Source organism: Panicum virgatum, chromosome 3K (genome assembly GCF_016808335.1).
Source record: "Panicum virgatum strain AP13 chromosome 3K, P.virgatum_v5, whole genome shotgun sequence".
NCBI lineage: Eukaryota > Viridiplantae > Streptophyta > Magnoliopsida > Poales > Poaceae > Panicum > Panicum virgatum.
Genome location: NC_053138.1, coordinates 7617330 through 7757954, shown reverse-complemented (window position 1 = coordinate 7757954; position 140625 = coordinate 7617330). Strand labels below are relative to the sequence as shown.

At 47.0% G+C, this 140625-nt stretch overlaps 10 protein-coding genes, 2 long non-coding RNA genes and 3 pseudogenes across 17 annotated transcripts; 8 read left to right on the top strand and 7 right to left on the bottom strand.

Annotated features, from left to right (window-relative positions):
* The first annotated feature begins 7614 nt into the window (after positions 1 to 7614).
* Positions 7615 to 9948, top strand: LOC120697258. Its single transcript, XR_005684397.1, has 2 exons — positions 7615 to 9389; positions 9485 to 9948. It is a non-coding gene; the product is annotated as an uncharacterized LOC120697258 (long non-coding RNA).
* A 26239-nt stretch (positions 9949 to 36187) lies between these two features.
* LOC120697257 (brassinosteroid-responsive RING protein 1-like) lies at positions 36188 to 37628 on the top strand. Its single transcript, XM_039980418.1, has one exon. It carries the CDS (start codon positions 36706 to 36708, stop codon positions 37141 to 37143), a length of 438 nt encoding a protein of 145 aa, XP_039836352.1. The 5' UTR covers positions 36188 to 36705; the 3' UTR covers positions 37144 to 37628.
* An 864-nt stretch (positions 37629 to 38492) lies between these two features.
* Positions 38493 to 39808, top strand: LOC120701185 (phosphoglycerate mutase-like protein AT74H). Its single transcript, XM_039985325.1, has one exon. It carries the CDS (start codon positions 38533 to 38535, stop codon positions 39577 to 39579), a length of 1047 nt encoding a protein of 348 aa, XP_039841259.1. The 5' UTR covers positions 38493 to 38532; the 3' UTR covers positions 39580 to 39808.
* A 1688-nt stretch (positions 39809 to 41496) lies between these two features.
* LOC120697256 lies at positions 41497 to 44958 on the bottom strand (annotated as a pseudogene).
* A 23779-nt stretch (positions 44959 to 68737) lies between these two features.
* LOC120697255 lies at positions 68738 to 73819 on the top strand. The gene is made up of 5 exons (XR_005684396.1): positions 68738 to 68823; positions 69833 to 70069; positions 70910 to 71090; positions 71478 to 71892; positions 73737 to 73819. It is a non-coding gene; the product is annotated as an uncharacterized LOC120697255 (long non-coding RNA).
* Positions 73820 to 85223: 11404 nt separating this feature from the next.
* On the bottom strand, positions 85224 to 86326 carry LOC120701184. The gene is made up of 3 exons (XM_039985324.1): positions 86076 to 86326; positions 85891 to 85957; positions 85224 to 85813 (listed from the first exon to the last, which is right to left on the bottom strand). Exons 1-3 carry the CDS (start codon positions 86288 to 86290, stop codon positions 85391 to 85393), a joined length of 705 nt encoding a protein of 234 aa, XP_039841258.1. The 5' UTR covers positions 86291 to 86326; the 3' UTR covers positions 85224 to 85390.
* A 335-nt stretch (positions 86327 to 86661) lies between these two features.
* On the top strand, positions 86662 to 90070 carry LOC120697253. The gene is made up of 3 exons (XM_039980412.1): positions 86662 to 87492; positions 88368 to 88614; positions 89245 to 90070. Exons 1-3 carry the CDS (start codon positions 86713 to 86715, stop codon positions 89943 to 89945), a joined length of 1728 nt encoding a protein of 575 aa, XP_039836346.1. The 5' UTR covers positions 86662 to 86712; the 3' UTR covers positions 89946 to 90070.
* Positions 90071 to 90279: 209 nt separating this feature from the next.
* LOC120697254 lies at positions 90280 to 96605 on the bottom strand. Of its 4 annotated transcripts, none has more exons than XM_039980415.1 (9): positions 96431 to 96605; positions 92610 to 92773; positions 92390 to 92424; positions 92160 to 92290; positions 91943 to 92051; positions 91726 to 91808; positions 91513 to 91571; positions 91207 to 91376; positions 90280 to 90787 (listed from the first exon to the last, which is right to left on the bottom strand). In XM_039980415.1, the coding sequence occupies exons 2-8, from the start codon at positions 92701 to 92703 to the stop codon at positions 91312 to 91314; spliced, it is 576 nt and encodes a 191-aa protein (XP_039836349.1). In that variant the 5' UTR covers positions 92704 to 92773; positions 96431 to 96605; the 3' UTR covers positions 90280 to 90787; positions 91207 to 91311. The 4 variants fall into 4 exon arrangements, with proteins under 4 accessions (XP_039836349.1, XP_039836350.1, XP_039836347.1 ...); XM_039980416.1 differs by lacking the exon at positions 96431 to 96605 and adding an exon at positions 90862 to 90918 and having other exon boundaries at positions 92610 to 92839; XM_039980413.1 differs by lacking the exon at positions 96431 to 96605 and having other exon boundaries at positions 92610 to 92839.
* Positions 96606 to 97271: 666 nt separating this feature from the next.
* Positions 97272 to 99471, bottom strand: LOC120697252 (annotated as a pseudogene).
* Positions 99472 to 100046: 575 nt separating this feature from the next.
* Positions 100047 to 103356, bottom strand: LOC120700552. Its single transcript, XM_039984802.1, has 5 exons — positions 103049 to 103356; positions 102080 to 102935; positions 100326 to 102005; positions 100148 to 100234; positions 100047 to 100067 (listed from the first exon to the last, which is right to left on the bottom strand). Exons 1-5 carry the CDS (start codon positions 103117 to 103119, stop codon positions 100047 to 100049), a joined length of 2715 nt encoding a protein of 904 aa, XP_039840736.1. The 5' UTR covers positions 103120 to 103356.
* Positions 103357 to 104588: 1232 nt separating this feature from the next.
* Positions 104589 to 106512, bottom strand: LOC120697250 (putative septum site-determining protein minD homolog, chloroplastic). Its single transcript, XM_039980411.1, has 2 exons — positions 105932 to 106512; positions 104589 to 105242 (listed from the first exon to the last, which is right to left on the bottom strand). Exons 1-2 carry the CDS (start codon positions 106428 to 106430, stop codon positions 104806 to 104808), a joined length of 936 nt encoding a protein of 311 aa, XP_039836345.1. The 5' UTR covers positions 106431 to 106512; the 3' UTR covers positions 104589 to 104805.
* Positions 106513 to 107017: 505 nt separating this feature from the next.
* LOC120697249 (protein REVEILLE 6-like) lies at positions 107018 to 112315 on the top strand. Its single transcript, XM_039980410.1, has 9 exons — positions 107018 to 107394; positions 108117 to 108174; positions 108671 to 108794; positions 108886 to 109047; positions 109125 to 109229; positions 110178 to 110287; positions 111003 to 111062; positions 111545 to 111621; positions 111711 to 112315. Exons 1-9 carry the CDS (start codon positions 107165 to 107167, stop codon positions 111724 to 111726), a joined length of 942 nt encoding a protein of 313 aa, XP_039836344.1. The 5' UTR covers positions 107018 to 107164; the 3' UTR covers positions 111727 to 112315.
* A 3398-nt stretch (positions 112316 to 115713) lies between these two features.
* LOC120697248 (WAT1-related protein At5g47470-like) lies at positions 115714 to 118325 on the top strand. 2 transcript variants are annotated; one of them, XM_039980409.1, is made up of 5 exons: positions 115714 to 116116; positions 116245 to 116449; positions 116609 to 116674; positions 117204 to 117320; positions 117451 to 118325. In XM_039980409.1, the coding sequence occupies exons 2-5, from the start codon at positions 116247 to 116249 to the stop codon at positions 118109 to 118111; spliced, it is 1047 nt and encodes a 348-aa protein (XP_039836343.1). In that variant the 5' UTR covers positions 115714 to 116116; positions 116245 to 116246; the 3' UTR covers positions 118112 to 118325. The 2 variants fall into 2 exon arrangements, with proteins under 2 accessions (XP_039836343.1, XP_039836342.1); XM_039980408.1 differs by having other exon boundaries at positions 116242 to 116449.
* Positions 118326 to 118900: 575 nt separating this feature from the next.
* On the top strand, positions 118901 to 127340 carry LOC120697246 (annotated as a pseudogene).
* An 809-nt stretch (positions 127341 to 128149) lies between these two features.
* On the bottom strand, positions 128150 to 133703 carry LOC120697247 (protein arginine N-methyltransferase 7-like). Of its 2 annotated transcripts, XM_039980407.1 has the most exons (14): positions 133342 to 133703; positions 133023 to 133245; positions 132708 to 132833; positions 132443 to 132607; positions 132236 to 132375; positions 132053 to 132153; positions 131180 to 131436; positions 130690 to 130926; positions 130514 to 130587; positions 129911 to 130004; positions 129667 to 129816; positions 129445 to 129519; positions 128857 to 128953; positions 128150 to 128383 (listed from the first exon to the last, which is right to left on the bottom strand). In XM_039980407.1, exons 1-14 carry the CDS (start codon positions 133662 to 133664, stop codon positions 128355 to 128357), a joined length of 2091 nt encoding a protein of 696 aa, XP_039836341.1. In that variant the 5' UTR covers positions 133665 to 133703; the 3' UTR covers positions 128150 to 128354. The 2 variants fall into 2 exon arrangements, with proteins under 2 accessions (XP_039836341.1, XP_039836340.1); XM_039980406.1 differs by having other exon boundaries at positions 128150 to 128953.
* Positions 133704 to 140625: the final 6922 nt, after the last annotated feature.

The window sequence follows — 140625 nt, the reverse complement described above, 5'->3', positions numbered from 1 at the left end:
TTCAGTCGGTTTCAATCGATCGTGAACAAAGTCAATGCGAATAGATCTGCTGATGCCCTTGAGTACACAGAGCACGAGAAGGCCCTCAAGTTGCTCTACGCACTTGACCGCTCTGTGTGGGATCTCAAGGTGAACATGATCATTGAGTCTACTGGCTATGAGACTCTGACCGTGAACGAGCTTTTCAGCAAGCTCAAGGCCACAGAGGTGGATAACCAGACACGAACCAACCTCAATGGTGCCCCTCCTTCCAAGAGGATCACTCTTGTGACTGGCCCAGGTGGATCGAGCTCTAACACTAACTCTGCTCTTAGCTTTTCTCTTGCCTCTAAGCCTTCTATTACAGATGAGCAGCTGGAGACGCTGGGCGACGACGACTTGTGCCTCCTCACCATCAAGTTCCAGCGCGTCTACCACAACAGGCAGAGGAAGAAGAACCCCGGGTGCTACAACTGCGGCGATTTGAACCACTTCATCGCCGATTGCCCCAAGAAGTCCGGCGGTGGCCAGAACAACCACTTCGACTACTACCGCCACCGCGACCGTGACGAGGGAGGCTCCAACAAGGAGCGAAGGCGCCACAAGCACCGCAGTCCTGATCGGGGAGGACGTTTCGACAAGGAGTCTCTCAAGAAGCGCTTCCAGTACAAAGCCAAGAAGGGGGAGAAGGCCTTCCTCGCGCAGCTCAGCGACCTCGACAAGAGCTCCGACACCGACCGCTCTTCTTCACCGACCTCCGACGACAACGACAAGAAGAAGAAGAAGCGGGACAAGGAAGCCACCGGCTTCATCGGCCTTTGCTTGGCGGCCGGTCGGCGCAAGGGCTTCTGCACCATGGCGGGCGAAGCCGATGGTGCTCGTGCATCTTCAGGTGGACATGCTACACCGACGCACGCCGACTCTTCTCCTGGATCCGAGAGTGATTCAGAGGTAAACTCCACGATCGACCTGCTAGATACAGAGGTTAGGGAGTTGTACGCCGCTCTCGATAACCAGAAAAGGCTGCTTAAGGAAGCAGCTAGATAGCGTAGAAAGCTTAGGGCTGAGCTGGCTTGTGCTAGGGAGAAATCTAGTGAGGATGAGTGCACTGGCTGCATATCTCACATGAATGATCTTGTTGCTCTATGTGCCAAGCATGATAAGAACGTTGCGAACTTAGATGTTGCTAAGACTTCGCTTGCTGACGTGTCTCATGAGCTCGCTAAGGCCAAGCATGAACTAGAACTGGTTAAGGACGCTCCTATCATTAGCGATGTGCTTGAATGTGATGAGTGTCCTATATTTAAGTCCGATCTAGCTTCGTTGCAGTCCAAGTTTGCTACTGTTGTGTGCGAGCTAGAGGAGATGAAATCTAGGCCAGTTCTGCTTGGTGCTTGCAAGGTTTGTCCCACGCTTAGGTCGGAGCTAGATGAGAAGAACGCCTTGATTAAGTCTTTGGGGAAGACTAAGGTCGTAGAGTCTAGCCCACCTATTGACTACTCTGTTTGCCCTGGTTTGATCTCTGATTTGGATAATCTTGCGGTAGAGAAAGCCAACTTGGAGAATGAGAATACCTATCTTAGGGTGATTCTTAGTTGGGTTTCTGCTAGTAAGCCGCAGTTGGGCATGATGATTAAGCAGTTCAAGCGTGGTGATGGCTTTGGGGTCGGTTACACCTACACGAAGTCAGATTTTGACAGGTTGTATGGTAAGATCGGCAAGGCTGCTGGAAACACAGCTAGTACGAGCACGCAGCCTTCGCTTGTTGACCCCGCGGATGGTGTGCTTAAAGAACCACCGAAAGCACCTCCGCAGAAGCAGGTTTGGGTTAAAAAGCCCAATGAGCTGAAGAATCCTCTCGATACGCTCCCTGCTGCCGCAGCCCATGTTGCCCAAAACAAGGAGGCTGCTCCTCCTCGTCCGCAGGCTAGGCCTCCACCTCCCAAGCGTGAGGTGAGGTACCACTGTGAGTACTGTGACAGGGAAGATCACCTAGAGGAGTTTTGCTTCAGAAGGAAGCAGGCTGTGAGGCGTGATTAGGAGAGACGGAACGCGGACATGTACTCTGCTCGGGTGCATGGTCCTCCTCGGCGTGGTGGTAGGCAAGATGTTAGGGTGCACTATGTAGGTGGAGGTCAGGGAGACAGTGGTGGTTACCGTGCTCCAGCAAGTGGTCACTTTGCCAGTCGTGCTCCTGGTCATTTTCAGTACAGCTATGGACCACAGGACCGAGGCTTTGGAGGTGGTTTCGGAGCACCAAGCTTTCCTCGCGGTGGTGTTCGTCAGTCACGCGGTAGACGGAATGAGGGATACGCTTTGTTTGGTTTTGATAACCCTTCTGTAGAGCAAATGGCTCGACACTGGTTTGCTTCTCACTTTGCTAACCCCAGTGTTGAGACATTTGCTCACCCTTTGTCTCACTACTGATGTGCAAGCTGGTGGCTTGGAGAACAGGTGGATCATGGACTCCGGTTGTTCGCGCCATATGACCGGGAATGACAAATTGTTCTCCAGCCTCACCCCGATGCGCTCAAAGGAGTACATTGTGTTCGGGGATATTGGATGAGGAAAGGTACGTGGACTTGGCGCTGTTTGAGTTTCTAATCGCTTTACCCTGAGAGAGATTGCTTTGGTTTCGAACCTTGTGTTCAATTTGCTTTCTGTTTCTCAACTTCTTGATGAGGGGTTTGAGGTTCGCTTCAAAGAGGGTTGTTCGCGTGTTCTTGATTCCAGAGGAGATTTGGTTTGTCAGATTACACCTCGCGATCGGGTTTTCTTGGTTGACTTCTGTGGAACTCCTCTTGGCCCTTCTCGTTGCTTGTTGGCTGGTCCTTCTTCTGATCTGTGGAAGTGGCATAGGAGACTTGGACATTTGAGCTTTGACTTGTTGTCGAGACTGAGCTCACTTGGCCTGATCCTAGGATTGCCCAAATTGAAGTTTGAAAAGGACCTTGTTTACCATCCGTGTCGCCACGGGAAGATGATTGCCGCTTCTTATCCGCCTGTTAATCAGGTGATGACCGCTCACCCTGGAGAGTTGTTACACATGGACACAGTTGGTCCTTCTAGGGTGATGTCTGTTGGTGGGAAGTGGTACGTTCTTGTGATCGTGGACGACTTTTCTCGCTATTCTTGGGTCTTTTTCATGAGAACCAAGGATGAGGCTTTTGAGTTTGTTCGAAACTTGATCTTGAGGTTGAAAAACGAGCTACCCCAGGCCATGCGAGCGATTCGCAGTGATAATGGTACAGAATTCAAAAACGCTCGTTTTGACGCTTTTTGAAGTGATCAAGGGCTTGAACACTAGTATTCTTCTCCCTACACTCCACAGCAGAATGGAGTTGTAGAGCAGAAGAATCGGACGCTGGTTGAGATGGCGAGGACGATGCTCGATGAGCATAGGACTCCTCGCAAATACTGGGCTAAGGCGGTAAACACCGCTTGTTATGTGTCCAACCGTATTTTCTTGCGTGCTTTCATGCACATGACTTCTTATGAGTTGCGGTTTGGACGCCAGCCCCGTGTTGACCATCTCAGAGTTTTTGGTTGCCGGTGCTTTGTGCTGAAAGATGGAAATCTTGATAAGTTTGAGTCTCGCTCGTCTGATGGCATTTTTCTCGGTTATGCTTCTCACTCTAGAGCATACCGTGTGCTGATTATTGATACTAACATCGTCAGAGAGACTTGTGAGGTCACTTTCGACGAGACTGAACCGTGCAATTCTTCTGTCTTTGAAGTTGCAGGAGATGATGAGCTCGGCACCTCCATCTTTGAAGATGAGGAGGAAGAAGCTGCGGAGGGCGACCCTGAGGCTACCACGCATGCTGTGGACCCAGTTGCTTCCGCCACGAGCTCAGACGATGACGACGGCCCCGACCCGACTACGTCTACTTCCCGGGGGTCGGTCGAGTAGGTGACTCAGGCTTCACCAGATGTACCTGAGGAGACACCAGATTTGGTTGAGGAGGAGGCGACTTTACCAAGGGAAGCACCGCGACACATTCAGCGCCGCCATCATCCTCAACAGATGCTAGGTGATCTCAACGAGCGAGTCACCAGGTTCAAGGTAACAAGTATCGCTGGCTTTGCTCATTCAGCGTTTGTTGCCTCTTTTGAGTCCAAAGATATTGGACACGCTCTTTCTGATTCTAATTGGGTCAATGACATACATGAGGAACTTGAAAATTTTGAAAGAAACCAAGTTTGGGTTTTGGTCGAGCCTCCACCTGCTTGTAATCCCATCGGAACGAAGTGGGTTTTCAAAAACAAGCAGGGTGAGGATGGGTTGGTTGTTCGAAATAAGGCTCGTCTTGTTGCCCAGGGGTTTTGCCAAAAAGAGGGTATTGATTTTGAGGAGACTTTTGCACATGTTGCTCGTTTGGAAGCTATTCGAATCTTTCTTGCATTTGCTGCTTCCAAGGGTTTTAAAGTTTTCGAAATGGATGTTAAATCTGCCTTCTTAAATGGTTTCATCGAAGAAGAGGTTTATGTGAAACAACCCCCTGGTTTCGAAAATCCCAAGTTTCCAAACCATGTTTATAAACTTCAGAAAGCTCTTTACGGTTTGAAACAGGCACCTAGAGCCTGGTATGATAGATTGAAAACCTTTTTGCTGGCTCAGGGCTTTAAAATAGGATGTGTGGATAAAATTTTGTTCCTCATGCGGTCTGGCACTGACTTTCTATTAGTTCAGATATACGTGGATGATATTATCTTTGGTGGTTCTTCTCACGCTCTTGTCTCTAAGTTTTCTGAGCAGATGTCCAGGGAGTTCGAGATGAGCATGATGGGTGAGCTGCAGTTCTTCCTCGGGCTGCAGATCAAGCAAACTCCTCAGGGCACTTTTGTCCATCAAGCCAAGTACACTAGAGACTTGCTGCGGAAGTTCGACATGAGCGACCTGTCTCCTCAGCCGACTCCGATCAACACATCGACGGCACTTGATGAGGACTTGGACGGCGAGGCGGTGGACCAGAAGGAGTACAGGAGCATGATCGGCTCCCTCCTGTACCTGACGGCGACGCGACCGGACATTCAGTTCGGCGTCTGCCTTTGTGCGCGCTACTAGGCTTCTCCGCGCACCTCCCACAGGCAGGTGGTGAAACGCATCTTCAGGTATCTGAAATTCACCCCTGAATTTGGTCTTTGGTATTCTGCGGATTCTTCTCTGGTTTTGGTGGGCTTTTCTGATGCCGATTTTGGTGGGTGTCGGTTGGATCGCAAGTCAACATCCGGCACTTGTCAATTTCTCGGTACATCTTTGGTGTCTTGGTCCTCTCGCAAGCAGGCTAGTGTAGCGCTTTCTTCTACAGAAGCTGAGTATGTTGCCGCTGCTAGCTGCTGCTCCCAGATTCTTTGGATGAAAAAAACCTTGCAGGATTATGGCTTGAGTTTCGGTAGGGTTCCCATCTTTGTGGACAACATGTCAGCCATTAGCATTGCAAAGAACCATGTCCTACACTCCAGAACCAAGCACATAGATATCTGATTCCATTTCCTGCGAGACAACCATGAGAGAGGACACATAGACCTGATCCATGTCTCTTCAGAGAGGCAAACTGTAGATATCCTCACCAAACCGCTAGAGCAGGACACCTTTGCACGCATGCGAGGGGAGCTTGGGTTTTGTTACCCCTTTTGATCGCTGACTTTTGTTTGGTTAGCGTTGTAGGTCCTTGTTTTTGCTTCTCTTGTTTTTCTAGTTTTGATAGTTGCATTGTGCATATGCATTGTACATGTTTGCATTTTGCATTGTCTCACTTGCACTAGCATTCTTATATACATTGCTATGATCTTCTAGTGCCTACTAGTGTGAGTTGATAAATTTGATCATGTATAGCTTGCTCCACTGTGTATATAACATCATCTAAGTTAAGCTTTTTTTTATTTGAAAATCTGAAAACTTGATCACCCTGTTTTGGCTACTAGCATGTTAGGGCGTGTTGATGTGCTTTGCTATCTTATTCATGCTAGTGTAGCCTTTCGTTCAGCAATTCATACTTGAAATGATCTAAATCTGATAAAATTGCTTGAACTACACTTGAAATGGTTTGAAAAGATTCAGGTGGGATTGCTTGTCGCACTGATCGAGCTTTCGGGACGGCTCACTTTGCACTTGTGAGAACCCGGGCAAGACTGTGCATGACTGAAACGAGTGCTTTAAACTTCTGATTGTCTTTTGGCATAGGCTTGGCCTCAGTTGCTAAGTGAAGCATGACAAACTTTCAACCCCTGGCATTAAGAATTGCTTGATATAAAATTGATTGAAAAATGAATGTTAACAACTTGTTTTTGGCTGAGTTTGGATCACCTCTATGAGTATGATTAGCACTGCTTTCCATTCCCTACTTGTTAGTGCTAGATCATGGGTGATGCTTTTATTTCTCCTAAACTGAACTTGCCTAGCTCTAGACTGATTTGATATACTCTGTTGAGCTAGTTGCAGGTCTTGTTTATGGTTGCACACGTGCTTGTGACTAGATGTTGCTCATATCATTGTATCCCTAAATGCTTTCACTTACACCGCCTGCATTGCATTCATGGCATGGCATCTGTTGAAGGGGAGTCTCAGCTTTAGGGGGAGCTTTAGTTCTATTTAGGCTTGATGTGTGCATGTGCCAACAAGGGGGAGAATTTTTTGGAGAAGTGATCGAACAAGTGGGAGACTTGTTTGATTTTTGAAAAACTTGTTGTGCACAGGGCTTTGAGAGTGTATCATTTTGGGAGAGTTGCACTTGTGAGAGGGAAAAGCTTTGCTTGGGGAGTTTCTGCTTTTTTTTCCTCCTGGTTTTCCTCGCTTTCCTTCCACTTCCAGCATGACTGCGTCGAGCGTTACCTCTGTCTTTGAGGAGTCATGTTTTAGCATTTGATCGATTGCGTTGAGCCGTTGCCCTTGTCTTAGGGGATCGATCTGTGCTTGAGTAAGTGACTGGTCTTGCCTTTCTGAGCTTTATGTCACTTGCTTGAGTTCTTCACTTTCTTGTTTATTTTTATCACTTCTCTGGTTACAGGTGGTGTGTTGACAATGCACTCATCAAGGGGGAGATTGAGGAATGAGAGTACTCTATCCTGTCTGTGATGAGTGAATTATCAATCGTGCGGTGTGATCGTGCGCTTGGTCTTTGGATTGCAGGTACACGGGCGTCGAGTGTCGACGGAGAGATGCCGTGGAGGAGCTCAGGCCGGGCGGCAGCTGTGGCGTCCACTCCTGGATCGAGGGCGCAAGCGGCGACGGAAGGCGGGTTTCTTGGTTTGCGCCACAAAACCAAGGAAGCTGACGGCGGTTGAAGACGCCAAGTCGTGGAGGCACGGGCGTCGGTCTCGGGACTGACAGAGGCGACGGGTGTCGACGGCGTCTAGGGCCTCGCTGCGAGCGAGGTGGTGACGGGCGTCGGGCGGCATCTAGAGCCGTCAGAAGGCCGAGGCGGGAACGGCATCTAGAGCCACGGCGTGTAGGCGGGAATCTTCCCGCGCGTGGAGTTTTTGCGGTTTTCTCAAAACCGGCCACCTATCCGGGTTTCGCGGACCCTCCAAAACCGCGAAACGGATCTTCGTCCACATGGCGGCATCGCGGAGAAGGCTTCGAGTCGAAGAAAGAACCTCGGCCGTCGGATGAGTCCAATGTATCTTTTCCTGTTTTGCCCCTACGGGCTTTCTAGTGTCTAGTTAAGTCTAGGGGTATTTTAGTCTTTAGTCTAGAGAGTTGGAGGGGATAAAATAGAGAGTGGAGGGCAGCCAACGGTATCCATCCACGAGTTCCCGTCGCCCCTTATCTCCTCCTCCGTTTTTGTTTTTTTATCTCCTCTCTAGGGTTAGGAAATCACCATGGATCATTGAGTTCTTGTACTGAGATTGGAAGGGAATGGAGGCCTTATCCTCCTGTGCCATCCAGGGTGTTTGATTCATCTTTTTGTTGTGTTCCTTTTTATTCCCGTGGTTTAGGAGTTGGCTCTATTCTTGGTGCAGGAGCTTTGGGCGGCTTGATTCTTGTGCATGCGTGTGCAGGGAATTAAGTGCAGCACAAGAAGCAGACGCCCCCTGTCCTCACCACATGAGCAGTAGCAGCAGCGAGGAGCTAGGAGGGGCACTGGCGTTTTTGATTTGGCGCCAGGCAGCAGCACAGGGAAGGCCAGCGGGGCGCAGCAGCTGCGGGGCAAGGGTGGTGCACGGCGCGCGCACGGCCTCACGAAGTGACGGGGCTAGCGGCAAGCGGTGCTGAAGGCTGGTCAGCAGCAAGCGGAGCGTGCTGCACGCGCTGCAGGGGGGCACGCAGGCTGCCGTGGCCAGGGGCGTTTGCGCTTGCCGGTGCAGGGCACCTAGTGGAGGAAATGGTAAAATTCAGCAGCTTTGTGGTTTCGTGTTTGTGTGATTCTTGTGCAGGGAGACGAATCGAGTGCGTGTGTGGGAAATCCCAACTTTGATCGTGTTCGTTCTTCATCAGCACAACTCTGCCCGTAAGGTGTTCGATGAATTGCTTCACCAGTCTTTTCTTTTTTTGTTGATTTTGCTAGATTTTTCTTAGGTCCCTTTTGAGTAGCAAATCATGTTTTAGGGCTGCCTTCTAGTTTTAGTCGCTTAGCTCCTTCTCTAGATTTATTTTCCTGCTCTAGGTTTAATTATTTTTTTGCTTAATTAAAACCTGAAAAAGCAAAACAAAAATTAGTTTAGTTGTTCTTGTGTTAGCTAGATTTCATTCCAGTATTTCTAGTTTTTGTTTTATCTATGCTCTAACCCCTTTGTTCGAGTTTCTGAGATATTTTGGCTTTCCGAACGCTTTGCTCCGATCTTTGTTTGCGTGGTTGAACTTGTGAGATTTTGTTCGGACTTTTCTCGATCGAGCTTCTGATTGTGTGTCAAGAGTATTCCTAGTGCTGATAGTCGTTCTGAGCTATGCGGTACTGATACTCTTCGTCCGAGGTGCGTTGGGTGTAATCGGGACTTTTCTCTTCGGTTTTTCAAATCGAATTTGAGGCTCCCATTCACCCCCCTCTGGTCGCCTATCTGGTCCTTCATACTTCATGTTCAATGATTCCACCCTGAATGAAGGAAAGGGTCTCAGACAACACAGGAAGGCCAAGTGCAGGAAACGGACAGGTTAGGGTGATGGGGCACCTTAGCAAGACCGCGATGAGGAAAGTGAGCACAGGAGCCATGTTGGTGAAAGTTATGGCGAATGTAGCGGTCGTGTACTGCAGCCCATAGAAGAAGGTGTATTGAGATAGAGCGGCACTGGACAGAACAAATGAAAAGCAATGAATCGAAAAGAGATATTCACACAAGAAAGGATTAGCCAAGTTGTCACACGTGTGACCAAGATATATATGATTGTACCCAAATGCAGCGCTGAAGAAGAGGTACACAAGGATCTCCATTGTCAGCTTAGGCCTTGTGCTCCGGAAAAGACAAAATAGGTAGACAATTCAGCATTAGCATTGCATTACAGCCTATGTTTTGAACTTTGATCACTCACTGAAAATTCAAATTTTTGTACCGTTCTTTGAAATAGGCAATCGGAGCAAGGAAGATTGTGGCCACCAGTTGTCGCAGTGTGATGAGTACTAGACGGTCGAGCCCCTCCTGCAGCGCCTTCTTGATCAAGGCTATTGTCACAGCAGAAATGAGGTCAAAGACTAGCATCGCAATCACCGGTTTCCACTCATTGATGCACGCCAACCCCCACATTGCTGCTTCAAGGATGCTAAGCCTTTGGCCACAGCCTTCACCTGAATTCCCATAATAATGCTCCTGTAATGAACTATTTATAGGTCTTACATTTACTTGGTAGTGCTTCCGATAAAAGTGACATGACAGGATATGCGCAATTACCCTTTACCCTAAAACAAAAGGTAAAGGTGCTGTTGATAAATGATAACTCAAAACATATATATATTCAACTGGAAAGGGCACATAAGAGACACCCAGAATCAAATCATCATGTAAATGTGAAAAGTGAAGAATCCTTGAACAGTCCATCTTGATATCATTATTCTCTCTTCAGCACCATGAAAAAGCTACTAAGTTGTCAAAATAATGTACCGCGCAAATGTCTCCTTTGTCGCGAAGTTGAGAGTGGAGGTGGAACACAATGGAGAGAAAAATCAAGAAAAAACAGAAAAAAAAAGTAGGGAACACTCAGCACTACAGAAATGAATCTTATGGGAGCACCAGAAAGAACTAGGCCCAATTGCAGGATGGCACAGTTTGGTTGTCACGCCCGGTTTTAAGGATAAAACCGAATGCATAACTATATGTATGCCAGGATCAAGTTCCATACATATAGAGACATTATAAGTGAATAATCAGTAACAGTATCACGAAAAAGATAACTAAAACAAATAAAAGACTATCAGAGTTATACAGCTTATCCTGGAAACGAAGGCTTCAAACTTCACAGGTAATTGACTGGGGGTTGCGTACGCCTAGAACTTAGCAACATCTTCAACAGACTTCACCACAACATTCTACTTCTGAGCAGCAGTAAGCAAGGGTGAGTACACTTATGGTTGGTACTCAGCAAGGCCACAAAAAATAACCAGAAAGTGATTTAATTCCATCTTTAAATTAAATTAATCATGTGAGGGTCCAAGCCGCTCTTGACCGTGAGCACGGCTGATATATCAGTTTTACACTCTGCAGAGGTTGTACACTTTCACCCCAATTCGCGTAAAAGTTCCGAAGAACTTTGAACCCAACCACGCAATGTGCTAGCTAGGCACAATATCACACTTCCGATGTGTGATTGCATAGGAAAACTACGAGGCCTTTACAAAGATTCCCTAACAAATGATAACCCGCTAAGGATTCAAGTCAAAGCAGAGCATAACACTGTCCTAATGAGGTGGTACGTTGCCAAAGGACCATTAAACAATACCAATTGCCCCAAGAGGACCGAGCTATACCCCATCGATGCATCACCTCTTGCCCTTTCGGTAAGACTATCACAAGCTAGAGTCTCTAATTAATCAGCCAAGACCAGAGCCATATAGTATTGTGGTTGTACGGTTTTCTTGGGTGGTTCTCCATGTTCCAATTAAATCATAATACTCTTGTAAATAAGCACATATAGAAATATGGTTAGGGTCACTTGCCTTTCTCCAACGAAAAGCTACTCTTACTGCTCTTCAGCTTTTGCTCACTTGGAATTCTTGATTCTTCAAGCTTCAACAACGATCCTTCTACTCGAAGCAATCATCGACAACATACAAAGCAAACAATAGGTACAACTAAGAACAATACACCAAAACAAAAGAAAAACTTAAGAGAGCATACTAAAGGATAGGAGTCACTGCTACGGTTACGAGAGCGCAAGAAACACAGAAAACGGAACTAAAACGGCGATTCTATGGACTAAACAGTGAGTCAGGAATCTAGTCGCGATTAACTAAAAGGTTAAGGACTAACAGAAAAGATTTGTAAGACACAACAAAGTGTGCTCACAGAGGATAACAAAGTGATAAAGCTACTGCACACATTGCAAGGATCATGTGAGCGCAAGAATCGATGAAAACAGAGTTGAAACGTGAAAGATATGGCTAAAACAGTGCACCAGGGACTTGTTTGTGAGAGTTTTGAACTTCTAAGGGCTAGCATCAAAGAAACCAGGGACTAAAATGAAATTAAACCTAAACTACAGGGGCTAGTGAGGAAAAAAACTAGGGCGCGACTGAGGTGGACTGCGGGTTCCAATATCTGGAAGATTAGGGGGCTCGGCGAAAGAATTTGGACCAAACTGAAATTACTTTTCAACGCACGGTGACCGCGGGTTGAATAAAGGAAACAGCGAGGACTCTTTTGCAAATTGTCCACAATTGACCGGTATGCTGAGGCTTGAATCGGGTTAGATTAGATTGGATCGTTGGATCGCGATCGAGCGGCTTAGGTCGATCGTGGCAGAGCGGCGGCGAGGCGTGCGTGGCGGCGGCTCGACGGCGTTGGCCAAAATCGGCCATCTAGGCTCGGATTTGGGCACAGCTAGGTCGGGGAGCTCGAGCACGAAACGGGGAACGCGAGGGCGGGGTCCGCACGAAGCCTAGATGTGGCGAAGGGCATGATCGATGGTGAGGTTGCTCGGCAGGACGACGGCGAGCGAACGGGCATGCACGGGAGCAAGAGGGAGAGGGGAAGGTGACCAGCGAAGGTTCTCACCACAACGCGGAGGCCTGGAGGCGGCTTGTGGAGGCGAGGGAGCGGCGGAGCGGCGAGATTTGCAGCGGAACCGAGCTCGAGCGTAACTCCAATGGCGGCGGCGATTTAGGGCTAGGGTTTGCGAGGCGGTTGCTGCGACTAGGGGATTCGGGGAGTGGGCGCGGTGCTTTTATAGGGGCGAGGACCGGGCCTCGGCGTGCGGGCCCAGGTGCGCGGGGAGGCGTGCCACGGCCGGACTCGGGCTCGAGTCCGAGCCTGGCGCGGGGAGGAAGAGGGAGGGGTGCCGAACTGGGCCGGGGAGAGGGAGACGGGCTGGGCCGGTGGTGGAGTTTTGGGCCATGTAAAAGAAAAGGAAAAAGAAGGAGAGAGGGAAGAAAGGACGGAGAAAGTTGCTCACCGGAGAAGAAGGAAATCGTCGGAGTCGAGAAAGAAGGCACGAGGTCGACGGCGAAATGGCGACGACTCGCGAGAAGTAAGACACCACGACGAAGAGGACGACGAGCTGAGCACTGGGGTGGTGTCGGATTTAACCGGAGATGCACGGATGCGGAGGATGGTGGGATTTTGGGGAAAAGATTATTTTAGGGATTCCCAAACAAAGGGCCTCCCTATGGGTAGTCTATATTTTTGTGTGGAGTTGCCATGAGTGGTTGGTTTAATATATAGAGAGAAAAGTCTCACCATCCCACATCAACTAGCAATGTGGTACTAAACCTCACTCACATGCTAATGGGCTTTACGTGCCTTTAGCCCATTAGGGAACACATGAATGGGCCCTCGAGATCCATTAGGGATTTATGCACTTTTGATAGACTTAGCCCATTTAAAATTCGGAATTAATTATTTTCGAAATTAAAATAATTCCAGAAAAAATCTAGAATTCATATTTAACGTCCGAAAAATATTCCAAATGGCCCGAAAATTCTAGGAAAAATCCTAGAAATATATTGGGACCTAACGAACTCAAATAAAATATTTGGAGCTCATGAAAAGATTTGGAAGAGACTCTAAAAATTAGAGTTTGCTCTAGGGAAAATGGGAAAAGAATCCAGAAAAATCTGGAAAATTGCCGGGAAGAACTTTTGATGATAGAACACGTTTTGAAAGGTTTTCACACTCAACAACACTATGCATGTGACATGAATGCATCACCAAAAGAACAACGTCATTTAATTTGAAAAACAACCAATATTTATTTTCTTTTACACTAAATTCTCTGTGAAGAAAAATAAATGTTGAGAAAATTTTAAAATTGTGTGAAAATTGTTGTTTTATTTTTAATTTTAATCACATCCTGAAATTCAAAAATTTCAGGGTGTGACATTGGTGAGCGTTGGAAAGCCTACCCTACAAACTTAACGCCTTTGATATAGTGCTGAGCATTCAGTACTATTTCCCTAGTGAAAAAAGGCACCGCCACCCAATCCAAGGGAAAGCAGGAGAATTAGTGGGGTGATCACCTCGTATGTGTGAAAGCTCTCTGCCATATCCACCACCTTTGGTTTTGTGGTCACCACAGCCTAGTCCATATATACATTTGGTAATCCTCATTCCTGTTTCGTTGGTAGTGCATCAGTATCAGACTATCAGTATCACTGGCAAGTGGTAGTGAGGGATTGCATTGGTCCATCCAGAGCATGGAAAATGTTTGATTCAACCCAATTGCTTGAGAGAGAGAGAGAGAGAGAGAGAGAAGAAATACTTCGATCAGATGCAGTATCTTGTCGTACATAAGATGATAATGGGAGAGAGTAGTAGCCTCCAATTGTATAAATGAATGGAGAGAGCGGTTGTTGCTATGCGCAATGCATGCCATAGTGGCACCACACTAGGTTTCGACTGCAATTGCGGCAACCAGAATGCTCTTCTTCGCCAACAAACGCTGAGTAGACCTGACTGGCATAGTACTTCCAAAAAAAATGTTTGCTATTGTAGGGATTGGAGACAGGTGTAGCACACTGCATAGTGAGCACCTGCTCAGTGACCATTTTGGTGCCATCAGTAACTGCAAGTTAATATCCACCTGCATCTACAAACATTATGCAGCGAGCAACTGGCAATGGTCACTTTCAGTGGTTACAGGAACAAGTGGACAGCTGTTGACACTAATTTGCGCTAACACACTCGAAAGCGCTAGAACGCGCAGCAAGATCGTCGACACGATCTTCACCAACGGGCTCCCTGCGCCGACCGGTCATACCAATTATGGCGACCGGTCAGACCGGTTCTACAGAGAACGCCGCGAAAACCTAAAACCTCGAGCTCGGGAGGGACCCCATCGGAGCTCATGGATCTAGGGTTGCTCTGAGATCAGCAGGCTACTCAGAACATCTTCGAACACCGTAGAGACGAGCGAAGAACAATAGATAGGGTTGGAAAAGTTAGGGTTTGGAGGATAAAAGTTAAAGGTAATTGTGTGAATCGATTGGGATTAACCTCAATCGGCCTTAGCCTTTATATTTATAGGCTGGGGAAGACGTACCCCTTCACGAGTAGGATTACATAAGGACTCTTTACAAAAAACCTAATTCTACTCGGACTGTACAGACCAGACCGGTCTGACCGGTCGGCCTCGGCAGATGCCAAATTTGGCTGTCAACATATGCCCCCTGCTTTTGGTGAGTTTCACAAGCCAAAAAGCAAGAACTATCCTAATATACATGTTTTACACAGAGCATATAAGTCAAAAAAACAAAACTAAGGGCGATATCTAATACCGGCCGTCTTTGTCTTCATGCGCTTTGCCATATGCTAGGATAAAATTTCTTCAAGTATCTCCCATTGATAGCTCTAGGTAGACGCTCACCCTGCATCGTCTCCATCATATATGAATTACCGGAGATAACCTTGATAATCTTGTATGGACCTTCCCAACTCGGCGACCATTTACCAAACTTGTTTCTTTTCATCCCAAGAGGCAAAATTGTCTTCCAAACCAGATCTCCAACCTGAAAAGACTTAAATTTTACCTTTTTGTTGTAAGCTCTGGCTACCCGAAGCTTATCTTTCTCAATCTCCTTTAAAGCCTTCAAATTCTTGTCGGTCACCTCGTCAATATTATCCATCATCATATCATGGTAATCAACAGCAGAGAGGTCATTTTGTTTCGCTAATCTATATGCACCCAGATTTACCTCAATGGGTAAAATGGCTTCTTGACCATACACAAGCTCAAAAGGAGTAATCTTAGTAGCACCATGTCTAGATATACGATGAGCTCATAATGCTTCGGATAACACTTCATGCCACCTCCTAGGATTTCTTTCTATTTTCTTCTTGACAAGTTTGATCAAAATCTTATTACTTGACTCGGCCTGTCCATTGGCCTGAGCGTAGTATGGAGATGAATTGAGCAACTTAATCCTGTAAGATTCGGCAAAAGCACGCACCTCTTTTGATATAAATGAAGAACCTTGATCCGTTGTCAAAGTTTGTGGAATACCGAATCTATGAATAATATGCTCAGTAATAAACTCAATTACCTCCTTATGTGTCATATTCTTCAAAGAAACCGCTTCGGTCCATTTAGTGAAATAATCTGTAGCAACCAACACGAAGCGATGCCCCTTTGAAGATGGAGGATTAATCTGTCCAATGAAATCCAATCCCCAACCTCGGAACGGCTATGGTTTAATAATAGGATGCATCAACGCAGCAGGCACCAATTGCAAATCACCAAACCGCTGACATTCTTCACATCCTTTATAGTACTTGAAACAATCGGATAACATGGTGGGCCAATAAAAATCGGCTCCTCTAAGTAACCACTTCATCTTGCGAGCCAATTGATGAGTGCCACAAATACCTTCATGAACCTCACCCATAGCAACCCGGGCCTGATCCGAGTCTAAACACTTGAGAAGCAAATCTTCGGCAGTTCGACGATAAAGCTCATCATCAATTAAAACGTACTTGAAGGCCAAACGCCGAATATTTCTCTCTCGAATATTTGCTTGTCTCCGCATCAATAAGTCGTCGGCTTATATAAGTGATGACATACTCCTTGTCTTCGGTTTCTTGAGTCAAAACAGCCACAATGATATTGTCTTCAGCAGCCACATAAAGCCTGAAAGGAACCCCTCTCCTAGGCGCCTTGAGCACAGGTGGTGAAGACAAATAAATCTTGATCTTTTACTATTCTACCCCCCAAGTAAATTCGGTTTCATTCTTTAACCGAAGAATAGAAGTAAGAGCATCGATATACCTCAATAGAAACAGTTTGCCAATTTTTTAGCTCGAATTGAAAAACTTCTAATTCGGCTTTTATCCGCTGATGTTGCAATTTTCAACCAGCTCAAGACCTCAAATACATGATCAAAGTCTTGAGAGCCCCTTGCAAACTGATCTGTTGCATAGAAACTTCATGAGGTAAATTATCATTTGCCAATATTTTGCCCCCCGAGCACTTAAATGTCATCGAGCTCCATATTGCTGCTCTTTTGGTGTAGCCTCATGATCCACTAGCTCCTCATTACCTTGTACCGAGAATGTTAGCGGTGTTTCTCCATCGCAAGGAACCGAAACAGGCATTGCCGATTCGGCTTTCTGTTCTGCTGAAACCTCAACCGGTCTGACCGGTTGCTCTGGGCGGTCAGACCGGTCGCTTTTACCGGTCAGACCGGTCGCCTGAGGCAGTTCAACCGGTCATGCTGGCTGGTCAACTGCTTTGACCCTCCACACCTTGCCTTAAGGGACCATTGGTCTGTAGTGGTTAAATTGTTTGTCCCTCAGCCTCTTGAACTCCTGCTCCTCCTGAGCACGTAGGCGTTGCAGCTTCCTTCTATAAGTACGAGTCAACCCTGGAGGACACCATCTTGGTTGAAAGTACTTTGATTTTGAGCTACTGCTGCTGGCCTCATGATCATTAGCCATGATCGATCTTTGGATAGAAGGATTGACCGATTTACCAAAAACCATCGGTCTTGTACTCGCATCATTGACAACCACCTTGATATTGCCGATTTGCACAACATCATCGGCTTTAACTTTCTCTGGATCAATAGTAGGTTGTACCTCTTCTTTCTTCTCCTTGACACGGTAAACCTGTCTTGGAGAATGAGTTTTGTCCGGTCTCTGATGACACCGCTCTGACCGGTCAGTGGCAATCGGTCTGACCGGTGCAGGCTGCCGCCTCTGACCTGATTGGTTGGATCTCAATCGGTCATGCACTGGTCGTGAAACCTTGCCGAACACAGGCATTCAGTGATCCTCCTCCTTGTGGTAATATGGTGGGTATAACATCGGATAACAACACATCCAAATTCCTTCATGCCCCCATGTAGGACAAGAAAAACCCGATGCCGGTGATGCCCATGACGTAGTAGCATACACCTTCTGAGGAGGGAACAATGTAGTGCTATCACCCCTATGCTTGCTGGATTCTCCCCTAGGAGAAGAATGCTTGCCTTGACACGGAGGTGAGCTTGGCACTTTTTTTAGTGGCCGATCTTTTGGAGCGGCCTTTGTGTACTTGTTCAGTAGCTGAGCAAAGGTGAGCTTCTGCTTTGTAGAACTCCCACACACCTTTGACTCATTAACCTTCCGAGTACCTCCTTCCGGGCACTTAGGCTTGAAAGTTCTGGGCCGACCTTTTGTCTGACCGGTCTGACCGGTTGAGGCGACCGGTCTGACCGGTCGTGCCTGAGTTGCAGGCCGACTCGTCTTTTGAGAGGAACTTTCTTGCCCCCCGGGCCTTGAAACTTTGACAGTGATCTTCAGTGACTCCTTTCCATTAGGAGTCTTCTCCATCGTCACTTCCCTAGCCTGAATCTTATCATTGATATTTTTCGGTCTTGGCTCGTCAATGATAATATTTTTTCCTTTTGCTCCTTCGGCTTGTTCCGGCCGAATGAGTACCTTGACATTATCCAAATCAATCGTATAGATAGGGAATGACGCCTTGTCATCTTTTACCTCATGCATTACCAATCGTCCTTCATTAACGGCCGATTGGATTTTTCGACGAAAGATATTGCAATCATTAGTTACATGAGAAAAAGTATTATGCCACTTGCAATATGCATGCTGCTTTAGCTCCTCAAGTGGCGGTATGACATGTGACAACTTGATGTTTCCGCTTCTAAACAATTCATCAAATATGCGATCACACTTAGAAACATCAAATGTGAAACGAACTTGTTCTTGCCGATTCTTTGGAATCGGCTTAAGAGATGAACAAGAACATTGCTTAGCTTCTGATGGCTATATGAACTCTGCAACTTCCTTTTTCTCATCGTCCGAATCAGATTTACAATCAATATGTATGGACCGATGAGCATCTTTGGCATTCTGGAGTCTAAATTCTAAACCCAAGACTTTCATGTGCAAATAATTAACAGTGGGGTACTCAAAGCCTTCGAGTTCTTTTTTCAAATAAGAACGCAAACCATCAAAAGCCAAATCAGCCAATTCCTTTTCAGAAACTGTTAAATTGAAGCAATAGTTTTTTATGTCTTTAAACCTTCGGAAGTAATCCGAAGCAGGCTCATCTTGGTCTTGCCTAACCGATGCCAAATCCGATAGTTTAGCTTCATTGTGCCCATTATAAAAACGATCATGAAACTTACGTTCCAACTGATTCCAAGATTGAATAGAATTTGGGGCCAATGAAGAAAACCAAGAAAAAGCGGTTCCAGCCAAAGATAATGAAAATAAGCGAATACACAAAGCCTCATGAAAACCAGCTTTTCCCAGTTGTAAGATATATTGGTCAATGTGCTCCCAAGGTGCTCTATTATCATCACCACTAAATTTCAAAAAATTAGGAACACACCAACCAGCATGAAAAGAAACCAAATCAAATTCAGCAGGATATGGATTTTGGTATAATATAGAATTACCTATATCCACACCGAATTTAGGTTTCATCGCACCAGCCGGATCCTCTTTTAACCTAGCGGGATCAGCTTTGCATCTACTACTCGTGGATGCTTGTGCTACAGAAGTAAGATGATGTTCTATAGGATCATTTTGTACCATCATCTGAACCGAACTTATCGGTGAATGCCCCGTAGAATTTCCATGTACATTAACAAGAATCGGTTCATGTGGAGGACCAGATTCTTGTGAAGGAGAAGGCTGCACACAATTTGTCATCTCATTGATTCGGCTAAGGGTTGCCGAGCAAGGAGTAGACGTGTTCGGTGTAGATGTTACTGGGCTGACCACCATCGCACCGGTCTGACCAGTCTGTTGGACCGGTCTGACTGGTCCAGCCATATTTGGCTGTACCAATTGCAATGGTGATGTTTGCCCTGCAAAATAATTCGTCGGCATGCCATATAGTGGTTCTGGAACAGATGCTGACGTAGCCGATGAACTAACAGTTTGGAAAGCACAATTATCATCTACATATTTGCCTTTTTCATGATGTCTAATTAATCCTTTAAATCATTCATGGGATTATATATATCAGCAATCTTCTTATCCATAATCGATGATAATTGGCTAAACAAGTCGGAAGATGGGGTGCTTACATCGCTTATTACCTCAACTTGCTTATTCTTGAGCGTGAAGGAGGGCATCACGAAGTCTTGAACCCTTGTGACCTGGCCTTGCTGATTTTTCTTGAATCCCTTCAAGAATTGTGCTTTGAAGTGCTCCCTGACCACCAAGTACTCTTGGCGCTCTTCGCTGAGTTCCTCGATAGATGTGGAGATGTTGCCTCCGTCGAGGTCGGTGATGACGCCCATCTTTTCTGAGAACTAGATTAGATCGGTTTAAAAACCAGAATAATCTGTCCCCAGCGGAGTCGCCAAAAAGTGTGTTGACACTAATTTGCGCCAATACACTCGAAATCGCTAGAACGCGCAGCAAGATCGTTGACACGATCTTCTCCAACGGGCTCCCTGCGCCAATCGGTCAGACCGATTATGGCGACCGGTCAGACCGGTTCTACAGAGAACGCCGCGAAAACATAAAACCTCGAGCTCGGGAGGGACCCCATCGGAGCTCGTGGATCTAGGGTTGCTCTGAGATCAGCAGGCTACTCAGAACATCTTCGAACGCCGTAGAGACGAGCGAAGAACAGCAGATAAGGTTGGAAAAGTTAGGGTTTGGAGGATAAAAGGTAAAGGTAATTGTGTGAATCGATTGGGATTAACCTCAATCGGCCTTAGCCTTTATATTTATAGGCCGGGGAAGACGTACCCCTTCACGAGTAGGATTACATAAGGACTCTTTAAAAAAAAACATAATTCTACTCGGACTGTACAGACCAGACCGGTCTGACCGGTCGGCTCGACCGGTCAGACCGGTCGGCCTCGGCAGATGCCAAATTTGGCAATCAACGACAGCTCGCACGTCTGTGCTGCAACATTGCATTCAGAATTCCGACATGGTCCTGAAGCAGAGCTCGTGCCATGCTCTGGAGATTGTGTGTTCCACCAGCAATATCTTATCCATCTTTGGAGGAAAGGGTACAAAAAGCTAGAAGGGAGGCACCACTATGCAAAAAAAAAACAAGCACATGGAATAGAGAGAAAAGCAAAGATAAAAAAGGAGGGGCAGGATTTTGTGGGCATGCCCCAGCTATCAAAGGGCTTACCCTCCCTATAGATTATTAGGCCTTTAATTAATGAAAGTTTTTGTCTTTTGCATGCAATGTCGCTGGAACATCTTTCGCATACTAGATTGATAGTGGATCTGCTCGCATCATTGAGGGCATCTTACCAAAAGAAGGCCTTTAAACACTATAATCTACAGCGTAATGCTAGTGCACATTGTAATCAGATGAAGATGGATCGTGAATTTTGTTTTTCTTTTCCAATGGGCGTCAGCTTCATGGCTTATTGGACGGCATGGCACCATGGATGAACACGATAACATTATTGAGATCTTTGCCTTTATTTCCATCAGTCTCTTGGAAGATGCATGCTCCTTTTCTGTTGTAGTATATAAGAGGCTTGGACGGCATGCAGGGAAAGTTGTGGGGAGGGGGGGGGGTGTTAGTAGCTAAGGGGTACGGTGATCAGCACATCCTACTAGACCGTACATTCACAATCCATATGCTATGCTATCAACCACCTGCTTTCCTAAGGTTATTTTAGCTAATAGCATAAGTAAATATCTTAGCTCGGTGCCTGCGTGCATGTTTGTTGTCGGCTTGCATTGTGTATGCTCAAGGCTCAACTACCGTTTATTGGTTGTAGTGACTGGATCACCTCTTCCGTTCCCCACAACCAGTCTCTTTCCTCCCTCTGTTGAGAAGCACCAGAACCAGCATCTCCTCCCTATCTCCCTCGATTTCTTTCCCGAAGTCTACGGGATAATATAATATTCATATATGTGGATGGATTCCAGGTCCACTGGTTGGTTTGTAGCAGCAGTAAACCGTAGCCAGCGCACAGAATCCAAGTGATCAAACTCACACCAAACAAGTCGAACCGAATCGCCCAACATGGAACTGAATACGATTTGAGCTCTAAGGGACAATGTTCCAAAAGATTAATTAGCTCACCCTAAACCCGGCGGGTGGAATGGAAGAGACAGAGAGGCAATGTAATCAGCTCACCTGAGTGCGAAACTTTGCTTTCCGCAGTCACTGCATTGGCAGTGATTCTGATTCCCGGCGGGAAGAACCTATGCCTGGCCCAACGCTGCGGCACACTGGTGGCTCCCAGGCTCCCTCTGTCCGCTGAAGAGGACTTCAGATGGGGAACGAGTGAGCGGGACCAGCTGCCTTGCGTCGGCCTCCCAACGACGGCAGCGTCCGGGAGCTCCATCCAGTCTCCGGCGACGGCGAGTGACCAGCACAAGCTCTGCTCGCGTGGTGGGCTGGGCTTGGAAGAGTGGCCGCGCCCGTGTTTTCTTGTTTCTGGTGGTGGGCTGGGCCTCGCACACATTGTTCCAAATGTTAAAGCGCGTGATCTGAGGGACTAGGGAGGCAATTCCTGTTTGGGTAGGGACAGGATATGGAAATAGGGGTTGGAACTGCGAAATGTGAAAAAAGAACGAGACATCCTTAAAGAATATTTCCTCCGCTATTTTTATTTGACGCGGTTGATTTTTTATTAAAACATCAATCACTTGTCCTATTTAAAAAATTTATAAGCTTTCATCCATTTTTTTGTTATGTTCTATCGCTAAGCTTAGTTTGAGTATATATTGTACTTTTACATGTTCATATAATTTTTTTAAAATAAGAGAGCGATTAAAATTTTGAAAAAAAATCAAACGCGTTAAAGTTATAGTATCATATAATAAATAAATCATAGTAAATAAAATAATTATTATATTTTTGTAGTTAAACGGGTGGTCAAAAAAATTTATACCATGAAATCAAACAGCACTGCATATCACCACCAGAAAGAGCGGGCGGCACCGGCAACACATACATTGAAGATTGAACGCAAGCATGCGCAAGTGGGCCGGGCCGGCTGGTGATATGAACATGTCGCCTCACCGCCCGGCCGGCCATTAGCTTAGTCAGCAGCGATGACCACGACTGGACGGCAGCTGTGCTAATAAAGCAAGCGCCATCATTTCCGAGTACTACGCAATACCCAGTATATCAGGCAAACACTGCTACAGCGTATTAATTCAGCATTTCTCTAGATTGAGTGTCTAGATCTTAGACGGTTGAGAGTTAGGGGTTTTTTCATATATTTTCTAAAGTGGCTGAGGATTTTTGTACTGGTACAATAGTCTAATTAATTCTGGACAATCACCGCTGAGGAAATAAAACAAGTAGCAGTAGCACTCAATAATCACTAACAAACATAGAAAAGAAACGGCTGCCCCGTCAATAAATTGCTGTCGACAGGTAGACTAAAAAAATCTTGACTAATATTTGGGCGACTTCAATTCAAAATAAAGAAGACCAATAATCATCGTCCTCCATTCATAGAAACCCACTCGGGAGATATTGAAAATCTCATAGCGCACGAAACTTAGATAATCACAAGAGTAAAGTGCACGTCAGGTCCTTGAACTTTTTCCGTTGTACCATCTAGGTCCATGAACTTTCAAAGGGCACAATTAGATCCATGAACTTTTCAACTGTACCATCTGGGTCCATAAACTTTCAAAGTGCACAATTAGATCCATGAACTTTTCCCGTTATACCATCTAGGTCCAATACAAGCTAGCCTCTATTGGACTCAGATGGTATAGCTGAAAAAGTTCATGGACCTAATTGTGCATTTTGAAAGTTCATGGACCCAGATGGTAGAGCGAGAAAGTTCATGGACCTAATTGTGCACTTTGAAAGTTCATAGACCTAGGTAGTAGAGTGGAAAAAGTTTAAAGACTTAGTGTGCACTTTACTCTAATCACAATATACATTATATCATTTATATGATGCTTCATTTTCATATCTCCTTGGTGCATGACTGCCCTATTAGCTTGAGAGTTTTTCTCAGTAGGCTCCATCGCTTTAGTATTTGCCAAGCCGGCTGGAGATCAGAGCTTAATGAGACTTTACTATTAGCTTCATGAGGCGCTATTATATTAGTAATAATCAGCAGGTGCACCCACATGGCGTGCCGGCCGGCGGCCGGGTCGGTGGTTAACCCATTCTTCCAATATATGCACACTAGCTAGCATACTATCAGACTGCTACCACCGTCCTCTCTCGATCCCGACTGATATCCAACCAGCACATACGTACGGCTGGGACACACTTAGGGCCTGATTGGTTTGAGGCCAATGTTTACCATGCCAAAATTTGGTAACGTTTGACCACGTTTGAATCTAAATAAATATTTATCTAAACAATAATTTTTTTTGTTTGTAGGTCTTATTGAGCACCTAAATAAGCTCTACAAATAAGAAATTTTTTATTTGATTAAATATTCATTTAGATTAAAAAATGGTCAAATATGGCCGACCAAAATTTGGGATGACAAGCTTTGGTCTCAAACCAATCAGGCCCTTATTAGAAAGATGATATGGATCCATCGCACGCTTCCTCGATCTGATTAGATTGCTTGCCAGTCCCATCCCAGCAGCTACTGATGAACCGCTGCCTTTGTGGACATGCATATCGATCGCAGGATAGTATATACTGTAGATAGGAGTACTCCCACGCCATAATATATAAAAACTTTCCCTGCACTGCATCTCGCGTCCATCCATCGATCTCCCAGCTAGCAGCATTGTAGTAGTAGTACTGTAGTAGTTGATAGAGATGTGTGCTTGATGATCCGTGCATCTAGATAGCTATTAGGTTAGTGCGGCTGATTAGATCCACATGGCATGTCTCCCCTTTTCTCCCCCGCCCCTGTATCTATGTGTCTACAAGGAGAGACAGGCAGCATGGGCATGTGTGCATACATAGCCAGTCATTGTGTTCGATACGCAGTAGTACATTAGTGATTAGACAGCGCAGCACCAAGGATCAAGCGTAGTATATACTTATATACCTAGCTACCGTGGGTGATGTACGTATTATGGTTTTTACTCCCACACACAATTAATAATACTAGAAATGATTTCGCGGTGGTATATTGGGACTTGGGGGAGAGGGGGTATGGACGGGTGTATTATTGATCATATATTATTCTAGAGAGGGCTCTGTCGATTTGTGAAGGGAGCATATGGTTTCATGCTGCATGTGATTGACACAAGATTAGTTGGCATATAGTATAATTATTGGCGCATGCATGCATGCATGCACACCCAATGCAATGCAAGAGCAATGAGGCACGCGCGCGGTTAGTGATGAGGCATGCACGTGGCTAGATGTCGGGAGGGTTTTTTGGGCACTAATTAAAAAACTAATTTCAGAACTCACTTGGAAACCACGAGACGAATTTTTTGAGGCCTTTGACCGCGTCATTAGCACATGTGAGTTACTGTAGCACTTATGGCTAATCATGCACTAATTAGGCTTAAAAGATTCGTCTCGTCATGTACATCCAAACTGTGTAATTAGTTTTGTTATTTAATTACATTTAGTGCTTCATACATGTGTTTAAATGGGAGTTGAAAATTTTTGGGTGAAAATTTTTGGGAACTAAACGGCACATGTGTTACTGTATGCGGTCAGGCGAGCGAGACCAGGGGAATATTTTCGTACAGTCACGCACCAGGCAGCAACAGCTAGGAACGCACCAGGCCACGTCCCATCTATCGATCTCCTCCTGCCTTGTCTGTTGCCGTGCCATGCATCTTGTGTCGTCCAATTAGCTGCATGCCTACTCGTGTTTAGTTAATCATGCAGCACTCTAGCTGGTATGCTTGCTAAACACACATGCATGCATGCTACCTGCAGGTCACTATTCTTTTATTTTTCGTCGTACATACGGCCCATGCAGCGATGTTATGACTGTACGGGAAGTATATAGCCGATCGAGTTCCCCGGCAAGACTAGGGCCACAATGTAAACGTCGTCCAAACAACCACCCATACCTAATACTCTAACCCATACTTATATATGCTCCCTTTAAATTATAATGTGTTCTAGATTTTGACTGTCAGCTTGTTCGCTTGAGCTACAAACGGCTTCTTCTACAGTACTACATACACACACAAAAAAACAGCTAAAAACAACCAGAAGTAGCTCAAGCGAACAGCCCATGTATCCATTCAACAGTGTATGTGTGTGGTTTGTATATATGTCTAGATCTTTTATCCACATGATATGTGCTAGGGCTCCTTACACTTTGGGGGCGGATGGAGTATTTATTAGTACAACAAACTATCGGCACGTCGAGAGGCACTTAATTACTTTTTGTGACGTTAGAAGAGGTGTCGGATAAATTTTTTTATTGAATTTAGACCCACTCCTCAAGTTTCTTTAGCATGTAAAAGGCCAATGAAAAACTAATAACAATGGCTATCATTGGTGAAAAATAAAGAAAATTAGGATATGGACCATTAGTTTTTTGTTGGTTCACTTTGGCTAATATTTTCGTTGGCGTGAATGACAATTGATGTTATTTCCATGAACTTATGTGCCTGTGTTGATATGAAACATATGAAAATTGATTTAAAAAAATAACTATAGCGAAAATACTACTCGCTCCTTGTCTAAATAAATGGCTTTTCCAGTTTATTTTGAACTTAAAAAAATATCTTTTTTTTGGTAGCCGGTGGCAGAAACTATGGAGCGTGGGCATTACCTTGGCAGACCAGAATTGAGACGTTTGCTGTATGGGATGGGAGGAGAGGACCCAAAAAGTGTAGGTATTTGCTGAGGAGCACAATACCGGCCGAAGCAGAGTCAAACGGAGCGAGCGAAGAGCAGGGTTTAACTTTTTGATCGGAAAGTAGCGAATTTCGGTGAAATTTTCGGATACAGCTACTCACCAGGAAGTGAATTTCGATATGAAAACTGATATTTTCCGATTCCAAATTCTAAATTATGAAATCAAATTTTTTTGTCAAAAAACAAAATCCGAGCTACAGTAACGAAATTGTGAACCTTGGCGAAGAGTCCAATACTGTATATTGCGGTCAAATGTAATGGTCCGTGCAGGGAGCAGAGAGCAGGCATGGCGGGGCCACCGGCCGGCAGCGACGTGGCAGCTGATGGCGTACACACTGACCGGCCGCCCGGCATCACACATGGTAGGGATGATAGATGGATGAATGGCATGATGCATGACCCGGTTCCTGAAAGCAATGCAACAAAGAAAGAGGTAGATGATCGAACAGTGATGGATGGCGCCAGTCACCATATATATATATATATATATATATTGAAGAACTTGCATGAGCACTGCATTGTCATTTAAGGTAGGGGAAGCAAAGCGTACATGGATGAAATTACAGAAAAATCAAGAAACTCAAATGCCGATACAAATAACATAACAATTAACTAGGGTAACTCTGGCCTTCCACAGGCCAAACTTCGCGTTTCAATCTCCATCTTGAACTCATGCAGAACTTCTGATGGTGTTCCTTGCTTCAGCTCGAACACTCGCCTGTTACGCTCTTTCCAAATATTCCAAGCACAGTACATCATTAAAGCAGCTTTGAGTCTTCTGATCTTCTTTGGTAATTGGGCAAGTTCCGTTTGCCACCAGACAATAATCTCTAGGCCATCTTGTGGTGGTCGTATGAGCTGTTGTGTCCAGATTTTCATTTTCTCCCACACCAACCGTGCAAAGGGGCAATGGAGGATGAGATGTGCCGCTGTCTCATGCTCTTGGTTGCAAAGTGAACATATCGGATTGCAGGGCCAATGCCTAGCAAGCAGTTTTATCAGCTGTTAGTAATTTACATTGCACCATAAGCCAAGCGAAGAATTTATGTTTTCCTTCTGACTCAGCTTTCCAAATCGATTCCCCATTGAAGTGGCTATATGATCCCAGGAATTGCACATTGTAAGCCGACTTTGCTGTGTAGTTGCCGTCACTAGTCCATTTCCATGTGAAACTGTCTGGTTCATTGTTAAGATGCACCTCTTGCACCAGGTCCCAAAGCTTTACAAAGTTCTCCATTTCCTCTACTGTTTGCATTCTCCACAAGCCTCTAACCCAGTTTTGGTTATGCACCTCCTCTTTGACCGATTTGTTTTTGCGCCAGGCAAGTTTGAACAAGTCGGGGAAGATGTCCATTGGCGCCTGCCCTTGCATCCATGAGGATTACCAAAAGCTGGCTTTAGCTCCATCTCCTAGCGTCACCACCGTGCTTGCTCGAAATAGCTGTCTGTCAACAGCAGTAACCGGTGGTTCTGTACCGACCCATGGTCTATCTGGTGAGGTCCACTCATACCAAAGCCATCTCAGGCGTAGTGCCCTACTGAAAAGGTCTAGGTCCAGTATTCCAAGTCCTCCAAAACGTTTCGGTCACATTGATTTTGCCCACTTCACCAAGCAGTGCCCTCCATTAGCCTCGGTTGATCCCTTCCACAGGAATTTTCTTCTTAGCTTGTCAATTCTCTTGATTGCCCATTTTTGCATTCTAAACACTGTGAGGTAGTAGGTTGGTATTGCTGTCAGCACAGAGTTGATTAGTCTTAACCTGCCTGCTCTATTCAACAGCCTTCCCTTCCAAGCTGACAACCGTTTTCCCACTTTATCTATCAACGGTTGGATGTCGACTCGCCGGACTTGCTTGACATGTAAAGGTAGGCCTAAGTATGTGCACAGGAAAGATTTTACTGGGCACTGAAAATGTTCCATAATATGTTACAGACCCTCACACCTCACCGGATAAGCAGCACTTTTAACTGTATTAGTGATGAGCCCTGAGGCACTGGTAAATGAATTCAGAATGTTCTTCACCACCTCTACCTCCTGTTGCACTGGGTTGAGAAAAATCGCTGCATCATCTGCAAATAGACTTATTCTGAGCTTAGCTTTCCTGTTGCAAATTGGTGTCAGCATCCCTTGCTCAGTGGCCTTTAATAGCATAATTTGTAGTGGCTCCATGGCTAAAATAAACAGCATTGGTGAAAGTGGGTTGCCCTGTCTGAGGCTTGTCCTGTGCCTGAAAAAATTCCCCCTAGATCCATTCAAAAGAACTGATGAGTTCGAAGTTCCCAGCAAAGTTGTAATCCAGGACCTCCATCTCTGCCCAAAACCAAACTGTTCCAGCACTTCCTGCAAGTAATCCCACCTCACTGTGTCAAAAGCCTTTGCTATATCCAATTTCAAGAACAAAGTTGGCTTGCCGGCCTTGTGCAACTCTCTGATAATATTTTGTGTGTATAAGAAGTTATCATGTATGCTTCTTTTCCTTATAAATGCACTTTGTGCCCGGGACACTAATGCATCAAGGTCAGTAGATAATCTAGTAGCCAACAATTTGGAGATGAGCTTCACAAAGCTATGAGAGAGGCTAATGGGTCTGAAGTCAGCAACTGTTATTGCATCTTTCTTTTTTGGCAGCAGAATAATGTGTGCATTGTTGAGTAGGTTGAAGTGCTGGTCATGACTGTTGAAGAAGTAGTTTGCAGCTGCTAACAAGTCTGCCTTGACAATTTCCCAGCTTGCTTTATAAAAGGTACCAACGTATCCATCCGGCCCAGGTGCCTTATCTGGTGCAATGTCATGCACAGTTGCTTTCAGTTCATCTTCGGTGAATTCCATTTCCAGATGCTGCAGGTCATGTCTGACCAAATTGATTTGTGACCAGTCCAAAGTCACCTCTCTCTGCTGTTGCAAGCCTAGCTTGTGGCTGAAGTGCTGGAACACACACTGTGCCTTCTCTTGATGTGTATGCATAATGCCTTCTTGGCTTTGCAGAAACCTGATGAAAATTTTCCTCCTTCTACCATTCACTTGAATGTAAAAAAGTTTACTGCTTGCTTCTGCTGCTTTGATATGAGTTAATCTGGACTGTTGCTTTGCTCTTATTTTTTCAATAGCTGTCATTCCCAAAAAACGCATTTTTAAGTCTCTCCTTAGCCGAATCTCTGAATTGCTGAGCTGGCGAAACTCTTGCACCACATCCAGAATGCCGATAAGTTGCCTACCTGCTGTCATAAGAAGCTTGTTGTTGCCAATTTTTCTCTTTGCCCATTGTTTCAAGGCTTTTGCAGTTCTAGCAAGTTTGATGTGCAGTCTTAGGAAGGGATTATGAACATGTACTGTCTTGTTCCAGGCTTACTGTACAACCTCTTGATACCCAGGCAATTGTGGCCAGAAAGTTTCAAAGCGAAAACCTCTGTAGTTACTGACTGCTGATGCCCCTACTAGAAATAATGGGCTGTGATCTGAAACAAGCGAGGACAGTGCTTCGAGCATTGAAGCAGGAAGCATTAAGTCCCACTCCACTGTACAAAATGCACGGTCAATTCTTGTTTGCGTTGTGTCATTCGACCACGTGTACTTCCTTCCTTTTAAGGGCAGCTCCTTCAGCTCTAAGAAGTTCAGAGTGTTCCTGAATTCTGTCATGAGTCTTCTGTTCAGATTGTCATTGCTTTTGTCCTCCGCTTGTAGGATGAGATTGAAGTCTCCAATCACTAGCCAGTTATCTCCTGCCACCGCTTTGATATCTCTCAGCTCATGTAGGAACTCAATTTTCTCTCTATCCCCCTGTGGGCCATACACTACAGTTAGCCACCATGTTGCCAGACTTTGTGTTGAGGTGATGAAAACAGAAACTGTGTGCTCTCTAAATTCTAAATGAGTGATACTGTAGAAGTCTTCATCAACCGCCACCAGAGCTCCTCCTCTAGTGCCTTGTGCTGGAAGATAAGCAAAGTGTTTGCTAAATCTGATTCCAAGAGTCTCGCTGATGTCGTCTGCAGTGATCATTGCCAATTTTGTCTCTTGCAGGGCTGCAATCGTGCATCTCTTATCTTGCACCAAGTCTTTCACCACCTTCCTTCTTGCCTTGTTGTTCAATCCTCGAACATTCCAGTTTAGCAACAGACATTTTTGTTCACTCATAATGGAAATTACAAACACGCAACTCTTGCAGGGGGCTAATACCGACATCCCCCACACACCCGCACTGACAAACACTAACTAGCTCAAGGCAGGAAACAGTCGCCTTAGAGCACTCCCACAAGCACGAACACGAACAAAGACACATAAAGAAACTAGTAGACACACACACACACAAAGCGAGGGAACCCCTCCTAAGCTTCTGCATGAATAGCAATGGCGCCAAAAGAATCAGCACCCTCCTCATCCGGCAGTCCGAACAAATCTCTGTAGCCAGTAACCGTGCCTTCCTCAAGCGGGCCCACAAACTTCTCTGTGAGCTTTTTAACAGTCGTTACATGCTTTCCGTTTGGTTCCTACAGGGTTCCACATTTCTTCATCAGCAACACCGTGGCCTGCTGCTCAATGGAAAGATCAGACTTTGGTCTGTTAGCAAGCCTGGTACTTCTTCTCTAGGACTGCTGCTCCACGGTGTTCTGAGTTGCCTGTGCCTGAACATCAGTTGCGCCTCTCTTTACTGGTGGTGTTTCCAGCAGTGAACTGGCAATCTTCTTCGTGTATGGCAGGCCATTAAGCTTCCCATGCTGTTCAAAGTCCCCCTCCTGGTTTTGTGATGCAGACAACGCTGGGACTGGTGTGCCGCCATGGCTATCCACTTGCAGCAGTCCATCCCCTCCGGTAAAAGTTTGCAGGGATGTCAGCTCTCTCATGCCATCGTGTTGTGGACCACCCTCATCTTGTATCGGCCCGAACACCTCCTCTGCTTCCCCCGGCCAAGCAGCCGCAATTGCTGGCCCATCACATAAATGCCCCGGCACAAGGCCTTGTACATCTTCCTACCCAGGAAACTCCTGTGTCGGCCCCTCACAGCCCAAGGGTAAATTAGATACACCCCCCGGTGCTAATTCAGAGCCCAACACCACTGGTGTGTCTGTAGCCAACAAGACTGAACTGCTTATCTGCTCATCAATTGCAATCTCTAAGCTGTTCAACTGTGTCACAAAAGAACCCTCCTCCAGAAACAGTGTTTGTTGACCACCCGTGACCATCTGGTCAAGAGGTACACTGTGCTCCACAGCTGCGACTGCCACCTCTGGACCATCATGTAGAGGCGTCAGATTGGCCAGTAGAAGGCCTGCCTCCTCCTGCATTGAGTCTACCCCTGCGACCCCCTCCTCGTCGAAACGTGTTTCACCGAAGAGGAAAGAGCACTCTGACCAACACGGATCATCGCTCCGCACTTCCTTTAAATGGTTGACATTTGAAACTGGCTTGTGTGTGGATTCACCTCCCTGGGTATCTTTACCTCCCATCTCCTTCATGAGGTCATCTTCCTCGGTCACGGGCGCCTCACGGCGGCGGTAGCCCTGCCGACCTGCACCACCTCCATGGCCGCCTCCACCAGCTCCACTCGAAGATGGAGCAAAACGGACATCCCTGTGAAGATCATGGAGGCTAGGAGGTGGGAACTGCTGCTGCCTGTGTCCCCCATGTCCGCCTCCTGGTGGGGAATCATCCCGCCGGCGACCACCGAGACGATCATGCACCGAAGGCCTCCTTGGCTCCACCACCTTGCCATCACGAATTCCCAGCGACCAGCCATACCGGTAGCGCACCGGCCACTCTTCGTCAGGCTCATCAGATGGGACCCCACTGATATCACTGTGCTCACCGCGGTGCGGACTCGCCGGCGGCGTAGAAAAATCTTGCACTTGGTCGACATGGATGAGCACTTCATATTTGAGCATCTCAGCCAGACTTAGCAATCCCTGTTTGATTATCAGTCCAAATCCACAGGCAAAGACACTCCTTCTCTTTGTCAGTGTACCTCTTATCACAGATCTTCTCAACGAAGGAAGGTGGGTTGAACAGAGGTGCCACTACCTCGCTCTACCAAGCATGTGACGGCACCCCCTCCAAGCAAAGTCGAACACGGTATTTGATCTTGAGGAATGTTGAGTACTCTATCCTGCTTGTGATGAGTGAATTGTCAATCGTGCGGTGTGATCGTGCGCTTGATCTTTGGATTGTAGGTACACGAGCGTCGAGTGTCGACGGAGAGTTGCCGTGGAGGTGCTGTGGCCGATGGACCGTGCAGTGGACGGCGGTGAAGGGCAGCCGGGACCGGAGCTCAGGCCGGGCGGCAGCTGTGGCCTCCACTCCTGGATCGAGGGCGCAAGCGGCGATGGAAGATGGGTTTCTTGGTTTGCGCCTCAAAACCAAGGAGGCGGACGGCGGTTGAAGACGCCAAGTTGTGGAGGCACGGGCGTCGGTCTCGGGACTGACGGATGCGACGGGCATCGACGGCGTCTAGGGTCTCGCTGCGGGCGAGGAGGTGACGGGCGTCGGGCGGCGTCTAGGGCCGTCAGAAGGCCGAGGCGGGAACGGCGTCTAGGGCCACGGCGTGGAGGCGGGAATCTTCCCGCGCGTGGAGTTTTGGCGGTTTTCTCAAAACCGGCTATCTACCCGGGTTTCGCGGACCCTCCAAAACCGCGGATCAGATCTTCATCAACATGACGGCATCATGGAGAAGACTTTGCTTCGAAGAAAGAACCTCAGCCGTCAGATGAGATCGTGTACAGGGGGCGCTGCAGACCAACCGGTCTGACCGGTCCATGGCAAGTGCGGCTTTTGTAACTCGTCCGTGAATTGTTCTTTCTCCCAGGCCGCCACCCCTGTGTCTCTCCCCCCCTTCTTCTCTTTAGAGTAGATTTAGTTGATGGATTTGTGAGACCTCGGGTTGGATTTGATTGGGAAAGGAGGCCTCATCCTCCTCGTGCCCTCTGGGCTGTTTGAATCAATCCAATTCCTTCGTTTTGTGCCCTTGTGTGATGGATTTTGATTTCATTTTTGGTGCACTTGATTGCGAGGATTCTACGAGCTCTTTGTTGTGATTCCCGTGCTTCTAATCCTGTCCCAAACCCTCTAGAATCACGAGCTCTTTCAAATTGGATTTCTTGAGAAAACCCCACCCCTTTTGATCTCCTCCCGAAATTCTCGTGCTATAAAGATCTTTAGGACGAGATCCCTTGGGGATATGCTCACGAGGTAGGTACAAATCTTTCCTCCAAGTTTCATCAGATTTGGACGTAATTTGCTCAAGATTCGCGGTTTGAATATTTGATTTCGGGGTTTTCTGGACGCCACCGGTCAGACCGGTAGGTGATACCGGTCAGACCGGTCAGCTTGCATTTGAACAGCCTCGACCGGTCAGACCGGTCCAGTGCACCGGTCAGACCGGTCCAGGCAGACTGATCTGCTGTGTTTCCGTTTTGCTTCCGATTCGCTTCTGATTTCGTTCACTCGTTTTAGGCCTTTTGTGTTGGTTTAGCTCTTCCATAGCTATCCCAAACTTTGGTCAGAATTTTTGAGGGCTTGGGGTGATTTTGGGATATAGACCGACGGTTTGAATTTCGAGAGAAATTTTAATCGGCTCTCATTCACCCCCACTCTGGTCGCCGATTTCGGTCCCTCAGATCTTCGAAGCTTCAGCACCGTACTGCCGCGTCCACGGCCGGAGCCGTAGACCAGTGTGGCCTACAGAGAAACCACGCGCACCCAGCGCAGCAGTACGGAGAGCCGGGTCCCCAAAACACAGCAAGAAGGTCCTGGCCCCGATCTTCGTCACCCTGAGGCTTTCTCCAACCATTCCCCCCATCCAACTCCCCCCAAACGTACTATTTACTATATTTTACTACCTCCCTCCAAAAGATTCCTAATCCTATAACTCCTTCTCTCCAACCATTCCCCCATATCTATTCCCCCTATATACTATCACTCATTAACTAACTATTTATTTAACGTTTTTGAATTTTAAAAAAATCATACAGTATTTGTACTGTCATAATACGCATTATCATCGTGTTACGGGGTTCAAACGGGATTAATATCGCGAAGAAACGATGTGATTAGAGATATAGGGGGAGTTGAAACTCTCCCCATACGTGGGGGGAGTTTCAACTCCCCCCTACGTAGGGGGAGCTGTGGGGGGAGCCGTTGGACCGCTCGCTCCCCCAAAGCCCTCCTACGTAGGGTGGGGGGCGCTGTCCAGGGCGCCGTTGGAGGAAGCCTGAGTGACCACTCCGAGATGCGGAGTTGTCGTAGAGCATCTCGGCGTACCTGCTCGTCGGAGAGCCTGACGCGGCCATCAAGCTGCACCGCCAGTAGGGCGTGCAGCTCCAAGTTCCTCTCTTCCTCCGCGAGCGCCGGCGTGCGAGCCAAGCACGCGACGACGTGATCCGGACGGAAGTCCGGATTGCCCGGATGCAGCTCCGAAAACTCCATCCTCTTCTGCGCGCCCCCTCTTCGCTCGCCACGAACCACCTGCTTCAGTCCACCACCAAGCTCCCCCCTCCACTGGCCGGCCGCCGGGGATCGGCAGTACCTCGCTTTGAGCCCCAGCTTGGAGCACAAAATGCAGCGGGGCAGATCCCGGCATACAGCAATGGTATGGTCAGGCGCAAGGCATCGGAAGCACTTCCCCTCAGCTTTAGCCTTGAGGAGCTGAAGGAAGCCACTCGTCCCGCCCTCAGGATAAGAGCGCGGACCTAGCCTCTCCCTTGCGGGAATCCTGCTGCCGGGACCGTAAGGAGCAGCATGCGCTCTCGGCCCAACCTTGAATGGACAGGACGACGCTCTTTACGCCACCAATACTTCTCCCTGACCTCCTCAAACCCCTCCTCATCAATGCGTGGCTTGTTCCGGTAAGCAGGAGCTATGAATCTCCCTCCATCCCCTCGCCGATAGGTGCCGGTCCCAGCAACCGCATCCTTGCCCGTGTTTGGTTGAGGGCTGTAAAAAATTTCATGAAAACTTTTTGCATTTTGACCACAAATTTAGAGTATCAAATAAAGTCTAATTACAAAACCATCTCCACAATTTCGTGTAAATTGCGAGACGAATCTAATGAGTCTTTTGACCGCGTGATTAGATGACGGTTACTGTAGCATAAATGTAGCAAATCATCGATTAATTACCGTTATTAGATTCATCTCGAAAAATTACATCCGTCCTTGAAAAAGTTTTACAAATAAACTATATTTAGTACTTCATGCGGACGTTTGTTTTTTTTTAAGTTTACCAAACGCGGCCCTTGTAGGAACTCCTGTAGCCGGCTGGCTTTACGACGATGGAACGCAATTACGCAACACCCGCGTGGCTTCATGATGGCTCACCGCCACATCTCGCGTCCCATCCTCCGCCTGGGAATCAGCTCGGACCTCAACACTGCGGCAAAGTAGACCTATGGCAGCCCTCACCTTTACGACCCGAGGAAACCAGCTCCGAAGAGAAGCCATAGTCCAAGGCCTCAGACGGGACTTCCGACGCGACAGGGCTCGCCGGCGACCGGGTGGCCGGCGAGGTGGGTGAAAGCTGGGTGGGTGGTGGGTGCGAGGTGGGTGGTGGCTCGCTCATCTCGCTCCCCACGTCCCCCTGTCGCGCAAAAGCGAAGCTCTTGCCGAGCCAGGCACCATATATTGACGCCGAGAAAGAAGGCATAGGAGGAAGAGGCAGGCAGACAGGCGCACCTGCACTGCACCTGCCCTGCTCGCGCGGCAGGGAGGCAGTGCACCACCACCTCACCCATCGTCCATATACATCAATGACAGTGAAATTAATAATGACGCTGATAGAGATGAGGATAGAGCCTGTGACTATCTGCTACGTACGGGTACGGTAGATGACGATGCACAGATTGCTCTTGTTCGATTCCATTCCTTCCTTGTCATCAGGTATAATAGGAGGGTTGCCTTTGCTTTGCTATGTCATTCAGCAGTACTAGATGGACATGTAGTACGTGTAGTAGTATGGTCTTGTGACCTGCAGCATAGTCAGGAGTGTATACGGCGGAGTATATACGTACGTAGCCAATTCTCAGCAGTATATATAGTACTAGGTCTAGGTGTGTGCACGAACTCCTACTACGTACTTACTCCAGTATAGGATAGTATTAGTGAAGTAGTAGATCTCTGTCACCGTCCTCCTCCCATCGCTACTCTTTGTTAAATGAGCTGTTTGCTCGCTGTCCCCCTCCTGCTGCTGCTGTTGGTTTGTTCGTTTCTTCCGCCATTGATCCCCACAGCTGTCGGTCCCTGTCCCCCGCCAGTGGCAGCTGCTGCGCCTTTGCTTGTTGTTAGCTCCGTCCTTCAATTCGTCTCCCTCCTCCTCCTCCTCCCGTGTCCTCCTTTTAAAGGCGGGACGGCTGGCCCTGGCAGGCGGCCGGCCACACTCACTCCCCTCCAATTCGATCCTCCAATCCATCCACCCCCACGCCCAGCTCACCTCCTACGATCAATTGCTGATGGGTTTCCCCGTTGGGTACTCGGAGATGCCCAGGCTGGTGCTTCACCTCCTCTTCCTGCTCGGCCACCTGCGCCGCCTCTCCTCCTGCCTGCTCCGCCTCACCGGCTACGTCGACGACGCCGACGCCGACGCCGACCACTACCACTACCACCCTGCAGCTGCAGATGTCTTCCGCCTCGACGAGCACTCCCCCGCGGTGCGCTTCGACTCTCTCCCGCCGGCGGCCGGCGCGGGCAGTGACGGCGGCTGCTGCGTCTGCCTCGCCGACTTCCACGCCGCCGCCTCCGTGCGCCGCGCGCGGGGCTGCCGCCACGTCTTCCACCGCGCCTGCCTCGACCGTTGGGCCCACCACGGCCACCGAACCTGCCCGCTCTGCCGGACGCCGCTCCTGCGGCCGCCGCCTCTGCTCCTCCCGCTGCCTCTGCCTCCGTCGTAGCAAACGGAGAGCCTCCTTCTTCTTGTTGGGGTCTTCTCTGCAAGAATAACTTCCCTTTTCGACCTGCCTAGTTTTTGCGTGATTTTGAGCAGGCTCAGGGACTCAGGGGGATCAAAGACGACAAACAGCGGCCCTCCTGCAAGCCAAGGCCAAAAGAAAGGCCAAAAGAAAAAGAGAGAGAGAGAGAGAGGAATACTTACTGTACTTAGATGCTGATAGCAGAGTGACAGACAGATAGATTTATTTAGGACGTACGTTAGGGCAATCTGTATGTATTTGTATTGGATTGTGGGAGGACTGAGCAATTTAATTTGCTGACAGGTTTTGTTTGCTCTCCTCAACTTCTTTGTTCATTTCTTTTTTATTCATCAGATGGGGTTTTGTGTTTGTATCTTACCCTTCTATACTGTTGTAATACATAGAAGAACATGGATGATTTGTAACCTATGATTAAAAGAGACCTGCATGGTGCAGCAGTGTGCAAATCACAATCTGTTTATAACTTTTAAACAAGCTAGCTGTGTTTAATTACTCCTCCCAAGGAAATATATAAGGAATAAAAAAACAAACAGCTGCGTTTGGCTTGGTGCCCAGCCCAATGCAGAAGCGTCTGCAAGTACTGGTATTATATATGTCATCATCAAGGTGCCTTGTCTATACAGTTAACAGTGCCTGGATGGATCGGAGAACAAAACTACAAGGAAAAACAACAAAAGTATATGATTAAAGGCTGCAGCTGCAGTCGGGAAAGGGCGCAAATGGCTGAAACCGACAGAGCCCAGATTCGGTGGCGCCGCATTGGGCTGCAGGTGCATGGGGCGGAGGCACATGTAGCAGCCCATTGGGCTGAGCGGCTTGCTTCTCAGACAAGAAAGAAAAGAAAAGGACCAGCATCATGCACCATCTAAAAAAGGAAAGGATCAGCTTTAGCAATGGAATATTCCTTTGATTTCTTGTTTTATTTGCTTGGAGGACATTGGAGGTGTGGAGAGGCCACTGCAGAGGTGTCGCGGGGACCACACAATCGACGGTCTGGGCTGGGCTGCTTTGTGCCTGCCTACTACACGACGAAAGGTTAGGTAAGGCGGCCTGGCCCGGCCTGGGCCGCCGGGTGCTGTATCGAGTCGCTCCTCGCCACAGAAACGAAACAGAAGGCGGCCGCGGCGCGCGTGGGTGGAGTTGGAGTGGAAGTGGAAGTGGAGGATGACGACGCGTGCACGGACAAGAAACGACGATTTTCAGTCACACAAACAAAACAAACAGCTAGCGACCTCATCATCGTCGTGCGCGATATCCTATCAACAGATCAGACAGAGTGGTGGCCAGTAGCGGCCGGGAGATCGATCGAGTCACCACCACGTTACTAATAGCTACAGACGACAGTAGTATATGATGATGGCGGCGCCCATCATCAGCAATAAGTGCCCGGCGGCGGCGGCGCCCCCGTGGCGGCGGCGAGCGAGCCTGCTGCGGTGCCGCTACTGCGAGGACGACTACACGCTGCTGGGCGTCCGGCGGCGGCGAGCGCAGCCGCAGCAGCAGCGGCAGCCGCGGCCGCCTCGTCCCCGTCGCATCGTGCTGGTGCGTCACGGCGAGAGCGAGGGCAACGTGGACGAGGCGGCCTACACGCGCGTGCCGGACCCTCTCATCGGCCTCACCGTCAAGGGCTGGCGCGACGCCGAGGACTGCGGCCGCCGCCTGCGCGCCCTCTTCTCCTCCGATTCCGGCGACGACGACTGGAAGGTCTACTTCTACGTGTCCCCTTACCGCCGCACGCTGGAGACGCTGCGGGGCATCGGCCGCGCCTTCGAATCCGACCGCGTGGCGGGCGTCCGCGAGGAACCCCGCCTCCGCGAGCAGGACTTCGGCAACTTCCAGGACAGCGACACGATGCGCGTCCACAAGGAGCTCCGCCGCCGCTACGGCCGCTTCTTCTACCGCTTCCCCAACGGCGAGTCGGCGGCCGACGTGTACGACCGCATCACGGGCTTCCGCGGGACGCTGCGCGGGGACATCGACGTCGGCAGGTTCTTCGACCCGCCGCACTGCGCGCGCACGCGGAACATGAACATCGTCCTCGTCTCCCACGGGCTCACGCTCCGCGTCTTCCTCATGAGGTGGTACAAGTGGACGGTGCGACAGTTCGAGGGGCTCCGCAACCTCCCCAACGGCGGCGTCATCGTCATGCAGACGGGGCAGGGAGGAAGCTACAGCCTGCTCGTCCACCACACCCCCGACGAGCTCAGGGCGTTCGGGCTCACCGACGAGATGCTGCAGGACCAGATGTGGTACAAGACGACGGCCAACCCAGGAGACCTCAACCACTCCTTCCTCACCGACGGACAGTCATTCTTCGACGACCCATGCTTCGTCACGCCGCCGCCGTCGTCTGTCCCCTTCGTTACGCCTCCTCCTCCCCCTCCTCCTCCATATTAATTAACAACAAGCAACCTCCTTCATTCCCTTACTTGTTATTATTAGCTACCTATATAGTATACCAGTAGACTATCTATAGAGATCAGACGGATCGACACTAGCTATAGCTAGTTCAATTACACATCATAGTAGTACACAATGCGTGTAAGTTGTTGTACACCGGCCGCGACAAGCTTGCTTACTAGTTTAGACATAATAAAACTTGTTGCACCGACCGAGTACCCCTTAATTTGTTTCTTTTTCATCGTAATAATCCTAATCGAAACCCTGATCATCAACCCTCATCAAGCTCACGAGGAAAACACCCATGTTCTAAATCATCTTTTCTGTCTGACGGGGAGGAATCCTCACTCCATTCGTGTCAATGAGTTCATTGCCGCCGCCACCACGCTTATCTCAAGATACACGGCTACGAGTTCATACTCCAAGGCTGCAGCCTGCAGGTACTCTACAAGTTTCCAGCGACAGCGAGAGCTGCCTCTTGACGACACAGATATTGGTCGTGGTTAACGGAGATACCCTTGGGCCTTGGGGCGAGTGGTGGCGTGCCAAATCCCAATTCCCAACTACCGGTGAGCGGATACGCTATTTGCTGCTCAACATCAATTAGATTGGTTCAACCAATTGGTTAATCTGTGATGCACCTAATAACGCCCGGGACATGGTATTGAGCTCGGCAGTCGCGGACAGCCAAGGACTAATTATTCCTCCATCATAGCTACTGTCATATATAGCTTCTCTAGTTTTGCCAACGTGATCACGGGTTGCTGATGAGCTCACATTTCACAAATATCAGGAGTACAATGGAGCCGTGGAATGTGTCATTTTTTTTAACTTTCTAGAAGAAAATCATAGGAGTAAAAGATATGCATTACAATCACCAGTACACAACTCAAACCACAATCACCCAAATGTTTAACAAAAAAAATATGGTAAGCTCATGAACCTTTTTTTTTTACAATGAGCACAAAAAAGCTCTTCCCCAAGCATATACTTACACAAATCTTATCAAAGGATAAATCCATCACATATATTACTAAATTATCGTACTAAATTATCATTTAGAGTTGTATTGGTGGGTAATTTAAATGTAAATTGGGGGGGGGGGTATTCTTGAATGGTTTGGTTGGTAATGTAGACACAAATCCAAGGGTTACCTCAAATCATATTTAAAAATTAGTAATTGCATATGCGGGTAATTTAAACACACATTTAGAGTTACTTTAGATTATATTTTTGTCATAATGATAGAGTAAGTAATTTCTAGAGATTGGAATGGATTGATGACTTTTTTTTGTTAAATTCCACTGCATGGATGTGAGGATATTTCTGATTTTTATGACAATTTCAAGGGATTTTATTTTGTTTGTGGCGCATGTGGATTAGCATGAAGGAGCCGTTGAGCCTCCAATCAGTAACAATAATTCAAATGCAAATTTGTAAGGTTAATTTAAATTATCTTTCATAATGACGGAGTGCGTAATTTTCAAGAAAACATTGTGATTTTTTTCTAGAGAACATATTAGATCTTATGGCCATGGCTAGACATTGGAGTTGCATGGAAATAATGCATTCTAGTAATGAGTATCCATTTTACCTGTAGTGACCCACAAAAATATTGAAAAACAAAATACTCCCTCAGGTTTTTTTTCAAAACGTAATCGATCTTCTTCCTGTTCAAAAAATCACAAGTTATAATCTATTTTTTGTTATTTATTTTATCATTAAGATTATTTGAGCATGCATTGTACTTTTAAATGTTTACATATTTTTTTTTGAATAAAACGAGTAATTAAAGTCTTAAAAAAGAAGTCAACCGCGTGAAATAAAGGAGAATAGAGGTAGTATTTGGTAAGCGAAATGAGCTCAGCAAAATCATGTGAAAGGACAAAACCATCAATAATATTACTAGATATATAATACTCCCTCATCCGGGAAAACAAGCTCAATTTGGCACAATATATTCCTTTTATCAATTAAAATCGATCGATCGATCTCACAGGTGAATTGATGACGACAGAAAAATGAAATTCCTATGCAACATGCGTTTCTTCATGCTGTAATCTGTAGTTGTTCACTTGTATGAGCAGAGAGTATGCACATACTACTTGCAATGAAACTAGCTAGCTCGCTCTAAAATAGGAGTTGTTGTACTATATAAGATCTGAATTGAACTCTTAAATAAATGTATACTATATATAGGATCTGAAGCACACATCAGCTTTGCTCAAGAAATGGATTTTACCTCTCCTGTAATGATCAGAGCCTTAGTACTACCTCTTAAGCTTATTGTGTAGCTACCCTGTCAAATCATGGAGCAACTGAGAGCCCATGAGGTCTCTATACGGCAGCACGGGCTCTTCCTCGCCATCGCCATGAATCATGAGCGATCTCTGGTGCATCATCGTCGCCTCCCCCGACGCGATAAACGGTTGCTGCTGCTGCTGGAGCCCTAGAGTAAGCGACACTGCAGCGCCGTGACGATGACTCCCATGATGGATGCTTGCTGGTGGATAGCAGCTGCTGAACAGATGGTCGCCGTCGGTCACGATGGACGACGAGACCAGCATGGAGTTGCTAGGGTTGTTCCCAGCGCTAGCAGCAGCTGATCGGAAGTGACTTTGATCTCCTCCTCCTGCTCCTATGGCTGTCAGTGCCGTCGTCGTCGTGTTGTGATGATGCTCAGGTTTGACGACTGTTCCACCGCCTCCGCCGCCGCTTGGGTTGTTTTGGCTCGCCTCTGCTGATTGCAGCTTCTCTTCTTCCGTGTACATGTCCTCTATCATGGGCTTCCACAGCCGCACCCTCGCGTTGATGAACCAATTGGAAACCTAACGAACAAAATGTGATTTTAATCTTGTGATTGAAACAGAAGAAGATACTTGATTATTACATACTAGTAATCTCTACTCCTATATATATAACTGACTGGCCCTATCAATTATTTTAATAATTAAAGATGTGGAGTAAACTCGATCGTAGATATATAGTCAACACGTTCATAAAAGAGGCAGACAGAGATACAGGTGGTGGCTGGATGTACAGTGCTAGCTATCTAACAAGCCAATCAAGGGTGTGAAGCACATGTCTGGTTAGCTCTGATTGCTTGTGTAACTGACGAACTGTTACCACGCACTAGCTAGCTACTGCTTGTAGCAAATAAAGGAAGCAGAGTCGAGGGAGAAGAATACCTACCTAGCTTCTTGATAACCCTGTCTGGCGCGCCAGAATGTGCTTGTCCACATCATTTGGATACCTGCAGTTGACCAATAATATCGATCATAATATACGTGTTTGATACGGTGATGGATGGACGAATATAATCGAGTGGACGATGATGGATTGGACGACGTACGGGTGGAGGAAGTGCTCGAATAGCCATGCGCGGAGGACGGCGACGGCGCGCTCCGGCAGTCCTCGCTGCGGCCGCCATGGGTAGCTCTCGATGGTGCTGCCGGGGGGCTGCTGGAACGCGCGCTGCTGCCTGAGGCACTGGTCCAGCACCTTGAGCCTCGGCGTGTCCCCCTTGGTGGCGCCCGCCGCCGGCGACGGCCCGCCGCCGCCGTCCCTATCGTCTCCCCCCATGCAGGCCTTCCTCACCGCGCGCAGCTGCGCCAGCACGGCGTCCCGCAGGCAGCGGAAGTGCCGCGACATGGCACGCAGCGCCAGCCTCGTGTACACCTGCGCCGCGCCGCCTCCACCGACCGAATCTGCTCACGGTACCGACGGTACCGACGGTCCACCTGTTTACGCACGTGTTGTGTGTGTACATAGAAAATTAATCGATCAGAAAGAAGAAAATTTGTGTGTGTGTTAAGGATTTATTTGGAAAAACCAAGACATGGATTTTTTTGGGTTTACTATATTATTAGCGTGTAAGAAAATACTACTCCGTTTTCATTTATATATATATGACGTTGGTCAGTACTAAATTGTACTACTTGACGTCGTATAAAAAGAAATGGAGGGTATATATACTATGGTAATCAATTACTACTGGATTTAATTATTAGGCATGCATAAAAATTACTGTAGCAGTAGAAGTAGAAGCTAGTATTAGTCTTGTCTTGAGTAGATAGAGAGATGCCATGCATGCTTGCCTCATCTATATGGATATGGTGATGAAAAGCAGAAAAGGCGATGTAAGTTAGGAGAGAATGAAGTTTGTAAAGTAGTAGTACTGCGGCATATTGTATATGTGGCAGAGGGTCACTACCTAAGCGAGCCCTCCATCCTCCACTATTATTGCCAATGTCGACATGCATGTGTGTGGATTCCTTTATTTCCAGGAACACGTAACAAGAGTTGTGACCAAGAACTCATCATCAAAAGGCCGCAAACAGTGATTAACATAGAAAAGGCTATACTATATCTCAAAAGCTACAGTCGTAGCTGGAAACGAAAAGAAAATAATGCATTATTCGTGCATGCAGTGCTAACGGAGTACTACTTATACAGTGAGTATATGGTAAGCTAAAGATTAGTTGCACTGCAACTGCATAGAGGAATTGCTGCACCCCTGTAAACAAATAAAAGTTACTAGAAAAGAAAGACCATGCACTGATGCACACAACCCAACCACTAGTACCTACCTCTTCAACCATGGATAAGAGCCTGGTCTTCCTCCTCTCAAGCTCCAATAGATCCATGGTGGTGCTCATCAGAGACGAGGGATGCCCCCAGAGGCAGAGGCCACCACCTGCAGAGGAGGACGACGACGGCGACGGCTCCGCGTTCGGATCTCTCTGCCTGCCGTTCCCGTTCATGGCGGCGGCGTGCAGCAGCAGGTCCCCTTCAAGGCTGCAGAACTCGCTGAGCAGCTCCTGCACAGGGCCTAGGTACCTTGTTGAGCTCATCCTCCGTACCTGCTGCTGCAACGGCTGATGATGCAGCTGGTGATGATGATTAGGCGCCAACGACGTCTGCTGCTGGTGATGGCCGACGAAAAGCGACGTCGCCGCTGCTGCCGTGTTGTAGTTGTTGTACAGGGAGAGGGAGACCGGCGGCGGCCATGCGGCCGCCGTGTCGTCGTCGACGAGGACACGGTGAGGTACGGTCGTCATCAGCATGTCGGTGCCGTGGAGCGCGAGGAGCTGCTGCCCGTGGTCTTCGAAGGAGGGCGGCGGGGGAGCCTCCGCCACCGCGTTCGGAGGAGCCGATGAGAAGTCGAGGAGGTGAGGATGGTGGTGGACGGCCATGGACGACTTACGCGCGAGCGCGAGCACCAGCAGAGACACGCGCACACACTATACTACTATATATGCTTATTAGCTTTTGTAGCTAGAGACCACCTATATTTTCTATATAACTTGCTTGATGACTATTACCACTACTTGCAAAGACGATAGATGCTGCTACAAGCGTGTGTGTACTATATATGTGTTATGTGTATGCCTCTGGCTCTATCCTTAATAATCCTTACCACATATATAAATACATATACCTAGCTACTGATTAATAAAGGCTCCATATATATATATATATATATATATATATATATATATATATATATAATAGTTTTCGTGTACTCAAATTATTGCAGGGTACATATGTACGTGTGTGCAATTCTAGCTAGTAGCAACAATAGGTACAGGCGCCCAAAACATACAGGAGAAATCTCAATGCGTACGTGGTAGGGTTCTGAGAGGAGGGATGTGGGGGTTCGATGGTACTTCTACTACCATATTGGATATGTGGGGGGCTAGGAATCACTCACACCCTATCGCGGCTCGTTTGCTGCAAAAGGTGATGCCTTTAGAAGTTGGCCTATATGCTTTGATTTTGAAGCACTTGCTTACTACTTATGCCGTGGTCTCCTAGGATGTATGGATATGGATCAACATCATATCATATATCATATATCTTCATATGCCAAATTATATGCTACTACCTCCGTAGGTTCTTTTCCGGCCCCTCTCTCCTTTCCCAACTCTACTTGTTCATATAATTTTTTCCAATAAGCAATTTATCTATTCCATAACAACTACTACTATTTGTTAAAACAAAAGACTTTGCGTACGATAAAGAATATATAATGGTTTGGTCACTAAAGAACAAGCCATTAAGCATGGATCAAAGTTTCAGAGAAATTCAATTTCGGTGGTTAGAAATATATACATATGCTTTATGTTAAACATATATATTACTCAGGCTCATCTTTTTATTGCTACATTCTTCTACCGAATAGATGTACACTTTCAGCCATATATGAATCATGCTAATCATTTGTATTGATATAAAATATTTAGAAAATCTTATATCTTGGCGAACACTTAACAAAATTCAGCAACTTTTTTGCGGAGTTTGTTAATTTCGGCGGCGATTGAAAATTTTCAGGGGCAATTAAGAAATATATCAATATGCCGAATGAGAAAAAAAAGGAGCAGTCCCTTTTTGAGTTTTGCAGCAAACTATATAAATTGTGAAGTACATATGTATATGTTTGGTTGTTATGGTGCTAAATATATGTTCGATCACTGAATTATTAGGTTTCTACATCATCGATGGATGGACCCTCCTTCCTGGTGTGGTGGACTTGTTCGCTTCCAGCAGCAATGCAACTTGCGTCTTGTGGTCCAAAGCTTGGGAATGCGACACTATTTCGATTACTTGTCATTCGCGTCCAATGGGTTGTTGGGTACCAGCAGCCGATTGGCTGAACATTCAACGCAAGATAATGAATTCTGTATAGTACTCCGATCCGATGTCGAAATTTTCTGTAGCCGTGCGTGACAGGAAAATCTAGCTACCCAGCAATGTTGAAAGCGTCATGTAACTGATAATAATTAAGTGCAGATTAAGCGTCCACCAAATAGGCTATCATATATGGGACTATATATTTAACCCGACCGATTATTAATGCACCTAGCTAGCTTGTTGTACAGTTAGTACAGCTAGCATCTGTCGACGCTTTTGATTCGGTATGTCCACCTCATTTAAGGCCTGGTTAGATTAAATTCAGAACATCTAACATGTGCTGAATAGTTCACCATTTTACCCACTATCTTTTCGCTCTTCTTTTACCAGCCTTTTAGTCACGAGGCACTCTATATTAACCCCCCCCCCCCCCCAATCTCAGCTAATTTTTAGCCAAACTATGAGCTATTGGCCGGATCTAAACACCTGTAGGTAATACCCAACCAGTTGATTATTATTACACCCTCTGTACCCATAAAACTTGACGTTTAGGACAGCGACACGGTCTCCAAAACACAACTTTGACATTTTGTTTTTTATAAAAATATTTATGCAAAAGTGATATATATACTTTTATGAAAGTATTTTTTAAAATAAATCTATTCATATAATTTTCACATTTGCAAACTCAACAACTTAAAAGTTATTGATGATTTATATTTTCAATGTTTGACCCAAATCTTGTCCAAAACTTCAAGTTTTATAGGTATGGAGGGAGTATTAGCTAGCTAGCTGGCTAGCTGATAGCTAGTTAGCAGTGGTGGATTTAAACATGCCCTTATTAATGTCTTCGATCCTTGTGTAATTTGTAAATAAACGAAATACAAAACGGATAAAAATATAATTATATTGCATTATGGACAAATTCTGTAATACTATGTATTTCCCAGTTCTTAAGTAGAAAACATTATTGTATATTGGATAGCTCGATCGATCAGTCGGTTAAGTTTCTTGTACCCCACCAACTAGGCTTGAGTTTGCGACTTAGGACATGCATGTGCTTGTATCTTCGGCTAATTATGCTCTCGGTTCGTCAATCTCAAGATTTTTGGGTCTACTAATCTACTTATCTTGGGAGGCGTTTATATAGAAGTAGAGGCAGAGTGTGTGCCGGACCCGGATGTGATCGAACAACACAGATGGGTTGTTGGCCACCAAAATACAATTTCATAGACATACAGTACCGAGCATTGGGAATTGAAGGACGCGCGCTAGGCGGCCGGACCGGCAGGTGTGCACATGGCTAAATTTCATGCAAGTTTGTCGGCATCATATATAGAGAGGCGATCAGCTAACATGCATGCATGCATGATTGCCAAAGGAATCGGATCAGAGTACTTGCTATGATGGTATGTTTAGAACCGACGAGCACGCGTGTTTTTTTATTAAGAAGGAAAAAAATTACAACGACTAAACTATAAAAAGACAACAGGTACAACAACATAACAACAAAACAAATATTATTCAGTAGCATACCATATATATATGCATCAAGCTGAGATGAGTCATTTACTGTGGAAGTTAGTTACGTTACAACCTGAGCCATATCTTCTGTTGTTGCCTAAATAAACACGTAGTACAGCACAGCAATTATTAATTCCAACAATTCAATTCTCTCTTTGTATTGCATTGGGGGCTAGGTATAGCTATATTGGGTCATCCATCTCGTAGCACAAACTAATTCTTAAGTACATGCGTGGACAATGATTTTTAAAATATATTTTCTTGTTTTCTTAAATATCAAAGAGATGCATACATGCGTGGACAACGATTTTTGAAATATATTTTCTTGTTTTCTTAAATATCAAAGAGAGATTATATATATGTTCATCCACACCACTTGTCTCCTGATGGAACGTGCGTGAACTACTTACTCCACGTGCGCTTACTTGTGTACTATATATTACCTCTCGTTGTGTCCGATATGGATCCATCTGGATGGGATGGAACCGCGATGCTGAGTTTAAGGTTGACCGTAACTACAGCAACTTACGGTCGATTTCTTTTTCCTTCCCCATCCCCGCACCTTTCCCCTTCCTCTTCTCTTTTTCCTCTCTCTTCCCTCTCTTCCCAGATCTAGCCGCCCGACCTGGCCGTCCGTCCTCCTCCCCATCCCTTCCTCTCCTCCATGGCCGGCCGTCCTACTCCCCACACCCTTCCCCTCTGCCTCCCCCTTCCCTCTCTCTCCCTCTCCCTCCCTTCCTCTGCTCCATGGCCAGCCGGCCTCCTCCCCCTCCCTTTTTCTCGCTCCATGGCCGGCGGCGGGGATGGAGAGGCGGGCGGGGTCCCTCTGCTCCGTGCCGGCGCGGGGGAGGGGAGGCGCGCGGGGCCTCTCTCTGCTCCATGGCCGGCGGCGGGGGATGGGAGGCGCGGCGGGCCCCCCTCTGCTCCATGGCCGGCGGCGGGGGAGTGGGGGAGGCATAGCGGGCCTCTCTCTGCTTACCATGGCCAGCGGCGGGGAGGGGGAGGCGCGGCGGTCCGGCGGCAAGGAGGGGAGGGGTTGACGTGGCGCGGCAGGGACCGAGGCGCGGTGCCGGGCCAGCGGCGTGGAGGGGAGGCGGCGGGGTGGGGAGGAGGCGCCGCCGCCCGCCGTCGCGCCAGATCCAGTTTTTTTTGCAATAAATTTTCAACAATTTTTTTTTGAATTCCTTTTGATTTTTTTCGGATGAATATTTTTTAATGATACAAAAAAAAATTCTTGAATTTTTTTGCTCTCCAAATTTTTTTTCTTTGAAATTTTTTTCTGCTCTCCTTTTTTTGCTTGAATTTTTTTTTGTCTCCAAAATTTTTCGCCAAAAAATTTTCTCTCTCCAAAATTTCTCTTACAAAAAAATTTCCAAAATCAGAAAACGACAAAAAAATTACTAAAAATAGAAAAAACCAACGGTCGGAAAATCGACCGCACGGAATTCCTCCGTGCGGTTGACGTAAACTAGACACCCGGATGGAACATGGAAGACTGGAATGGCCGGATGGGTGAATCGACCAGCAGAAATATATGCAATGCAAATTAAGTTAGTTGGAGATGGGCGCCTCAAAGGCCCTACATGGCTGTACGATGATGGTTACGCATGAAATGACCTGCCTGCCAATACCCTTTCTTCGCATGTGGCTAAATTGTGTACTCACGCGTCGCCTTCGTCAATCGTACACACTACGTAGTAGACAGGCCGGAGGATCGATGGGAGGGACTAACGAGCGAGCAGAGCTTATTTTGGTTAATCAATGTGTTGTTCGTCACGGTGCAGGGAGCACCGGCCCTCTGCTGCTGTGGTGGACACGCACATATATACAAGATACTCATATATATATTTGATAGGCTGGATCCAAGAAATTAAATTTATTTGTGGGTTTTGTTCTGTACCAAGATCAACCGGTCACATCTTACAATACGATTCTTGCAACAAAAGGTGGCCGGCCAGCGTGGCCACATCACCCGCTTTTCCCCGGCCGTCCGATCCGGCACACGGACGGCCAAGATCGTGCAAATCCTATATTTTTTAAAAAAAACCCTTCTGCTAATGCAAAATCAACCCGCAGTCCCTCTTCGGCTTCGCCGGCCGCCCCCGCTCCTGCTCCGCCACCGCGCCTGTAAGAGCTGCAGCCGCCGCTCCACTGCGCCGCTTGCCGGGAATCTGCTCCCCGCCATGGCCCTGCGCGGGCACCCACCATGGCCGCCGGTCAAGAAGGGGGGAGGAGGGAGCGCCAAATCAGGCCGCGACGAAGCTCGAGGACGGCGCCGCCACCGTCCTAGCCGGACGTCCAGGCCGTCAGATTCGGCTGCTGCCGCCACGGGCCGAGCTCGAGGCCGCCGGATCTGGCCAGGCCCGCAGTCTCCCCACTGCGCTGCCACCATGGGAGGGCACTGGAGGAGGGAGCAGGAGAGGGCGGAGTGCTGGGCGCCGCAGCTCCGTTTCCGTCGCGGGAGGCACCGCCACCGCCCCTAGCCGGACGTCGAGGCCGCCAGATCCAGCTACCGTCGCCATGGGCCGAGCTCGAGGCCGGCCGCCGCTTAGCAATGCCGAGCCGGCGCGGACGGAGTGTCTGCCGGCGTCGTGGAAGTGGCCGCGGCCGGCACAAAGGCGGGGAGGTGGGCTAGCGCGGCGAGGACGGCGCACCCGCGGCCGGCGAGGACGGCGCACCCGCGGCCAGCGAGGACGGCACGGCGTGCAGGCGGCCGCGCCCGGTGAGGACGACACGACGCAGTAGGGGAGGAAGGGCGTGGCGAGGAGGCGGCCAAGCTCGGAGAGTGCGACACAGGACGAGGCCGAGGCACGGCTGCTGGCTCACGGTTGGAGACGACGGGCGACACGAGGCGCAGCGGGAGAGAGAGGAGCGGTAGCTCAGAGAGAGATGAGGGAGAAGAAAGCAACGGAGATTTCCAAATGTACTATTGTTTATTGCTTAAGATGTCAGGCGTATTCAGAATTGCTCCCCTGGTCTGGACCTTTCTTGCTAGTTGCTACCCTGTGGTTTCCACATAACGAAGATGTTAAATTACCTCATGTATTCTATATCTTTAGTTGGATTCTTGTTTTGTAGGCCTGATATTGCAGAACTAGAGTTGAAGCTCTCCGAGTACAAAAAAGATGTCCAATTTGCAGCAGATGGCTCGGGAATTGGCTTCAAAGGTATATTAGTTTACATAGCTCACAATAATCTCATATATTACTAATAGATTATCTACTACTCTGTAGCTAATCTTACCATGACAATACGAAGTTCAAATATATACCAAATGCAAAAACAGGCCGCAAATCATGACACCAACGTGAAAACAACAAATCAACGCATTTGCCTTACCTATGCTGCCTAAAAAATATTATAGACCTACCTGCATAACCTAACTATACCCTATATATTAGTTTACGTAGCATCAAAGTTGTAAATAATAATTATAATCTCAAAGTTCACTACAAAAATAAATTATCAACACATGCAAGAGATCTTAAAATCAACGGATAAGAAGCTGAAATACTCATCCGACTCATCGCTACCTCAACTCACCGTACCATACGCAAAATCAGGAGGCCATCTGCAGTGCAAGCAGCCCACACACTGGCATACGCGGCAACGCCGCTAGCATTTCTAGTATAAATATGATATGTTGTGTGCTTCAATTCCTTGCTAGCTCCGAAGTGATAGATCGATCAATAACGCATCAACCGATTACAAGGTTGGTGTATATGCATAGTATATATCACTCATACATATTACTATTTGTACCCCCCCCCTCTTTATTTCTTCTTGCTATGAGACTTATTCAGTTCCTTCTTTATTTCTTCTTCCTATGATGACTTATTCAGTTCCTCCATTAGCAACTAGTAATAGTTATTAGCTGGCTATAGCTCATGGCTAAATTAGCTAGCTAGCTATTAGTTGGAGGATGTTTGAATTCAATACTCCCTCTGTCCCAAAATAGTATTCTTCTTACACATACAATTGTAAGTGTAAGAAGAACACTATTTTGGGACGGGGGAGTAGCTAACAAATTGACTAATAGGTGGATGGGGCTACTAAATGTACATAGATCCCTCCCCACACCTTCAGAGAGGCTGAGAAGAGGATATAAAGGATAAAATAAGGTCAGAGGGTTATATTGGCCATTTTGTTAGATGTTGTTAGCTGGGTTGGCTAACTAATAGGATAATGGCTAGCCGGTGTTAAGATATGTAGCAGTAGAATTACAATGTTTTAATTTCTTGTGTAGTTTTTAGTCGAATTGTTGTGACAGGATTTCGCTACAGAGCCGCCGCCGCCTCCGCGTCGCCTGGCCCTGCCGCGCGCACAATGCCGCGCCGCCTCCGCTGTGTGCCAGGGCCGCGCCGCCTCCGCCAAGTGCCGGGGCTACGCCACCTCCGCCGAGCACTGGGACTGCCGCCACACACCGCTGCTGAGCAAGGAGAGCCGAGGAGGGGCGCCGGGGTGGGGCAGCGCCAGCTGCCGCCCGAGTGTAGAGCGCCGCCTAGGGGCTTCAACATTCCCCGTTCACTGATTCAACATTCCCCACTCACTGATTCAACATCCCCTCTAAGCAGATTCAATATTCTGCCTAAACTGATTTCAACATCCCCTCTAAACTGATTCAACATTTCTCTTAAACTAATTCAACATTCATTCTATATGGGTTGTTGGACCTTAATGGGCTTTTTAGATGGCAAGCTAATCCATCTTCCGGTAGATAGATAGGAGCTTCCGGACTCCAGCCGCCCCTCTCGGGCAAGGGGAGGTGGTACGAGGATTATCGCACCAACGAGGCACAGAGCTCAAGCTGCATGCTATCGAGACGTTCGAGTAGTCTACGGTCTGTTCGTGACTCACTCGGTAGAAACATTGAAAGTGGAACGGACGCCTAAGAGGAGGGGTGAATTAGGAGTTATTTAAATTTTCACTTCCCTAAGGACTACCCAAATTCTCACTAATGTCACACTAAGCAAAATCTAAACATGATATGAATGGTGCAATGACAGTTTTGCTAAGTGTGTCTACTCTACCAAGAGCATACAAGCAACCTAATAGCAACTCTAGAATATTTCTACTCTAGACAAGCATACAATCAATTGCAAGTATGAGAGCACGGAATGTAAATGCGTAGAGTAAAGAGAGGGTCAGGAGAGGCAAACTCCCGGAGTAGATGACACGGTGGATTTATCCCGTGGTATCGAGGAAGCAATCAACCTCCCCACTAGCCCACATTATACAAGTCCCTCTCGAGGGCCCCGTGATTTGAACCTCCAATGGAGATCAAGACAACCTTGTCCTTTCGAGGACAAGGACCTTAACCAAGGATCAACTTTGCGTCCGGGAACCGCCTAGCCACCCAAAGCCTTGGGCCGCGTCTTCCTGGGCCGCTTCCAGTAGTGTAGAGCTTTGGACAAATCGCCGAGGGCCTCCCTCCCTCTCACAAGTATGGTGGCGACCCCTCCACAACTCGGAGGATCTCGCGAGATTATCAAACCGCACACCTACAAGTCTTCGTGCTCTCGAGCAAGGATCAACAAGAGACAAGCAGGTCTCGGTGAGTGGATGTGTGTTACAACACACACTCTAATGCACTAAGGCTCTAGAATGCTATGGGGAGGTTCTTTCCTAGCTTTGATGTGTATTGCGATGTGGAATATGAGGCTAGGGGTGCTTGGAACCAAGGGGATGGTGCATCAGCACAGCAATGAGCTCTAGTGTGTCCAAGCACACAATGGAGGCCGGCCATGGGGGTATATATAGGCCACACCTCGAAATATAGCCGTTGGGGGAAAACTGCACATTTGCAGTGAACAACGGACCGTCCGGCATGTGTTAAGTGCCGCCCCCAAACTAGCCGTTGGAGTTGACCGTTGGACTTGTCAGACGCTCGTTGTGAACGACGGACCGTCCGGCTTTGCACACCGAACCATCCGGCGTGTAGACTTGCTTCGCCCGCTGTCTTGGACATCTATCGGTCCTTGTTGTCCGTCGTGTAACGACGGATCGTCCGTCGTGTGTAACTTGTCCGCTCCTTCCTTCCTTCGCGCTCTCAGCCGCTGTCGTCCGGCGTGTACGACGGACCGTACATCGTTCCTGTTGACGCTGCTTAAAGACGAATATTTTATATCATTTTATATTGATTTTCACTTATTTAATGCGTCAACTATGTCTTTCACTAACGATTTATCACCGATTATTATGGATTTTGCAATATTGCCTTGGAGAAATTGTATTTCTATTTATTACAGGTTTTAGGACAATTTTTCGCAATTTTCATCATAATCCACCTCGAGTATTAAAGACCTTCAAAGATGGCATTTTCATAAAGATGATGATTAAGGAAAGGCTTGAGTGACTCATGGTGCCGCTGTGTTAGTCAAGGCTTTCCAAGATCAGAAGCTTCATGGAGATACCAAGAGCTACTGGAATATAGAAGATTATCCAAGGGGAATACTTCCAATCAAGTCAAGACTAGAAGATTCCATCAAATCTCGGAAAATATCAAATATTTCAGAACCCCAAGAGTCCGAGAACCCTCCAACAAGTATTTCTTAGGCGGCAAGCAACGTCCCCACGAAATATGGAAATGACCGGCTGAAGGAAGGCAGGGGGACGGCCGACCCTACCCCCCTCGGTCGGCCGACCGCCCCTCCTACGCCGCCGCCTCGAGTTCCCCTTTCTACACGCCTCTTCCAGAAGATTCCAAGGAGATATGGATGACTTAGGGACGAAGGAATTGAAGATAAGGAAGGTTTATCACGAGATCTATCCAATCCCAAATTAATTCTCGGAATCCAGGACAGCGGCACCTTGTGGGCCCAATTCGGAGACCTAAACGATGTCAAATGAAGAAGGTCCAGTTGACAAAGTTGTATATCTTTTCGAGTTCTACAATTTAGAGTCCGATTTTGCATTATTTGGACTCCGGATGATAGAGTTATTGTCGAAATACGGAAGGTGCAGAAATCTGGAAAGTCTGATTTCGGGATAAAAAAGAGTCCTACTCCAACTCCAACTCCATGGAAGGTGGAGGGCGCCCCAAGGCATCTCCGGACTATAAATACAAACCCCCGGGAGGCCCCGAAGACCATCCAATTCATCCGTATCATTATCAAGGCGACACGATGTAGAGGGACAACAACTAGATGAGAGCTGAGGGTCGAGTTTCTAGTTTAGGATTAGAGTTCTTCTAATTCCTAGAGGTAATTAGAAGCCTTGCATGGTGCTCTAATTACCTAGCTCTAGAGGTCTAATTGTATCATCAAGGGAAGGTATGATCATGGTTGTAAGTATGATACAATTTATTAATGAAGTATTGTTCTTGTCTAATTATCATGTTCTTGTTCTAATTATGCATGTTCTAGCTGTAATTAGCTTTATGTCTAGATGCTTGTTAATTAGATCATGTCATTAAGGGTGTTATTCATCTAGTGTTCTTGATCTTGATCTTTGATCTAGTTTACTAATAGTATAGTTGAAGTTGCTAGTCTTGTAATCATGGTGATTAGAGGTTCTAGTTGCTCTAATTATGTTATTAGACCATAATAGGTAGAGGGGTGTGCATTGTTTCTCTACGTGCCTGTTGAAAGCTTTTCGTCGATTACATAGTTTGCCCGGTGACAGCGGAGCCGGAGAAAGGTTAAGCCGATATAGGGGATTAGATTGCTTGATCTAGATCTAAGTTATGCTATGATGAATATGCTTGAACATGCTTGTTTACCTTGAGCTACTAGTTATCTCGTTGCTCTTATCTATTTGTGGCGCCCATATCATGCATGTTTTGGATCCAATTAGAGCTTGATTAGACCCTAGTTAATACCCCTTAATTAGTGCTCTAGTTCTGTTCTAATTGTTTATCTTATAAGTATTAGTACAATAGTAGATTTAGATTAGATATAGTTTAGAGCTAGATTAGAAGTAGATTAGATCTTTATCTTTATATCTTTAGTTTACATAAACTCTTGTTATTTAGTTTTTTAATTAGTTCGTTTCTTGGATTGACAAAACCCATGATGCTCATCGTGGGGAAAAGCTACACACGATACTGTCGCTTGCAGTATAAGGTTTGCCGTGCTTAAATGACGTCAACAAGCTTTTCTGGCGCCGTTGCCGGGGAACTAATTAATCAAGTCCTAATTAATTTGAGTTTATGTTTTTATTTTAATTTTGTCTTTTGTTTAGTTTGTGTTTTCTAATTGTGTGCTAATTAGTTTTTCTAGTTATGTTTTAATTAGTTAGTTTGTGTTTAATTGTTTAGCATGCTCTAGTTACTTTCTTATTCTCTAATTGTGTTCTTGTGTTCGTCGTTCGTTCTTATTTTTATTCATAGTATTAGATTAATCTTGCTGTCATTAGATTTTGTTTTTTCGTTTTTCTTAATTTAGCTTTTATCTTTTATTTTGTGCTTTTTATTTCAGTTTAGTTTAATTGCTATTAGACATAGTTTCTCCTATATATATATATATATATTTCTACAACTATTATGATGGAGTAACTATGGTGTTAAAGGTAAGTCTGTTGTGTCAATTATTTTTAGATTAATATTCTTTGGAGCTTGTTTGTGCTAAGTTACAGATAATGGAAGCAAATATTAGCCGAGATGTGGTCCCGGAAGCTAAGGATTGCTTGAGGACAAGGAAGATGGAGTTATAGAAGATTTATCTCAAGGCCAATCCAAGCTCCAACCAAATCTCGAAATATTTTCGGAGTTCAGGACAGCAACACCTTGTGGGGCCGATTTGAAGACCTTAACGACGTCGGATGAAGTGCACTAATTAACCATTTAACTTAATCCTCCGATAATACCGATCAAGTGCACTAATTAACCATTTAACTTAATCCTCCGATAATGCACTTCACCAGTACACTCAGACTGCCTGCTTTAACCAGGATCGATTGTACAGGAACTCTCGCCAAAAGACGAGCACAGGTGATTACAAGCAACCAAGGTTTTCAAACTTGACTTACAACCAGAGTTAAACAAAAGTCTTCAAAATTAATTTACAATAAAGTTTTACAAGCCAAAGTTACATTTCGAATACAGAGTTTAAACGCAGCGGAAAATACAAACCGTTTGAAACAAGCTTCAAAATACCGTACGGTAGATAACGTCGAAGACGGAACCCACTCGACCGTCCAACCTGGAGGAAGAGACTGACCAATCCAGGAGGCACCGATTCCCTCGAAGTCTTCCGGAAGATAGCCTGCTCAGAAGGGTTACAACCAAACCCTGAGTATTCTAATACTCAGCAAGGCTTACCCGTCTATGGGTATACTTAGCCCATTATCTAGACATGCACAGCTCTTTGGCTCTGGGTTATTTTGCTGAAAAGCTACTAAAACTGTATCCTTACTTTCCATATTTTAATTCCAATTGTGTTGATTGCTAGAAACTAGGTTTGCCTAATTCTCTAGAGCACACATGGTTAATCAAATTATCTTTTCAAGAATATCAACAAAAGTCCAACTTTTCTCTTTCTGTCCTTTCAATCCTTACTACGATGCGACGCATTGACCAAGGCTCTCATATCCGCGAGTCACGGCGAATCGATCCGATTTAACCTTGCAAGGTGGACCTAACTCACACGACACGTGAAAACCCCGTCGGGCCACACACGTCAACTGTTCCCATAATTACCCCGAAGTCTGAGTCAAGCCCGCAAATACCCGGATGATGAGCCCCGCACGTGCGAACACCCAGTGAACCCGTGGGCGACTTCACCATCCGTCAACCCTACCCAGCACCGTAGGTCGAGACCCAGATTCCGACGCAATTAAGGTAATTAGCTTACCGGTTTCGACTACCTCCTACTTCCGGCATGTGGTTAGTACTGTTCAATCCTCAGTCAAAGGGCCAACAATGGAACGGTCCTCAATCGACACAGGCGGAGACTCAACTTTCTTTACTCAACAATCCTGTCCAACTTTCCCTCCGCCCGGTCTCCAATTTCCTTCTCATTGCATTATTTCTCAAAACACTGCCTGAAGTAACAACCCTATATCTCGCGGGTGACAGGAAATCACCCGTCTTCTACCGAGTTTACTTAAGCATAGCAGTGCTAGCGATACCTACACTAGTAGGGACACTGGGTAATCAAGATTATGCATCTATGGTTCCAATCAATTTCTTGAACGTGTATGCACAATACTTTAAGTATAACATGGAGTAATTAAAATAAGGGATATGCTCCGGGGCTTGCCTTGCAAGTCAGCGGGGTTAACGATTTCTTCAGGAGCGTGCTCGACTGCGTCCTCCTGCTGTTCTCCCGCTTGCGGCTCCTGGATCGGCTCAGCAACCAGCTCGTAAACCGCTTCGTTCGTGACGTCTACACGTATAAAAAGATGCCATGCAGGAGTTACAACGGTGCAAGGCACTCAGGAGGCAATACAATGCGAGTAAAAGAAGATAGTCAAACAACAAAAGATCCACAAACATGCACATAGGTTATGCACCTGGAACTTTTTCAGTGGACTACACATGATAAGATGAAGCTAATGAAATATTTTCAGAAATTTTAGATCAACAGAACTGCAGAAATAAAATAGACAAGCTCAAACACAAAGTAAAAAAAATTTGGCAGGGCTAAAACTGACATTTGACCTGCATGGGTATTTTTCTTCTAAAGATCTCGATTTTATAAACTTAACAAAATTGGATTTGCATTTTTAGGATTTTTCTGTATTTACTAAGAATTTATGAAATACCAGCCTAAAATATACAATAAAGAAAACAAAACCATCCCTAATCCCCCCCTTCTCTCTCTGACCCGCGGGTCCCACCCGTCAGTGGCTCAAAGAGAGAAAAAGGGGGGGGGGGCGCCCCTTCCCTGCTTTGCTCTCTGCTCGCCCGCACGCCATGGCCGTGGCAACCACCAGGCTCGGCGGCGGCGGCGGTCTCCGCGGGCGGGCTCCGGGCGGCGGTGCGGCGGTGCGGGCCCGCGGCCAGGGCGGCCGGCGGAGCGGGGCAAGGGCGCTCGCAGGGCCGGGGCGACGGCGCGGGGCACCTGCGAGGCGACGGCGGCGGCAGCGCAGGGGCGCGCGCGGCGATGCGGCGGTCCGGTCCAGCCGTGGCCGGCCGGCGGCGGAGGCGGGGCGCGTGCGCGGCTAGTGGCCCAGGCGAACCCCATGCGCTAGGCGGCGCCGCGCTAGGCTGCACAGAAGCGGCCCGCAGCGGGCGCAGCGGCGGCGCCATGGCGACCACGGCGGCGCGGCGGCGGTCCAGCGCCGGCGGCCGCGGAATCGAGCGAGGATAGGGTTGGGAAGGAAGAGGGGCGCGCGGAGAAGCTCACCGGCGACTCAATTTGAGCGGAGGGAGATCGGAAGGTGGAGCTCGACGGCGAGGCATAGCTTCAGCACGGAGCAGCAATGGCGGACGCGGTGCAGGCGCTGATTCGGCCTAGGGTTGGCTCGAACGAGCTCGGGAACGGGATGGCGTGCGTGCTGGGCAAGGCGAGGAAGGTCGAGGGAGGTCGAGGCGCGAGGAAATGGCGGTGGGCGGCCAGCACAGCTCCGGCGACGGCGAGCAGCGGGGCTAGGGTTGGTCGGCTCTGCTCGCGTCGCGAGGAAGGGGAACGAAAGGGGAAAACGGACACGGCTCTGGGAGAGGGATAAGGACGGGCACGCAAGCGCGGTGGGCGAGGTTCGACGACATCCGACGCGTGGCGACGCCAACGTCGATGGCCGGCGGTGACTGAGCAAAACAGGGGAGGCACCGTTGACCGAACTTGAGTGGTTTTTTAGCTGACTTTGACCCTCCAAAGCTCCAAATTTTACATTGGAACATGAAATTTGGCCAAAATAGAAGTTGTAGAGAACGATAAGAGCTACAACTTTTGCTTTGGGCGAAAGTTGATTTGAAGCTCGGATCACAGAGAAAAACTGGGTCGAACTTGGCTAAACGATATTTACCGTGAGAACTCGATTAACGCTAACGATGAGCTTAAGTACATAATTAGCGGGTTAACCCATGATTAACACCTTGATTAACACTGGGGTGTTACAGCCTTCCCCCCTTAAAGGAATCTCGTCCCGAGATTCAAGCACAAGGAAATGTATAAGGTGAGATGGGTAAGTGAGAAGTACCTTGATGAGCATTTAAAAAGTCCGGATACTTGGATCTCAGAAATTCTTCTTTCTCCCAAGTAGCTTCTTCTTCGGAGTGATTACTCCATTGAACTTTGTAGAATCGATTAGTTGTGCGATGAGTAATCCGATCCTTGCGATCAATAATCTTGATAGGATGCTCAGGATAAGTGAGATCAGACTGTAACTGAATTGAGTCACTATCAATAGCTTCAGTCGGAACTCTAAGACACTTCTTGAGTTGTGATACATGAAAAGTGTTATGAATTGCTGAAAATTTTGCTGGAAGATCCAACCGGTAAGGTACAGGGCCACATGTCTCCACAATTGGATATGGACCAATGTAGCGGGGTGCTAATTTTCCTTTTACTCCAAATCTTTGAACGCCCATCCAAGGTGATACTTTTAAGTATACATGGTCACCAACTTTAAAGACGAGTGGATCAGTCCTTTTGTCAGCGTAGCTCTTCTGCCGAGACTGTGCGATTTTCAAATTTTCTTGAATATGGCGGACTTGTTCCTCGGCTTCTTGAACCATGTCGGGACCAAAGATAGTCCTTTCACCTGCTTCAGACCAATTCAAAGGTGTTCGACATCGACGACCGTACAAGGCTTCAAATGGTGCCATTTTGATGCTCTCTTGATAGCTATTGTTATAAGAAAACTCCGCTAATGGCAAACATTGATCCCATTTATGTGGATAGGCTAGAACACAAGCACGAAGCATATCTTCTAAAATCTGATTGATTCTTTCTGTTTGGCCATCTGTTTGAGGGTGGTAAGCAGAGCTGCGAATCACACGAGTTCCTAAGCAAGTATGCAATTGTTCCCAAAAGCGAGCTGTGAATTGGCTTCCACGATCAGAGATGATAGTCTTGGGTATACCATGCAGGCATAAGATACGCTCAACGTATAACTCAGCATATCTTTTTGTGGAATAACGAGTACTGACTGGAATAAAATGTGCTGACTTGGTTAGTCTATCAACCACAACCCAAATCGAGTCGTAACCTTTTTGGGTCCGAGGTAACCCAACTATAAAGTCCATACTAATATCTTCCCATTTCCATTCAGGAATACTCAAAGGCTGCAGGGTTCCTGCTGGCTTGAGATGACTAGCTTTAACTCTGCGACAGATGTCACACTCGGACACATATTTAGCGACCTCTCTTTTCATCCGAGTCCACCAAAATCGTTGTTTCAGGTCCTGGTACATCTTGTTGCTACCAGGATGGATAGATAGTCGGGAAGTATGAGCTTCATCAAGAATTTGCTTTCGGAGTTCAAAATCCTTAGGTACCACTATTCGGTTCTTGAACCATAACACATTCTCACTATCTTGGTGAAAACAGTTTACTTTTGGATCTCCTTCTGATAATCTTCTTTGAATTTCCTTTACTCCTTTATCTTTCTTTTGGGCTTCAATGATCAGATCACGAAGGGTAGGAGTAAGTTCTAGATGAGCCAATGTGCCATGGGGTACAATGCTCAAGTTTAGCTTTTCCATCTCAAAACAGAGAAACTCACTCAGGGGTATAGCAGAGAGGCAATGACAGTGGGCCTTGCGACTTAACGCATCAGCAACCACATTTGCTTTTCCTGGATGGTAGTGCACTTCGAGCTCATAATCCTTAATCAACTCGAGCCATCGTCGTTGACGCATGTTCAGATCAGATTGGGTGAAAAGATATTTGAGGCTCTTGTGATCTGTATAAATGTTACACTTCGTGCCCAGAAGATAATGTCGCCAGATCTTCAAAGCATGGACTACAGCTGCTAATTCCAGATCATGTGTGGGATAGTTCTCTTCGTGACGCTTGAGTGATCGAGAAGCATAAGCAATCACCCGATTCTCTTGCATCAGAACACAGCCAATTCCGGTGCCCGAAGCATCACAATAAACATCGAATGGCTTTGTAGTATCTGGTTGAGCTAAGATTGGTGCTGAAGTAAGTAGAGTTCTTAACTTCCGGAAAGCTGTCTCACATTGGTCACTCCAATAGAATTTGGTACCTTTCTTGAGAAGTTCGGTCATAGGTTTAGCAATTCTGGAAAATTCCGGTATGAACCGACGATAATAACCCGCTAACCCTAAGAAACTTCGGATTTCAGCCACTGAGGTTGGAGCCTTCCAGTTCAGTACATCCTATACTTTACTGGGATCAACAGAAATACCCTCAGTCGTAATAACATGACCTAGAAATGGAACTTCCTTTAGCCAAAATTCGCACTTACTGAGCTTAGCATATAGCTGATGTTCCCTGAGACGTTGGAGTACTATATGAAGATACTGAGCATGTTCTTCTTCCGTCTTGGAATAGATTAAGATATCATCGATGAATACCACGACGAATTTATCCAGCTCTGGCATGAACACCGAATTCATGAGATACATGAAGTAGGCTGGAGCATTGGTTAATCCAAAAGACATAACCAAATACTCATAAAGACCATAACGAGTGGAGAATGCTGTTTTTGGTATATCTGATGGCCGGATTTTGATTTGATGATAACCAGATCGAAGATCTATTTTCGAGAAGAACTTGGCACCGGCTAATTGATCAAAGAGAATATCAATGCGAGGAAGAGGATATTTGTTTTTAATGGTGACCGCATTCAAAGGTCGATAGTCCACACACAATCTTAACCCATGATCCTTCTTTTTCACGAACAAGGCTGGACAACCCCATGGTGAAGTACTGGGTCGGATAAAACCCTTATCTAATAACTCTTGCAACTGAACTTTCAACTCAGCTAACTCACTTGGAGTCATTCTGTATGGTCTTCGAGATATGGGCGCTGTGCCGGGCTGTAACTCAATGACAAACTCAATATCCCGATCAGGAGGCATGCCTGGCAAGTCCTCCGGAAACACATCGGGGTATTCACAAACCACCGGAATTACTTCTAGAATCTTCCCCTCAAGATGGTATATGATAGTGGTTGGAATTTCACGCTGGGAAAGATGAATATTCAAATTGCCATGTGTGGAAGAATTGATTCGGACAATGCGAGATGAAGTATCAAGGATAACACGATGTTCCTCCATCCAATTCATTCCAAGAATGATATCTATTCCTTGGTTTGGAAGAACAATGAAATCGGTCTGGAAAACTTTCCCACCTAAGTCAAGGGATACACCCGGAACAGATTGACCGGTTTTTAACGGTGCACCCGGTGCATGAATAATATATGGTCTTTTCATGTGGGTTACTTGTAAGTTGAGCCGTGCTACGCACGCTTCGCTGATAAATGTATGAGATGCTCCGGAATCAAATAACACAACAACAGGGCGCTGGTTAACGGAAAACATACCCGTCATCACTTGAGTGCCCTCAATAACATTCTCCAGTGCAATGTAGTTCACACGACCGGTCCTTGCAGGTACAGTCTTTTTCTTATTATCTTGGGTACTAGAAATTGAAATTGATGTAGGAGGTTGGTAATTGACTTGTCTGCGTGGCATGGTACAATCACGTGCAAAATGCCCAAGAAGCCCGCAGTTATAACAAGGATAGTTGCTGGGGCGTACAAACTGCGAAGCGGGAGGTCTCTGCCCTTGCTGTGGCGCTGGGAGACGTGGTACCCACGGCTGCTGCTGTGGCGGCCTAGCGACCCAACGGCCCTGCTGCGGTGGACGACTTGGAGCCCGCTGACTTCCTGTTTGTACTAGCTTGTAATTGTGGGGCGCACTGCTGGAAGATCCAACAGGTGCCTTCCTCTTTTTGTCTGCCTTATGAGCTAAGGTAGCATCTTCTTGAGTAATAGCCTTATTAACTAGCTCGGTAAAGTTGGCACAGGTTGTTAGAGCTAGTTTGTCCTGCAGCTTGGTATTCAGTCCCCTCCTGAAGCAATCCTGCTTCTTTTCATCACTATCCACATGAAATCCGCCATACTGAGCTAACTGGTTGAAGGTTTGAGCATATTGAAGAACAATATTGTTTCCTTGCTTCAATTCTAGGAACTATGCCATCTTCCTTCTCATCAGACTAGTAGGAATATGATGGGCCTTGAATGCTGCCACAAACTCATTCCAAGTGAGCCGCGCACCAGCGGGGAGTAGAGACTTGTGATTAACCCACCATATCTTCGCTGGGCCTCTCAGTTGTTGTGCTGCAAAGGCGGCCTTGTCTACTTTTGTGCAATTGAGGATACTGAACTTGTCCTCAATGGTGCGAATCCATGCATCGGCTTCGAGTGGATCATCTGTCTTGTGGAACAGAGGTGGTTGGGTGGCCAGAAAACCGACATAGTCAGTTTCTGCTGGTGGTGCTTGTCGACCTCTGCCGGCATTGTTTTGCACTAATTGCCTCATCAACTCGGTCTGCTCATTGCGGTCAGCGATAAGAGCTGCAATAGCCTGAGCCAAGGAGGGAAGTGGTTGTGGCTGTGCTCCGTGATTCTCATTTCCATGGTTGGCAGCGTGGTTATCACCCATCTGCAAAATAACCACCCCTTGGTTAGCCATTCCGCTATCAGGACCAATTCATGCAATTAAAGAATGTGCATATCTAATATGAACACACGGCATGAATCATTTCCCTTGCGATATGGTTCACCAAGGAAAAATAAATAAATAAACCGACTTGCTTCGGTTGAAACTGCATCTACTCACTTGAACCACAGATTGGTAACTCGGGGTTGCACAACTATTATCTACGAAGCGATCAAAATAAAATTTTTGAAGAGACGCAACCACAAACAACAAAGCGATCAACCAACTCAAATATGCCAGATGCATGCACGTTCTATCGTTTCTCACCCATGCAAGTACCAAATATGGTATACGAATACGACTAGTGGCACAATTACGTACTCTCCCTATATATATTAGTCGTTCCTACGATCAAGGATTTCATAACGCGCTTAACGAAGTTAATGTTCCTGCAAACAAACCAAGACCACAAGAAAGATATAATTATCCATTTCTGGACCCCTCGTGCCAGCACACACGAACGGCCCCCATGTGTCCTACGCCACACGGGTAACGCATATGCAGTTTCCCACATATTCACCCATACATTACCGTCCACTATAGAGACGGAACCCAAACGTTTGACGCTGAATGGGCAGCGCTGCATACGTCATAACAACGTATTCACTTCCCGTACACTCGCCTTACGGGACATCCAAGGGTAGACGTGTCCCAAGGGTCACGGTCATGGCCAACCACATGACAGGTTTACATCTCGTAACATTGCCTTACGAAATGGCCGTGATCACAATCACACGGCATGAAATCCGCACTCCATATCAGGCGGCAGATAGCGACAGGCTCGTTTGAATTGAGCCTTATCACCTCCTCGTATGCTCATCATACGGGACCCGCGCACGTATGAAACACGTGGGCTATTCTAAGGACTATCAGAATGCTCACCTTGCTTACCTCAGCGTAGGTGCGTCGTTACAGAATACTAGTTGTGCACAAAAGTAAGGTTTAACGAGAAGTAAATGCTGGAAGTGCTGGAATGAATAGATACTTAGATGCCTCCTAACTTATAACACATAATTAGGGCATACGAACTATCTATCCTATTCCTTAGCGCATCTAGCGTCAACTTTTCGAAAAACCCAAAAATTTTGCAGTTAAGCACTCAAGTAATCACCCCCCAGTGCAATTAGCTCTGATGCCAGCTGTCACAGAACAGTCCAAATAATACCGATCAAGTGCACTAATTAACCATTTAACTTAATCCTCCGATAATGCACTTCACCAGTACACTCAGACTGCCTGCTTTAACCAGGATCGATTGTACAGGAACTCTCGCCAAAAGACGAGCACAGGTGATTACAAGCAACCAAGGTTTTCAAACTTGACTTACAACCAGAGTTAAACAAAAGTCTTCAAAATTAATTTACAATAAAGTTTTACAAGCCAGAGTTACATTTCGAATACAGAGTTTAAACGCAGCGGAAAATACAAACCGTTTGAAACAAGCTTCAAAATACCGTACGGTAGATAACGTCGATGACAAAAGACAAGCTTCACATCTTGCCCACTGATGTGAGGTTCACCTGCCTGCACTTCACGGAGAAGACGGAACCCACTCGACCGTCCAACCTAGAGGAAGAGACTGACCAATCCAGGAGGCACCGATTCCCTCGAAGTCTTCCGGAAGATAGCCTGCTCAGAAGGGTTACAACCAAACCCTGAGTATTCTAATACTCAGCAAGGCTTACCCGTCTATGGGTATACTTAGCCCATTATCTAGACATGCACAGCTCTTTGGCTCTGGGTTATTTTGCTGAAAAGCTACTAAAACTGTATCCTTACTTTCCATATTTTAATTCCAATTGTGTTGATTGCTAGAAACTAGGTTTGCCTAATTCTCTAGAGCACACATGGTTAATCAAATTATCTTTTCAAGAATATCAACAAAAGTCCAACTTTTCTCTTTCTGTCCTTTCAATCCTTACTACGATGCGACGCATTGACCAAGGCTCTCATATCCGCAAGTCACGGCGAATCGATCCGATTTAACCTTGCAAGGTGGACCTAACTCACACGACACGTGAAAACCCCGTCGGGCCACACACGTCAACTGTTCCCATAATTACCCCGAAGTCTGAGTCAAGCCCGCAAATACCCGGATGATGAGCCCCGCACGTGCGAACACCCAGTGAACCCGTGGGCGACTTCACCATCCGTCAACCCTACCCAGCACCGTAGGTCGAGACCCAGATTCCGACGCAATTAAGGTAATTAGCTTACCGGTTTCGACTACCTCCTACTTCCGGCATGTGGTTAGTACTGTTCAATCCTCAGTCAAAGGGCCAACAACGGAACGGTCCTCAATCGACACAGGCGGAGACTCAACTTTCTTTACTCAACAATCCTGTCCAACTTTCCCTCCGCCCGGTCTCCAATTTCCTTCTCATTGCATTATTTCTCAAAACACTGCCTGAAGTAACAACCCTATATCTCGCGGGTGACAGGAAATCACCCGTCTTCTACCGAGTTTACTTAAGCATAGCAGTGCTAGCGATACCTACACTAGTAGGGACACTGGGTAATCAAGATTATGCATCTATGGTTCCAATCAATTTCTTGAACGTGTATGCACAATACTTTAAGTATAACATGGAGTAATTAAAATAAGGGATATGCTCCGGGGCTTGCCTTGCAAGTCAGCGGGGTTAACGATTTCTTCAGGAGCGTGCTCGACTGCGTCCTCCTGCTGTTCTCCCGCTTGCGGCTCCTGGATCGGCTCAGCAACCAGCTCGTAAACCGCTTCGTTCGTGACGTCTACACGTATAAAAAGATGCCATGCAGGAGTTACAACGGTGCAAGGCACTCAGGAGGCAATACAATGCGAGTAAAAGAAGATAGTCAAACAATAAAAGATCCACAAACATGCACATAGGTTATGCACCTGGAACTTTTTCAGTGGACTACACATGATAAGATGAAGCTAATGAAAGATTTTCAGAAATTTTAGATCAACAGAACTGCAGAAATAAAATAGACAAGCTCAAACACAAAGTAAAAAAAATTTGGCAGGGCTAAAACTGACATTTGACCTGCATGGGTATTTTTCTTCTAAAGATCTCGATTTTATAAACTTAACAAAATTGGATTTGCATTTTTAGGATTTTTCTGCATTTACTAAGAATTTATGAAATACCAGCCTAAAATATACAATAAAGAAAACAAAACCATCCCTAATCCCCCCCTTCTCTCTCTGACCCGCGGGTCCCACCCGTCAGTGGCTCAAAGAGAGAAAAAGGGGGGGCGCCCCTTCCCTGCTCTGCTCTCTGCTCGCCCGCACGCCATGGCCGTGGCAACCACCAGGCTCGGCGGCGGCGGCGGTCTCCGCGGGCGGGCTCCGGGCGGCGGTGCGGCGGTGCGGGCCCGCGGCCAGGGCGGCCGGCGGAGCGGGGCAAGGGCGCTCGCAGGGCCAGGGCGACGGCGCGGGGCACCTGCGAGGCGACGGCGGCGGCAGCGCAGGGGCGCGCGCGGCGATGCGGCGGTCCGGTCCAGCCGTGGTCGGCCGGCGGCGGAGGCGGGGCGCGCGCGCGGCTAGTGGCCCAGGCGAACCCCATGCGCTAGGCGGCGCCGCGCAAGGCTGCACAGAGGCGGCCCGCAGCGGGCGCAGCGGCGGCGCCATGGCGACCACGGCGGCGCGGCGGCGGTCCAGCGCCGGCGGCCGCGGAATCGAGCGGGGATAGGGTTGGGAAGGAAGAGGGGCGCGCGGAGAAGCTCACCGGCGACTCAATTTGAGCGGAGGGAGATCGGAAGGTGGAGCTCGACAGCGAGGCAGAGCTTCAGCACGGAGCAGCAATGGCGGACGCGGTGCAGGCGCTGATTCGGCCTAGGGTTGGCTCGAACGAGCTCGGGAACGGGATGGCGTGCGTGCTGGGCAAGGCGAGGAAGGTCGAGGGAGGTCGAGGCGCGAGGAAATGGCGGTGGGCGGCCAGCACAGCTCCGGCGACGGCGAGCAGCGGGGCTAGGGTTGGTCGGCTCTGCTCGCGTCGCGAGGAAGGGGAACGAAAGGGGAAAACGGACACGGCTCTGGGAGAGGGATAAGGACGGGCACGCAAGCGCGGTGGGCGAGGTTCGACGACGTCCGACGCGTGGCGACGCCAACGTCGATGGCCGGCGGTGACTGAGCAAAACAGGGGAGGCACCGTTGACCGAACTTGAGTGGTTTTTTAGCTGACTTTGACCCTCCAAAGCTCCAAATTTTACATTGGAACATGAAATTTGGCCAAAATAGAAGTTGTAGAGAACGATAAGAGCTACAACTTTTGCTTTGGGCGAAAGTTGATTTGAAGCTCGGATCACAGAGAAAAACTGGGTCGAACTTGGCTAAACGATATTTACCGTGAGAACTCGATTAACGCTAACGATGAGCTTAAGTACATAATTAGCGGGTTAACCCATGATTAACACCTTGATTAACACTGGGGTGTTACATGTATACAATCATGGTGTTCCAAGGAAGAAGATGAAGCCACATGGAGTCAATGATGAGATTTTGAACTTCACTTCTTCAAGTTAAGGTAATTCTTGTTTTTAATCATAATATAATTAAGAAGTTTTGCCTATGTTTGATTAGAGCATTGATTCATAATGATCATTAAGATGTTGTTTGGTTGATTGTGATCTTATTTCTTCTTGTTTTGTTTTTTTGTTTATTTGTGAAACCGTCGTTCCCTTTATCCATACTTTGAGAATTGTTTAGATTAGCTTCTTGATCCATAGCTTTGCAGTGCTTAATTCTAACTTGCTTGGCCACGTAAAACTATCACATGTTCTTTTAGTAGATCCTTCTACTTTAATTAGTCGATTGAATCTACTCATGCTTAGAGATGGTTAGAGTTTGCTAGTTCATCAATTCTCAAGTTTAGTGTTAGATTTAACTTTTATGTTTAAATAAAATTTGAGAGTCAAAGTTTATGCAAAAGTAGAGGGGGTTAACTACTATTCCCCCGTAGTAGCTTAACCCAGGCTCATTAAAATGTGCAAATTGCTTTTGAAATTTTAAAACATAAACATGTGTATGTTTTTCATGATATATTATATGTGCACAATGTTATCCTTGCATAATTAAAATTTCAAAACCTTTGTCTCTCTACAAAAAGAACCCTGGTTAGATTTTATCTAAGCCTAATTTTATTTAATCTCTTTCAATATCATCCCTCTATTTTAGCCAAAATAATTAGGAACCCATTGTCTTACCCATGTTTGTTTTATGAATCATATTCTTCTATGAATGAAATGTGCATTGGTGTTTGCTAAGTGTTTCAATTATAGTTGTCTTTGATTCATGAATCAATTGTTTGTTTAAACCCCAATCAACCATGTGACTATATTTATCTCTAATCAATTCCATGATGTTGTTGTTATTATTATTATTATTATATATATATAGTAGGGCTATTAGGTACCTGAGTACTATTCCATACCCGAACCCAACCCCGGTCCCGACCCGACACCGCGCCGAGCCACCTCCGTCCGGTTTTCTCTCCTCCCGGTTCCTTTTTGAAGGTTTTTTTTTCCCTACCCCAGCTAGTAACAGATCGCCCACATCCACGATCCCGCGGCCCTGCCTTCCGCCGACCGCTCCGATCTCGCGATCCTGCGTCCCGCCGGCGACCCGTGCCCCGCCCCACGCCGTCCCGGTGAGGTTCTGCGCCGACCGCTCCCGTCCCACCCCTGCGTCGCCGGCTCCCTCGACTCCCTGCGCCGTCGGCTCCCGTCACGCTTGCGCCGCCGATTCCCCCGGTGTTCGTCGTCACCAGCAAGGTCAGCGCCCCCTCCTCTTGCGCCTTGCCCCTCCTGTTCGTCTCCTCGCCTCAAGCCCTGGATCCTCCCCCAGTTCTGATTGGGCAAAAGAGTTATTTGAAGAAATTCCAATTTGAACACTAATTGACCTAGCGATTCCTTCTATTTCTGCGATGATGAATTGAACACTGATTTGAAGAAATTTTCCTTTAGCATTAAGTTATTTCGGTGAGCCCTTCTATGATTCTATCATTTCCCCATCGATTTCTTCTTTTTTTGGTCAATTTCCCTCATCCACAAATCATCAGCACGTCATACTGATTGGTGTCTCTCTGCGAGATGCGGGGATTGATCCTGGTGCCTACGCACGTCTCTGACCAACGAGCTAGAGGCAATGAGCGCCCCCAACCTCAACCGGCTCTGATCTGAATACAACCTGTAGAACACCCTATGCTGTGCTGCTGAGCGCCAGCACCATCCCTTCAACTCTCGTTCCTTTTGTTTTAGCTCTTGCATCAGATGTGTTCTGCGAACTGCTCTCTTGTGGAAATTATTTTTTAATTGAATACTACTTCAAGTTATGCAGTAAATGGTGGATTAGGTTGTCGATCCTATTGCTTTGCTACTAACTAGCCTTTGGTTAGTTTTTTGAAATCTTGCTGTCAGTTTCTCTCTTCTTAAGTTACGTATACTAAACTTCATGCTTATGTACTTTTTTTCTACGGATTTGTGCAACTGATGATAATGCTAGATTAGCCACATGTTTTGATGGATTAATATTCCAGTGCACAATTGATCTAAGAGCTTCAACTTCAGCTATACAGATGCGTAAGCATAATTGTTTTTTCTTGAAATTTGCAGATTAATTGTCGCACGACGACTGGGGCCACCTCCATCTGCTGCGGCAGGTGTGGCGTGGCACATTTAGGCATGAGGGGAGGATGCTGTCATGAGACGTAGTCGTTGCCAAGTACGTCAGGTTGCCACCACCACCAAAGTCGCAGTAGCCGAAGACAACGGCTGTGAACTAGGCTGGTTCATGGTGAGGATACTGTGCAAGTATATCTTCTGTCCTCGATTGTATCAGGTGGAGCAAGAAGTAGCATATTTGGTTATAGTACTTGGTTGCATGTAAATTCTTTGAGCGAATGCCTATACTCTGCGAATTAAGTTGTATATTGCATTTTTAACAACTGTTTTCCCTATCAAATAGTTTGATTATAACTGTATGCAACGATTCATGAATCAAGTTGTATATTGCGAATTAAGTTTGATTATAACTGGTATGCAACATTGTACTATCCTTACTCTTCAAAATTCATGATCAATTCAAGCACACTTCTTCTGGTATGTTTTATATTTATTAATGCATACTTCTGAGTTTACATTAAAAAAGGTGCAACTTGCTGTTTGATTACAAGCAAAACAGGTGCTTCGTGAGACGTCTCTGCAGAGTAGTTTCAGCAATAGGTGGTGTGGTTGTTTGCCATCATCAACCACACGGCGGCATCTCTGACTTCATATGGCTGTGCAGCTCTTGGCAGGAAATGGGTGAATTCAAGGAGCTGATGCACAGCGGTGGTGCTGTGGAGAGGTGAGCTATGGTAAGAGTGGATGCTGCAGTCTAGCAGACATGGCATGCAGACATCACACCACTGCAAACAGGTGAGAACAAATGAATTATTTTCTTATTGTTGTCAACAAATGAACTAGTACCAAATAATAATTAATGCATTACTGAATCCATGTGAAAGTCTCAGACCTGTGATGTCTTGGCGCCTGCATGTACCAACGCTGAATATGGGGTTGACCAAGCTCCCCCCAAGTTTAAAGTGGGCTTCAAGGTAGATGGCTACATCACCCTATACTCAACTCTTTATTTTTAGGGTGAACCCTTCCGGATAAGCCCACCGCTCTCTCTCGGAAAGCCAGAGACTTCCGGCGACTCCAGCGCCTCCTCGCCCCCGGCCCCCTCTTTCCTCCCCGGCGTTCACGCCGGCGACGAGGAGGAGGAGGGCCGGTGCTTCCCTCCTGTGAATACCAGCCAGATCTAGTAACTATGCAAGTTAGTTTGGGTTTTGTAACGCCCTAAAAATCGCCATCATAAAAATCACCAAATAAATCCCGCAATTTTTTTTCAAAATTATTCGAAATCCAAAAATTCAAACCCCAAAACCTTGATGAGCCTGTGTAGCTAACCCGACCCTAGGGGCCACACTTACCAATGGAAAGAGTTTTCCCAAAGTACTTCCAAATTCAAATTCAAAAAGAGATTTAAATCACCAAAGGGAGAAGAGGGGAGATAGGAAAAACAAAAAAAAGGAAAGAGGAACCCCGGCCCACTCCCTCTCCTCCTCGGCCCAGCCCACCGCCACCGCGCCCTCTCTCTCACCTGGGCCGCCTCAACCCGCACCGCCGGCCCACTTCCCCCTCTCCCCTTCTTCTCCCCTGCTCCGGCGTGTCCGCGCGCGCGTCGTCATCTCCCCGTCGACGCCGGGGCCTGGGCCCGAGCCCTCCGGCTACGTCCGGCGGAGGACGTCGCGACACGGGATGGCCGCCGCCGCCATCGAGTACCTCGCCCGGACCCCACCCAGCGCCACGGATTTCCCCACCCCTTGCCGCCGACCACCGGGTCCCGCCGACGCCATCGAGTGCCTCGTCCGGCCCCCACCCCAACACCGGCGACACCCGGAGCTGCACCCGGGCTCGCCCACTGCTGCGTCTATAAATGTCCCCCACGGTCACCGTCGCCGCGCACATTTCACCACCCTCGCCCCGCAGCGCGACATCACCCACACTCCACACCGCCCGCTCGAGCACGGCGACCACCGCACCGGAGCACCTCGACCCGCCGCCCGAATTCCTCACGGCCAGCCCCTCGCCGCACGAACCAAGGTGAGCACAACCACCGCACGGGTTCCCCGCACATCATCCGCCACTCCCCGCCCCACCGGAACCACCGCCAAGCTCCGGCGCACCGCCGCACCCCGGCGACGCCGCGACCCTCTCCGAGGGCAGGCCAACCTATGACCCTTCGGTCCACCCGGACCCCACGGCCGTGTTCGCGGTGCTCCCCTCAAGCTCGAGGGTGAGATCCGGTCGCCGGAACCGCCTCACCGGCGAGGAACCGGCGGCGAGCCGCCGGCGACCCGAATGGGCGACGGTTCAACCACGCCACGCCGGTTGAACCGGCCCCGCCGTTCAACAGCGTCACGCCGTCACCCCCCGGCGCCACTGACCGGCGGGCCCGGCCCCCACACACCGTCACCCGCCGTCCTGTGACGCCGCCGTTGCCGCCGTCGGCCTCACCTCCACACCCAGTGTCGCTGGCGCGCAGGCCCGGCCTCTCACGCCGTCGCCACGCCGCCTCACCGACCGCGCACTGGGCCGGCCCACTAAGGTCCCGCGCGCGCACGTCGGGCTGAAAGGAGGCGGGCGCGCGGGCCGAGCCGTTCACTGTGGTGGGCCGCGCCAAGAGATTCGGCCCGAGAACTATTTTCATCTTTTCCAGGATTTAACTCAACCTTTTTATTTGAAATATTCATATCGTGGCCACCTCAAACCCGATTTAGATGAATCTTTCTCCTAAATTCATCTAAAAACATCCACTACCCGACCCCACACCCCTCAAAATGTTTTGAGCATGGATGATTGCATTTATTTCATGTTTATTGTTTGTGCGCACTAGGCACCGTACCGGAAGAATCCCCGGAGCCGGAGGCGACCGTTGCGGAGCCGGAGGCCGACGAACCTGAACTCGACCTCCGCTGCAACGAGGACCTTAACGACGGCAAGTCCACAGACGCCCGTTTGATGCATTAAATTCCTATGTTTTGCAAACACCACCCTCGACCTAATAATCACCTTAAAATGCATGTTTTGCTTGCTAAGGTAAACCAAAACAAATACTACATATAGCCAACCTGAAACTTTAGATGTAGCGCGTGTAGGAGGGATCGCTCACTTTACTACATCCACTATGAACTTGTTATTACGTTGACGTGGAAGATGGAAGGCGGAGAATAATGGGATAAAGGGATATGGGTTGATTTGAAACAAAATGGGGAAGAACCCCGGCAAACTGACAGTGGTCGGGATAAGGCTTCGGGCCGTACTCAGCTGTAAGGGCAGGATGGGATGGGGAACTCGCAACTCGCTGTTACCCCAGGACCCGGGACTCGTGGAGAGTACCGGGGAGGTTGAGGCTCGCGGAGTCGAGCATTGTTCTGTGTGGCTGGTCCCTACCTGAACCCTCCCTAAGGACTTATCTGAGTCTACGACATGCTTAACTCTTTTTAGTACAACCACACGCTTTGTATGAGGCATTGGCAGGATCTGAGTCCGAGTGAAAGGCTTAGTAGCCGCTGTGTTGGCGCACAAGGGGCTAGGGAAGGGGGTGGAGTGTCGCGGAGTCACTGTCAGGTGAGGAGCGACGGCTGATGCCCGAATCCCTAAAACGCTGCTAGGGCCGGAAGTAAGGATAAGGGTCTGGTGTGGAATTCGGGGTATTACGACGGCAATATGCCGCTGAGTCCACCTTGTGGGAATTAGTGCAACCTCTGCAGAGTAAAACATGTTCGAATAGTCCGAGTCCACTGGTATGGATGAGTTACTGCAGGGGATCCAACTAGTTTTCTTAAATTCAGAATGATTAAATAAAGATGTGGTGGCGTATGATATGGTTGTTTGAGGAGGAATGAGCCATATGGGCCTATATACCCAAGAGGCACCCCTATGATATGAAAACTCTGTTTACAACTAAAACGTGCCCACTAAAATAAACCCTGCATTATTTCCGCAAAAGAAGCGACCCCAGAAACTCCCCCGCATATAGAAAGTAGGCCATTACTCCCCATTAGAAAAAAGGAATACGTGGACTTGCTGAGTACGTATGTACTCACCCTTGCTATATTGTTGTTTTTCAGATAGTACCGACGCGCTGTTTGAAGCTCTGTATGGTTAGGTCACGATCCTGCTTCCCAACCAGTGATGGCTCGGGCCCGAAGAATCGTTTCCGCTGTATCGTACGTTATGTATTAATTTATGTCATGGTTTGTAATCGTTAAGTTAAGACTCTGTATCATTTGAAATAAATGTGTGGCTAGGCCCTGGGACTAGCATTTGTATCACATTTAAGTCTCCAAGAAATTGGGGGCGCTTCAGGTTTCTCTTTCTTTCTACGCTGCCTTGGCTTTCTTTCTGTTGCCGCTGCTGTTCTTCATGGTCATTCGGTCGTCGTCGGTGCCGAGGTCAAGGTATGTTTCAATAAAACTCCGCCTCTGTCCCCGGGTCTCTTCCATCCTGCTCCTCACCTCGCTTCTGGAGACCGGCTTTTCCCCCTGCTCCGGTGACCTTGGGGGCCGATCTGGTGGTCTTCCACCTCGGTCTGCTTCCTCTGTCCTTGGATCAGCGGAGTTCGTCTCGATTCCCTCCACCGAAGTCCGCCCCCTTGCCTCCTACATCAGGCAGCACAGCGGGAACTGCAACAGCTCCAACAACACTTCTCGTAGCTTTGATTTTGGCTTCCATCGCTTCGCACAGGGAGTAAGCCGACCACCATGGGTTCGTTTGAAGATTCAAGAAGACTTCGCGGGCGATTTGCAACCTCATCTTCGGTCCGGTGAAGGAGGAAACTACTGTAGTCTTCATCACCCATCTTCACCTCTATTTCAGAGGCCTTTTAGCCCTGGGTCCAAGCGCCTGTGGCGCCGCTGGAGCCCCTCGACAACGGCGACCTCCGTTGTGTCGTTGATGAAGCTGGTGTCGTTGCCTTCGAGACACGTGGCCATGGCGCTTCTCCGTCTTCGACACGTGCGCGCTTGTGTGTCATTTTGTGTTGTAATTTTCACCCTTCTGAAGGGCTTCGTTGTAATGTTTCCTGCATAGTAATATATATGTGCTTTTATCAAAAAAAAATCTTTGTTTTTAGGGTGGGCTTTCCAGCTGCCCACTGCAGACAGCCTTAGGCCATCCTCAGCAGGCCATGTAAAAGGCCATGTAAAGGACGCTTGGGCCCCACACTCCCACTCTCTGAATCGTACTGTCTACATTGCGAAACAATCCTTTACAAGCCCATTTACAAGACACCACTGAGGATGGCCTTTAGGCCATTTGCCCTCTCCTAATCCAGTGTGCACTGTAGCATGGTCACCACCCCTACCCATCTACCATCTTCCTCAACCATGAACGCTGCAATGCAAGAATTAAGCCGACAACCATGGTAGGGGAGATCGACCATGCCCATGGCTTGTTGTGTGCGGCCCCTAAGCTGATGGTGAGGAACAAACCAAGACGGAAGGATGAGCGGACCTCCACCTTCCCGCCCACCACCCACCTCGCCGGGCCCGCGGTCGCCGGTGCGCGCGGACCCTTGGTCGCCGGTGAGTCCCGTCGCGTCGGTCGCCCCGTCCGAGCCGGTCGACTACAACTTTTCAAGCCCAGAGTCCGGCCCACGGCGGGGAGAAGGTGGAGGTCAAGGTGAGCGTTTCCCGGGGTCCTCGTCGCCGCGGCAGGATTCCCGGCCAGCCAGTGAGGTGAGGGTAGTTGAGGGGACATCTCGACACCAGGGCGCCCCTCAGGTACTACGCTCCATCGTGGTAAAGCCACCCTCCTACAGGGATGTGGTGGCTGGGAAAGGCAGCTACAGGAGTAGGGAGGACAATGCTGTGGGAAGTTATGGGAGAAGATTCATGGCGTCCACCCACCGTAGTCGGCCACGCATTGATGAAGATGGGTACGAGGAGGTCAGGGGAAGATACTGGTGGCGTAAAGAGCGTCGTCCTGTCCATTCAAGGCTGGGTCCGCGTGCTAGAATCCCGGTAAAGGAGAGGTTGGGGCCGAGGGTTCAGGTTGAGAGCAAGACAAGCGACTACCTTCAACTTCTGAGAGTAAAGGCGGCGGGGAGGTGTTTTCGTTGCCTGGCGCCGGACCACGTTATTGCCGACTGTCGGGATCCGCCGCGGTGCATCCTGTGCACCAAGTCGGGGCACAAGGCGCGCTACTGCCGGTCGCCGGCGGCCGGAAGGTGGAGAGGAGAAGAGAGAGCTGCGCGTGAAGTGGCTGGAGGTGGCCTGAGGGCGGGTGCAGGCCAGCAGGAGAAGGTCGAGAAATTGGAGTTCCCGGAGATGCATCCAGGCAACCCGGACTACCGTCCGGACCACGTCGCCGCGTGCATGGCACGCACGCCAGCGCTCGTGGAGGAGGAGCGAAGCCTTGAGCTTCACGCCCTACTGGCGGTGCAAACCGACGGGCGTGCAAGGCTCACTGACGAGCAGGTTCGCCGAGATGCTCTATGCCAACTTCGCATCTCGGAATCGTCGCTCAGGGTGTCGAAGATCACGGCGGCGACTTTCTTGCTGTGTTTCAGCGACCCTGCGCTGCGTACTGCTGCTTTGGTCACTAGGGGGTTCACGGTGGGGCACTCTAGCCTTCGTCTTCGGCCGTGGACGCGACAGTTTGGGGCTGAGGCGTCGAAGATCAGGTACAGGGTCCGCCTATGTTTAGAGGGGGTGCCGTCACATGCTTGGCAGTGTGAGGCGGTGGCGCCTCTGTTCGGTTCGCCATCTTTTGTTGAGAAGGTTTGTGACAAGAGGTACGCAGACAAGGAGAAGGAGTGTTTCTGTGTTTGGATTTGGACAGATCATCCAACAGATATCGCCAAGTCAGGAACTTTGAGGATTGAAGAGCCAGTCACAGTTACTGAAGAATACTTGATCCACTTGGGGAACATGGGTTCTCCATATGAGCGATCCAGCCAAGCTGAGCTTTTGAGGTATGAGGTTTTGATTCACATCGATCAGGTGCAGGATTTCTCCCCGCCGCCAGCCAGTTCATATCGTAGTGTGGATAGTGACACAAGTGGGCTGCCGTGCGACGAGCCTGATCATGAGTGGCCGGTGCGCTATCGTTTCCCCTGGTCCCTTGGGGTGCGTGATGGTGAAGTTGTTGACTCCAGGAGACGGTCAGTTCATGATCGTTTAGGGGGTCGTCGGCGTGATGACTCCCCTCCGGGAGGCGGCCGTGGAGGTGGCAGACATGTGCAGTTTCCTCCACCGAGTCTCCATGATTTGCGGGCGGATGGAAGGTTCGCGCCATCGTCTAGCTGTTCGGGCGGACCTGGTTTTGGCGGTGCGCAAGGACGGCAAGGTTTTCGTCGCCATGATGCTGATGCGGTCGGGGAAGATGGATTGAGGAAGAAGAAGGGTGGTGAGATCACCCCTGTGGGTAACGGGACTTGGAAGCCAGTTCTGACGGATGACCCAAAGCAGTTTGGCCCGCTGGAAGATCCATCGTGGGCAGGGAACCATTTCCTTTCTGGTGAAATTTTTTTAAAAGTAGCGCGCGTACCAATGGTGGACCCGATGGTGGAGGAGTCAGCGTTGCAGTTGACCAATGGCGTACATCTGTGTGAGGGGCAGTCCATGGAAGAGGTGCAGGTGAACTGTGCAACATGTGAAGCGGAAGACCGTGTGGTTCAGATGGAGGACAGTGGGTGTCATCAACAGGTTTTGATACTGAGAGTTGTTGGTGGTGAAGATGAGGTTGTCGTGGTGGAGGAGCAGAAGTTTTCAGGGTTGGGAGCTGATCTGAGAGATAGTGATGGGCCGGATGTTACTTTGGCCCAGTGCTCTGGCGGGATGGCCGCTCCTGGGCCTGTGGAACCTGCCCCTTCTGATCCAGCGGCAGATTCCAATAATGTACCGAGCAGCGGGCTGAGTTCTATTGTTCTTGGGCCGGGAGTGGAGGATGGTCAGGTGGTCTCAGGCCCTGAAAGGAGAGTGATTGAGGGGGGAAGCCTACCTAAGTTAACTTTAGGTGACGTCCAGACTGTGGCGGAAACGGAAGTGGCAGTTGACTCGGGACTGTCTGTTTCGGAGGATTTGGCGCGCTTTGCGGTGGCAATTAAGCAGCCTCTGCTACAGACCCCGGCGAAGAATATCAAGTCAAGGACAGTACTGATGCAGTCGGCGGAGGATAACTTGGCTGCAAGTGACAAGAAGTCTGAGCGACGAAGCAAGAGGCTGGCCAACAGGCCACCCTCTAACTTAACTGTGGAGCAACAAGCTACAGCTCTTCTGGTCAGAAAGAGTGGCATTCTAGGCCCAACAAAGATGCCGACCGCTGCTGAGCAAAATAGGTTCCACACTCAGTTTGTGGAGAACTTGGAGGGGGAAGTTGTGCATGGGATGAGAGACATGTTTGGTTTACCAGAGGGAGGGGTTGCAGACTCCCTGAGCCCCCTACTGATTGATGCTGAAGCTTAGTGGGCGGCTATGGCCGCTGGGAGTGGAGACCACGACTGAGTTTGTAATGTGTTTTATGTGTCTTGTTAAGTGTCGTGTTTCTCCTCAGCGTGGGTCTCCTTGTATCAGAGGTGTGTGGGCTAGTAGCAGGTGTCTGTCAGTGGTGTGCTTTATGCAATTTCACGGAGTCAGTAGTGTGCTTAGTGTTTGGTCGCCCAGTTGGGCGTTGGTGTCCTTGCCCTTACTATGTTAGAACACACTTGTAACATACTCAATTGGAACGTCCGGGGGCTCAACAACCCGGCCAGGAGGAAGGTGGTGAGGGATTTGGTGTCGGAGATGCGAGCAACAATAGTAACCCTGCAAGAAACTAAATTGGATCGTGTTGATACAGCTGTGGTGTCAGAGACCTTGGGACAGCGTTTCATGGATAACTTTGTTGCGCTGCCGGCAAATGGCACAAGGGGAGGCATTTTATTGGCAGTGGATGAAGGACACTACAAGGTGACACAGGCAGAGGTGGGGGTACACACAGTTACGGCAAAAGTGGCGGCTGTCTCAGGTGATGAAGAATGGAGTGTCACAGTGGTCTATGGGCCACAGGAAGATCAGGAGAAACTGCAGTTCCTAGGGGAGTTGAGGTGGATCAGTCAAGATGTGCTTGACAAATGGCTTCTCATCGGCGATTTCAATCTCATTTTGCAAGCAAGAGACAAGAGTAATGCGAATCTGAACCGAAGGCTCATGGGAGCTTTCCGGGATTTGGTGCACGACCTTCAGTTGAAAGAACTCAATTTAAGAGGAAGAAAATTCACTTGGTCGAATGACAGAGTTCAGACACGGATTGACAGAGCGTTCTGCACCTCGGAATGGGATCTTATGAAGCCAAATGTCTTTCTTCAAGCACTGTCTTCTAGGGTGTCTGATCACTGCCCCCTTTTTATTGCCGGACATGAAACTGTACAAAAGCACCGCGGGTTCCGGTTTGAGGCTTTCTGGCCAAGACTCAATGGCTATGACGAGGTGGTTGCAGAAGTTTGGCAAAAGGAATTGCGGGTCACCAATCCATATTTGCGCTTGCACACCAAGTTGGAAAGAACAGGGAAAGCACTAAGGAAATGGGCGAGGTCCACGATTGGGAACAATAGGGTGCTCCTGTGCGCCGCCAAGATGTTAATAGGGATACTAGATGTGGTACAGGATTTTAGGCAACTCAGTGAACAGGAGCTTGGGCTAAAACGAGATCTTAAAGTGAAATTCCTTGGAATGACGGCAGTAGAGAAGTTGAGAGCGAAACAAGCTGCCAGGCTAGCAACAATAAAAGCAGCAGAGGCTAGTTCCAAGTTATTCTACCTACAAGCCAATGGGCGCAGAAGGAAAAATTTTATACAGTCAATCAACATAGGGACAGAGACAGTTTTCTCTCATGTTGGTAAAGCAAAGGTTATCTTTGATCATTACAGTTCGCATTTTGGCAGGCCAACCAATAGAAGTACGACCTTAAACTGGGAAGCTCTTGGTTTACGCCGGCACGAGTTAGCACATCTTGAGGATGAATTCACCGAGGAGGAAGTAAAAACTGTGATTGATGATATTGCTGCAGACAAAGCGCCGGGGCCAGATGGTTTTATAGGGGTATTCTTTAAAAAGAGTTGGCACATCATCAAATCTGATCTCATATTGGCTCTTAATTATTTCTACCAGCAGCGTGATCAACACTTCCAGCAACTAAACAAGGCTCATATGGTGCTGGTGCCCAAGAAGGAAGATGCACAGATGCTGGCTGATTATCGGCCAATCAGTTTGACCCACTCAATTGCTAAATTAATTTCAAAGATCTTAGCCACCAGATTGTCTGGAGAGCTCAATGAGTTGATTTCTAGATCGCAGAGTGCTTTCATAAAAAGAAGGAGTATTCAGGACAATTTTTTGTACACAAAGAATTTGATCCAAGATCTGCATGTGCAGAAGCAGCCGGGCTTATTTCTAAAGTTGGATATAGCAAAAGCTTTTGACAGTGTACGGTGGGACTTTCTAATGGAGGTGCTTGAGCAGTTTGGCTTTCGGTCCAAATGGAGAGCTTGGGTCTCAATTTTGTTGGCAACCAGCTCCACTGCAGTCATCTTGAATGGTTCCAAGGGTAATTGGTTCAAGCACAAAACAGGCTTAAGGCAAGGAGATCCGTTATCACCACTGTTATTCATCATAGCAATGGAGCCTTTGCAACGACTGCTTGAAATTGCGACAAGAGATGGCCTTCTCTCACCAATAGGAGGCCGGATCACAAAGTTAAGGGCTAGCTTATATGCTGATGATGCTGCTATTTTCTTGAATCCAATCAGAGATGAAGTCCATGTGGTAGCTGGTATTCTCGACATTTTTGGGCAGGCCTCTGGACTCCATGTCAACTTGACTAAATGTGCTGTCTACCCGATTAGTTGTCACGGGATTAATTTGGAAGACGTCATGCAAGGCTTCCAGTGCTCAGTCAAGGAATTTCCATGCTCCTACCTGGGCTTGCCATTGCACACACGGCCCCTGCGACGAGTGGATTTTCAGCCGCTTATTGATAAGGTGGCAAATCGTTTACCGGCTTGGAAAGGAAACTTCATCAACAGAGCTGGGCGACTGAAGTTAGTTAATTCGGTGCTTTCTTCGATCCCGGTATACTTTCTAACAGTTTTTGATATTAAGAAGTGGGCACTGAAAAAGATTGACAAAATTAGGAGAGGTTTTCTGTGGAAAGGCTCTTCGGAAGCAAAAGGGGGGCAGTGCCTGGTGGCCTGGGAAAAAGTAAAACGCCCAAAACTCAGAGGGGGCCTCGGTGTGCTGGACCTGGAGAAATTTAGTAGGGCCTTACGTCTTCGATGGTTGTGGTTTATGTGGGTAGATCCCGACAGGCCTTGGGTCGGCTCTGCTGTTCCCTGCTCTGAAGTTGATCGGCAGCTCTTTAGGTGCAGCACGGTTGTGACGATTGGCGATGGTAGGAAGGCTCAGTTCTGGAATTCATCTTGGGTAAGAGGTCATGCTCCGAGGGACTTGGCTCCAAACTTGTATAAGCTGGCATGGAGGAAGGGCCTGACAGTTAGGGAAGAGATAGAAAATGGGACTTGGACGAGAGGTTTGTGGCGGATGTCGACAGCAGCAGAGATAGCAGAGTTCATACTGCTGTGGGAGGCGGTAACCAGGGTTCAATTCTCAGAGGCAACCGATGAGATTTCTTGGAAATGGACAGCAAATGGCCGGTACTCCTCTAAGTCAGCCTATGAGATCCAGTTTGTGGGAAGCTACAGCAGTTTCAACAGCCAGGCGATCTGGAAGGCGAAGGCGGAAGGAAAACACCGGTTTTTTAGTTGGTTGCTGGTTCAGGGAAAGATCCAAACAGCAGACAACCTGCTGGCCAAGGGAGTTGAGTGTAACCCGGTTTGTGTCTTGTGTGACCAGGAAAATGAAACAGCAGCACATCTTTGCCTGCACTGTTGCTTCGCGCAGGAGGTTTGGTGGCTAGTGCACACGTGGTCGGGCGGCCTGATCAACACTCCAGTACAAGGCGTTGAGGTTGAGGACTGGTGGAACTACTCGCTGCAAGCTGCAAGCGCTGAAACGAGAGGAAAAGTGGCGGCAATTTTAATTTACACAGTTTGGAACATTTGGAATGAACGGAACCGTCGCATTTTCCAAAGGATATCACAGTCACCTACAAGGGTCCTGGGGCTATTGAAAGAAGAAATGGAGGTTAGACGGCAAGCATGTGAGGGTCGAGAGAGCATCTAGTTTCTTTTATGTATCTTCTAGCTAAGAGTTTGAGTGTACTATTTTTTATGTAATCACAACTATTGTAAGATTCCGCTTTCTTCTCCTACTTATATGATGCGGCAGTGCTCCTGCCTTTAGTTTCAAAAAAAAAAAAAAGCTGATGGTGAGTTGGTGACGACACATGCTGCATGGTTGCCGGAGATAGGGCTGATGAAAACGAGACAAAACAAGCACCGTGTTTTTTGAACGAGCTCAAAGATTCGGCCCAGCATGGCTCGTGGCTGGCTCACGATCCAACCAGCCATAGACCACACTAGAGAACACAGTGCGCTATCGCTGAACTGAGCGGAGTCCGAATTTCGTTTTGTTGGGTCGTCGCTGGCACAATGTTTGTGAGGACACGACGAAACGCCGCCAAGAGCCTCGCACCAAAGGAACTGTTGGCCTAACACAGTAACACTACTATGCCGCATCAGGGGACCTGGGCAAACAGGCAAACACCAGTAGTCCAGTACTACCCACCTGGGAGGCTGACCGCGGCGGCAGTGGGAGACTGGGAGGGGTACACCAGACAAACGGCGAGACAAAACGTTTAGCCCTTAAATCACAACACACAGAGTCCACGGTCTCGGCGACGCAGCTCCGCATTGGATGGCGGAGATGCGCCCGGATGCCACGCGTTGGCCGGGCGGGGGAGAGGGATTGCACGCACGATGTAAACTTACTTATTAGATTATTAGGACCTAATTATTATTATTATTATTATTATTATTATTCAGGCCATTAGGCTTCAGCAATAAGTAATCTAGGCCAATATTTGCTATTCTAAAAATGTGATGTTCATCATATAGGTCTCAAACTATTTCCGTAGTTTCATCAAGGAACATATACCGTTAAAATGATCATTTAGATGCTTTAATTTTTACTATGGTTCGTTCTTATAATTAGTTTACCCAAGGTCTAATCATGGACCTAAGTTCACACATAGAAAGTTCAAAGACGAACATGGTCATTTTAAGAGTTTATATGCATCTAGATGAGAATGAGGGAATAGTTTAGAAAGCTACACTGCATTTCACCGTAATCGATAAATAACCTCACAAAAACCAAAAACATCTAGCATTCCATTCACTTGCCTCTACTCTAATAATTGCCGGCAGAAATTCGGTTTTCTAAAAAAATACACTCATTATGCAACTATGAAAGATATCTTAAAGTAACCCCTTACATTTTCATTTAAACTACCGGCATATGGTACGATGAATATATTTAAATTAGCCACGCATGCCATTATAGTTAAACCACTAAATTGCCATTTAAACTCCAGCCACTAATACCGCATAAAAACCTAACTCAAAGGAAACATATGACATTGTGGCACTAGGCATACTAAATACATACACGTATGGGTGTTAAATATATTTTTCCATAGTTTAGCGATCATGAAAAATGTTTATTTCAACAGATCACGTTTCTATATAACGGATATTTATTTTAAGTTATATTAGTACTCCATAAAAGTTAATTTAATTAAATTTATATGCTTTGATCAGATATCATAATATATCTTCATTAATTAGCTGCTTAATTGTAAAGATTGTATTTTAAATAAAACCGCTACAGACATTAAAAAATATTGCCAAAGAAAATTTAACATTGAGAAACCTGGTCCAAATTGGAATGACTGCCAATTCATTGTAGTAACCAAGAATGCAGCTTAGAATAGAATCCACTACTTAAAAATATCGGATATATAAATAGACGATTCATAAAACGAAGTATAGGAGCTTCGATGATTTAACAACGACTAAACAAGATCAAATTTTGGAGGCCCAAAACTAAGTTTTTTTTAATAACGAAAGGCTTTATTACTCCCAAAAGCGATACATTGAGTTGATACATGTTCTTGAAAGCCCCTTCCGGCCTCTGCTATAAAAGCACACAGCCTTAACAAACGTAACAAAGCTCACACACTCACTAGTGACTATTAATCCTAAGACTAGATCGCCACCCAAAACTAAGCTATATTCGTGCATCACAATACATATGCTGCGCTAAAAAAAACTAGCATATTTATGCTAAGATTTTAACTAAACACATAGTGGACTGGACACACAAAGATATATAATGTCAGGTTACCTCAAAAAAAAAAGATATATAATGTCAGGAGGGAAAACAACGAACGTAGATGATAAACATATAGAGTGGAATTGCAAAAAAAAAAAGAACAAAGAGGGATTCGAGTTTGTCTACAAGAGCAAGCTGGGATTTGAAATTGGGAAACCACATTCCACTGAATGCATGGACAATAAATAAATAATCTGTGCAGCAGGCTAGCTAGCTCTTACTGCAATCCGTCCGTGCGTGTTTGGGTGGATGGATATGATGATTTGCTTGTGCCCTTGTGGGGGCAAGAGAATGGCATCTCAGGGCAGAGAGAGCCACAGGCCTCGAGGCGTTGTTCAAACCGGTCCTTGTCGTTGCCGCAAACAAACTTACGAGACCCCTTGGGGTGCAGAATGTCGAGATCGGCAGGACAGAAGGCACAGCTGCTCCTGTGCTGGGAAAGGGGCTCTTGGATGATGGTGCATATCTCGACGACAGGAGTTCTGATGTCGTGGTTGTACATGTAGTGCACCTCGGCGAAGAATCGCTTAATTATGTTGGTGCTGCGGCTGCGAGCCCAGAAGTTGAGGTGGAACCAGATCTGGCCCCTGAAGGAAACACGAGCTTCCATCAGGGGCTTCACAGCGTCAAACTCACCACCCTGCAATCAGCATGTTGTCAGCAATGCAAACAAAACAGTATGTAGAGCATCAGATTGAAACAAAATAAAGGCTGAACCTTGTGCCTGGCATTGTAATGAAAGAGGGCATCTTGGACACGGCCGATGATGAAGGCGTCACGCTCGCTGCATGGAATCCAATAATTTAATTACTGGCACAGAGATGGAAGGATTTTTAGTTGAGTTTAAAAAAAACAAGGATTCTTCAATTCAAACGAGGGGGGAAAGGAGAGGGGAAGGTTACTCTTCTGTGCGCATCCACGTGGAAAAGCAAGCCGATAGGTCAGTCGGCTTCACCTTGGCGAAGCGTTCCTTGGGAAGCTTGCGGACGCGGCGCTTCTCCCGCCGCAGCTGCTCGTCGCGAGACAGCTCCGGCAGCAAATCCTTCAGAGTCGGCGCCTCCACCCACGCTTTCGGCATCGCCGACGAATCCTTCTCCGCCGCCGCCGCCGCCGCCATGGCCTTCTCTCGATCGATCGATCGATCGAGATCGAGATTCTGGTTGTTTCTCCAGCGCTCTCTCTCGGTGGCTGGGCTTTATTATGTTTATCAAGGAAGGAGGGAAGAAGCAGAGTCCGAGTCCGCGCTCCACGATACAAACGGGCCGTCTGCACCTCAAAGCCCAACAGCTGATGGGCCCTGAGCGAGAGCTGCTGGGCTCGGAATTCACCAACCAATTCGTAGCAGAGGGGAGCACCCACCTCGAGCGCTCTGCTCAAATAACGGTCTCGCTCGGTTTTCTTCCTCCTCCGCCTCTCTCCCCCCGCCCCACCGACATTGCCTCTGCCCCGGCGCCAATCCGCCTCCGCCCGACGCCTCCTCCGCTGAAGACGAAGAAAATCGCAGTCCTCCTCCGCCCCCGGCCGGAAAGAGCAGAGACAATGGTGGCAATCGGATCCGCGGACGGAGCGGAGGAGGACACCCACGCCGCCGAGCCGGACCGCTCGTCGGAGTCGGAGGGGGGCATCCGCCTCCTCCTCTTCATCGACCTCAGGAAGGGAGACGGGGTGGAGGCCTCGTGCTCTCCGCCAGGGTATTCTTTTCTTGGGACGGCCGGTGAACGGGTGGCGCGGCGCGCGGAGGAGGAGGTTCTTGGCAGGGAGTGCGCCATGGCCAGCGAATGGGCGGCGCGGCGCGCGCGGGAGGTGTTTCTTGGCACCACGGAGTGCGCAATGGCCGGCGAATTGGCGGCGCGGCGCGCATCGGATGTTCTTGGCACCACGGAGTGCGGCAAGGAGTGCGCCATGGCCAACGAATGGGCGGCGCGGCGCGCGCGGGAGGTGTTTCTTGGCACCACGGAGTGCGCCATGGCCGGCGAATGGGCGGCGCGGCGCGCGTCGGAGGTTCTTGGCACCATGGAGTGCGGGGAGGAGTGCGCCATGGCCAGCGAATGGGTTGGCACCACGGCAGGCGAACGGGCGGCGCGGCGCGCGTGGGAGGAGTTTCTTGGCACAAATCAGTGCGCCACGGCAGGCAACCGGGTGGCGGGGCGCGCGTTGGAGGAAGAGGCGGCGCGGCGAGCTTTGGAAGAGCTTCTTGGCGCCATGGACTGCGCCACGGACGGGGAAGGGGCGGCGCGGCGTGCGTCGTCAGAGTACGTCGGATCACCAGCCCTCTTTATCCAAGGCTACGGGAAAGACGGCGGCATCTTCATGGCGGCGGTGAGCTTGCCCTCCCCTCAGTCTGCATCCAAATGTAGCTTCTGATTCTAATTGCAACTCGTCCATGTATTATAAACAAAGAAATAAAACAATAATACTAGTGTTTTCCATGCATATATCGTACAGATTATTATACAGCTCGATCTGATTCATATGTTTCTCGTATGAACTGCTCTGTTTCTTTCTATACATCGAAACAATATTAATGCGAGAACTCCACCATATGCTTTCGCTTATCTTGGAATCTTGTTCAGATTATATTAGGCATTGTTACGGACTGCTGGTTTAATTGGTAGTACATGTCTGTCATTTTGTATCCAACTGATCCTTCAGCTTGATCGCGTGTGCATTATTATTAGCTAGAGATTTGAGTTTCCACTAGCTAGTGTTGTTCATTGACGAATGACGACTAGTCAATCTGCTGAGCTGATTTCCTAGCTAGCTTCCTGTAATAAACGCTAGTAGTATGTACTGTAATAGCCTCCGGTCTCCGGTCGTAACGAGGACCAACCAGCAGCTAGCTTGCTGTTCCTAGATAAAATGAACTGCTAAGACTGAGATCACCAACGGTCTGAGATGCATGCATAGGGGTGGACATGCATAACGCTAGCTGAGGCCTGATGAGGGTGGCACTAATACTCACAGAGCTAGGAAAAGAATACTTCCAGAATTAGAGATTTGGATCCGTTCTTTGGTCCTTTAGTTAGTTAGCCTTATTGCTGTTTTTGTTTCTTTCCCTTTCTTTTTCAGTTTGTTGTCTCTTTTTTTTTCCCTTTTTGCAAATATAAATAAAATTTCTGTAGAGGCTTTCAAGCCCTCCTTTTCGTTCAAAAAAAAAGAAGATGATCTCAGTCTGTGTTGCAACATATATACAGGTGGTTTCTTTTTCTCTCTGGGGCACGGATGATCATATCAGCTTTGAGCCGATACACATGTTCATGGATGATCGAGGTGGGCGAAGGCGAGGCCGACGTCGTCGGAGACAGCAGGGACAGCGAGCTATCGATGTAGCTGCAGGCAACTCGGCCGAGGAGGTGGACGGCGACATACCAGGATCAAGGACTCCGAAGAAGCATACTTGGAAGGCTATCATGGGGCTTCCGATGACTCAGACTGTGCCAGGTACATACTACTGCCTCTTGTTGCCCATCCCGTGGTCATGGAGATATATATTTATGGGAAAAGTCCAAATTACTCCCCCAAAGTCTAGATAACCCCTTAAAGTATTTCTTGTTCAGTTCATCCCCTAAACTATACCATTTGATTCAATTTACCTCTTAACATAATTTGTCTTTTTTGTATCTCCATGCACAAGTAAAGTTTTAAGTTGAAGTTTTGCAAGATGATAGCAGAGAACATGAGGCATGTTTAAAAAAATATATCATAAACTTTTCATCATTATTTTGATAGGGTAGTATATTTATTAATAAAATTTATCGTTGAGATACAAAATTATATAAAAAGTAATTATGCAAAATTCTAAAAAGTTTTCCAGTATAGATTATGATGTACACTACCATCTTATAAAGTTTTAAATTAAATTTCAACTTGTGTATGGAGAAACAAAAATGACAAATTGTATTATGGGGTAAGCTGAATCAAATAGCATAGTTTACGGGGTAAATTGAACCGAAACATAGTTTAGGGGGTTATATGGACTTTCGTTATACTAGAGGGTAGTAATTTGAACTTTTTCTTATATTTATCTATGTGTTGCTGATCCTGCGTGACGATTGACTGGGGCTCTTGTAGATACGTGCGGGCTCGTTGCAGCCACAGTGTGTCTTGAAGCCCAGCACCGGCTTGAGTTTGAGAGAGAACATGGCTCGGGAAGCTTCCCTTGCCGAGCTGCGGCACCGCGGATGCTCCGTAGAGAGTGCTACCGTCAGCAGATATGGAACCCATACACGCAAGAGTACGACAGAGGATGGGCCCCAAGAAAAGGCGCAAGGATCAACAACATCCTCGCCAAAATTAAGGAGATTGGCGGAGTAAGAACCACTAACGCTGCTCCACCCGCACCGTTGCTACTTCCTCTCGCGGACTACGAGATTCACAAGTACACCGATCTCAACCCTGCGACCGCGGCGGAGCTGATCTACAGAAGAGGGCCCTGCATCGGCACCATCTTCGCCACCGAAGCGTACTGCTCCTTCGTTGATGCCAACCAGGACCCCAGTGCCGTCTTCAAAGGCTGCCCGCGCGCCAAACGCATTAAACTTTGGGAGAAGAACAAGGGGGCCTTCCACTTCGTAGTGTGCTACGAGTATCGCCACATAAGAGGACAGCTCCATATCTTGGTCATGGATAACCAAAGCCAAGGAGCAACTAGGAAGTGGATAGACTTTACGGAGTTTGACGCCCTGCATACGATCAGGGTCGACCCGCTTCCACCACGCCACCTCGTCCAGGGCCCGAGCCGCTCCGCGCCCACCCCACCTGTTTACTTTTAGACTAGCATAACCACCCATGATTGGTTTTATTTTGTGCTGAAAAAAATAGAGTAGATTTCACGCACTCAGCAGGTGAAGTAATGATCAGATTTATTTGTGCCTCTCTTTCAGCTGTCAAAGAGCAGTAAACCATTCACACATCTCATCAGGTGCTGCATTCATCCCACAGGGAGCTCTTGCAGCTTATAAATGATTGCTTATACAAGATATCAGTGCGTGCTTCCTCATGAGGTTTATCATGGACTATTATATGTACTAGAAAAAAAAAGGTCCCCCATCGGGCGCTCTATAGAACAGTATAGAAAATAATAGAAATACATGTCCGGGACAACCATAACAATGCACAAATGCCACGTGTAACTTGGGTACTACATGAATTCCACGGATAATAAACCTAGCAGTGTTTGCCTCGGCATGCTATACCAATGTCATACAATTAAAAGCGTGAACATATACGGCTAACACAGAGGCACACTAACTTCATTACATGGCACTGCAGCCCAGAGGGTTCTATCCACATGCATGTGGAAACCAGAATCTATTACTACCAAAGGTCCATCTGGTAGCTTAGAATACTGGCTCAATTACACACCCAGGTCATCAAAGCGAGTTCACTACGCTAAAACTTAATAAATAAAGCGGCAAACAGTTCGCAACCATGTCGCTTAAGACAGGATGTTCCGCAGCAGGTGATCCCACACATACAAAGGAGCAGTACATGTCGTCCATGTCTGTCTACATGTCCGCCGGCCCCTGGCACGAGCAGGCTATAAGCCACGGAGGATGAACCATTGGCGGAGGGAGGACCACACACGTGATTAGAAGCTTGATCCAGTGCAAACCTGTGATACATTAGGTCAGACACTAAACACGGCAGGACAGACTGAAACTATGGAGTAGGAAATCTCGAATTTACCATTAAGTGGCATTGCCTAGCACACGAGATGTTGTCTAGGCACATAGAAGCCATAAGCTGAGCAAATAAACGTTGCTTGCAGTTACACAGCTAACGTTAAACATGCTGTTCTGCTATGGCAAGTCATCTAATAATCAGAAACAAAACATGTTTTCGTATAACATGGCTGTAGGTAATGTCACGTACTCTTTTTTTACTGCATATAAGTAGTTATCCTGCTTAGAAGAACACAAGCTATAACTCCTCGGTTGGGCATAATTAAAGCATAACACATACATGCACTAAGGGAGAAAAGGATGGTCCATTTTTATTTAACCTATACATATAGTATTAAATATAGCATACCTTGAAGTATCAGCTTCCGCTGGTGCACACACAATACATACTGCATCCTCTTCTTCAGAGCAAAATATGCTGTCACCCAAAATAGCAGCAACAAGTGATCACACATCAAAAGGCTGTGAAGACAAAAGCCACACACCCCTTCCCCCTGTAGCTAAGCATCCTGGCTGGCACTGAAAACATGAAGTCAATTAGAGATACATCGAGGCATACCTTGTCACGCATAGCCAACAAACATCAAAAGTATATCAATAATTCAATACATGATAGCAAATTTTATCACGGAATTTTCCACTAATGAGGAAGTACCTAGGCTTAGCAAGTTAGCAGGGTCATCTGCACATCTGCACTGCCCGAACCAGTGGCACCTGCATCACCCGTACCCAGGAACAACCTTTTCATAGTTGCCTTGTTAGGCTATGAGCGTGACCTAAAAAGCAATCCATCACACTCTACATAATTAAGAATGAAACCTAATGTAGCGAGGAAAATGCGAGAACAACTTTTGTCATTGAGCCTTGCCTCTTCCCAGTAGTATTTTTCTGCGCCTTGGTTGTAGAGGAGGCGATAACCACGCCTATATTGTCTTTAGGATCAGTACCAATCTGTAGCAGGGAATTCAAATCATGTTTTGGAGCAGGGAATTCAAATCAAGCGGGGGTGTGTCATGATGCTAACATACACATGTGAACAAAGTAAAAACAATTCTTTCGCACGAACTGTTCTAAGAAAACTCTACCTTTTGCACATTAGTTGCATCACCGTCCAAGGGTGCTGTTGGCGAGTCCGCAAGTATATCTGGAGCCTCCACAGGCTCTGAACTTGCTTCGGGTAAGAGCGACGCTAGGCTAACCAGCAAGTAAACAATCGATGGAGATAAGACCAAGGTGGTACTTTTCTTTCTTTCTTTTTGTGGGGGGGGGGGGGGGGGGGGGTCTGTGCGCTACATCCAACACCTTGTGAGAGTATGAATGACGGCTGTTGTGACCCCGCTGGTGACATTGGAATAAGAGTATTCCCAGTATCTATCTTTCACTGAAGCTAACGTTCCATATAAAAGTTCTTTCAAGGAGTTTTGTGATTGCATCTGGAATGAAACCAACTGGATTATTAGCTATGAGATTATCAGCTGGCCTTTTGACAAGGCGCTGAGCAATGCAGCCAAAGAGGATGAATTCGGTGACACCTGTCTCGTCCCCAGCAGTGACAACCAGTATGTACCTGCACGCAGAGCGAGAACGTGTCAGCAAGGCTGATGTAGTCCAGCTGATCAGTAAACTGAAACATATATTAACGATAAAGGTTAGGCAGCTAGCTTTATATTAGCCACAACTATGAGCTAATTAGCTTGAGACAGCAGCTATAGGCAGGAGTTAGATAGGCAAAGGCAGGAGACAACACTTGACCTCTGTGTAGGTGCACCAATGGTAGCACGTTCAAGATCAATGCACTAGTAGGAGTCTCCATGAACTGTAGCCGTGCGGGTGCATTTTTTTGCATGAGTTGTACCACCACTTGATCACTTGATGGCAAATTTCTTTAGCGTGACTATAACCAAGAATTCCTCGTTCTGCATAACATGGAGGTAGAGCACTGTTAAGTAGAAGTGATTCAATCTCGAGGTCAAACCCTTTAGATGGGATGTGACAGAACTGCCAAATTAAAACTCAAATTAAGCTAAATGACTATCATTTGAACACATCAGGCATATTTGGCTTAACGGTTTAATTTGACAGTCCTTTCGAAACCGACATTCCGATCGAAACAAACACCAGTAGTCCCACACGAAGGTGAGCGCAGGCAGTACAAACATGATGAGTACATATAAATACGATTACAATACCGAGTATGGTGCATCAAGTTTACAAACCTGGTTTGAGTACATAAAATAATATACAAGAGCAACTTCAGTTTAAAACAAAGTCCCATATAGTAAACTTGTCGTCTATAATACATGAAGCGTAGTAACGAATCACACACTCAGCCCACGGGTGTGTGATTTGAAAACTAGCAAGGACTAAGCATCTGGTCCGGCCACCTCCCAACCATCCGCACCAAGCTGGATGAACTTAGCACAACAAGGGCAGAAGTCTATCTCATCCTGACCTGAAATAGTTTGAGCCACAACCCTGAGTATACTAATACTCCGCAAGACTTACCCGACTATGGGTATACATAGCCCATTATCTAGACATGCACGGCTTTTTGGCTGTGGGTTGTTTTGCGGACATGCATTTAAGAATGAGTCCTTACTTTCAAATATTTTAGCTCACATTCTATATAAATTAATCTCCTCTAGACATTTGCAGAACCCCTTTCTAGAACAATCATAATAGAAGATCATTCAGTAATCTTAACATTTCCTTCAATATATACGTTAATAGTCCATCTCATTACTACAATGCGGTGCTGTGATAAAGGTGCTTATATCCGAGAGCGACTGTCGGCGAATCGATTCGATTTAACCTTGCAAGGTGGATCTAACCAACACGGCACGTATTTGCCCCGTCGGACAATACAAACGAACAATTCTCCTCCCCGCCTCGAACTACAGAACCGCCCCACCTACATATAGTCAGCCGGGCTCAACGAGAGACCACCAAAAGTAAACATATGCATCCCAATTCTCCGCGACTACCCGACTCGCCCTAAGGGGTGGTGATGAAGTTCTGTACTTTCGAAACAAGGCAGTACTCGGCTTACCGGTTTCGACTACCTCCTACTCCCGGCATGCAGTTAGTACAATTCAAACTCGATCACAGGGCCAGACAACGAACGGTCCTTAATCGACACAGACGGGCTAGCCTTTCCCCGCCCGGTCTCCATTTTCTTTTCTTTCTCCAACTTATTCCACTATTCCATATACTCAAAATAATGATACATCCTATATCTCGCGAGTGACCAGAAATCACTCGACTTCTACCGAGATATTATTAAGCATAGCATTTCTATCGTCCTATACATACTAGTATAACTACAGGGAACCTAGGGATCATGCAACTAGAGTTCCAAACAATTCCTAAACCTAATGCACAAGTAATAGAAACATATATAGATGTCATAAATTGAAACAATAGGTTGTGCACCGGGGCTTGCCTGCGGGCTGCTGCTCAGAGCTAGTGTCCACTGGGCCTTGGGCCGGGTCGTCACGAAACTCCTGCGGGGTTGGCTCCGTCTGCTCCTGCGGCTCCGCGATCACCTCGTATACGACTTCCTCGGTCGCGGATTCTATATGTATGCATATGAGACAATGAGTAAATACCAACATGACTTTTCCATTAGATGGTAAACATTAAACAAATTAACAATTTACACAAAAGGATGCAAGTATGGTGATAATTAACTTTAACCCTAGTGCTAGAAACAATTAGAGGCCAAACTATCAATTAGAGCATGATTTACTATAAAATAAAATATGACTAGCAAAGACATTATTATTTGCCTCTTATAATTTGTATAAAAATTTACATGTAAAAATATTATTATTCCTATACACATATTTAAGTTTGGTTACATTTTATATTCATATAATAAACTAGGTCCTATGAGTATGAAAATTTTATGGTGGATCACTCATGCTTAAAGTAAGCTACTGCAAAAATTTCACAATTTTTAGAGTAACAGATCTATAGAAACTAATTAAGCAAGACTAAACACAATTTAAATTTTTGCAGGGGTAAAAAGGTCATTTCGCCATCATGGATACTTTTCTTCTATAGATCTTACTCTAACAAATCTAACAAAATTTATTTCATATTTTTCACATTTTTCCTTGATTTTATATGGATTTTACAAATCACAGCCGAAATAAATCAACAAAATAAAAGAAATCCCCCCTTACCCCACTGACCAGCGGGCCCCACTGATCAGTGGGAGGGGCTTCTTCCCCGCCCGGCAAAGCACGCCGCGGCCCGCGGCGGCGCGCCAAGCGCCAGGCCGAGCGGCCCGCGACGGCGGCTCGCGCGGCGGCGCAGCAGCAGCGGCTCGGTGGTGGGGCCTGCGCGCACGCAGCCCTAGGCAGCAGCGAGGGTTAGCGGCGGCGCGGCGCGTGCCGGCGGCGGTGGGGCCCTAGCGGCGGCGTAGCAGCGCGGGTGAGCGCCAGCGCGGCCGGGCGACTCCGGTGCGCGCGCAAACATGGCGTGGGGGCGGCGTTAGCGCGGTCTGTGGCATACGGCGGCGGCGGGCGGGTCGGCCGGCGGCGGCAAGGCGCAAACGCGCACGAAAACTCGACGAACGCGCGACGCGGAGAGGGGCATGAGCATCACGAGATTACCACGGCTCTATTTGTGTAGTTGGTTGCGGCGGGGATGGTCGGTGGCGGTCTGGCGACGTGCGGCTCACGGCGGCGCCATGGCGGCTCGGGCGGAGGGGAAATCCGCGATTCCAGGGTCTGCCGGTGTTGGGGGCTGATGTTGGAGTAGCTGGGAAGGAAGCTAGAAAGATGAATGAGCCTTGGGCGCGCTGGATTTGAAATCCATGGCGATTTGGTGGCCGGATTTTTGGATCGAGTAGAGTAGCCCGCTTGCTCTGTTCTCGAGCTTTGGGGGTAGACGAGAGGGCGTAGGAAGGAGTGTTGGCAGGTGGCGAGCTCGGGAAGAGGGGCGTGGTCGATTTGGCGACGTCCGACGGCCGAGCAACGCGGCGATGCTCCTCGACGGCCACGCAACGGCTTCGGGAGGCATCTACCTTCATTACCGGCACTGTGCAGCACAGGGAGAAGCATGGGGAGGGAGGATGGCGTATGACAGGTGGGCCCACATGTAAGGTTTGAATTTAGCTAAACTTCATTCAAACTTTGGTGAATTCGTATTTCCATTTGAATTCCAAATTTTGGATTGTTACATGGGAGTTCTCGTGAAATAACAGTAGGGCAGAGCTCTAGGCACAATTGATTCAGATCAGGGCACATGATACACCATCAGGCTTTATGGAAACCAACCAACATACAGTAGAGGTGGCGGTCACCAAAGCATTGCTGTTGTTCAGGTTAAAATAAGAAAAGAGCACAGGCCCAAGCATAAGTTGAATAAGAGTGAACATAAAAATCTAAACATAGCCATGGCGTCGGCACACGCCTGGTCAAATAGAGGGAGACAGGGTGTGCTGACGGGACCAACAAGGGAGACGAAGCAGGGCCAACATCTAGCAATTCGAACGGGAGGAATATGCATCAGGGAAGCAGGTAATAGAAGGTAATAACAGGAGTAAGTTTGATAGAGAGGAGCTCCGCGCCCATGCCCCTACGGCGGGGGACTGGTGGCGCCCGGTACTGTTCCGCCGCGGCGGCATCGATATCATATCGGCCCCCATGCCCTCATCCACCGCAGCGCCTGCACATAGCAACAAGTAATGGAAGCCCGGACTCTCCCGCAAGGCGCGCGAGGGCGATGGCACCGTGCGCCGGACTCTCCCGCAAGGTGTGTAGCACTTTAATGGATATGTAAATGCGGACAGGTGCTCACCCACCATGAATTTTGGCTAGTCGAGAATATACGCCTTGCAATCCAAGTTGATTAGCAGCTATAATGCATTCAAGAGCAAAAGTATCACGGCAGGCGGCAAATGAGATCATTGTAGCAGTCAGGATATTTTAGTTTTGTTCTTGCTTTCTAAGACCGGCAGAAGAGGTCCTCAGTTTTTCAATGTAAAGTGAGTCTGTTTCTGCAGCAATAGAAGGCATCGCAAGAGGAGGTAAGGAAGTTGATTATTGTTCCGTTGAGTTTTGTTTTTCAAGTTTTTTTTGTCCCTCGGTAAGAGGACTGACACAAATTAAGGCTACTTTATATACAGAGATGTACTACAATACTACTGCGTACTCCCTCCGTCCCAAAATTCTCCCTCCGTCCCAAAATTATGCGTACTCCCTCCGTCCCAAAATTAAAAACCGTTTGAAACCGCGTGTAAATTTTGATCGCTCGTCGTATTCAAAAGAAATTCATAAATATGATTAATTTTTATATGATGGTAAACTACTCATGATTATAAATAACATCATATAAAATTTAATGGTGTTTGATCTTGTAAGTTTTGAACTTGTCCCTTGTGTACCTTCTAACACATTAATGCACTGAATACTCAACCCAAGCTTTCTTTTGTCAGCTTAATGTTATCGGGCAAGGACTAGGCTTTTCTGGGCTCTGGATTGTATGCCTACTGCAAGATTAAAGGAAAGTAGATGTTGGCGTCTAATGGGATCAAATGGAAGTACACTGAACCTTACATGCTCCAAACATATGGTAAAATTTTGCTCAGTGTTTATCTACCACAGCCCCCTAGATCATCAAATTACTCGGTTGGCTTGTCCAGGTCGTCTTCCTCAGGTTCTTCCTTGTCCAGATCATCCTCTTGTGGTTCCTCAGGAGGTAGTTGTTCTTCCTCTTCTCTTCATCATCATCCAGAGGATCATCAGCTGGCAATGGATGTGGCAGTGGTGTCTTCATTGGACTAAACTTTGGGAAGATGTCAGGTCTCCAGTCTCCTGCCAGGCTTTGGCCTCTCCCATTCCTAGCAAAGTGCAAAAGACAAACAATAACATTGATGCCAAGATGGAAGCAAAAGGAAATCTATGGAACATATAGCTAAAATAGGTCATGTTTGACATTGTTTTGTTAGCTTAGACAGATCATGCACACACCAAGTAGAATAAGCATTGGAAAAAAAACTACAAGAGATATGCACATACTACTCTGGTTATAAGTTATACTAAAAAGCCTGGAAAGGATAGGCAGAATATGCCCACAAATGATAACATGTAACAACAAAGTCACTATTGGAGATATGAACATAGTCTGGCCTTTAAAACTAAGGCATTGTGTTCACAGCAAATACTTTATGAAATCAAGAGTGCTCCTAAGTCCCAGCATTCTAGCACTTTTCTATGGGAAAACTCTTCCAAAGATCGTCATAGATCAAATATGGAATACGACAACAAGATATTGAGGTAACACGTTACGGCTTATTTGGTAACACTTCACGGCTTATTTGTAGTCAGTATTTAGAAATATATTAGAATTAGAAGTTCCGGGCTGTTTGGTTCATTGCCTTAGGCGGCTCGCCACTGGTCAGGCAAGACGCATATATCTTGGTGTCAGTTTGGATTTGTCCTTCAACTTAGGCACACCCCCAACTAAACTGCATGCGTGTAGGTCATTTCCACAGCGGTTGCCTCAGGTGTGGTGTTTGTTTTGTCCGCTGCATTTTAGGCATTATGGCACGTCAGCTCCAAACAACCCCCTAATCACATAATAAGCTACTAGCTGCACACCAATATAGAGAATCTATAAAAATTAAAAAGGGTATCTATGATTGTCCAAGCACATGGGAGGCCATTTACATGAGACTAGTCATCTCTAGCATCCAAATTGATGAAGTTGCATTCATAAAAGAACAGCAAGTTGTTACAGGCCATTTAGAGTTTTAGGAACTGGCAAATCCCTCAGAAATCCATGGATGAAATTCCACCTAAGAACATCCACATCAGGAAGCTAATGAGTAATGAACATCGTACCCAACCATGAGAACCTGTTCACACCACAACCTATAGAGCATTTCTACCGATTTCCTCTACCACAATCCCTAAACTCCCCCAAACCCGTATTTGCTCATCTGCAGCATCCAATCCCACTAAGGACAAGCCGCTAAATCAAACGAACCGATGGGAGCACAGTAAGGGGTGAGGAGTGAGAAGGCAAATTACGATGGGGGAATCGAGGGGCGAGCGCCGCGTAATCTTCTTCCTTGTCGGGTGCGGCGCAGACCACGAGCGTGCCCCACTTGCACTGCCTCACGAGGGGCAACGCCTCCGGGGACGTAGGGCGACGCGGTGACGCCGGGCGCCGCCTCTACCGGCGGGTTGACGCCCAGGGCCGAGAGGCACCAGGCGAACGCCATGGGGAACGGAGCTCAAGAGCCCTCCATTCGCTTGGCTTTCCTGGCTGGAGAAGTGTGGAATTTGGGTTTCGTCTTCCACCGGCGGAACTCGAAGTCCCGTCGTCCCGCCGACGCCGACGACGGAAGCATGGTCCCACGGAACCTCCTTCCTCATCGCCGGCGGTGGATCTCCTACCCGGGCTCCTCCTATCCTAGATGAAGCCCAATCTTCCACGCGACGATCACTGTTTGCTGCAGTCCCATGGAACCCCGCGAGAGCCGAGAGGGCGGCCGACATCTCATCCACCTTTTTACCTCTGTAGGTCCCTCTTTGCTGCAGGTTCGATGTCAGCTTTCCCACATCGCCCGCACACGTGTCCCTCATCGGGCGTCATTTAACTCACTACCATCGACGGCAGAGAGAGCACTGTCGTTTCACAGTGCTGTCGAAATTTTAAGGCAAAATTGGCCCCTGGACACCGTAAAAGTGTGGCATTTGCCACAAGCCATTAAAAAAATTTGCCTTTGCTGTGAGCCATTACAAATCTGTGTACATTTGCTAGAACACATTATGATTAATATAATATCATTTCCACCTCAAACAGGTCAGATAACACATGATTGAGGACAGTTATACCCCTGTCCCTTGAACAGGTTATATTGCACTTATAAAAGCATGTCCAGCAACATAAAAACACATGGTTGAGCCCCATTTGGCTATCAAGTACACCAATACAAAATAGCATGGTTTTCAGCCACATTTGGCTTTGAAGTACAGCAATAGAAAATGACATGTTTTACTTCAAATCTGCATATTACAGGTCCATAACTGAAGGGCAATGATGCCATTGAAGAACATGCCATAACGTAGAGCCTATTTTTTCTTGGACCTGACAACCTTCAATTTTTTTGCATTTCCCTTGTCAACATCAATTGGAGATGTAGATGCACTTTCAAAAGGCTCTATAGTGCCTTCAAATAGCATCCTCTTGCGGCTGTAGATGAGTACAGAAGCATGTCAAGTAAATAGAAATAACAAATAGGAACTCATAAAGAAGTATGTCAGGAGGCATACCCCCTTGTCATAGGACTTGGAGAAGAAACAGGAGTGATGGCCCTTGTTGGTGTAGATGGTTCTAATTCCATCAATCTCCTTGACATGCTGCATGTATAAAGAACAATGTGAAATTGCAGATTTAAAAATATGCAATTCCAGATTTTGAAATATGTATTTGGTTGCACCTTCTTGTAACAGGGCTCGTTGTAGAAGCATTAGTGATGGCTCTAGGTGGTGTAGAAGCACTAGATGGAACTACTGTCACATTTTTCTTGCCTCTCTTTCTCTTTGGCTTTGGAGGGGCAGGTGGTGGTGCATCAGAATCATAAACATATTCATTGCAAGTTTTTGCCATATGTCCAAGCTGGTTGCACCTACTACATTTTGTGGTTTTTTTAGTGCCCCCTTCTGCAGCTGATTTGAACCTTCTCTTTCTTGGCCTGCCAGCTGCCCGTTTTAGAATTGGAGGCCACAACTTGAACCCGAGATCCACTTGAGGCCATTGGTTCCTATCTGTCATTGGCTTCACAGACTTTCCATAGGCTTTCTTGAACTTTGCCACAGAGTAGTAATCATGAACATAATCTTCTATGTTATAACCCCGAATTGAGGTAATAATGCATAGGGCATGTGTACATGGTAGACCAGTAACTTGCCAACGTCTACAGGTGCATGTTCGCTCTTGAAGATCAACAGTATGCCTCCAATGAACTAGATCTCTAGTGACACCTTCAACTTCACCTAACATTTCAGCATTTGAACCACCATCTTTGTGTGAATACCTCCATATATATTTCAGCCCCCTGCTCCTTGCATTAAGGTCCTTCATGACATTAGGTAATATCTTGCCTTCAAGCTTTCTAGCAATTTTTCTTCTCAAGAACATTTTCTCCATGCATAGCTGTCTTATCCTATCCATGAGATCAACAACATTCAATGATTTTTCATTCCTAATCCAGCTATTGAATGTTTCAGCAATGTTATTTGTTACATAGTCACACTTGCTTGCTTCAGAAAACAAGTGCCTTGTCCAAAGGTGCTTATGGTTCTCATGTATCCATTTCATGGCTTGAGGACATGCTTCATACATCAGATTGTAGTGCTCTTCAAACCTGTGCTTTTGAAAAGATCTACATGCTGGCCACAAGTGCTTCTCAAATACCTCACCTCGAAATCTTTTCTGAAAATTTGCAACTAAATGCCTCATGCACTCCCTATGCTCAACCCCATTGTTGAACACTTGAGTAACAGCAGAATCAATTCCTTTGCCAGCATCTGTTGAAATCACTAATCCCGGAGGTGACCCAATTGCTTGATGAAGTCTGCTGAAAAACCAAGACCAATTTTCAGTTGTCTCTGACCCAAACACGCCGTAACAGACAGGGAACATCCAATTATTCCCATCAATAGCAGTCGCAGATGCAAGTTGACCCTTCCATTTTCCAGTCAAATGGGTGGAGTCCACACCAAGAAAAGGTCTGCAACCATCCAGAAAACCATCCACACAAGATTTCAATGCAACAAACATTCTAGTAAATCTCATTTTCTTCCCAACTTGCTCATACTCAATGTCCACCAAACTGCCGGGATTGGTCTTCTCCACCTCAGCCTTGAAACTCCAAACATGTTCAAAACTATCATCCCACTTCCCTTTCAGCTGTTCCAAAGCCATTTTTCTTCCATCCCACACTACCCAATATGACAACTGCAGGTGATATTGCTCCTCTAGCCTTTTCTGCAATGCTTTTGCCCCAATTGTAGCATCTTTGGCAAGCCAATCACGAACTCTATCCTTGACCCAATGGTTTGTTGCCATGCAGTTCTTCTCAACTTTTCCTGTACTTTGACAAGTGTGAGCATGAGGCATCTTCTTTATCTGCACCAAAATGGAAATAATCAGTTCAACAAATCTGCTGCAAAATTTTAGCAAAAAAAAAGAGAAAACAATACCTTCCAAGTCCTCTCGTCCTGCAATCGTGACGCATGTATCCGCCACTTGCACCCTTTAGCCTTGCAATAGGCTCTATACCGTGTTGCCTCAGAATAGGGAGCTGCAATTTCATATTCACCTTTTATTGCATATTGTCTTATAGCTTTCTTAAAAGTATCGCCATCCCCAAAAGTTATACCAACTTCTATTCTTGGATTCTCTAAGTCAGTTGCATGGACAATATTCTCACAGCCCCATGCATCATCCACAACTAATTCATCCTCCAAGCCAACATACTCCCTATTCAGACCATCATCATCTAGTTCAGAGTCGGATGAATCAGAAACTGGGTCCTCATCATCCAGACCAACATACTCTACCTCATCATCCACCCATGGCACTTCATTGTTGTTATGGATAGAAGGCTCTACAAGGGATGAGGCTATTTCAAGTGGGGGTTGTGCAATAATTTGGTTAGCTGGGATATCAGTGCTTCCTTGCAACACACAAGGCATGCTCTCCAACCATCCAACATCATGCATGACTTCTAAATCATCCTTTCTCAGAACACGGACTTGTACAGATAGCCTCCTTGACTCCCAATACATGTCAATTGCATGAAGCAATTTCTGATCAGAAGTGATCTCTTCATAAGTACAACTCATTTTATCCCAAAATGTGACACGTAATTTATGTTTAGAGCCAAGTTTAATTTCTGCACTAATGTCAAGCAGCAAATCATTCCAATTTGTACTATCCCTGTCTAAAACCTTAGGAATGTTACATGCTTCACAATATTCACGACCATCATCATCATTAAATTTCACATAAGCACCTACTCGGGCAGCCAGCCTGTAGGACGAATTGGGATCCATCCTACACACATAGCAACCAATTTTGCCAATGAAAAAAAGATATCAATCTACAAATAGAAGTAGAATCAAGCCTACAGTTAGCTCTAACCCTAGGGAAAATGGCAGAAATCTTACCCATCGGGAACCCATAAAAGATCGGTGTGATCCTCGGGAAAAATCTCGCTCAAGAATCGTGGAGGCTCCATTTGAATCGGGGAAAATCAGCAACACTTCTCCACCCCTTGTCCCACTCGCCGCAGCCCCGAGAGCCACTGGGCGGCAGCCCCGAGCGCCCCATGCGGGCGTGCGGCGACGTGGCCGGGCGCCGACCGCAAGGGGCCCGTGCGGCTCCGTGTGCCGGCCGCCAGCGGCGCAGGTCCGGGCGCCGGCCCCGAGCGCCCTGTGCGGCGCGGATCCAGGCGCCAGGCCCCGAGCGCTCTGTGCGGCGCAGGTCCGGGCGCCGGCCCCGAGCGCCCTGTGCGGCGCAGGTCAAGCAAAGGCGCAGCAGAGCAGCGGCTTGCTCTCGGCGGTGGAAGCAGAGCTGGCAAAGGGCGGCCGCTGGTGAGCTCGTGCCGATGAGATTTGACGGAGGGGAAGCTGGGGAGGGTGCGATTCGATTCAGGCCTGGGAAAGGATAGGAATAAGGGGTATAATCGTCATTTTGTGTGGGCTTCTATTGCAAATGAATATAATAAGGGATTCGGTGTCTTCCAGCTAAATGCTACACATTTACGGTGTGTCACAGCAAAGGCAGATATTTTTAGTGGCTTGTAGCAAATACCACACATTTACAATGTCCAGGGGCCAATTTTGCCAAATTTTAACTTCCTTGGTGGCGGGCGAGACGAACCAGGCAAAAAGAGATCCCCGCACCAGCGGCACAGTGCAGCGGTGTGTGACGTGTTGCGCGTTTGCTTGCAGGGCCACCAGCTCTAGCTGGTTGCTCCGGCTCTTGGCGGCGCAGTGCATTGGGTGCATATGCTTCGTCTCCTGCCAGCAGCACGCAAAGATGCATTATGTGCTGATGCATGCGAAGGGAAATTAAAAATCCCAAAGCCTTAGTGCTTGGCTTGTTAATGAAGACCATTTCAAAAGGATAAAAAAGGGAACACTCTATTTTAAGCCACCCCTCTCGGCTCTTTCTTTTGGCTAATTTTAACATTAAACTCTTCAAACTGCTTTGATTTGGCACATCAACTATCAATACCGTTTAGCTCTTACTAGAGAGTAGTTTCTTGTTATTATTATTTATATTGCAATATAAAATAAAGATAATTATGATGATTTCTTGAGGACTCGTAGTTTTATGATGCAAGTGCAAACAAAAACATTATTTGGGTACATTTTTTAAAGGTTTCTCTACAATATTGAAAACTATTATAAATGCATGTTTGTGGGAATGCAATATTGAAAACTATTATAAATGCATGTTTGTAGGAATGCTAGTGGGCTTAATGATGTGGATAGTTTGCATGTCAAGATAGAATGCTAGTGGGGTTCACTCTTTTAAGAGTTATAGATTTATTTATTTTCATAATACTATATGTTGGTGATTTATGTGCAAGTTTCGTCGTTTTATATATCTTTAGTAATTGCAGATTCATTTTCATATAGATGCATTGCCGATGGGTTTCAAGTAAAATGGAATCCTCCAAAGTTCAACTCCAGTTTAAAGTGCGCTATATAATAAACATCAAGCCAAAGTTGCATTATGTAGAACAGATCATCCAATAACAGAAACATCAAGCCAAAGTTACACATTTTTGCAACACCAGCATAACAAATGAATCATACTACCCTAGTACAAAAGGAAAACCCAAAAGGAAAACAACTCCTGATTGCGAGCCTGTACACCATTTCTACATCCTAAACTCCACAAGTGAACCCCAGACTCACCTACTGAAGAACGAAAAGAAGCCACCTTTCTTCTTGGGCCTCTCCTGCTCCTCGACCATCACTGCTGTCATCGCATCTCTTTCCACCAGACGCCAGGTAGCCTGCTCAAGAGCAAGGCCAGCAGGCGTGGGCGGGTCGTTGAGCACCAACGGCACACCCCTATTCGTACTCCGGATCACCTCCGCATCCTCTGGCACCACGCCTAGCAAAGGCAACCCAAGCATTTCTTGCACATCAAGTGCTGACATCATGTCCTCCCCCTTCACCAGGTCTGGTCGCACTCGGTTGACAATAATCTTGATATCTTTGATGCCATCGCACTCCAAAAGCCCTGCCACACGATCAGCATCACGGAGAGCAGTAATGTCGGGCGTAGTAACGAGTACCGCCTCTTCTGCAGGAGCGATGGCAGTGACAAACCCAGCATCAACACCTACAAGGCAAAAACACCAAGCAGCTTTACATAAGTAACACAAGTAGATGCATATCACTGTAGCTAGTTTTACAATTCAACACCAGGGCCTGCTTAAGGCGGGGAAAAGGATCTAACATTAGGTCAGCCAGCACACTATGTAGGACTGGAATAAAAATGAGAGTGCTATAGGTTGAACTGTGACTGCAGTCAGTACTCGATGCTGTGAAGATCAAAGTCGCAAACCAAATTACATGAGAGTGCTTAAGGTTTGTGTTGTGACCGCAGCTGAGACTTTAGAGTTTAGAGGCAACCAGTGAAGATGAAAGTCGCAAACTTAAATTAGGCGCCATCTTCATCTCTCAACTATGTTTGTACTGTATGCAGCAGTTCAGAAATGTAGCTAAGATACCACAATTAGGACTAACATCTTGGCAAATGGATGCAAACAACACTGGATATGAATCCTTTTATCTGTAGCAAGTGGCAGGACTAGATGTGAGAAAGCTATAATGGTGACACCAGCATATTCTTAGATCGGAAATTATCAGGCGTCTAAAACTAGGCCCATTCACAAAAAGGTGAGTCTAAAATTATCAGCTTTCTGAACATTAGATCGAAATGTTTCCTTAATTCATTCATCGGATATTCAATTGGTACTGGATGGTAGCAGTGGCAATGGACGAGAGTGGCGGTTAGATAGAGCTGACCTGCGGGGCAGTCGATGAGGATGAAGGCGGGTGGGTTGGAGAGGCGTCTGAGCGCGTCGGCGACCCAGGTGAGTGTCTTGGATCCAAACGCCAGGGGCAGCTTGGAGCGCGGCTTGGAGAGGCAGAGGAGGTGGAGGTCGTGGAGCGCGCGGTGTCGGACGAGCGCCTGGTCGAGTCGGCAGTCCCCGGCGAGGACGTCGGCGGCGGTGAGGTGGACGCGGTTCTCGAGTCCGAGCAGGAGGTCGAGGTTGCGGAGGCCTGCGTCGGCGTCGACGGCGACGGCGGGGAGGGAGAGGCGCGCAAGGGAGGCGGCGAGGTTGGCGGTGGTGGTGGTCTTGCCGACGCCGCCCTTGCCGGAGGTGACCACCACCACCCGCGGCGTGGGCCCCGAGAGCTCAGGGGCCGCGCGGCCCCCCTGGTGGCGCGCGGAGACGGCGGCGCAGCGGGCGGGCGGAGGGGGGAGCGGGAGGGGGAGGAGGCGCGGCGGCGCGAACGACATCGGCGGGGGCGGGCTAGGGTTTTGGGAGGGGGGAGGTCAGTCGGAGGTGGTGGCGGCGGCCGCGGCGGCCATGGCTGAGCTACAGAGTCAGTGCCCCCGGAGTGGAGTGTCGCGCGAGAGCTGAATTTTCATGGGCCAGTAATAAGGTAGCAGGCCGTTGATGGGCCTGGTAAACAAGGCCTTGCTTGGAGTGCATTCTGGTGGGCCCAGCGTGTCAGGGTAGGTAGAAACAAACTTGTGGCCAGGAGAGGAGAAGGCCCCACCACCACAACACCTCTCGTCCTCTCCTCGTCGGGTGTGTTTAGATACCTCAAAACCCTCCCAAAATCCAAATTTTCTATCACATCTCCATCACATTGAAACATTAAATATAGCAAATGACTCATGTATGGAGTACTAAATGTAGGTAAATAAAAAAACTAATTGCATAGTTTTGATGTACGTTACGAGACGAATCTTTTGATCCTAGTTAGATCATGATAGGACAATATTTACCACAAACAAACAAAAAATGCTACAATATACTACAGTGTCCGATGTGACTTTTCGTATCTTTTTCCCTCCATCTAAAACACAGCCGTCGTCTTCTGTTCCACAACTGTTTCTCTTCCTCGGACGGGATCACGGGACAGAGCAGGAAGCAAAGCAGCCCTGCTGAGCCGCCGAGCACGCCAACCCTAGTCGTTCGTACTTATTTCCCTTCCCTCGCTGCGGCAGTGGCAGACTGGCAGCTGATGGTGTCCATGAGCACAACGCCTCACCCGCTGGATTCGTTGGCCACGGGCGGCGGCAAGGAGGAGGCGACCCGGATGCGGCTCCCGGAGCCGGAGGCCGTGCCGCCGCCAGCGCCAGGGAATGAGGACGACGAAGGGCCCAGGAGGGTGCGCAAGCCATACACCATCACCAAGTCGCGCGAGAGCTGGACCGACCCCGAGCACGACAAGTTCCTCGAGGCGCTGCAGCTGTGAGTCCCTTTCGCTCCTCAGCCCCTCTCATCCCCCTTGCAGCCTCCTTTCAGCCTGCCTCTGCGCTACTGCTCTACCCTGTTCACCGTTGGGATCCAGCCGGGCTGGTTCATCTTTATTCTCGAGTTGCGTCTCTGAATGCCTCTGTTGTCACAACCAGATCTAACTCGCTTCCCGCTACATCAGAGTTTCCTGACGATACGATCCTGCAGTGTGTGGTTCCCCATACTTGCTGCTAAATTTGGATTAGCAACCCTTACCATCGATCGCTAGTTTGGTGTCAGTGTCGAGTTCCTGATACGACTTTGGGTCGTGTTGGATACTTGTAGGATCGATGAGGTAGTAGTCTAGTAGACTAGTTAGATACTCCTAGTAGCTTATCTCCCAAGTGGGTCAACGTACATCACATCATTTCTGTTGAAGTAAAGCGTCTCCCACTGTGGGGAACTGGACTCGCATCTGAAATTTCTGCTGTCATTTCATAGCTGCAAGCAACCCACCCAGTTTCCTTTTAAAATTTCGCACTCTCAAGTTGTTAATTCTTAATCCACGGATAAACATTTTATGGTTTTCAGTTAGATGGTCTCGTACATGATTTATCGACTCAACGGATGCTTTATCAGTTTATTAAGGCACCTTACTTCTACAATGGCTTGTGCTACAAACTGGAACACCTTTGTGTTACATGCGTTATATTTCCTTCTTTCTTCTCGTGTGACAGGTTCGATCGCGATTGGAAAAAGATCGAAGCGTATGTTGGCTCAAAGACAGTAATACAGGTATAGTTAAAATCTGCTCTTCGATCCTCAAATTTTTGCCAATGTTACCCTGTTTAGTTGGTTGACTCTATCACAGATCGCACTGTGTTTTAGGCCAGTTACAGTTTTTGGCCACACAGTTTGAGGTGCCAGTGCCATACATTTCTTTAGTACCAACATAGGATAAGGTATCACACAGGCCACAAGAACCTTCTTCATGTTTTCCTTGCTGCAAAAACTATAGGGCAATTTAATTATGTACTACAGTGCTTGAATTGGTCACATTTAACTCTTGTGTTGTTGAGAGACTAAGAAAATCAATCATTTTTATACCTCATATTTTATCTAGGAAATTTGTCTAGACATTATGCTACTTTTTGTTCCAACAAGACTATACCATAACTCACCCACTGACCACCGTCAACATGCTACTCCACAAAAGTAAATCCATTGCCTGCTTTTTGTTGCGTTGCATCTGACCAACTGTGCATGATCTAAATAACAGTTATCTTAACAGATTAGGAGTCACGCGCAGAAGTACTTTTTGAAGGTTCAAAAGAATGGAACAGGTGAACATTTGCCCCCACCTAGGCCAAAACGCAAGGCTTCCCATCCATATCCACATAAAGCCTCAAAAAAAGGTAAATCCTTTTTCTTTAATTTCGTGTCTGATTGCATTGTAGATTATAGTTTAGCAAATATATCTGATTACAAACTTCGGGGTTCATGCAGCCTCTCAAGTTGTCTTGCCACAACAAGCTTCTCATACAATGGAACAAGGCTGTGGTGCCTATGTGGAAACAGCTAGTATTGCTACGGACTCAAGTGGAAATGGTGCTTTTCCTTCTTGGGAAAATGATCATGTTCAACATTTCAGTCCGAAGCATGCACAAGGTTTGCACTTTTTTTTCTGCACTCGGTTCCAGATCAATTTCTTTCAAGGATATAGTGACTTATCACAGATGCTACAGGTTCAGGTGCAACAAACAATTATTCTAGTAGCATAGGTAGCCAGTCTGGAACTTGGCCTACTTCTGAAGCCACAGAACAAGAAATCATGCTTCCAGCACTGCATGGTGAGATTCTCCTTCAACTCCATATTAGTAAATGTCTTGTCGATCCTAACTTCCATAGTATCTTGGACATGGTGCATGATCAGTGCAGATTCGATTATGGTTTTGCCCTGGATTAGGTGAAATAAATATGCTTTGTTATTTGCTAACCCATGGAAGCTAACATGGTTCTTTTTTCCTTCGTTAAATGCGATGTACCTAAGCTTGATGCTTCTTTTGCTGGTATACTTTTAACTTCTATCATTTGAAGTTGATGCTATGTATCATTGCTACAGATTTACTTTCAAATGGGCTTAATTTAAGGCCTTATTACTCTTGTACTGTTCTATCCATAAGTTATTTTAATCTTGCTTTAAACTCTTAGTGTTTGTTGCCCACTTTCATCCCTAATCGCAGATGTCTTAATTCTCCTCCAACCCTGAAAGTAATAGTTTAACATTTATTTTTACTATCATTGTAGATGTTTATATTTATCTAGTTCAATCTTTACTGCTGCCCCACTGATTGATGTCAACTGTTGGCAACTTGGTATGCACGCATCAGGATAGTTAACATGTTGTGCACTTGTTAGAACTGTTGAGTGTTTACCATTGGGTCTTCTTATGAAATTTTAAGTTACGATCAACTCGAATTTTGTATGCTGTTACCATATCGACTGCTCTGTTTGTTTTGACGAAATTTATCTTAGGATCCATCTTTTGTGTGGCTTTCTGCATGCGCTACATAACCTTAATTGGGTCCTTCAAATTTTAAGATGGGACCTTAATGCTTTGATGTTCAATTCATAAGGGCTCTTATCACCTTATTGAAAATTGAAATGGTGCGAATGTGATCCTTACCCTTTGATGACATTGGTAATGTTAGCTGTAGCCTGTAGTTGTGTCATTTGTGCTCCTTCTTCGTACATATTCTGACTTCCTTCCCCCTTACCCACTCTGGTGCAACCTGCAGCCATGCCAGACTTTGCTCGTGTATACAACTTCCTGGCAAGCATATTTGATCCAGAGACAAATGGGCATTTGCAAGAGTTGAAGGAAATGGATCCTATTGACGCTCAAACGGTATTTACTCCTCCCAATTCCATTTGAAACTAATCCACATGCCTTTTTGTTAGTCTTGTCTGCTGGCATGAAGCTCATACTTCCATAGTGGTTTCTGTATGGATCTGTCTTTTTACATGGAAAGCAAACTTGATCTTGTTTTACGTATTGAATGAAGACGCTGTTACATATTTAAGTGGAAGTCAAGTATAAGTATAAGCTACTCAAAGAACCATAATCCTAGCAAAAAAAATTCAAAAATAAAAAAAGGCTGTGCAGTACATATGATATATCTAATATGCATGCAGTCCGATGCAATTTTAGTACATTGCAGCTTGGCCATTGTGATTATGCATACTTGTATACCATGTATAACTTCAATAATTCAATTTCAATGCCAAACGGATAGTGCTCTATCAAATACAAAGGATGTTCGGCAGATCTTTTGGATATCACTTGCTTGCTAAATTGTTATACCTTCTGAGACCAAAATTTCTACCTCTTTGTCATACCCGCATAGGAAATTAAGGCACTGCAGTTTATAGGCTTTCTATTTCCATTAACTTATTGAGCTTGTGTGGACTTGTCTTAAACATGATATCTTTGTTCTCTCACTGTGCAATGCATTTTCACTCAGTAAATATGTTCCTCTCAGCGTGTAGCCGTGTATTGATCTTGTCATTTCAACTACGATAGTATGATAGAACATGCTGTGTTTGATATTTTTTGTCTCCAGGTACTGTTGTTGATGAAAAATCTGTCAATCAACCTAACTAGCCCAAACTTTGAGGAACACGTAAGTACTTGTTGCCTTCATCTCATTTTTCTCTTTTAACCTAACTTTCAGGGTGTTTGTAATTATCTGCCCAAATTATGAATGTAGTATCTGGTGCTAATATACAATTCATTTATAATCACACTATCCAATTAGTACTCACATAATTCTAGTGGAATGCTGGAATCGAGTCATTTGCTTTATAACTGCTTTCTCATTGTTTTGTGTTCCCACTCCATCCTGCACATCATTGAAGCAGTTACCTTACTTATTTTCCTAGATGGTCCATGATTTTACGGTTGTGTTTTTTGTCTGGTATTTGGCTTATGCATTTGTTTGTCAGCAATCAGAGAATCCTTCCTGCTTCCTAGCTGGAAGCTCTAATAACTTAACCCATTATTATAAAGTGTATATAATAACAATAATTACTGTCCTGTAAAATGTTTCCCTGAAATGCACTGTATTCCTTGGGCTCTAACCTATTTGGTCCTTGTCTGCTGCAGAGGAGGTTACTCTCTTCACATGGCTCGAACATGGATCAAGATATGGGCTCTTCTCCAAGTCTTCATCTTCCATTCATGTAATTCTAGCTTCTTCTTTTTTCTCAATTTCAGCTCTGCTTCACAATATCTAATTATTTCACTAAGCCTATGGATCACCACATTGTAGGATAACGAGCAAGTGAGAGAAGCTGCACTGAAGCAAGCACCCAAGGCGCTGGAGTCAGTCTGCAGCATGGCGGTGCTGGGGGTGCTTGGCACATGTGTACATAGCTCTTAGTAGCCATCCACAATGGGAGGGACCAAAGGACGGTTTTGCACCGTAGATGCATCGTAGCCGTGAGTGGGAGCGAGAAAATGGGATGGGGATGGTCCCCCTCATTGTGGATGGCCACGCCCTGAGCACCACGTAGTTTATGTGTCTTTGGTTCTCTGCCCCCTCCAATTTTCCCTCATTATAGCTTATATATGCGATGCTGCCATCAAGCCTTAGCCTAGTGGCGAATTATGGTGTGTGTTAGCTTTACACCTCTTGCTTTTTCCCCCTCACAGGGATGAATGGATATGGTGTAGTTTTTGCTGTGTGTGTATATATAGTTATGCGTACGGCTATATGTGTACAGGGTAACAAACTGCTGTAATAACTTGTATGCATAGCTGAGGATGTGTGATTCCACAGCAGGCCATGTCAAAGACTCGTTGAAGAAGGGGGGCAGATGTAACATAAACAAAATCCAGTTGCCCTTGCTGTTACAAGGTTTGCTTTGCGAGTCAGTCTTGTCTGGCCCATAGTCACAAAGTTCCTGGGTCGATCGGGTCGAGGAACGGGGTCGAGGGTCGAGGGTCGTCACTTTATAAAATTATGGTACGAAGGGGGTATACATCTATGGAACGATAAATTATTATGTGGGACGCGACCCTGATTCATCGGGGTCGATACTTCGGTTCGATAAAGACAAAAACTATATATATGCTACTAATGAAGAAACTAATCTGCACAAGCATATAAGAAATATATAAAAAAGTACATTTAGATCATGCAATACGTACTCAGCTCATTGTCTAATAAAAACCACATCAATCCACTATCCTTAACCTCCTTATTCCAATTAAATCTGCTAGCAATGGGGCTGCGACCCCTTTCAAACCGGGACACGATCCAACCTTGAATGGGACACTGACCCTCTTCGACCCCGACCCTCGAATCGGAACGACGTTCCCGGGTCGAGGGACGAGGCATCGACCCCGAATCCTGTGACTATGGTCTGGCTCTGGCCCTGGCAGAACACTCATGCGAGATTATTTTCTTGAGATGTTCTTGTTTTCCTCTTTAAAACCTGTTACTGTATCTATCAGTCTCAGAAACGAGGAAACCTGCGTGGGTGTTCCTAGTGGAGAATTCATGCACGTTCAAGCTGACAGGCATCGAGATGTGTGGTCTGTGATTTTCTGGCGATATAATTTAATGCATCAATGATGTGTCGAGTTGCTTTTGCTTGGAAGAAAGTACGAGTATGTGTGTGTGTCGTCTGAGAGAGAGGATCGGAGGCAGGCAAGCAAGCGCTTGCTTGCCTTGCAATCAAGGTTGCGTTAGTGAGATCACTGAGATGAGACTGACTGGATCTAATCTTGCAAAAGCACCTAGCATGCATCTCATCTACCAGTTGCGAGTATGTATGCAACCAATCCAGTTGGCGCGGGTGGAAGGGTTGAGAACCTGAGATGGACAGGTGCGGCTTGTGTTACTTGTGGCGTCAACTCTGGAACTTGTAGGAGCAAGCCTGATATATAGGTGGCCCCCCTACTACCCCGGCCAGGCGGCCACAAGACAGACAGACAAGAAACGTACGTGACGGCGGTTATCGTGGCCGTCCATGAGTGCAAGCAACCAGTTAGCGGCGGCATGACAAGTACAGTATATACGTATAGTCAACACTACTGTAGTTAGTAGGTGTGTGATTGCTCTATCTACAGTGCCTTGTAAGTTGTAAGACTGACTCCAATAAGCTATTGCAAAACGGGATAGGCATCGGTTGATATGCATTGCGCATAGTGACCGGCTCGGGCAGGCAAAAAAACATCGTCTCCAACAGCGAACTGCCTCTCCCGTCTGTCCTGGCTCTCCTCCGGTCCGCACCGCCCCCTCCCCTTCATCTCCGGCCGGAGCCGCGCCCTCCCACCATCTCCGGCCAGCGCTGCCCACTCCCCTCCTCTTCCGCCGCCACCTCTGGCCCCCGGCCCTCACCGGAGCAGCAGCACCCGCCGCGGCGCGCCGAGGAGGCGCGGCGTGCACAGCGCTCGCCGCCGCTCCGCGCTCTCCCGCGTGGCCTCGCGGAGCGCGCCCATCGCCGCCGCGACGATCCGCCGCCACCTCCACCTCCCTGACTATCCGCGGCTGCGGCGCAGCGTCCTCCCCTTCTCTCTCCATGGCGGCGTGCGCATACATACTCCGCTGGCGGCGGGCGCGACGAGCGCGGGCTGAGCTCTGCCCACGGCCTCCCTCCCTCCAGCCTCGAGCTCGGCCTGCGCGCGGCCTCGAGCTCGGCGGGCCCACGGCGGGCGGCGCGGATGGCCACGGCGGGCCGCACGGGTGGCCAAGCGGCGCGGATGGCCGGTGACGCCTCGCCCCCCTCCTCTCCATCCTCGACGGGCGCGGGGGGCCAAACGCGAGCTGCGCGGCGGAGCCGGAGGTGCGCGCGGTGGAGCAGGGGAGCTCCAGCTCGCGCCCGCCGGCCGCGGCGGGGCTGGCCCGCGCCGCGAAGCTCCACTCCGCTCCTCTGCCGGCCTCGACCTGCGCGTGGCCCAGCAAGCGGCGGCCGCGAGCAGGCCCGGCGAGCGCTCCTCCCTCCCCGCCCCGGAGCAGGGGCGGCCTGCGCGCTGCGGGGCGGAGCGGTGGAGGCGGAGGCCGGCACGGGCAGCGGGGTGGCGGCTGAGCTCTGCTCAGGCGCGGAGGTCGACGTGCGCGGCGGGGCAGCGGCAGCAACGGGCCTCCCTCTCCTCCTTGGCCCCCTTCTCTCCATCCTCACCGGCCAGAGCGTCACCGGCGAGGCGAAGCGGCGGCGCGCGCATGGGAGCGGCGGCGGCGCGTGCGCATGGGAGCAGCGGCGGGCGATGCAATTGAGGAGAGAGGCGATGCAATTTTGCATCCCCTCTCTCCTCAGTAAGCATTTTGCCTCCCGCGTTGCTCCGTCTGTTGGAGGAGAAAGCGAATACGCACACTAGCGAGCGCGAGGCATATATGTGTTTGCATGTGATTGTTGAAGTCAGTCTAAGCTACTACGCATTGCATTATATATGTTAAATGATAGTACTAGATGCCATGCATGCAGGAAGTGTTGTTGAGTGTCATTTGTTAGATGAGAAGAGGAAAAGGAGTTAGTTAATTTATGGTTGAGATTGATACGGCAAGTTGATCACAATAAGCAGCAAGGGGTAGATATATACTTAGATGCATCACGAAACCATGCATGCATAAATCATTTTGTTCCGCGCACGATGGAGTTGATCAAAAGAATATGGCATGTGCATGTATATAAATCATCATACAGAGGTCCATGCCGATGGATGCCTGAACCCTGAAGACAGGAGTATTATGAAGTACGTATGTGATGTGTGATATTCAAAGTCAACCCTTGAAATGTGTTGTGTTGACTCATATATACGGTCATCATATATATACTCCCATGCGGCTAACTTTTTTTCAAAACTTTACATTTGTGTTATTAAAAAAACCATAGGTTATCATTTATATTTTTGTTATATGTTTTATTATTAAGATTGGTCTGAGTATTTATTGTATTTTTATATGTTTGCATAAATTTTTTTATATGACCGGCTATTGAACTTTTGAAAAAGCGGATGTAGTATAGTATATAGTACTAGGGTGCTGGTAACGTTTAGACTAATAAGCTCATCGGAAAACATCTATCAAGGATGCGTGCGCACGTGCGTACGTAATAGGCTGCCACATTCGTGCTTTGTGCGCGTGGCTTCTTTTGCTTCAATTTTCTGCGCCATTTTGTCAGCACAGGTTGAATTTGGTTGTCGAAAAAAACTTAAAAAATGCATGTTTTCTAGATACGTACGGTACTACGGATAGAGAAAGCAAAGGGTAGCTATATATAACTATGAGATGGGGGGGGGGTGCCTGATAGTATATTGGTATACTTGTTCACGATCCATCGACCGCTTGGGCTTGCCTTGTTACAATACTCAGTACACATAACTGAAGCTATTATATTCCTTTCAAGGTTTCGTTGCCAACAAGGTTATTAGTTTAATTTGTCAGTACAGACTTAACAGAGTAGGATCACTGCTGGTATTTGTTTGCATGAGTGTGTGTGTGTGTGTGTGTGTGTGTGTGTGTGTGTGTGAGAGAGAGAGAGAGAGAGAGAGAGAGAGAGAGAGAGAGAGAGAGAGAGAGAGAGAGAGAGAGAGAGGACGTAACGTAGATACACATGCTCTTTGAGAATGCCTGCCTCGCCTTCCTCTGCTACGATGCCTTTCTTGCTGAAGCAGAGTAGGTAGGTTGAACTGAAAGCCAAGAAAGGCGCTCCTCACTCGTCAGGAAGGAAGGTATGTTAGATGATAGATCCCCCCGGTCCCTCTTTCCTCCTCCTCTTTAATCCGGCCCATTTTGCCAACTAAATGATCATATATATGATATCCTCCGATCGGATCCCTCCGTGTTCATCGATCAGCAGCAATGCCACAGCAAGGAGGAGGAAGGTTGGTGGTGGAGGACGTGGTCATCGTCGGCGGGCTCCTGCTTGTGCAATGCGTCCTCGCCGGCTACGTCGTGTTCGTGGACCAGCTGATGAGCCTGGGCGCCCACCCGCTGGCCGTCATCGCCGTCGCCGGCGCCGCCTTCGCTGCTTTCTTCCTCCCCTTGGCCGTCGCGCTCGAGAGGTACGTACGTCTTCGATCGCCCGTGATTACTAGTACTATATACTGAAACTGGGTTAATTCCAACGTATCTATGCTTCGATCCCAGTTATTATATTTTATTATTGGTGGTTATCTATTGGTGAAATGATACAGTATATTAGTACGATGTCATGCATGCAGGAAGCGATGGCCTTCCAAGGTTTCCTGGACTTTGGTGGCGCAGCTTGTGCTCATCGCTCTTGGAGGGTATGTAATTAAGAAGATGCTCCCAAGTCCCATCCACGCGATTGTGTATTATTATTATCATTCTGGATGGAGGTTAATAAGCTTAAACTATGATGAAATGAAATCGGCACAGTAGAAGGCAGTTTATTCAGTTTAGCTAGCCCATCATACCTCACGTACAGTATGTACGAAAGACAGTACAGTGCTCGTCTCCTCCCGTCCCGTCCCAGCTAGGTACGAGCAAGGCAGCCTTTTTGTTTCTATCGCCGCCTAACTGTGCAATTGTACTCACAAAGTGTTGGTCGAGTGACAGCAACTCTTAACTGAAAGTCTGAAGATGGCAAGCGGACAATGCAAATTCATACGCCATTCAGTCAGCAAGCAAGCTATTCTCAGATCAGCATCACATATAGATTGTCTGTGCTTGCATTGATTGGCTGGGAGAAATTAAAGATCTCCGGTTCATAGTAGCCAATTAAAAAAAATACTATAGAGTATTGTCTACTAAGTACTAACCAACTGATTGATGACTGTATATTCATTCATCTAGGACAACTGTGTTCCAAGAACTGATGCTGCTGGGGATAAAGAAGACGACGCCGGCAGTGGCTTCAGCCATGCCCAACCTCAGCCCTGGCCTCATCTTCGTCATCGCCGCTTGCTTCAGGTTCGTAACCCAAAGCTGATTGTTCAGACCACTAGCTTGCATCGTCTCAGTCAGTGAACCAAGTTATACTACTATATAATTATGGAGGATGAGTGTAGTGTTCCCCTCTGAAAAATAATGTGTCGTTTAGGCTGGAGAAGTTCGACAAGGGTTGCAAGTACACGCAGGCCAAGATGTTTGGGACGCTGGTGTGCCTGGTAGGAGCAATTGCCATGAGCCTCCTGCAGCAGACGTCTCCCTCCTCTCCGGCGGCAGCGGGCGGCGGCTGGATTCTGGGCTGCTCCTACCTGGTCGGCGCGGTCGTCGTCCTGTCTCTCGTCACCGTGCTACAGGCGGCGACGCTGGGAGGCGGCTTCCCCGCGCCGCTGACCATGTGCTGCGTCACGTCCGCCATGGGGGCCGCATTCACCGCCGCCCTGCAGGTGGTCGTCGAGGGCAAGCTGGACATGGGGTCGCCCAAGATCGACGCAACGCTCGTCGCAGGGATCGCCATACTGGGCGGCGTGCTGAGCGGCGCGTGCATCGCGTTCCAGACGTGGTGCCTGGGCAAGAAGGGCCCGCTGTTCGTGTCCGTCTTCGGCCCCGTGCAGACCGTCTGCTCCGCCATCCTCTCCGCCGCGATCCTCCGCCAGACGCTCAGCCGAGGAAGCCTCGCAGGGATCCTGCTCATGTTCACTGGCCTCTACCTTGTGCTCTGGGCAAAGAGGAACGAGTACGAGACTCTCCCACCCCATCCGCAGCAGCAGCATGCGCATGCTGGTGATCTTGAGAAGGCTCCTCTGCTATCCTGATGAGTTCCTGACTGCTGCTGCATGCTGGGGAAATTAGTAAACCTTACTAGTTTCTTGTAGCAGTACTTGCCTGGTTGTTTATTACTAGTAGTAGTATTTACTATTTTAGAGTAAAAAGGGCAGCTGCAACAGATATATGTGTGCATACTTGAGAGAAAAAAATTTGTACGCTAAAAAAACTCAAGACATCGCTGAACGCGCGGGCATTATTACAGCGCGCGAGTTCGTGGTAACCTTTTGAGGTCGACAGTGCTTGCTTTTTATCTGCAACCCATGCCTGCCGTTAACACGGCACTAGCTGAATTTAGGATAAAATATATATTATCCTCTTTTCTTGTTGGACCTTTTTATACTTGCCGGCTAGTACTAAGCACTTTACGACCAAAAAGTACGTGGCAAAATAAAAATGGCATGAAAAAGAGAGACAATTTTCTTTCTTTAGTACCTGAGCTGACACAGATGCACCAACCAATTGTTAGGCGTTAAAAATTACAGTAGCTACGAGGTGTCCAAACGAATAACATAATGGAGATTATTAGAGCAGTCCTACGCAACTAATAGAAAAAAAAGTTATCCATACACCAAATGACAAGTAAAGTAAATTAAACCAAAGACATACCACCGCTGGTTTACGTATACAAATACACCCTCCATCTTTTTTATATGACGTCATGTAAGTCAAAATTGAACTAAGCAAAGTCATATAAATAAAAACAGTGTAGTACAATTTTTCTCCCCTCATCGTGTCATCTAATTATATCCTAGCCTCAAGTCAAATACGTACCGACGAAAGGGGCGCGTCGCATTGCATCGACGAGTCCACCACCACCTCCCCTCGCCTGGTGCAGTCACAGTGCCGCTGCCGCCCAAAAGTCCACCGAAGAAACGAAAACCCAAACCCAAATCCCCACCAAATCTCCTCAAATCAGACCCCCGCTCCGATTTTAGAGATCCAAACACAGACAAACCCTAATCCCTCCATGGACTCCGACGACATCGACGACGACTTCTTGGACAAGCTGGTCAACTCCGACTCCGATGACGACGACGGCGATCGCCGCCGACTGGCCCCAGCCCCAATCGCCGAGGCCTCCGTCGGGGACCTCGCTGCCCTAACCCTCAGCGACCAATCCGACGACCCGGCGCCGGCGCCGGCGGACCATCATCCTGAGGCCCAGCCTGCCGCGCCGGGTCCTCAGGCCCCGGAGCCGACCCCCGACTCTCACGACCCGCCCGCCACGCAGCCGCAGTGGAACGGTACCGCCGGCGCAGATCCGTTCGGGGGGCCCGTGCCCGAGGACCACTCCTCCGTCCAGGGTTCCACCAGTGTCAGCGCACCAGATCACAGCTCCACTCATCAAATCGATGATGCCGGCGCCAGCTCCCAGCCGCTCGATTTCGACTCCACTACCACAACGAGTGCCGCCGCAGGATCACTTGGGGATCAGGCCGCCGGCACGCAATTCGACTCTACTGCTGACCCCAGCAGGTACCTGGAGAGCCTCTACCCTGGGTCGAAGTACGACGAGGCCACGCAGCAGTGGTATCAGCTGCATACGCCCGGATATCCGGACCTGCAAAACGCTTCACATCCTGAGCCCAAGCCTCAGGCTGAGGATGGGCCAGATCACAGCTTCTCCGCCAGCCAAATGGATGCCAGTGCCAGTTCCCAGCTGCTCGATTCCACCGCAAGTGCTTCTGCTGGGTACGGGGATCAGACCACCCATGCGCAATTGGAATCCACTGACCCCGGATATCTGGAGAGCCTCTACCCTGGGTGGAAGTACGATGAGGCCACAAAGCAGTGGTATCAGGTAGTTGACGCTCTCCGTGCTCCGAGTTATGCTGCCCATGATACCAGCGCTGCTGTGGCAGCCCTTGGAAGTGATAGTCCTCAGCTTCAGCAGCAACAGCAGTCTAGTGATTCGTACCTGCAAAACGATTCACATGCAGAGCTCGCCCACAAGCCCACGGAGGCGACTCCTGAGCCAAATCCTGGCACTGCAGCGGCACCACCAGATGAGGAGGTGGGGGCAGAACATGAACCTGTGCCGGCGCATACCGAGATTGCTACGGAGGCGAGGCCTGCCATGCCGCTCCCTGAGTCTGGGCCTGATGAAGCACATAAGGAGCTTGCTAACGCTGACGAGGCTGCCGTGGCAACGGAGGGTGGGTCCCCAGGGTCGGAGAAGGGTATCCATACAGCCATCAAGCAGGTGCAGTGGAACGATTTTGGTGCCAGCACCGGCGCTGGCGGGACAGATCCATTTGGGGACCTCCTGCCAGACGGAGGGGCAGAGGACGACTTCTTCAGGGGCACCGTGCCTGGCAACCAGGGCATCCAGGAATCTGTGGTAGGTACTAAAAGTGTTAGTGAACCAGATCGCAGCCTCTCTGCAGGAGTGGATTACAGTGCCACGATAGGTGCTGGACTGGCGATCTCTGGTGGAGTTGGTACGAATGCCAGTTCCCAGTTAGATTACGGGGGTCAGAGCACCAAGGCACAATTGGACTCCACTGATCCCAAATATCTGGAGAGCCTCTACCCTGGGTGGAAGTACGATGAGGCGACGCGGCAGTGGTATCAGGTAGATACCCTCAGTGCACAGAGCTATGCTGCTGATAATACCGGTGCTGCCGCAGTCCTTGGGAACGATAACATTCAGCAAAATCAGCAGCAGTTTAGTGCTTCGTACCTGCAAAACAATTCCCATGCAGCACTTGAGACCATTGCGGAAGAGAGCAGCACCAATGCCGCGAGCTGGGGCTAGGGTGGGACCAGTGCAGCGCCCATAGAATACCCACCAAACATGCTGTTCTATGCAGAATACCCAGGATGGTACTTTGATACCAACACTAAGCAGTGGCAAACACTTGAGTCATACCAACAAAGTGCTGCGCAGGCTGCAACTACTGCAGCTCACTACACTGAGGATTCTTATGCAGGTAGCTATAGCCAGCAGAGCCCGTGGCAAACGGATTCGTCGGTTAGAACCATGCAGCCTGCTGTTTTAGGAGATACTAGCCTTTCTGGTAGTTCCTATAATTCCAATCAGCAGGCTGGGAATCAGATTGGGCAGCAGGCTGGTGCTGAGTCCTTGCAATCGTCTATAAATTATAAGCCCCATATAGGCACGTTTGTGCCTTCTACAGGTCAGCACACTGGTAGTGAGAGCAATCATGCTAGTTATAAGGGGTTTGAACCTTCTAATCAGATTGGGCAGCAGGCTGGTGCTGAGTCCTTGCAATCGTCTATAAATTATAAGCCCCATATAGGCACGTTTGTGCCTTCTACAGGTCAGCACACTGGTAGTGAGAGCAATCATGCTAGTTATAAGGGGTTTGAACCTTCTACGGGGAACCAGAGTTGGGACAGAGGCTCTGAGCATTCCACAAGTCAGGATGTAGGGTACAAAGGGTTCAAGCCTTCAACGGGGTTCCAGACTGGTCACAAAGAATTCCAGCCTCCAAAAGATCACCATGCTGGCCAAATGGCATATGAACCTTCGACAAGAGATGGGTATAGTAGTTCAAACGGTGTTGCCAATTCACAAGATTCTGCTCCAAATGAGAGCATGTACATGGCGCAAATGCATGATTACTCTGCAGCACATACTCACGTGCCAAGCAATTATTGGGGCACTCAGGCCTCAATGGGCTTTGCTCAGCAGCAACAGATTGGTGCAAATGGCCCATCCCAACAGTTTGGTTTCTCACCAGTTGAGCAGAGGTCATCAGCTGGACGCCCACCACATACTGTGGTATCATTTGGATTTGGGGGGAAGCTCGTAGTTCTGAAAGAAACCAGCTCCATGACTGCCAATTTTGACAGCAGTAACCAGGTACAATAAGATTATTCCCTTGTAATATTCTTGCTGTAAATGAGTAGTAACTAAAAGGTTTTTGTTTCTGCAATCTAAGGGCAATTCTGGAAGAACGGTGTCAGTTCTTAATATTCCAGAGATTGTTGCTGATAAAATTGACCATTCAAGCATCGCTAATGGCGGTGCCCTTAGCTACTTCCGTGCTTTGTGTCATCAACCTATTCCTGGTCCTCTTGTTGGTGGAAGTGCTGCATCAAAGGATGTGAATAAATGGCTTGATGATATTATTGGAGCATATGAATCTTCTCTGACGGAATTCCAGCAAGACGATGTTCAGAAAGTGCTTATTTCGTTGTTGAAAATATTATGTCAACACTACGGAAAACTTCGTTCACCCTTTGGGTCTGACTCATCGCACGAGGTATTTTCTACCTGTCTTGCTTGACGATGTTGCGCTGATGATTCTGTTTGCAGGAATTCATATTTTTTGGTTTAAGGACCTATTTTATATTCTGCATTGCGTATCGTCCAATAAAGAAAATATATACCAGACACCGCCATTATAGTCAGTCTCTGCGTTTCTCTATGATCACACATTCTCACATCAAAGATACTCTTGTTTCTGATAATTTGTAAGGAGAAATGTCAGTGTATGGATTTTTCCAATATTAATATGTTAAGTTGTAACTCCTAGAGAGTTGGGGAGATTTACTCTATGGCATCTACCTGTACGCCTCTTGGGTCTCTTTTTAGTTCAATCTTAAATTGAGATCTGTATACTTGCTTGAATGACCCAATATCTTGATGCATAAACTCATTTTTAGCTGAGAAATACTTATAAGGTGCCCTGTTTCATTGTGTGGTGTTTCATTGATTGATCGACCACCACGAAGTAAGCTGACAATGGAACAACAGAACCATGTATGAAGATGATTAGTAATCAGTCTGATAATGCACATGTATGCAAATTAAGTCGTATGATATCCATGTTTACGCATATATATATTCTAAATTGAAAAATAAGAAGATGCATTATTCTGTTCATATTTTTTTTATTAAATTCTGCCAGATGTATCATGTGGTGGGAATGGCTCTTTTCAACATGAACTTCACTCTATTGTAATACTCATTTTGTTTCAACTATTTGTTGCAGGGTATAGATGGCCCAGAGATGGCAGTGACAAAGCTTTTCTCTTCTTGTAAGAGCAGTGCTAATATGAAGGGGGTATGGAGCCATGGGCCATTGCATGAGAAATCTTCCCTCAGAAAACCAGGTTCAGGTAATTCATGTTTCTATTTGTCTTTGTTATTTAGAACGTATACATTTGTTTAGGCAAATATTCTATTGCAGGCTACTGCTCAGGAGGTTCAAAATCTCCTAGTTTCTGGTAGAAGGAAAGAGGCCCTTCAGCATGCACAGGAAGGTCAGCTTTGGGGACCTGCACTGATCCTTGCTTTACAACTTGGTGATAAGGTCTGCTTCAGAGTTGAAAAATGCACTCTCTAGATTAGTTGGATGGCATGTCTGTTTTCCTTCTCCGAGAGATTTCTCATTGCATTACCTGACGATGCAGTTTTATGCGGATACTGTGAAGAAAATGGCTCAATGTCATTTTGTGTACGGATCACCTTTGAGGACACTGTGCCTTCTTATTGCTGGATAACCTGCAGATGTTTTCAATTTTGAGAACCCCACCAACAGTGGTTCTTTGTATTCGCCCCAACAGCCTGTAGCGGTAACATATGCTCCCTCCATTATACATATATGATGTTTTGGACAACAACATGATCTCTAGCTTGCTACTTTGACCACTATTTTTTTGCATGACTTCTTTTAATGATTGTGAAACTGCTATATCACAAAACTATTTTTTGCTACAAATCCAGTGATACCATCCTCATATGACCTATCGGAATACAGTTCTTTCCAAATTAACCATAAAAGTTAGATATGTTTGACCATATATTTGCAAATGGAGTTACTGTACTCGAAATAGTCATAAGTAGAACAATAAATTTCTCAAAGGAAAATGAATTATCATCTATAACTTGAATGACTGTTTCCTTTCAAGCAAGAGAAGAATCTACATTCTACAATTTTTATGTCATGATGCTCTATTTTCTAGATTATAATCATGCATTGTTATACAAAATTAAAATTATAAGCACATCTCCTACGTAACCTGAAACCTGAAATTTTTGTTTTTCACTTCATAGCTCTCAGTTTTCCATGTCTTAATTCCTTGATTTTGAGAATCTCATTAGACGTCCTTTTTTTCATTGCAATATTTGAAACTCACTTTCCAGTTTGGACAGGCTACTCAGGGTATGCTGGAAGACTGGCAGGAGAATTTGGCTATTATAACAGCAAACAGGACAAAAGGTGATGACCTTGTAATTACCCACCTTGGGGATTGCCTTTGGAAAGAGAAAAATGAGGTTCGAGTCTTGTATGATGAATATACCCTCCTTTCACCTTTCATCAGTTTTAAAAGACTCGAGTCTAATTCACCATTTATTTTATGCAGGTTGCATCTGCCCACTCATGCTATTTACTTGCTGAACTTAATATTGATTCCTATTCTGAAAGTGCAAGGATGTGCCTCATTGGTGCAGACCACTTGAGAGTTGAGATGTCCACGCACATTTGCCAGCCCTGAAGCTATCCAGGTAAATAGAGTTTATCATTTACTCGAGTAACTTACTGTTGTAATTTTTTAGCTTTGCTCTTTTATTATATATTTTACAATTTCTGTGGTCATATCTTTATTTATGATCCATTGCTGGTTTCTGTATGTATTCTAGTACTCTCTCCATCCCAAATTGTAAGTCATTTGACTTTTTTTGCACGGCTCGTCTTATTCAAAATATTTGTGATGCGTAGTAATATAGAAACTCTCAATTCATAGTTAAAGTATATTATATGCTAAAGTAAATCACAATGAAAATAAATAATAATTGTGAAAATTTTTGAATAAGACGAGCCATGCAAAAAAGTCAACCGACTTACAATTTAGGACGGAGGGAGTATTTCTTTTATTCTCCTTGGTTTTCACTGTCCCTGATTAAATGTCATTCCTATGCAACTTACAGAGAACAGAGGTGTATGAGTATGCAAAGGTTCTTGGTAATTCTCAATATACCCTCTTGCCATTTCAACCATACAAATTGATATATGCATATATGCTTGCGGAGGTTGGGAAGGTTTCTGATTCACTAAGGTAGGCTGTTTTATTATATTTCCGTATTTCTCCTTGGTTTTTAGTTGACATTCAACCGCATTGTTAAGGTATTGTCAAGCATCTCTAAAGGTGCTGAGGGTTTCTGGCCGTACACCTGAACTAGAAGCATGTAAGCAGTTGTTTTTAACCCTGGAGGAGCGGATACGCACCCATCAACAGGTACTGTGTATATTGTAGTTACTTCTTTTTCCTTGAGTATTTTTTTCTCTTTGCTGATGACTTGCTGCTATTTAGGGGGGATATGCAACAAATCTTGCCCCTGGAAAGATTGTTGGGAAGCTTTTCACATCACTTGATAAATCTTTGTCCCGTATGATGGGTACACAATCTGCACCGTTGCCACAATTGCCACAGGGTGCTGCAAATGAGAGAGATGTCTACTCTCCTCCCGACACAAAAATTCTAAATAGTCAGTTGGTGATGTCCATGTCACCTCTAGTGTCCTCTGCTTCAGAGCAGTCTATGAGTGAAATGGCAGGAACTAGTGGCCCTGGCAGGGAAGCTGCACATAACAGAAGTATTTCTGAGCCAGACTTTGGCAGAAGCCCGCAACAGGTACTTGTCTATTGAGACTGTTTTCCAAAGATTTTTCAATCCTTTTTACCTACATATGAAAATGTAGCAGGGTGCTGGATCAAGTAAGGCACAAAGTACATCAGGTTCAGGCGGTTCACGCTTTGGATGGCTGGTGCAGAAGACAATGGGACTTGTCTCAAAATCTCATCGCCAGGTACTTGATAGCACATTAAGCGCAGTGTCTTCTTGTCCATGATTCTCTATAGTAACATGGTTAACCTCCTGATGGTCTGAAGGCAAAGCTAGGGGAACAGAACAAGTTCTACTATGACGAGAAGCTGAAGCGGTGGGTTGAAGAAGGTGCTGAGGTCCCTGCTGAGGAGCCTCCGCTTCCCCCACCTCCGACAAAAATGTCATTCCAGAACAGTGTTCCGGATTCCAACTTGAATGGCCCCCCCATTGGTGGAGGTTATGCTGCTAATGGGTTTGTGGAAGCTAAAAACTCAAGTCCTTTGGAACCTCGTTCCGGGATGCCTCCGATGCCACCCACCCAGAACCAATTCTCAGCACGTGGAAGGATGGGTGTTAGATCAAGGTGATTTGCTTAGTTATTTCCTATTTGTGGTATATCATCTTGGTCTAACCATGTAACATTTCCTTCTTTCTGTAGATACGTGGATACTTTTAACAAGGGTGGTGGTGGTGGTGGTGCAAATGCCTCTGGAGCAGCAACATCATATAGCAAACCAGCGGCTCCATCTGTGAGTCCGCTATCTGGTGCTAAGTTCTTTGTGCCAACTCCCGCTGCCGTTGCTTCAGAACAGCAGATGGCTGCGCCAGATGCCCACAGCGAAACTGCCCAACAGGATGAACCATCATCCTCACAAGTGTCAGAGGCAGCATTCAGTACGCCGCCGCCAGCAGTACTGATGCAGTCAACCATTCAGCGGTACCCAAGTGGGGACAACATTCAGAGGTACCCAAGCATGGACAACATCATGACCCCCTCAGATAGCGTCAGCAGCTCAATGTCAAGGTCAAGAGCGTCATCATGGAGCGGAGCATACCCGGAGCCAGTTGAGCAGCACTGCTGCTTCTAGATCACCTGGACAGACCACACATTCACCACTGATGCCTGGAAAAAGGCCTCCGCACAGCCGTTCCAGCAGCAGCTCGTCAGTCCAGTTCAATGGTTTGGGTGAGGATCTTCAGGAGGTGGAGCTCTGATACTTGGGAAGCGCTGACACAGCCTTAATGTCGCAGCCTTTTGACCGTTTTGTGATTTAGCCGTAGCTGTGGTATCTAGAAAGCAAAAGTAAGTATGTTAAAAGGAAAAGAGAGGAGCGGTGTCCCTTTTCGATTTTTACATGAGATGCATGTGGATGCCGCCGCATTGTACAGATAGTTTACTCAAATCACTAGTTTCGCCAGATGCAAATTGTATCAAGAGAGACGTAGGTTTAAAAAATAGCAAGGAAGCTGTAGAAAGGCTGGCAATACCCTTTTTTTTCTTTTATGAAACACTTTAACTAGAACCGTGATTCATTGTCAAGCACTCAAGCTTGACGCTTGGAAAAACTTTTACAATAAGGCCATGTGAATGGTAACCTAAATAATGCTGGTCCATATTTCATCTACCTTCGCATACTCCCCTGCAATCCTTCGGGGTCCTTTTGGAGGAATGTAAACCGTGCATGGGGGATTTGGAACTGAAATGGTGGGGCAGAATTTATTGTATTCAGAAGAGATTAGCTTGCATTGCATTGCCTATTATCTCCATGCTGGCTTTATTTGATCTGTAGGCAGTTCAGAATAAGATGCATACCCACGCCCCCACACCCCACATTACCTCAACAGTGAACATATTTTCTCTAGTGTAGTCGTGTTTCTGTGTCGATGTTCGGATGGATGGGCTGAGGTTGCAAGACTGTGAACTGTTCCAAGAACTCGAAAAATAATCTCCTCTTTTTTTCAAGATACGCACATAGCCATCTGTTCCAAGAATATGAAAATTGATCTCCCTTCTTTCCCCTTTCCTATATAAGAAACGAGCAACAATGGCTCCTATGTACCACTAGTTTCAGGGTGCTACCAAACTTGAAGAAACACGTAAATGCTACACACTGAAGGTAGCTGCTTATATCTTTGGCAGCCAATAACATGTTGTAACCAGTGTTGTAGCTGAAAATGAGCGAATCATCCAGGAATAGAGCCACCACATTTTACAGAGATGTACATATGGCTACTGAATGTTGTGTTGCTGCCAATCACTGAGTTCGGCTGGTCTGCATGCCTCCAGCGCTACAATAATTTCCTCTCACACCACTCCAGCCACCAGCTCCAACTCCAGCCAGCCCAACAGTATTTTTCTCTCACAGCATTCCAGCTCCAGCCTCCAGCTCCAGCCAGCCGAACGCGGTGAATGCCAGCAGCAGACGTTGCTGGCAAAGTAAAACTGAAAAGGCTGCCAATGGCTACATAGTACATTACAATGCATGACCTCGGTTGCTCAGAGTCATAGTACATTACAGATTGCACCGCCACAGGATTATATCACAAGAAAGAGGATTTAAATGCCAGCTCCCCAGTGTTAGCATCGAAATGCGCCTCAACATACATTGCCGTATTGCTTGGGTTCACCTGTACAGGCTTGCTAAGCAGCTACACTCCTTGCTTCCAATATCTGCTCTCTGAGCTCAACATCCACACACCAATAGCAGGGGGGTACCATATTTCGTTTCAAAAATCCCAGGTTATATATTTACTAGATATCAATAAAAAGGTACTCCCTCTGTCCCGGAAAGAACGTCGTTTAAGGAAGGCGCCGCCGAAATGAGAGCAAGGTGAAAAGACGAAAGTGCCCTTCAGCAAGTACTACCGCGGGGTTGCCGCCAAACCGCTGTCCGCCGCGTGGTGAGAGAGAGAGCAGGGAGACAGAGCTGCGCTGCTGCAGTGCTGGTGTGACCGCAGGACAACGAGTGGTTGAGAAGAGTCGCTGGCGGGTTAATGGCGGGGGCCATGGAGGATTTTAATTGGCCTGGGATTGTCAGTGTGCCTACTGCAGCGCGCAGGCGACTTCTTTTGCGGGACAAAGCTCAAAACCTTAAACGACGTTAATTTCGGGACGGAGGGAGTACCATTATGGTTGGTGTATATTCTTTACCTGGCCCAGTGCTTATGACAACTGAATTTTTCTCATCAAGTACCCAGTCAATCCAAAGTGTGAAACCATGGCATATTCCATCATGGGCAAACTCAATCTGCAAGATGGCAAGATGGTACGAATAAAGGAGTTAGGAGACTCGAGGAGAAAAACAGCAAGAAACCCACATTCATGTTTCAGAGCAAAGCTGCATCCAATAGCATAGTTATCTTGCAAAGGAAAGAGAGAGAAAAAATAGCATTGCTTCCATGCATGCCAAACAAGTGAAGAACGCCACTTCTGTATCAAGTATGCGTATGGTCATTATTCTACTAATCATACCGCTTTGAGGTTCGGTATCATTGTGATTTGTCTGGTCACTATAAACATTGCAGCTCTTTATAAACAAAAAATGTTACAGCAGAATTGCACCAAAAAGACCTTGAGCAGACTGTCTGCAACAGGGATTACTGCAATCTCCTACACTCTCAATTTCCTCAATATTTACTAATTCAGTCAGAATAACTCAGACCTCTGAAATTTAAAGTGAATAGCACAGCTACAAACGTCAATCATGGTATACTTTTTCCAGAAAGATTAAAATGGCACCTTTGTTTCGCCAAAACAAGAGTGGATAGGCTCAGAAAAGTTGAAGTCCATGAGGGAGTACACCTTACTTAATTTCTGTAAAAGTTGAGAGATTATTAGTTGATTTTGAGTGAAACAATATTTGTTGGCCTTACTTAATTTCTGTAAAAGTTGAGAGATTATTAGTTTCTTTTTGAGTGAAACAATATTTGTTGTGTGTTTAAAATGTGGCAGTGAGTTCACCTTGCTATAACCGCATTGCCACACATAATAAGGTAGGCATGGGCCTTGCTGCTCTCCAGGCAGATCACCACAGGCTCCTAAAGTATCATTAACAACCAAGTGATCAAAACCCTCAACATCTTTAAGGCTGCAACGACTCCTCCATAAGTCCTGCAGGGTCACAATTCTCAGGATTTCGCCAAACAGAAAATAATAGAGCCAAGAGAAAAATAAAAATCAAGATATATGATGAAGATGAACTGACCGGAAGTGACATAGCACAGAATCTCAATATTCCCTTACAAGGCACGACTAATGCATCCTCAGATAGCAATGGATCAAGCAGAGTCCTTTCATTCCTAGAGTAAAAAACATTTGTTTTTTTAACTAGTAACAATAAGCAAAACATTAAACTAAAGCAATAAAAGACACAAAAGGAGTTCCATATAAAACTAATAGGTTTCAAGTTGCCCTGACTTGAATAGAAAATTCCATATCAGTATGATAAATTTGTTTCTTGAGATCCCTTGGTCAATATGGGCAAGTGAAACCCTACAGACTAGGTGTAACATCCTGACTTCATCCAGCCCGTAAAGTAAATTTTCTCCCCTTGCTTCTCCAAAAACAGTTAATTCAGTTGGTTTGGATGTCACTAAGGTTTGTACATGCAACTATAACTAACTATGTGGGACTTAAATCACTACTACCAGCCAAACATGGATCGACTTGGACCAGACTGTTACAGTAGATGAACCCTATAGCAAAAAAACTGGAAGGACAATGCGAAGATAACAAGCAGAAGTCATTAGTTATGGCACAAATCTTGGTTTGATGTGCAATTATTATGTGTTAAATGTATCATACGAACCAGAAACGCAGATTTTGCCATGGTAGCATCCCTTCACTTCCATGATAAAAAGGTTCCCCTGCTATTAGATTAACCTAGAGTGATAAATGATCAGGGGTCATTCATGATTCATAAACACTATAATATAAATCTTGGGATTAAACGAGAATGGGAAACATAGGATTTATAGACTTTACCTTTTTATGTTTTAAGTCATTCATAGTGAGTGATGAGGCTTTTTTACCGATCACATTAATCCGGTCCATGGATAAATTATTTGCATCCACAACAGCTCGAAGATAGTTAAAGCCCTTGTCCCTAAGACCAGGAAACATTGCAATGACTTTTGAAGATGGTAACAGAGAAGAAACTACCAGAGCTAGGAACACACTGTCATCGGCCACAATGCAGGTTGGAGAAGATCTTTCACTCATCTAGGGAAAGAAATGTTAAAAATGAAAGAGTCAATATGTGGAGATACACAAGATATGACAGCTACAGATAGTGTCAGGTTGCAGAGTTGACTAGTATGATCCTATATTCTTAAATGAGGAGACTGCACCACAGACTGGGTAAGATACTGACAATTCTTCAGAAGTTACACTGAGCGATCATATCATAATGGACAAGGTCATGGATAACAACATAACTATACATTTATACCCAAGTAAATCATGGGGTACTTACAGCATTTCTAATCACACTTATCATCGCTGATCTCCAACCTTTATCACCATAAAGTGCTACCTTTTCTGGCAACAATGCTAGATGGTCATTTTTGGGGCTTACAGTGCTTCCTTCATCACACATATTCAAATGATATGAGATGCTAGTTTGGTTATGGCTAGCTCTCAAAGAAAGAGTTTGATCTTTCATAGCAGGAGCCCCTGTCCCTTGTATAAACCAAACGCATTGCTTCCAATGATCACACCAATCCTTCATGCCTAGCAATGGGGGGGAAAGGAAGAAAATAAAGTAAATGAACTCCCACATTTATATAGAGAATCGAACTAGGTGAAGCCTTGGAAGCTTCACATGGTGAAAATAACAGTTCAGTACTCTATTTCGAAATACATTTCTACATGAAAATATCAAAGAAGCATTCTCATACTCTAAAAAGAATACACAATCGAACTAGGTGAAGTCTTGGAAGCTTCACATGGTGAAAATAACAGTTCAGTACTCTATTTCGAAATACATTTCTACATGAAAATATCAAAGAAGCATTCTCATACTCTAAAAAGAATACACCACACACCAAATATCATACACCAAAATCATTTATCCCCTTTCTGCAGGTTGAATCAGTAAAACTCGCAATACAAGCCAACCACTGTGACATGGTGCTTTTTCTAAAAAAAAAGCCCAGTGTTGTACTGCATTTCAGCACTGTGTTAGTGTTGTGCCAATGTAATTTTAACTTCTAAGAAACAATAGATTACCAATTCTACATATTGGACAAGGCATGCCAAGTATAAGAACCAAACATGGGGGATCCCTTTGAGTGAGTGCAGAAGAAGAGATAGCGCACAAGATGAGAATCATCATTGCTCTACGAACCATTGGCGCACTTTGGTACATCAACACCACTTGATTGTCTCACCAATCTAGGAGCAGTTGAGTAAAAGACTGATCCAGTAGAATCCAGTTGAAGCACCCACCTGCAAAATACAAGAACGAAAAAAAATCAGAGAAGCTTTATGAGTGTAGAGAAAGTGAGAGACAGCCGGACTTTGTGCTTACCATGAAATAATCGCATGAACATGTCCATCAGAAGTTGCTTTTATCTCGATATTTGTTTCACGTATCTCGATATTTGTTTCACGATGACTATCTGGTCGTTTCCAAAAGTCAAATTCAAAAACTTTGAAGGGTTCTGACAGCTAAAGCAAATAAATTAGGACTTGGAACACCGCTTTGTACAATGGCGTGTGAAGAAAAGCTATGTACCAGACGTATCTCGTCTGCCAGCGCGTTGCATTGCATGGCATGCTGTTGTAGCTTCACGGAAAGAATATTTTCTGTCCTACTGGGAGTAAGCCACACGCCATCGTCAGCGTTTGCTTCATTGCTGTGCAGATCGTGCATCTTCCACAAGGACATGCTTTCAACTAACTAGGACACCAAACACCAACAGGTTCACATTGATTTAACACGAGCCATCATCGGGGAAGATAACTCATATGGTATTCAAAATGCAGCAGGCACTACTAACCACTCCATATGTAGTAGCTCGATATGGGACCGTCTTTGGATTTTTCACCAGTAACATGTCATGTGCATGCTGTAGAGTAGGTATGAGACCCTCGCCCAAGAGCTCAGAATCAAGAATTTCGCTTACCTGCACAAACAAGAGAGGCGCCAGATCACTTGGTATACATAGCTCTTCAGGTAACTCATAGGGTATGGAACTTCCTATACTATGGCTTGATGATTATTTGATGTGAATTGCGTTTTTGCTACCAGACCAGAACAGGACTCTGTGTAGACAGAGAGCGGCTAACAAGAATAAGGAAAGCAGCAGGGTTACCAGTATATCAGCTCGAGAATCAAGGTCAACCCCAACTCTGAGCTCATCTGAACGCTTGTGGAAGACTTTGACTTGATTTTGCATCCCGTTCGCTCTGAGCACCCTTCGTGCCAATTTACCCATAGGAAGGTAGGACTCACATGCTGAGACGTCCCCCCTACCTTCGCCTCCAACGGCTGCCAAAGCTCGCGCAGCCATCATGGAGAGCAATCCAGTTCCAGCACTACATCCAGCATCACTGCATCAGCATCTCCATCCTGGGGCGGGCTGAAGGAAGGAAGGAAGGAAGGAAAAGAGACGGAGGGGAGCTCCTCCTCACCCGATGTCGAGGACGCGGGAGGTGGGGTCAGCGACAGTGGCTTCGATGGCGTGGCGGTACGCGCGGTTGCGTGCAGCGTCGTTGAGCATGTCGAGGTAGGAGGTGGCGGCGAGGGGGTGGCTGCTGTGCTGGGTCGGCGCAGGCGCACACTCCGCCTCGTCGACGACGAGCCACTCAGAGTCGCCGGTGAGCGGGTTGAGGCGGAGCTGGAAAGCGCGGGTCGGCTCGGAGGAGGCCATCCGGCGGCGGCGGAGGAGAGGACGGTGAGCGGCGGGCGGTGCGCGTGGCGCGACGCCGACGAGGAGGCGGCGGCAGCTCAGCATCAGGGGACGGCGGCCCTTAGCAGATCCAGGCCGTTCATTTTCGAACGAACGTGCCGCGGCCAGGCCGCCCTCCACATTGGAGTTGGACGTTTTTTCTTTTTTATATTTTTTAAAAATTAAAATTTCAAAAATATATGTCCGTTTTCAAATATTTCAAAAATATACCCCGGTCGCCCTCCCATAGGGCGACAGGCCCAATGTGTAATTTTTTTTTTCAAATTTGCAACGAAGTCCCTGGAGAGAAAAAAAAGGCGGGGGACCTGTCGCCCCCCCAACGGGCGACAGGGGCCTGTCGCCCTCCCCTCGGGCGACAGGCCCCTGTCGCCCCTTGGGGGGGCGACAGGCCCCCTTTTTTTCTCGGACTTTTATTTTTGCAGGGACCTATTTTGAGCTATTCGAGCGTGTATTCGTCATCATCGTCGGCAATATCTCGGCCGCTAACTCCTACCGCACGTTACTTGTCCTTCATTAAATCACGGAAAAAAATCGCAAGAACTTCCCTTATTTCACGAGCATTATGGAACCCACAAACATAATAAGTTCACATAAATAATATCTATAAAAACAAATGACAATTAACCTACCACAATCATAAACATCGGATACAAATAAGCGGTCCACAGCTATCTCATTACAAATAAACATCATATACATCTAACCACCTCTAGGGCGTCAAACCCTCTTAGCCCTCTGCTGGGCACGGACATGTCCCTCGGAGTAGGTGAGAACATCCGGAGACCTCACCTGTCGCTCAGGACGCGCAAGGGGCTGCGGTGTCTGCTGCTGAGAGATCCCAAGTGGTGCTCCTCCTAGCTGTGAATACCACAAGACATCGGGGTCACCTTGCGCGGCAGGCTCTTCTGGACTCAAGCTGTCGAAGTCGTCTAAGGTGAATGTCTCGTTATCTGGTCGAAAGGAGGAAGAAGAAGGTCCGGCGCCCGTATCGGGGTAGAATCCTACGCAAAAAATATGGATGTTAGCGTACGCTCATATATTTCGTAATGACATGTAGAAACCGAAATACGAAACATAAATTAACCTGTGCACGCCGGTATCTGTGGCCCCGATACCATCCCTGGATACGGTCCGCCAACTGGTGCTGTCCCTCTAAACATTCCAGTATGGCCGAACGCAGTAGCTGGATCGTATCCTGTATGTGATATTAGTAAATATGTAGGAACACTTGATGTAATTTTAAAGAGATATGTACGTTACCTGTACTTGGGAAGAACTGCGACGTCGGCCCGTGTATGGTCGACGGACACGGGAACGACGACGACGCCTGAGACGACCCGTGGCTGTCTTCGTACTGCACACGGCTTTCGAAGTTGTGCGTTACCTGACGCAACTGATCACGCTGCCTCGACCATGCCTCTATCTGCTCAAACTGGGTCATTGGGGATCCGGCACGTACCCTCGTCAGGTAAGTCGAGCAGTCCGTCTCCATCATGTTGCAAAGGCGAAACTGCATCAATTCAGTAAAGTTACAAACACATGAATTATCTTATGAATATGATTATATATATATGCAAATATGATCAAGAGACTCACCGCGCCAGCTAGTGCCTCCACGTGGTGCCGGACATAGCCATCCTGAGGCCTCGCCTGGTGTGGCTGCGGGTGAGTGTCAACAAAAACCAGACGAGCCCGAGTCCGGGGTAAGTACCAGATGAGGTAAGCCATAAACGAGCTATCTGTGTGTGGTCCTGTTGGATGGACCAAGTGCTCGTCTGCCTGTTCCCATTGGTCCACCCACGGCTGGATCTTGGTGAGCCAATCATCAGAGCACGGCAAGCCACTCCTTGACAACCTACAAAGTGGACCACGAAGAATCGTTAGAATCGACACGAATGTATGAGCCAAGTTCATTCATAATTACCTGTGGTCCTGGCGACTGACACGCTCCAACGCGGTGGGCACCGGAAACTCCTGGCGCTGCCCAAACTGTCTCCTGACTCTCCAGGGGCAATATGCCTCAACCGCGATGTCATAAACCAGGACGGCGGAAGTAAGCCACAGGCTCGCATTCGCGGAGCAGTGCGAAGACAGGCCTGCTGGTGCACGGGTAGCCACAGCCTCTGGGCTGTAAGGCTCCCAGACAACGTCCTCGGGCGTCAGCATGTCGAGCTCCGAAACAAACTCAGGATATGCGCGTTTAACCCGCGCATGTGCCCAGGACCTCTGCATTCCGAATAAGTAAAATTAAAAGTGCGCTAATACATCATGTAACAATGAATAACAAAATTAGGTTTGTTGCGAACATACCTGACGCCAGATCCAGATAGTTCCCATAGTGGGCCCCTCGTCCTCCTCGTCGCCGTACATGCCCCCGTGGTAAGGCTCGTGGCTGACCAAGGGGCGACCAACGGCTAGCCTCTCGTACGACCAAAGCTGTAGCAGTAGTGGGCACCCTGACAGGATAGCGTTCCCATGTGTCTTCATGCACCCATCGCAGAGTCCACGGTAAGTGGCTGCAAGTACCGCCTCACCCCAGCTGTAGGGCGGTACGTCCTCGTCCCCATCCGCAATCTCCCGTGCATACGGAAGGAGAATCCTATCGACCGAGTTGCCATGAGTGTTGTTGAATATGATGTAACCAAACAACCAAAGTAGGTACGCCTCCAGCGATCTGGTCACACTGTACTCGTCGGCATCCGCAGCCAAAAGGGCAGGCTGCATAAACAATTAAGATAAATAGTTTCAACTATCAATGGAACATGTGAATTGTAACAATTAAATTTATATTTGGAATGAATACGTACTGTAAACTGTAGGAACCAGGTCTTCGAAGGACCTGCTGCTCGCGGGTACTGTAAACTGAATTTGGGGGTTGCTGATGTTTATGCTTGCAGCCGTGTAACGCTCTCTGAAATACTTCATGCACCCATACATGATGAACTCAACAATTCCCACAAGTGGAAAGGCACGACAAGAACGCATAACCATATTGAAACACTCTGCATGGTTCGTTGTCTGAATACCATACCGTATTCCGTTGGTATCATAAAGGAATGACCATTTCTCCTTAGGTGCACCTCGAATCCAGTGTGAAAATGGCTTCTCAATTGAATCCCTAGCCTCTGCAGCCTGACTCGTGCCTGCTCCTGATGCCCTTACCTTCACTAGCTCTGCACTCAACTGATCAAGCATCTGCCATAATGCATTGAATTTTCTCTGTTGATTTTGGGTGCACAACCTCTTAAACAGGTTCTTAAGATCCTTGTTCTTGAAGTGTTCATAGAAGTTTGCACCCATATGCCTAATGCACCACCTGTTTTGGACATCAGGCCATAATGGAGGCGTTGTCGCAGTTCCACATTGCAATTTCAGTATTGATTGCAGGATACCTGCATGCCTATCACTAATAAGGCACACATCTGGACGTGCAGCAACAACATGATTCTTCACTCGTTCAAGGAACCAATACCAACTGTCTATGTTCTCATTCTCAACAAATGCAAATGCGAGCGGAACAATTTGGTTGTTACAATCTACACCGATTGCGGTGAGTATCTGACCTTTATACCTTCCAGTCAAAAATGTGCCATCAATGCAGATCACCGGAAGACAAAACTGAAATGCTCTAACAGAAGCACCTATGCAAAAGAAGGCTCGTTGCATAATTATTTGTCCCCTAGTCACGGCTGGTAAAAGGTATGTGTCATAAAAGCTTCCAGGATTTCTAGCAGCAACCTGGGATAACATACGAGGTAGGTTATCATATGATGCCTCGTATGTGCCGAACCGCATCTCGAACACCCTTTGTTTAGCCCGCCATGCCTTCAAATAACTGATGGTGTACTGGTAAGTCTGCTCAATGTGTCGAATAATCATTTTTGGCTCATAATTTAGGTTGTCCATAATAAACCCATACATTTGCTTTGCAACAAAGTCGCATGATATATTGCGATGCGAGAGAATAACTTCTGACAGCAAACAAGTGTGCTCTGTGACAATGGAACATTTCCAGTTTGACTTCCATTTTCCCTTGAATGCATGTACTCGCCATGGACATCCAGCATTCACACACTTCACCTCATATTCTTTACTGCCAGACTTCACGACTCTGAATTCTCGTTTCAATGAGATTTCCCATAGTCTCACAGCATCTTTTACGGCTTCAATGTTTGGATATGTTGCACCTTGCACTACCTCATTCCCTCTGTACTCCCACTCCTGATTTCGTACATCTTCTGCGATATGACTGCCAAAACCATGCTCTTTCCACTCTTTTGGCAATGAGTACTGCTCGTCATCAGATGAGTCCTCATATTCTTCCATCTCTATTGCGGTTTGGTCTTCTGCCTCCATCTCGTTCACAATGCTATGTATCCTCTCTCCCTCATCAGCAAGGCCCTGTGGTCCCATGTTTTGGTTCTCTGTCTCTTCTGACTCATCTTGCTCAACATAATTGGTCTCTCTTCGAATACTCAGAGTTCCTTGATCTGCACAATGTTGGATTTCATTTTGTGTCTTATCCCGGATTTGAACAAGAATGGCCAGAGGCCACCCACGATCTAGAGCTGCTTGCATGTACTTCTGCCAGTCATCAGTGCTGTGTATCATCATTAATTCCCATAATTCACTTTCTACCTCCCAATTAACAAGAGACTGGACAGTGATCACATGTGTCAACGGATCAACATGGAACCCACGCTGCAGCCACTTACATATGGAATCAAAACTCCTTTCCAGAGGTTTATCTATGCCGCTAGATGTGCGCTTAAAGACAGAAAGATCTACTCCATTTGGCCCATACATAACATTGTATTCACCATAAAATATTTGAAACTGCATTTTGCTCGACATATCTGTATATCACATAATACTTATCGAGTTATACTCTTTACTTCACTACCTTATTCAATAATCCGTAAAAACTAAGTATGGAATTCAACTATAATGTATAAGTATTCATAACTACGTGATGACTCTCGAATTCTATACTGCATATGCCAAATTCTATTCTAAATCGTAATTAATTTATAAACATGTCTCTAATAGCACTGCAATTGTAATAATAAATGCGTAGAACTAATTTTCTAAACTAATTTACTACTACGTAACTACAAACTAAAGTATCATTGAACTCCTACTTAAATGGATCTACTATAGCACTAATTAAATTAAATTACTCATATTTAAATACATAGTACTTAAATATAACAATATTTAAACTAAATGTACTAACCTGCAGATCACAAGTGCTGAATCCGGCAGGGCTTCGCCGCTTTCCTTCTCCTCACTCCTTTCTTTTTTTTTTATTTTTGGTGGAATTTTCGGGCTCAAATGAGGAGGGGAGGGGAGGGCTGGGGCTTTTATAAGGGGGGAGACCCCGGTCGCCCGCAGGGGGGGGGGCGACAGGCCCCCCGGTCGCCCGCGGGGGGGGGGGGGCGACAGGCCCCCTGCCGCGACTGTGGGCCGGGCCCAGCGGCGGTCGCCCGTGGGCCGGGCGACAGGCCCCTGTCGCCCCCCCAACGGGCGACAGGGCTTGTTTTTTTTTTCTCCAGGGACTTCGTTGCAAATTTGAAAAAAAAATTACACATTGGGCCTGTCGCCCTATGGGAGGGCGACCGGGGTATATTTTTGAAATTTTTGAAAACGAACATATATTTTTGAAATTTTAATTTTTTTAAATATAAAAAAGAAAAAAGTTCGACGGGAGTTGGGCCTTCACTTCTTGTGGGTTCGGTATGGCCCATTTAGCGCCTTTAAGTTGTAGCACTTGTAGACCAAGATTCCTATACATCTTTCGGTAGATTTTTATTAATACATCTTCCACTGTTTGAGATACGTATAATGCTATTGGATGGCTGGGATGATATGTGAGGGCATGTGCGCGTGGCATGCACGGCACGAACTGCACGCGCGCGAGCAGGCTGGGAGGGCAGCAGGTTGGAGACACGTGTCGCGACCCAACAGGAGGGTGTGTGGGATGGTAAACAAATTTAAGTTTCAAATGACGTTTTCTCTTAGACCATGCACCCAATTTTAATTCTGTTTAAACCATAGTATTCTTTAGAATTAATGCAACAAAATGAGATCCAATATATTATCATAAATTTTAATTTTAAATATTTCAACATTTCAATATAATAGTTCAACATTTTTAATACATTACCTCAACATTTATAATAAGTTGTTTCAATATTTTTTATAAATGTTGAATTAGTTTTTTTTTAATATTGATCTAGTTATGACAATAATGTTGAATCTGTTATTTCAAGCTAAGGAAAAACAAAATGAAGTATAAATAGAAAATCAAAGTACATGGTTTGAGCCTCCGCTGCAACAGACGATCGTCAGCGTGACTTGTGCTTGTGCGTGCACGTTGCTGTGTCTAGTGGGCCGGTGCTGGGCTGTAGTGGGCTTGTGGGATTCCACGAGTTTCTATCGCACGGAAGATGGATAGGACCCTTGTAGACAGCTATTCTAATTAATTACTCAACTTGTCGTGATTCCTTTATCAAAAAACAAAAAAAAAACTTGTCGTGATTCAATCGTGTATCCCTGTTGGTGTTATTATTGTCATGCATATAACATCATCTTGGTACTTGTTGCCCTGCTGTTAGCTTATTATTTTTATGAATTGCTCTCTCGAAAATTAAACTAGCTCGGTGTTTACAGTGCTTTGCTCGCAACTTTGAGAAGCAGCACTAGCTTGTGTTTTTGTGATCCAGCATTAATTTTATGCTATGCTGCACACTCAACTAGATGAGTTCAGTGTTTAATAATGGGGACTTAATTAGAGCGAAAGACTAGCTAGCCCGCCCGCCCAGGAACAGGCATGGTATATATATATATATATATATATATATATATATATATATATATATATATATATATATATATATATATATATATATATATATATATATGCTCAACTGAAATTGGTGTAGCAGAGGATAACTCATATATGCTGTACGTACTATACCTTGTTAATCTATACTATAAAAGAGCG

Excerpts from the sequence above, each read along its gene's own strand:
- LOC120697250 (XM_039980411.1), bottom strand. The coding sequence starts at position 106,430 with ATGTCGTTCGCGCCGCCGCGCCTCCTCCCCCTCCCGCTCCCCCCTCCG. Across the intron at positions 105,243-105,931 it reads CCTCATCGACTGCCCCGCAG|GTGTTGATGCTGGGTTTGTC; the intron begins GTCAGCTCTATC and ends TTTGCCTTGTAG.
- LOC120697248 (XM_039980409.1), top strand. The coding sequence starts at position 116,247 with ATGCCACAGCAAGGAGGAGGAAGGTTGGTGGTGGAGGACGTGGTCATC. Across the intron at positions 116,450-116,608 it reads TTGGCCGTCGCGCTCGAGAG|GAAGCGATGGCCTTCCAAGG; the intron begins GTACGTACGTCT and ends TCATGCATGCAG. Across the intron at positions 116,675-117,203 it reads GTGCTCATCGCTCTTGGAGG|GACAACTGTGTTCCAAGAAC; the intron begins GTATGTAATTAA and ends TCATTCATCTAG.
- LOC120697254 (XM_039980415.1), bottom strand. The coding sequence starts at position 92,703 with ATGCAAAAAAATGCACCCGCACGGCTACAGTTCATGGAGACTCCTACT. Across the intron at positions 92,291-92,389 it reads CACTGCTGGGGACGAGACAG|ATGCAATCACAAAACTCCTT; the intron begins GTGTCACCGAAT and ends GTTTCATTCCAG. Across the intron at positions 91,809-91,942 it reads ATGCAACTAATGTGCAAAAG|ATTGGTACTGATCCTAAAGA; the intron begins GTAGAGTTTTCT and ends TCCCTGCTACAG.
- LOC120697247 (XM_039980406.1), bottom strand. The coding sequence starts at position 133,664 with ATGCTGAGCTGCCGCCGCCTCCTCGTCGGCGTCGCGCCACGCGCACCG. Across the intron at positions 132,154-132,235 it reads GTTCATGCGATTATTTCATG|GTGGGTGCTTCAACTGGATT; the intron begins GTAAGCACAAAG and ends TGTATTTTGCAG. Across the intron at positions 130,927-131,179 it reads TAAGTGTGATTAGAAATGCT|ATGAGTGAAAGATCTTCTCC; the intron begins GTAAGTACCCCA and ends TTCTTTCCCTAG.
- LOC120701184 (XM_039985324.1), bottom strand. The coding sequence starts at position 86,290 with ATGGCGGCGGCGGCGGCGGCGGAGAAGGATTCGTCGGCGATGCCGAAA. Across the intron at positions 85,958-86,075 it reads ACGTGGATGCGCACAGAAGA|CGAGCGTGACGCCTTCATCA; the intron begins GTAACCTTCCCC and ends GATTCCATGCAG. Across the intron at positions 85,814-85,890 it reads ATTACAATGCCAGGCACAAG|GGTGGTGAGTTTGACGCTGT; the intron begins GTTCAGCCTTTA and ends TGCTGATTGCAG.
- LOC120697257 (XM_039980418.1), top strand. The coding sequence starts at position 36,706 with ATGGGTTTCCCCGTTGGGTACTCGGAGATGCCCAGGCTGGTGCTTCAC.
- LOC120701185 (XM_039985325.1), top strand. The coding sequence starts at position 38,533 with ATGATGATGGCGGCGCCCATCATCAGCAATAAGTGCCCGGCGGCGGCG.
- LOC120697253 (XM_039980412.1), top strand. The coding sequence starts at position 86,713 with ATGGTGGCAATCGGATCCGCGGACGGAGCGGAGGAGGACACCCACGCC. Across the intron at positions 87,493-88,367 it reads GCGGCATCTTCATGGCGGCG|GTGGTTTCTTTTTCTCTCTG; the intron begins GTGAGCTTGCCC and ends ACATATATACAG. Across the intron at positions 88,615-89,244 it reads GATGACTCAGACTGTGCCAG|ATACGTGCGGGCTCGTTGCA; the intron begins GTACATACTACT and ends GGGCTCTTGTAG.
- LOC120700552 (XM_039984802.1), bottom strand. The coding sequence starts at position 103,119 with ATGGAGCCTCCACGATTCTTGAGCGAGATTTTTCCCGAGGATCACACC. Across the intron at positions 102,006-102,079 it reads AGGACGAGAGGACTTGGAAG|ATAAAGAAGATGCCTCATGC; the intron begins GTATTGTTTTCT and ends ATTTTGGTGCAG. Across the intron at positions 100,068-100,147 it reads CCAAGTCCTATGACAAGGGG|CCGCAAGAGGATGCTATTTG; the intron begins GTATGCCTCCTG and ends ACTCATCTACAG.
- LOC120697249 (XM_039980410.1), top strand. The coding sequence starts at position 107,165 with ATGGTGTCCATGAGCACAACGCCTCACCCGCTGGATTCGTTGGCCACG. Across the intron at positions 109,230-110,177 it reads CATGCTTCCAGCACTGCATG|CCATGCCAGACTTTGCTCGT; the intron begins GTGAGATTCTCC and ends TGCAACCTGCAG. Across the intron at positions 111,063-111,544 it reads GCCCAAACTTTGAGGAACAC|AGGAGGTTACTCTCTTCACA; the intron begins GTAAGTACTTGT and ends TGTCTGCTGCAG.